Genomic DNA, 125137 nt, shown 5'->3' on the forward strand with positions numbered 1-125137 from the left:
ACCTGGAGCATCAGTGCCTCCTACTTAAAGGAAGAAAACTGAAGATTAAGTCATATTTCCTTCAAGAAACCACTAGTTACCAGAAGAAACATCTCCATCAGGTGCATGGATGAGCCTCCGTCTTCAAATCCTCTCCAAACTCACTAGTTTCAGCATCAGGGAAAGACAGGTTGAGTTGATTGATTCATTTCTATTATTGAAATTATTATGTGTTGCCAAATTTAAGCTGTTACTGATCCCTGCAAAAGCATTACTAATTAAAGAAAGCATATAAAATTCTAGTTAAATCGTGGACATTCAATTATTTGAGTCACCGTATTTTTGGTTCTTCATTGGTGGTAAAAACCAAGATATCTGAGATATTTTAGGAGGTTTTTATAGGTTGCCTTAGCCAAGTTTGTTAAAACAGCGACCTTGGGGCTCATGCTGAGCTACTAAAATTAATATAGCCCATATACCGAGAGCCAGTTGTAAATTAGGGAATGAGCAGCCGTGAACAAAAGTGACTGTCGAAGGTGTGGATGACTTACGATAGGCTACTCGGTCGCCTGGACCTCCAGTTGAAGAAGGGCGAGACTTTTGCATGAAGGCTGTCAGAGGCTAGGCGAGTCATTTCACGACACCAGCTTAAACAGAACTTTCATTAAACCCGCTTAGTAAGATCTTTCAGGTTTAGGGAAGTCCGGACCCATTGGATGGAGAGATGGATTGAGCAATCCCTTTAGACATGGGGAAGTAGGAGGGAGGGGTTAGCTCATTGGACAACGAAAGTTCACAGATGCTTTTTTTTATCCAATCTGACTAAATTTGACTATTTTGCTAAGGAAAAGGGGACGGGGGGATATTTCTGCTTCTAGATGTGCAAAGCTGGTAGCGACATCCCCTAAAATATCTGCAGCTGTAATTTCAGCACAGGTGGATCTACAGAGTAATGATGAAAGATGTGAAAACAAAGGCACACCTTTCAGTTGTTTCTGTGTGAAATGTTGCAAACCATGTATCCTCTTCTTCCTCTTGCTGTTGGTGGTAGCATAATTTTTTCAATGGGTATCAGAGTAAAGGAAGCTGCATATTAAGATTTATTTTTGGAAAACAAAATAAAAACCATTTCCTTCCACTCCAGAATTGTGCACTATTTTGTGCTGGTCTACCATATACAATTCCCAAAAATAATAAGTTGTTGAACATGTTGCAGATGTGCAGCAGATGTGAAGCAACATAAACACTGCATCACTTATTGCAACAAAGTGAGGTTCTTCAGGTCATAAGCCTTGCAGCAAATGACCCTCTGATACAGAAATGACATCTGGTAGTCTTTTTCTCCTTTTGCATTGTTAGTATTTATGCTTAGGCCAGCATTTATGCATTTGGGTTTCTTTTATTTCAGCCTCCTCCCTTGTAGATGAAAATAATGTCTAACCTACTGATTGCAGCTGTAACAACCCCAGGAATCAGCTAGATAGAGCAGGTTTCCTCTTAGTCAACTAAAGTCTGTTTATGTGTAACTTTGTAGGGCAACCTTTATATATGCTGGACCTCAACTTGTTCTGCAGCCCGCATCCAAAAAGGTAGGCGGACATTGCTACATTGCAGCAATTTTTGAAAATGGATTATCTGTTTGAAATATCTCTCTAAAAGTACTTTGTATATTGTATACTTGTTATGGTTTGCGAGATAGAACCCCAGAATGCAGACGAGCAGGCAGCGTGATGGTAAGTGAAAAAAACAATATTTTAAAAAACAAAAACTCACTCTAAAAAGAGGCAGGAACAAAACAACGAACGGGAAGGCAGAACAGGCAAAAAACAGACTTGGCCAGGCTGGTCCAGACAGGCGTGGCGTGACTACAGGACAAGAGCAATATTTGAATAATGTTTCTGCAATGAACAACTGAACAGGAGTGTATATATGGAGAGTAAACCAGGTGGAGCAAGGAGACAGATTAGTTTGGAGCAGGTGAACCGGATTAACAGACAGAACAGAACGTGGCTGGAGCAAGAACAGAGACTCTTGAATACAAACAAAAACTAAAGCATGACCAGAACCAAAAACCAAACTTGACAAAACATGAACAAGATTAAAACATGACCAGAAAAATAATAAACAGAAGCATGATTCAAAAACTGTGAGACAAATATAAGAAAATTCCAGAAACCAAAAACCAAACAACCCCAAATCATAACGATGTGGATTTGGGCTGCAGGAGATTAATATATTTATAATTTTTAGAGACATTATTTGGTTGGCTCTATGCACTTGTAGTTTTATTCCAATATATTTTTTGCCTTTTATACTTTTATACTTTTGGTATTGTAAGTACATTATATTTTCTTACCACGAATTTACAAATTTCAAAAAATTCAAATAAAACAAATTCAGCAAATCACTTAAAAATAAACTATTTTTTTTTAAACATGTTGGGTTATAACACTGGTGTCCGTGGTATTGGGAATTCAGGAATCTTTTCTCCAGGTTTCTCTCATCACTTCTCCAGCAGTGATGAGACCTATTGCCCTCTTGAAAAATGAGCATGAAATGCAGCACATTTTGTGTCATGTGGTTGTACTGCACCCTTTTTTTTTTGCATGTTCTCTGTTCTGGTGCCCAAATAATTCAGTTTTAGGATCATCTCTCCAAAGAATAAAATTCCAGAAGTCCTAGGCCTTGTCTATGTTTTTTTTTTTCAATCTTAATACGATGTTCACTCTCACCTCAACAGTCAGGAGCACACGAACCAAAATAATTATGAGCTTCTTATGTTATACACCTACAGCCATCTCGAGCTTAAAGTTCATTGCTCTTTACGCAGTCGATAGGACACAAGAACAAATATTCACTAGCCAAAAAATATTCAGAACATAGGTCCACCTACGCTGCTATGTCAGCCACTTCAAGCATCATGCATGCCGAGGTCAGTGAATCTTCATCAGTTTAAACAGAACGTCTGCATAGTATAGCATGAGGTTATGTAACATTACTGAGTCATAGATGCAACAGGTTAATTTTCCAGAACCTAGAAGTTACTTTAATGTAACATCCTTGGTTACTTTCTTGGAATTTACCAAGTATTTCCTGGACCTTTTATGGGACTGTATGTCCCTGGTTAATTCTGGGTAAGTACCTGGTAAGATTCAGAAAGTACCTAGTAAGTTGTGGGAAAGTAACCATGACGGTTACATACAAGTATGTGGTATGTTGTACAAAGAAGCTGGACAGTTTTGGGAAAATAATCAGTAAGTCCCATGAAGGTTCCTGGAAAGTATCTGGAATATTCCAAAACTACCTCGTGAGTTCTGGTAAGTATGCCGTAAGTTCCAAAAAGAACATCCCGAGACAGCACACGTGCCGCTGATCACACATCAGGCTTGTAAGAAGAGGTCAGTCAGCAGGGAGCGCCATAGACACTCCAGCTGGGAGTGGATCGGAAAACATCATTAAAACATTTACAGAGTGAGAAAAAAGCTGGCAAGTTTTGGTAAAGTAACCAGTAAATTTTATTAACAAATCCAGAAAGGTAAACTGGTAGGTTCCTATTAGTATTGAGAAAGTGCCTGCAAGATAACCAGTAGGTTCTGTGAAAACTTCAGAAAAGGACCGGGTAAATTTTAGAAAGTTCTTAGCCCTCAGATCCTGTAGGTATACATCATTTTAATCTTTTGTGTCATTTGCAGTTATGGACGTGGGCCTTTTATCTCGCTTTGTTAATGTTTTAATAATCTTTTCAAATCCACTCCCAGCAGGAGTGTCTATGGCTCTCCGTGCTGACCTCTTCCTACAAGCCTGCCGCCCTTCTGCATATGTGAACAACAGCACGCTTGCTGGCTCGGGATGTTCCTGGTTGGAATGCTGTTCGGCTATATTGTGGTACGACATCCACCCTGTATCGTTTGCGGGCTATTTATATGAGGGTATGGTTTTCTTACCACTTTGCTTTTGTTGTGTCCTCACAGAAGGGATTCAGGCAGTTCTGCATTTTGATTTTTGTACTTACTCCACTTCCAGTGCTGCGTTCATGATACATTTTGTCCCAGAGACCAAAGGGAAGACCATTGAAAAGATAAAGACTGTTTTCAACAAACTGAACTGACACAACTGAAGTGACAGTGACATGGAAAACACAGATGTTTCAACTAAATTGTAACTCTTTGCCTTTTTAACATTGGCTTTTAGGAAAAAATGTTGCATATTTGCCATTTCTTAGGTCTCTGTATTTTTTTCAGTCATAGTAGAGGAGTTTTGTTTTATTCTGGCATTTTCCAATCAATTACTGCTTTTAAATGCACATATTTATACAACCTATCCTGTTACACAATCCACACATCAGAACTACAATAGTTATATCCATGTTCATGTCTGAAATCAACGTGTAAAAAAGAAAGCAGCCACAAACAGCTGCAAAATGCATTAGAGTGATAACGATACCTTAGGAAAACCTTTTAAGTATCATGTAAAATACTGCAGTAGTAAGTCAAAGTCTCGCTTTTCTTGATTCGTTTCATAATTTATTGAACCATGAATTCTGCTCTCTACCAGAAATCCCAAAGAATGTTCAGCCATCAGGTTTTGACCTCAAGCTCAACTGTACCTGGGTTATGTAGCATGGCAATGGTCCGGTATGCACTATAAAGACCACCTCTGAATGGCTAAAAACAAAACCTAAACAAAAGAAAAGAAAAGAAAAACAAAGAACATGGAGGTTTAGAAGTGGCCTAGTCCAAGTCCAGGCAAAAATCGGATTGAGGTGCTTTGGCATGACCTTAAACAGGCCGTTGATGCCCAAAAGAAAATTAGGATATTTAAAACAATTATACAAAGGACAGCAAATCAAAATTCCTCCAAAGGGATGTAAAAGACTCATTACCAGTTTTTGCCACAAGGGGTGACATTACCAGTGATTAGGTTTGTTTGGATAGCTTTTTCCATTAATAAACAAAATGCAGTTGAAAACTGCACTGTTTTTACTCAGGTTATCTATATCTGATAAAACATTTTAATAACCAGAAATGTCAAGAGTGACAACAAAGCAAAAACAGAAGCAACCTCTAAATATTTCTTCACAGCATTCTGTGTAAACTTGTGACCATAACTATATCTAATGCCTAATAACCACAGGACAAATGTTTGGAGGTTTTCAGCTGCAATTTATTTGATTCTCATCTCTAAACCGAGAATTTGAGACCAGACTCGGAAACAGAGTACAAAAACAAATATCTATAGAAAAGTAAGCTCATAATGAAATATGTCCAAAGACGTCATAACAAAACACAAAGTTCAAGTGTTTTAAGAGCAATCCTGTAGAGTACAATGATAAAATACCATGGTAACATATTGTACATCTTGCGATTTTTATACAAAAGTGTCAATGCAAGTTACTCTGTACAATTTTCACCCTTTAGAAAAGAAAAAGGACTTTATTTTTTTAGTTATTTTTCCACTGCTGAGCACAATCAGTATTTTGGAAGGCACTTTGCAACAGACAAAAAGAAAGCAAAACATTTAAGCCAAAACAATTAATATAATTCAATTGTGGGAAAGAATAAAAAGACCATTTTCTCCTAATCAAATCTAAAACAAAGGTTTATTACTTCTTTACAGCATGTTACAAGTGTCTTTAAACGATAAATATAGCAAAACCATTAAATGAGGAAATACCAGTGCACAGTGGGTAAAAAAACAAGAAAAACAAAACAGAAAAAGCTTGGTCAAAGAGTCGAGTAGCTGGCAGTGTGAGCGCTACCACTGCAAAGTGATAGTTCAGTGTAACTAATACATACAACTACTGCCACCAACCAGTGATCGACATTCAGTCCCCAGCTCAGCTCGCATTCCTGAACGTGTACTTTACACTTCAGATGGCCATAACTTAACATCCCTCCCAAAAACACATGAAACTAAACCTTGATATGTACAAAACTCACCACTTACAAACACAGATCAAACAGGTTGGTTCATATATATATATATATATATATATATAGATCTATTTATATATATTTATATTGTGTGTGTGTGTGTGTGGAAGAGATATATACAGGTGTTACAATCACAATATAAACATAAATAATATTGGAATGTACTAAATAACTCACAATTAACCGGATAAAGCCAGATCCATCATCCACTCCCCACACACACACACACACACACACCATCAGCCCTTCAACTGTTAGACTGAGCCTGATTTGCATTGCGACACACACCTTTGACAAACAAAAGAAAAACCTGCGAGAATAAACTCGATGTGTGACGTGTAGTAGGTGCTTCGCAACCATGCGGATATAACAGAGCGAAACTGTGCTCACAGAGGTTCGTTGTACTTCACTTTTAAATATTTACAGGAAAAAGTAAAGGAGGAGAGTCATGATTGTGACAATAATGGAGCAGCAATTAGACAAATCCAGAAATATGGTAGTCAGGTGATTGATGCTTTTCAAGAAGAGCCAAATAAAAACATAAAAGTTTATTGGCTTTTATTCCTGCTGAGCTTTGAATGACAAACCAAAATGACCGTCTCACTAAGGGGTTCAAAAATAAACTGACTGGACATGATCTTCGCCGCTCATTTACAAAATGCTTGATATTACCCCCAACATTGAATCAAACAAACCTAAAACAATATTTTGCATAATTCCTCAAGTCAGTCAACATCTTTTGGGATTATCTGACAACACAAATTAAGAATTAGAAAATCTTCGCAAAGTGTTTGTAGATTTTATAATTCTGCTTGAAGAAATAAAAGATTTTAAGTGAAAATTTGAAAAACAATCCCATTAAAGATTTTCAATAAACTGCTTATGTGTGTCACATCACTGTTAAGACTCTCAGACATTTAAGATCCAACCTAAGAAAGCAACGGGACCCATGTCAACAGGATGCATCACGAGCGGCTCCGAGCACAGGAAGATGAAGGTGAAAAACGGTTCGTTCTGTCAGCTGTGGCTCCCTCCCTCTGCGAAGCGTCACAACACCTCCTTGCACAACACGCATATTCACATCTCAGGTTCCCATAAGTTAAAGTGGAAAAAAAAAACAAGAACAAACAACCAAGAGTTTTGTTTGACAGTAAATTAAAAACAACCCAAAACTCCAGGTATGAATAAGTTATTAAAATATAATCTACATCTTTTAAAATATATACTGAAAATATACCTGGTCTTGGTCCCCGTTTCATGAATTTAACGCATTCAAGAAACTAACAAAGACGTGGAAACAATCCGGACTTTGCTTTGAAATGTAATCAGCGAGATTTCTGGATCGAGGGCAGAAGGTTCACATAAATATCAGATCATTGTCCATTTACCAAACTCCAGCCACATTTGTCTCAATTTAAACGGAAATGTGCTGAGAAATATGCAACCAATGACTTTTCCTTCCTTGCAATGTGATATTTTACTTTTAAACTCTTTATTGACCAAATAACAAAAAAAGAGAGGCACTTTAAAAAGTGCCTCTGAGGGTATTTTATGTCAAAGTGCCTGACGAATTCAGAGAACATCATATGCAGCATCCTAAGCTGTTCCTGGCACCCCTGGTACAGATGAGTGTAAAGCCTTGCAGTAAATTCATCTTTTTCACAGCAGCATGATTTCAATTTTAGAATAATCCAACCTTTGATTTAAATACGTTTATTCAGTGGAGAAACAAAAATCTGTTCTAAACAAGTTAATCCCTGATGCTAGTTATTGGCCTGCTGTAAAATAAATGCAACTGAAACATTTTATTTATTAAAAGTACTGTAATATAAATGTACTTTGACTTTTACTTAAGACTTCTTGTTTTCCTGAGGTATAAGTACGACGCGACACAGAGACCCAATTCTTTCAACAGCTTTTCGAAATGGCAAAGAAATAAGTACACCCCATTTAAGGAACACTAACATGTTGATCTTCATAAATCTGGCTAGAAATGTTTACAACTGGAACCATGACTAGGTTGGTTGGACCGGAACACATGTTTAAGTTGCCAAAATTAAACATGTGGTTTGTTAAACTCTGCTGGTTATTTAACCTGAACCCCGTGCTTTGATTAGATGACACACAGATGAAGTTTTAAAGCAATAATTACCATGACGGAAAAGCACATGACGCCCACTGTTAGGCATGGTGGAGGATCTGTGATACTGTGGGTCTGTTTCTCTTTTAAAAGGGCCTAGAAACTTTGGCATCATGAACATTTTGAAATGCCATGATGATTATATGTAAATCAAATGAAGAGAGAAATGGTGCATTAGAGACATAATCAACTAAGTGCAACCAGGTCACGCTGACAACAACATTGTTCAGTGTGGAAGTTGTTACCGAGTGAAGAGTTTTAGACTTTTGAGGAGTCCGATTCTAACCGCCATGGAACATGCTGGATTAGGAGTTAAGGCTCTACGTGTCCTACAGGGAATACACACACGTACTGCTGTTTACAGTCAGTAATGCAAACCGTCCTGATCGTGCCACGCAGTAATATCAGAAATAAGTGAAATCTTGTTTAACTGCAGAGCTGTGTAACACTAACTGCTCCCTCTCAGGCAGGATGTCACTTCAACTCTGCTGCTGATAGCGGCAATCACAAAAAGGCTTTCTAGGGTTCATGGGTCGGAACAATGAATGAATGAATGATTTAAAGATTTTGCAAACTTGCAGGTTTTTTCTCACAAATTTGAATTTGGACAGAGCTGTTATTTATTCTGACTGGATCTTGTTGAAAAACATTGTGATAAGGTTCATATTGCACTTTTAAAAATATGGACACAAGAAAGTTAGTGGACTATAATCTGTCTAGTAAATCAGTGAATGAGATGCCGTAAATCTTTTTCCTTGGGTTTTATTCATAGACACTTCTGTATTTTCAGTGATGCAGAGAGACTTAAATTCTGGCCTATTTTAAAAAAAAAAATTATCTCACTCTTAACATTTTATTGTTAAGCCAGATCAGCTTCTAATTTATCCAGAAAGCTAAATAAGTATTTTGTTGTCATTTATAGTTGTTTAGGAGAAATCTAAACCTGATCAAATAGGCAATGGGAAACTAGTGCATCTCTAGTGTGCAGGATGAACAACACATATCAATAAATGTGGCACGTGGGACCTTTTAGCAAATCTACTTCAAGTTTTAATTTTCCTTTTTTTTTTCCAGTGCAATGGCATTAAAAGATGACTTTATTTTAAGGTTAGTGTTGCATCTTTACCAGGGGTGTTAATGAGCAAGTAGGGCGCTGCATGCCTCATCTTCTCAAACGGCATCAGTCTGTTCGACGTGTTTCATCTTCACTATCTAAGAGATTAACAAAAGAACTGAAGTCAATTTAAATTCCTGCCCAGAAGAAAGAAAAAACTCTGAATTTACATAAATCTAGATGTAAGCCCTGCTTTTGCTCTGAGGTAAAGACATCTGTAATCACTCAGATGACCAAGGATCTGTTTTTAAGCTCGCTAGAGCAGTTAAAGTGAGCAAGTTAACATCTACTCCTTCTAACAGTAAAGTAAATAAGTCATCTCATGAGAAGAACATTTGTGCAGCTGAGAAAGCTCAGGAAAAAAAACTCATGAGAGACAGAAATGAAACAGAACTTTCACAGGCCGACATCAGTGGAAAAAAACAAACAAAAAACAACCTTTGTGTCATTTCTTGAAGCACAAACATTAAATGGCGAAAACACCCCCTTTTATCCTCTGAAAAAGTAGAAAGGTAGGACTTCAATGGCAGTTTCTGACAAAAAATGTTGGATGCACGTTAAGCAATGAGACAAACAGAAAGAGTAGTCTTGAGGCAAAGTTATTCCCAAACACAGAGCATTTTCTGTGGGCGACCCGGCTTTCGTCCAAAGAATGAGGAGGCCAAAAGACATCTTGCAAAAGCCTCTGAGAAACTGTTACTTCCCTCCAAAGTCGATTCCACTCTGACCTGCCTCAGCGTCCACAAGAGAAGAGGCAAAAGCAGACTGGACTATCTGAAAGCCGAAGGACTCGAGGAGGGACATGTTTTGTTGTGGGGAAAAAGGGGAAGTCAGGGAGGGTGCCATCTCGCTTAAACCAGACCCCGAGACCCCGTGGGTCCTCTGGGCTTTGTGAACGCGGTGCTGGTGCTTGTTGAGGTAGGACTTAGTGCGAAACGCCTGGCCGCAGATCCCACAGATAAACTTCTTTTCGGGGTCTGCGTTGGCTTTAGAAGTATCTGGAGACCCGAGGACGGTGGCAGGAGCCCCATTGCAGGCTAAGGAGGGCTCCTCCATCTCCGGTCCGTCGGATTTGGTGGGAGACTTAAGCTCGCTGACATTGGACAATTCCCTTAATGAAGTATCCGACTCCTCCGACTCCAGGTGGGGACACTTGCCGACGTTTTCCTGCCCGTCTGAGGTGAAAACAGCACAGATGGGAGAGAGAGGATGAAACAGCAGATATGGGAGACAAAGAGAGACATGAATTACGACACATGAGTAAAAACTGGAAAAAAAAAAAAACATTGCGTCAAATCCAACTTCAAGAAACTGATAAAACAGTCAATTTAAAGCAGCAGATGTTACATCTGACAGGCCCAAACATTAATACGACATAATACAGCAAACAGAGGCTGCAGCTCAGCCCAGTAGCCCCAGAATCCAACAGCATTTATGCCAGTCCATCCAACCAGTGAGCCATGCTTGCTCCATGCACCCCCAAACCTTCCTGCATAACCGTGGCACAGATTTTTCTGGTGAATATTGTTTAAATTTACCAAACCTATTGGCTGAGTAAATAATAAAGCCGAGCAGTGTTTTCATAGATTCAGTCCCTGACATGAACTGTTCTCCCACGTGTTAATCATCATCGTAACAGCAACAACCCTTCTTCATTTTTCAGAAAGAGCTGATGCTGCAAAGGAAAACAAGAGCAATCCCCAAAACCTGCTGCTTTGGTGAAATCAACAATAACCGCGGAAAATTTACAATCAGCACTTAATTATCAACAGGTCTTCCCCACTGGTTGTAGTGTGGAGACATGCAGTGCCTTGCAAAAGCGTCCATGACCCTTGAACTCTTCCAGGTTTTGACACGTTACAACAAACCTTAATGTATCTTACTGTTTTTTTTTTTTTTTGTGACAGACCAGCACAAAGTAGTGCAGAACTGTGAAGTGGAAGGAAAATGATACATGCATTTGATTTTTTTATTTTACAAATAAAAACCTGTTCAAGTGTTCCATTCAGTCCCCTTTACTCAGACACCTAAATGAAATCCAGTGCAAGCAACTGCGTTCAGAACACAATTTATTAGTGAGTAGAGTCTACCGGCGAGTAATTTAATCTCAGTATAAATCCAGCTGTTCTCTGCAGCCCTCAGCAGTTGGTTAGAGAACATCATAGAGCAAACAGCATAATGGAGACCAAGGAACACAGCAGACCGGTCAGGGAGATGGTTCTGGAGAAGCTAAAATGAAGGTTAGGTTTTAAAGCAATATCCCAAACTTTGGCCATCTCACGGATCACTGTTCAATCCATCATCTGACAACAGAAACTGTTGTGATCAACAGCAAACTTACCAAAACAGGACGAGTGTCAAGAAGAACACAATTCTTTAGAAAGAAAGCCATAAGTCCTGTTGCCACGATCCATGTTGGGGATCCAGCAAACATATGAAAGGTTTTCTCGTCACATATACCAAAATACATTTTGTGGCCTACATGCAGAATTAAGTATTTGGAGAAAAACTAACAATGTTCATCGCCATGACAATTCAATACCCTCAATGAAGCATGGTGGTGGCAGCATCATACTGTGTGGATGCCTTCATTCAGCAAACACAGGGAAGCTGTTGCCATCCGATGGGAAGATGGATGGAAGTGAATACGGGAATAACCCTGAAGAAAACCTGTTAGAGGCTGTAAAGGACTGCAAAATATACAGTCAGAATTATACAGGAATGATTTAGATCAGTTGTGTCTAAATTCAGTCCCCAATGGCAGGCATCCTCCATGTTTTGGATCCCACATTGGTTCAACACACCTGAATTAAATGATGGTTCATTACGAAGTCGCTGCAGAACCTAATGGCATCCTGAGAAGGTATATTAACTGTATTGGATATATCTAAAACCTGCGGGATACCAGCCCTTGATGGCTGGAGTTGGAATCCCCTGGTATAAATTTCAAGCATATTCACATGAATGTTAGAATCTGTGGCTCACAGATGCTCTCCAACCAATCTGACTGAGCCTGAGCTCCTTTACCAGGAGCAATGGGCAAAACATTTAATGTCTAAAGGTTCAAATTTGACAGAGACATTCCTGAAAGACGTGCAGCTCTGATTGCAGTGAAAGGTGGTCCTACAAAGTATTGGTTCAGGGGGCCAAACAAAAAATAAATAATATGCATTTTCCTACCACAACAGAATTATGCACCATTTTGTGTTGGTTTATCACATAAAGTTACAATACAACAAACTTGAGTTTGTGATTATAACATCAAATTTGAAAAGGTTTAAGGGGTAGAAATACTTCTGCAAGGCACTGGAAAATATATAAAAGGCCAGAAACAAACTAAATAGTTGAATGTTCAGCCTTACTCAACAAACCAACCATTCATTTATTTATAAGAACAGATAAAGATTTCGGCACCATTTAGCAATTTAATCAACATTTCAATACCTCACCTTTGCTAATAGTTTTGACTAAAAATCCACATCACTGGATATAAATTTGCCTGTTTTATGTTTTTTTTTTATTATTATTTGGGGCTCAACGCTCTCTATGTCCTGCATCTATGCAACAGTTTCTCCTGTAGAAACGGTGCCAGTGAATCCAGGGCGGGCATATGGAGCACAGTCCAGGACGATCATGCATCACTGTGCAAAGGTGAAGGACCGCTCATGAACCAGCCAAGCAGAAACAGACACTCAACTCTGCAGCCACAGCCATGCTAGACAGCAACGCATAGACACAGGCAAAAGTGATACACATCTTTATCATTTGAATCATCGCTGGAGAAAACGTTTAATAATTTCCTCTGTTCTCAGTTAGTACATTGTATAATCTAAACTAGGGCTGGGCGAATAGTAAATAGTCCACTGAAGAAACTAACAGTGAATTAGGGTTCTTGTTTTTGAGTTGATGCGGTGTGCAGTAGCTTCATTTTTGACTTCCAGATAGATGACCAGGAGTTCCCAGTATGCTGGTATTTGCAACACTTTTCCAGCTCTCAGTGACAGTTGGCTGAATTATAATAACTGTTTAAACATGGGCCACTAACATGGGTATTTAAAAAAAATGCTCAGGACAAACTACCAAAAATGTTCTTGCAGTTCTTTGCAAATAAAGCTGCAATGAAGACAAAAAGCATGAAAGCAGCAACTGATATGTGAACTGGGTCAAAATATACAGAGGCCTGGCAGCTTGTTTCTCCGTAGCAAAAGACAGCCAGAAACATAAAAACAAGTTTTGGAGGGAGGGAGGAGGCGAGCGGACGACTGCTTGCCTTCCACTGAGCACTGGCGTCCCATTTGGTAAGGGGTGCCGTTGTGCATCTGCAGCTGCAGCTCCCCCCTTGGATCAGGGAAGTGCATTGTGGCAGAAGTGGGCAGTGACGAGCCATGGTGTGTCTTTATATGCACCTTAAGGTAGGACGCAGTGGAGAAACCTGGGGCCAAAAAAAAAAACAAACAAAAACATAACAAAGAACAAGGCGGTTGCTTGATACAGTCAAAGCCTTGGCTATAAGAAAGGGACCTTAAACAACAACAGGCTAACTGATGGCAGCACGCTTCTTGACTGGTTGGTCTGGAATAACTCTAGACCTCAAAAATGGTTCAAATGAACAACAACTGAAACAACCTCCAGCCACCAAACCTGAATAAGTCATCCCACACGGACGGATGACACACTGAATGAAACACTGCTTAACTTCTGTATCTTCGATGTAGTTTTATACCTGACTGTAACACTGAAGGCCCAGACAAATTATTCACTTTTCATCACATTACAACCACAAACTTTCATATATTTTATTATGATTTGATGCAACAGACGTGTACAAATTATTTCATTATTGTGAGCTGGGAAAAAAAGGATACATGGTTATAAAAGTCTTTATACCAATAAAATTCTGAAAAGTGTGGCATGCATTTGTATTCGGCCTCCTAAAGTCTTTTATGGTATGTTTCTCCAAGCTTTGCACATCTAGAGACTGAAGTTTTTATCTGTTGCGCTTTGCAAAACAGCTCAAGCTAAGTCAGATTGGATGGACAGCGTCTGAATATTAATATTAATTTTAAATGCTATTAAAGGTTTTGCCAAAGATTCCAGATTAAGTTGAGGTCCTGACTTTGACTTGGCCATTTTAAAAGACATGAATGTGTTTTGATAGAAACCTGTGGTTTTCAAACTTTTTGCCACGAGGGCCAAAACTGTCAAGAAACATTTGTCTCCTTTTCTTTATTAAAAATGCAAAAAATAATTTGATCAATTATTGGTTTTTAGCTTTTGCCTGATCAACAATTAACTTAGCACAATATGTTACAGAAATGAACAAAGCAGCGTGATTTTTGTAGAAAATGATCTGTAAATCATTGTAGATCCAAATCATGACAGGAATCTTGCACACGTTAATCTACTCTCAGCAACAAGAACGGGATATGGATCCACCCTTTCTTCTAAAATGTTTCTTTTATTTAAGCAAGTTTTATAAATTCAGTGGACAATGATAGAAATGAAAGCAAAAAATAAAATAAAATCGCTAAAAACTGAAGATCAATACATTGCATTGTTTTATTTTCCATTTAAAAGAAGATCTTAATTTGACTGCATCTTTTTTCAAAGATCTCGCATTTTTGTTAATTTCCCCCTAAAAATATTTTTAAAACGTGTTTCTCCAGTAACCTCCAGCCAAGGCTGGGCCAAATGTGTACATTTTTTAATTGTAAACCATTTTTTGTAGCTCTGACTGCATGTTTAGTTACCTTATCCTGCTGCAAAATGCACCTCCAGTTTCCCTGCTCCTTCTTTTCAACCCCCCAGCATGACACTGCCACCTCCATGTTTCAGGGTAAATATGGAGTGTTCAAGGTGATGTGCAGCCTTAGTTTGCTACCACACATAGCATCTCATCTGACTAGACCACTTTCACCTGTTTGCTGTGTACTCTGCAAGTGGACTTTTGAAGGCACCGGATTTTATTTCGGGATATGGACGGAAATTAGGCTGAAAATGAATGTGTGCCACACTTTTCATATTTTCAATTTGTAAAAATATGACGTAAAACTACATTTCATTTTTAAATGATGTGCTAGTTTGTGTCTGTCACATAAAATCCCAATAACCTACACTGAGGTTTTTGGTAGCAACTTGAGAAAAAGTTCAAGGTACTGCAACCAACTATCCTCCAAGCAGCGCATTACATAGTAAACAACTTAAATGTGATCTCTCCAAGTAAATAAACTGCACTAGCAAACAGGATAATTCATATTTGAACTCATAGTCCATCTAAACAGTTTGGCTCGGAGTGAAAAAAGCACTTCCCGAGCTTACAGAAGGTAAGGAGGAGTAAGGAACTTCACAAAGAAATGCTAAGGTGGATCACCAGATTCCACAATGCTCAAGTTAAACTTTCTCATACAAATATGTTTTATGGAAGTAGACAACCGTCTCCCTGCACAAGAGTCAATAACATGCATGATTTCCACAGAATAAGACCATAAATCTAGCCTAAATCAGACACAAAGCCCTTCAGCAACCTCTACAACCTAGAAACAATGCGTCAGGTTCAACGTGTTCTGCAAAACAGTGAGAAGTCAGTTGACAACAGTCTTCAAGGTGTATTTGTAGACGTCTGATATATTTTAGCTCCACCGACCTGGAGAGAAAACACAAACTATCAAGCATTCACTATCAAGTGAATAAAACACCTCTGAGTGCTTCAAATGCTGGTTTTCCAGATTTAGTCCAACTTACAATCTGAAATCTCATCAGCAAAATAGGCCAGGAGTTACTCAGATTTTTTAATGGGTTTGGACACGCTTTTGGTAAGAGTTACCTTTATTGCAAATGCCACAGTAGTTGTGAGTTCCTTCACTGTGTTTCTTTAGGTGGTCCGTCATGTAGGCGGCTCGCAGGAACTTGCCGCAAACTTTGCAGGGAATTTTGTCCTCGTGACACGCGAGGTGCGACCGGAGGCGATCTCTTGTCGCGAAGGAAGCGTTACAAATCTGAAACACATGGAGATGCACACATGAACACTCACATGGTGCTGTTAAAACGTTTTTTTTTTTTTACAACTAGTGCTGGATGCTGAAGGTTACCTGGCACTTGTGGGGTCTCTCTGTCGTGTGCACTTGTTTAATATGTCCATTCAGGTGGTCTGGTCTGTAGAGAAGTGCAAAAAATATGAAAATTGTTGGGGGTTTTTTTTTAACTGCAACAACTGCATAGATTTCTTTTTTTTTTTTTTTTTACAATAACTGTTAATAAATATTAAAACACAATTTGTAAAGAACTGTTCTTTCTCTGAACCCCAAATCAAGCTTATTGTAAGAAAAAATATATATTTTGCCACAGTCCTTCAGCACTTTCACTTTAAACTTATATGAGTAAATAATCCATGTTATCACAAAATTCTCTACATGTGCTTTTTCTTTCCAAAGTTACTTCTGGCATTGAGGTCTCTAGGGGTTCATCTGATTGGTCAGAAGCTGAGCACTTTGAGGGTCCTAACAGTACGTGTACATTGTTCTTGGATTCATTGACATCAATTAGTCTAAACCTGGGGTACTGGGTGACCAATAGAAAGCTTTTAAAATGCTGTTTACTGTTGCAAGAGTAATTCATACCTTCTATCTTATGAGGAGTAGTTTGTCGTCTGTATAAATAATCATCCTTTTCTGTTTCTTTTGACAACAGCGGAAAAAAATACATAGTAGGCGTGTAGAACATTAGGAAAACCCAACATTGCTATTATATTGTTTTGGATGTCACAATGTCCCGACACCTCTCCATAAGCTTTCTGACCTTGATCACTATATATACTAATTTATCACAGGAGAGCTTTAATGGATGGTACCTGAAATATAGACCACTCAATATTGCATTCAAGTAGTCCTTTGCTAGAGAAATACTGAAACTGCAACTGTGATCCTTTATATTATCCAGCTCTAAAAAATAAAACAAATAAAACAGATTTCACTGTAAAGATGAAAATGTTCTAGCAAATGTAGATTGGTTTTATTTTATCTGATTTGTTTTCAACCTCCACACCAGCAGGTGGAGGGTCTGATTTAGAAGCACTCTTGTTGCTACCCCGACTCCAAATTAAAACGGGAGATTAGTTTAAACGTCTAAATAAAATGATCCGTTTATCAAATGGGTCAAAGGAAAGGCAGCGGTTTCTAAATCCTGATCCCACTGTTCTTCGTGCTTAAATGTATCTCTGCTCCAGTACACCCAATTTAAATGATTGCATTACCTCCTCAGCCACCAAGTGCTGCAGGAGCCTGTTAATCACTAATTCATTTAATTTAGCTGTCTGGCAGCAGGGAAGCACCTAAGACATGCAAGACCACGGTGGAGAAAAGCTGAAATAAGGGATCCTAGAGAAAGAAACTTATATTATTTTTATGCAGGTTTTTAAAAATGTTTTTAATATGGAGCCTGAGACGGTATTGTGCGATAATAGAGAGCACCCTGAAGAAATATACAACTGCAGCTGGATTGGACCCTGTCTAAGGTTTTCAACTAAACATGCTGGACCCTCAAACTCCATACCCAAGTCCCTTGAGACCAAATGTGTTGTGAATTGGTGCTATATAAATGAAACTGAACTAAATATGAACTTGTGTTTTAACTTTGAGTGTACATACTTGACATCGGAAAGCAGTGGTATTTTACTCAAAGTTATACTAGAAGAATCATATACCAGCCTAGGCCTAGTAGACAGGCTTATGAGAGCATCTCTATACATTAGTAAATATATTAAAGCAGATCAAATAATGTACCTCCATTCAACAAGTGTCTTATTGCATAGAGTCATTCCATAGATAGATAGATAGATAGATATAGATAGATAGATAGATAGATAGATAGATCATGCTTGCATTGTCTGTTCATTTTAATGATTATGGTTTAAAGCTAATGAGATCATTATTAATTATGTAATAAAAATAAAAGGATTTTAATACAGAAACATCAGCCTATTGAAATGTGTGTCCCTGTTCTGTAGAGTATATCCACCCAATAATTGATCAAAGCTCTACAACATGAATTACTGCATCGATGAAGCGGGGCATGGAAGCAATCCCCGTTACTTGTGCACCTTTTCCTTCCACTCAACTTTCTGTTGATATGCATGGTTACCAAGGACATTTGTGTTTAAATTACATATATAGGCTATCAATGACTGTCATGAGTTAGGTTAATTTTTTATTTAATTACCGATATAAATTAACTTTACGATGATATTCTAAATTATTTCAAGGATCCTGTTCTTGGACATGTAAACATCCGATTCTCTTGCTAAAATCGTTGGGGTCCAACTCACCTCGAGAAACCTTTCCCACAGCTTTGGCACACATACGGTTTGCCAACCGAGCCATCGTGGGACCGAACATGGTAGGACATCCGATCCTTGCGCTTGAACCGCAGCCCGCACACGGGACACGCGTACGGCTTCTCCCCAGAGTGGGATAGCTTGTGTCGGTTCAGGTGATACACGTCCCGGAAAACTTTCCCGCAAATGTCGCAACCCACATGCCGCCTGGTCCGCTCCCGCTTGCGATTGTTGTCCAGCGCCAGCCCCACGGGTAACTGCACCCCGTTTTCCAGCAGCCCTGGCTGCGACAGCAGAGACAACCCCCCGGGTGTTGACAGGCCGTCTCCGAGGCTGTGGACGCCCCCGGTGGAGGCTCCGTGTTGCGCTTCGTGGTTCTTTAAGCGAGAAGCTTCTGTAAAAGCTTTACCGCAGGCCCCGCAGGGAAACAGCTGGCCGTTGACCTTCTGGTTGATGTGATTAAAGAGGACAGCCTCTTTCTTTGGTCTCCCCCTTGCCCGTTTGGATGCAGGCGAGCCAGCGTCGTGATGAAACATGCTCCCCATGATTTCCGCCGACGGAGACACAGAGAGTCCTTCGACAGGCTCCAACATCGGCACCGACGACTCGCCGCCGTCCTCCAGCAGCACGGCTGGTGTGTCTTCGCTCACGTTAATGTGCATCTGCGTGCTGTTCACAAAGCCTTGGCCGTTTAACAGTATACCTGTTCCGTTCACCAGCTCCTGCTGAGCCACGGGGAAACCCAGCTCCGTGGCCCCCGCGGCCTGGAAGAGGCTGGCCTCTCCTCCCCGGGCGGTCGGAACGAGGATTTGCACGTTGGACTGCTTGATGACCTCCTGGCATATCTCGATGACGGACCGCATCAGCAGAAACTTGGCAGCCGTCATCAACTCCGGGAAGCACTCCAACCGAACCACGATCCTGGAGGTGTACGCGAAGTCCAGGATGTCTTTGAAAACTCTCGGGCTGATCGTGTGCATCTCCAGCTCCTTGGCGTCGCCCTCACCCTCCGCCTGACGGCCGAACACCGACTCGAAGTACTCGCTGCAGGCGGCCAGTACCGCTTTGTGAGCGGGGAAGCTCTCCTCGCCGACGCGCAGGATCACGTCGCAGAACCTGCCTCCATCTTTCCTCTGAACGTTGAGGTTGTGTAGCATCTCCGCGCTGTGCTTGCTCACCTGGTAGGTGTACGAAGAGGTCCAAGACGGCTCCGATACCTTCTCCATACCGAATTCATCAAACAACAATGGTCTTTGTCGTCGACCGTCGCAGAAATGACAGAATGCGGTTTAACGGTCCCGATCAACCGAGGCCAGCTAGCTAGAAAAACCCGAACCAGCCGCCCCTCCCGTCGCTTTAGCATCTACCGTTAAACGTTAGCAGCAGCAGGGGAAAGATGGCAGCCCCCCAGCTTCCTGTGAACTTTGGCCCTGCTTTCTTATAGGGTGGGGGTCGCTCTTGTTTTGTTTATAAACGCTCATATAATTTAATACTAAATATAATAGTTTTCATATGAATTGCCTCTAAAGTTAGTTACTTCGAGGCGTTGCACCGCGGGGGATTTTTTTTTTTTTTATGCTTTTCTGGGCTAAACATTAACACGCAGGTCTCCCTCTATTTCCTGCCTGTGTGTGTTTTAAAGCACCTCCCCCAACCAACCTAAACCCCCCGTTTCTCTGCGAGCGCGTTCAAAATGAACATTGTACACATTTAAAGCACATAATGGAAGATGGTGAAAATAAGCATGATCACATTTGCATTTTAACATCAACAGATTTACATCTTATACAGTTTACATTGTAAGTTATTATACCAGTGGTTTCTAAAAGATTGGGTTGAGATATTAGTGCGAGTCTTGGAATGTTCACAAAAACATTTGGCATAGTTTTCCCCGTAATTGAAAGAAAAACCTGTGAAGAAAAATAAATAAAACTATGAGTGCCCCGATTTCCTTAATTTTGAGAGATCGGCAGATACATGTGAAACCGATCTTATCTACTTGTCTAACCTGTTGTGCAAGTTGTCTTTATAAAATGTGAAAAATGAATGACTATTGGAACAGCAATGCTCTAAACGTTTTATATTTGGTTGTTTTTCAATCAAATACAATTGGAACATTGGAGGTGTATTGTGACCTTATAACACCTGACAGTGTCAGTTATAAAAGAAATCGGAAGGTTGTGCTTTCTAAAGATCGGTAATCAGCTATTGGCCAGAAAACTGCAATCAGTGCACCCCTAGATAAAACTAATATATTGCACTGACTGACAAAAAAAAAAAAAAAAGTGAATTACCTAGTTAGGCGATTACCTAACTTGTGTTATGATTTCTCCAGTTTGTGGATTTCTTGATTCTAGGGGCCTGGTAGTAATCCAGGGTGTAGCTTGCAAAAACTAACCTAGAAAGTAGATTTATTTTATGCACCTACGGCTAGGTTGGTTTCCAGACTTTTTTATCACTAATTAAACCATTTGACAACAGCTTGTTGTATTTTCTGAAATTTATCTTTGATATCATGTTTGATAACCAGAAACCTTTAAATGTGACAAAAAAAAAACAAAAAACAGAAGGAAACTCATCAGCTCTGTAAATCAGATTATTTCCATATTGCCAACTGTGATTTAAATTTCAGACTTGTAGCATTTCTGAAAGAACTTGATAACCGACCTTTAGCAAGAACGTTTACACCTTTAACAAATTTCCCACAGTACACATTTAGCTTCAAAGCACATTTTAACAGGTTTTAGCCAACTATTGAAATACCCGTTTTCCAGCCAAGTTTAGATAAAAATACACTCCTGGTTGTAAAGGATCTTGTATTGGATAACAGATTTTAGTGGCCCAAGCATACAAACCAGTGTCAGAGGCACAATTATTTTGAAGAAAATGTTTCCCTGCATCATGAGACTTGTAGTTTTGTCACAGCATATTACCACCTGTATCGGCTCAATTACAGTTTACATGTTGCAAAAACTGCAATGGCTTAAAACCTGCATTAGTCAACTTTGGTTTAGATGAATACATTTTTTAAAATCAGGATTTCAGCAAATGCAGTTCAAGATCAATTGAAGACTTGAATTATGAAGACTAACTGAAAATTTATAAATAACCCAACAGGTACCTCAATATTCTACCTTCATAAAATTTGCCAGCAATCTAAAACCATTGCTGTGCATTTAGTGCTGCTAGGCTCTACAAAATTATCTGAACGCATAAGTAGTGTTTTTATGCATTTTAAATACCATATGGTGCATGTTCACCTCTGTCTTAAGCAAAACAGCGATAAATAAGGAACAATCATTTACAAGCAGCTTTTTTACTCAAGGTTTTATTTATTTATTCTATTTGTGCTTCTTATAACTTAATAGCACATAAACTGAATCCCAAACACCCTCAAACGACTGTGAGCAGTGCTGAATTCTTGTGACACAGGACAGAGCGAATACAGGGAGAAATTAAAGGGGAAATAGGGCCCCCTCCAAAAAAAAAAGGCACAACCAGCTTCCTGCATCCTCCAGTGGTTTCTTGCCATATTTAACCTCTTCGGTGAAAGAGCCATCAGTGGCGCCTTGAAATACGGTGGAGTGTGCACCAAATAAACACCAGCAGTGGCCATTCTCATTGTCAGAGAGGGAGGAGGTTAAGATGACCACTACAAAGGAATGCTACATCTCCCAATTCAGGTTCAAACTACAGAACTATTTCACCCCACCCAAGATCAGGAGAAAAAAACAAAAAAAAAACTACAGCTATATACACGGAATAAGATTCTCTCACGGTCTGTACAATTGAGCCTTTACATTATTTACTAATAGAAAAAAAAAAGATAACCAAACTGGCAAAATAAATCTCCACTCATATGTTCAAAAAAACATCATTATAATGTCCAACTATGCACCATCTTTCAAATTAAAGTTCACATTGTCATGGTAAGCAGGAGGTGAAGATAGGCAGAGGGACAACATCTCACTTTCCAGCAAATGTTTCCTTTTTTTATGGGCGGAACTCCAATTCATCCACACTGATGACTTTAGCCGGCATGGAGGGCAGTTGCTGTTCTAGCATATCTGATCCGAACCACTTGGCGAGACCCGGAGGGGGGCTTGCCCCGTGTCGCTGGGCGCCGTTTGTCCGGTGGAGGCCTTGGCTTTGTGACTGAGCGCCTGGTATGCAGGGATGCACTGTAACAAGGACAAATAAAAGATTTGATGCAAGAGCTGTCCGTTTTTTAAAGTCACTTCAAAAATTTGCAGCTCTAAAAAAAAAAAAAGGAGAGCTTAAGGCAAATATGAACCAGAACACCTTAAAACATGTTTACACCAAGCATGAATATTTGACTTACTTGGTCTCTGTCCCTGAAGCTGCTGGTGCTGCATGACTGTTAACTGCATCGGAGTATTGGCCCTGGTAGGTAGAAGTCCTGTTGCATTTAAGGGGTACAGCGGCTGTCCTAGCAGGGCTGAAGGTAAGCCTTGAAGTTGTGCGAGGTCAACATGTGGTGAAAACATACCTTGTGATAATAAAAAAATAAATAAAATAAAACAGTACAAAGATCAGGTCTAACAGTTCTTTAATGGTAATGAGACAAATGTTTAGCCTTTGGAAACTACTAACCTGCTTGCATAAGCGCAGGACCAAGCTGCTGGGGTGGGATCCCTTGTGCAAGCATTCTCTGAACTACGTTAGGGGGGAGCTGAGGAGGGCGCACCATGGGGACATGGGATAGAAGCGGTACAGGGTAGATTGGACGTGAAAAGGGTGAAGATGGTCCTGGAGGTGCCATTGGAGGCATGTGGTGTCCAGTGGAACCAGGCCTGAGATGCTCTTGGTCTTTACGTTGTAGGTTTTGGGAGTTGACCTTTACCCCCACTGACTGTGCTACATTACCATCCACGGACTCCGGGAGGTGGTTTGGAGAACTGTTGCCTGAAAGCACAAAAAAACCCTCACTGTTACATCACTGGTAAGTAGGTCAGAGCATATGCAACAAGCTGCTCTGTACCATCTTGTGAGTTAGTGGTCGTTTCTTCCTTAGTTTCTGAACGACTCGACTGTTCGTCCTTGCTTTTCTCTTTCGTTGCGTACATTTTACGGATCACAGACGTGGGTGTGAATGACGGGGATAACTGCAAGTGAAACGGATCAGGAGAAAATTACAAGCACATCTTTTTCAATGACGCAGGAAATTAAAAAGGTCTCGACAGAAACGTTTATGCTAACCATGCTAGTGACAGCATTTCCTGGGGAGGTTCTTCCAGCAGGCAGAGGTCCAGGGGACCGATTAACACGCTGTGGCCTGTGGATCATACAGACACATTAACACAGAACACAGACTGAATCTCAAATTGCAGGATTGCATTCACTCAGTACAGTGGTGTTTGCACATGTGCAACTCATACACTGTGTGCACAATTAAGCAAGTTGGATTTTTGAGGATTCATTTTATTATCAAACTATAGAGCTCTCTATATCTCGGTCTATAAAAGCTTTGGGTTTTATGGACCGTCTTCAGATCTTTTTCGGTTCAGTCTTGAGGCCTCCGCTCATTTCTTCTGTTCTGTGGTGGTCCGGTTTCAGTGTTCCTTACCCTGGCCACATCACTGAGCACCGACACCTGGTACTTCTGGGCATTCCAGGTAGGTTGCGGTTCTGAAATATGACGTCACGGAGAATAGGCTCCTTGTAGCTTTGTGTTTGACTCTTCCTAAATCCTTGGCCATTAACTTGTGTCTGTCTCAATGGTTTTCTTGTGACCCTGTTGACCATTTGCAGCACAACATGTGATGGTTCTGTGATCACAACGTGAAATCTTGGTGCGTCTCATCCTTCTGGAGGACTTAATATTTTTTGCTTTTTAGAGTCAGTTAAAACCTTTTTGGCCCGTTTTGCTTGAAGATAGAAGCTGCCGAATAACTACAGCCTCCTTCATTACATGTCATCTATGCTTAAATCAAATTCGCATTCACATTCATAGATTGGAATTGGAAAATATTAAATTATATGGTCAAAATACTCACTCCCCTAATAATTGTGCACAGTGCATTTGCCAAAGAGAATATTTAGGAGAATCAGGTAAAATTCAAATCCAATACTTGCCTATTTCTGAAAGACCTGTCCTGTGGGTACTTGTTGTAGCCTGACTGAAATGATTGGTGGGCATGTAGAGCAAAGTCCTGCTGCAGTGCCAGAACTTCAAGATCAGCCTGATTCATAGGTCCAGAGAGCGCCCTGATCTGGAAAAAAAAAAAAAAAAAGTTGCATGAATAGATGACTCTACCTTTTAAAAATACAGGTCCTTCTCAAAATATTAGCATATTGTGATAAAGTTCATTATTTTCCATAATGTCATGATGAAAATTTAACATTCATATATTTTAGATTCATTGCACACTAACTGAAATATTTCAGGTCTTTTATTGTCTTAATACGGATGATTTTGGCATACAGCTCATGAAAACCCAAAATTCTTATCTCACAAAATTAGCATATTTCATCCAACCAATAAAAGAAAAGTGTTTTTAATACAAAAAACGTCAACCTTCATATAATCATGTACAGTTATGCACTCAATACTTGGTCGGGAATCCTTTTGCAGAAATGACTGCTTCAATGCGGCGTGGCATGGAGGCAATCAGCCTGTGGCACTGCTGAGGTCTTATGGAGGCCCAGGATGCTTCGATAGCGGCCTTTAGTTCATCCAGAGTGTTGGGTCTTGAGTCTCTCAACGTTCTCTTCACAATATCCCACAGATTCTCTATGGGGTTCAGGTCAGGAGAGTTGGCAGGCCAATTGAGCACAGTGATACCATGGTCAGTAAACCATTTACCAGTGGTTTTGGCACTGTGAGCAGGTGCCAGGTCGTGCTGAAAAATGAAATCTTCATCTCCATAAAGCTTTTCAGCAGATGGAAGCATGAAGTGCTCCAAAATCTCCTGATAGCTAGCTGCATTGACCCTGCCCTTGATAAAACACAGTGGACCAACACCAGCAGCTGACACGGCACCCCAGACCATCACTGACTGTGGGTACTTGACACTGGACTTCTGGCATTTTGGCATTTCCTTCTCCCCAGTCTTCCTCCAGACTCTGGCACCTTGATTTCTGAATGACATGCAGAATTTGGTTTCATCCGAAAAAAGTACTTTGGACCACTGAGCAACAGTCCAGTGCTGCTTCTCTGTAGTCCAGGTCAGGCGCTTCTGCCGCTGTTTCTAGTTCAAAAGTGGCTTGACCTGGGGAATGCGGCACCTGTAGCTCATTTCCTGCACACGCCTGTGCACGGTGGCTCTGGATGTTTCTACTCCAGACTCAGTCCACTGCTTCCGCAGGTCCCCCAAGGTCTGGAATCGGCCCTTCTCCACAATCTTCCTCAGGGTCCGGTCACCTCTTCTCGTTGTGCAGCGTTTTCTGCCACACTTTTTCCTTCCCACAGACTTCCCACTGAGGTGCCTTGATACAGCACTCTGGGAACAGCCTATTCGTTCAGAAATGTCTTTCTGTGTCTTACCCTCTTGCTTGAGGGTGTCAATAGTGGCCTTCTGGACAGCAGTCAGGTCGGCAGTCTTACCCATGATTGGGGTTTTGAGTGATGAACCAGGCTGGGAGTTTTAAAGGTCTCAGGAATCTTTTTCAGGTGTTTAGAGTTAACTCGTTGATTCAGATGATTAGGTTCATAGCTCGTTTAGAGACCCTTTTAATGATATGCTAATTTTGTGAGACAGGAATTTTGGGTTTTCATGAGCTGTATGCCAAAATCATCCGTATTAAGACAATAAAAGACCTGAAATATTTCAGTTAGTGTGCAATGAATCTAAAATATATGAATGTTAAATTTTCATCATTACATTATGGAAAATAATTAACTTTATCACAATATGCTAATATTTTGAGAAGGACCACTAAAGCTCCAGATCACACATAAATCTCAATGTAAAGTCACATTCTCAACAAATATTGAGAGTAATGCTGATTTTACAAACAGTCAATCCATCAGAGTCAATAAATTAAAACAAGACATACAAAGTCAGGCACCAACTAAAAATAATAAATGTAAAACAAACCTAAAATACAATGAGCCAAAAAAGGTGAGGAACTTGTACTATGTGGATACATTTCTCCTCCTGCTGTAAACATAATGTTTCATAACCATTTATTTCACTGTAAGTGTGTCTATAAATCCCAATTTCTGCCACCAAATCATCAGAAAAACAACTAACCTGCTGCTGAGAAGGACTGATAGACCTGTGGATGTCAAACTTATCTGGCAGCAAAGACTGAGGACCAGCAGGAAATCCTTCATGATGCAGAAAAAACAAAATTAGGTTCAGTTAAGTCAAGAGAACGTGTCATTAAACCATAAAAAGTATACCTCCATTTAGTACTTTAGGAACAATGACCAGGTAATGCATGCTTCCAGCCTTAAAACACACCTGTAGTAGGTGGCATCCTGTTGTTGAAGTAGTCAGGTGAGGGGGGCCTCTGTGGAAACAGAGTGGGTGATGGGCCCTTGTGCAGTAAGCCATGTAGAGGGCCAGAAGTTACTGAGGTCTCAGAGCCACCCATCAGACCGCCTAAAGGTGTCGGGGAGCTACTACGAACGCCAAGGAGCTCCTACAAAGACAGATTGTTGTAGTCATGTTTCATTTTGCAAAAGGTTAATTAGGTTTAAACAGGCCTCAAACAGCAACTTCATGAGACATCACAATGTTCACAGAATTACCTCTAAAGCTTGGACTCATCACAAATTTTATAGTTTGAAACTTAAAGTAAATGACAAGTACATTCAGTTTAATTACAATTGTTCTAACTTCCCAAAAGCTGCAGAACTGTCCCACAAATAATTACCGCCTCAATTTGCGTTCCTCTTTAACAAGGGAGAACATAAGTAAATCCTCATTGTATCTACATTTTTTGTTTGAAAATATTCTGCGTTCCAAGTTGACAACCATGAAGTACAACTCAAGTACAACATTTAACGGGTTGGTTTGAACATTTGAAAGGCGGTTGTGTGACACTACTGGTTAAAAGTTCCCCTACTTGCAGCAGAAAAATGTCGGTCCACAGGAGTGTGCAAGGACGTAGTCTTTGATGCTTCGGATCCAACTGACAAAATCTAAAGGTTGTCTCCATTCTTGTGTTAAGTGTAAAGCCATCTCTGAGGTGCACTCCATGAAATTTGACAGCTATTTGATGAATTTTAAGGAAAAGGATGATAATAGGACAGCAGCTATCAATTATTTTATTAGTCGATTACTCTAGCAATTATTTTTCGAATTTTCGACTAATCTAAAAGATACTTAGTAAATTATCATACTTCAATAAACAAGCATGTTGAGCTTAAAAAAAAACAAATATTTATTGAGCACTTCAAATCCATTGTAAATGGCAAAAAAAAAACCAAAAAACTCAATGTTCAGAACAGGGCATTTTAATACTAAAGCCTTTAAAGTAAAAAAAAAAGAAGCAACAATGCATTGTGTTGCAATTGTACAAAACATTTTTAAAAACGTGAACAATGCTCACGTTAAGCTAAAGCTATACCACTTGAGAAGTTCTGGATGGAGCATATTTACACATAAAGAAGGGCTTTTATCCAAAATGCAAACAAACTTTTTGTACAGTTGTGGATAAATTACTGCTCCGAGTGGGTTTTTCTTTCAGCAAAAGATGGCTACAAGTCTTCAGTACAGCATGTTGCTTCATCCAATGCATTGGAGAGAACCCTTTGTTTTTGTTTTTAAACCATCCAAAAGGTTTTCTTGTAGAGCTTACAAAAAGGACGTCATCACCTCTACTTTGGTAGATGCCAGTTCTGCCCAAGACTTTGTCCCACATTTTGAGCAACAATAATCTGTATCTGGGAAGATCCGAGACCCTCATGCCCATCCAGAAAATGCATAATCAACCTTAGAGAAAAGATGGCATACAAACCTGAAATATGTTTTTCTGTTGCTGAGGAGGTACACGATCAGACAGCGTCACCACACTTTGCTCTGAAGGTTGCTGCAATATAAAGACAGTTTAAAGTTGAATTGCCACATGCTCTCCCCCCATTACCTAAAGCAAATAACCACCTCATCCCTAGATCACACACCTCAGTAGGCCTGTTTTGAATATGGGAGGTCTGAGCAGCTACTGTCAGATATACATGTGCAGGATCTGAACATTTGTGAGAAATCCACAGTGAACTCTAACCTCCCAGCCAGCAGGCCCACAGAGATGGGTGAAGCTGAAGCAGCAGTCCCTCGTGCAAGCTGCCAATGCTTTTCAATTACATTCACATGATTCTTGTTTATATTAATCTCATGTTTGAACGAACTTGCACAAAGAACTGCAGATTTAAAAAAATCACAGCAGACCCTTTAGAATGGTACAAATTTATGCCCACCATCTTTAAGTAAAAGGTTTTCACAGAGCTGTCAGGTTTTAGTTTAAAAGCAAGGATGTAGGGTCACCGGGCCTGACTGTACCCACTGCAGCATGCAAAAGTAGTGTTAGACATCCAGTATGCAGCTGACAGAAAACACAGCAAGAGAAATACTTACATCGTTTGTGTTGAGTTTGGGGTGAGTTGGCAGAGTTCCACTTGCCTTCATGCTGCTGACCAGTTTATTAAAAGCAGACATGTCTGTGTCACGGGAGCAGGGCCGGCTAACAGATCCACCTGTTAAAGCCTCTTCTAGATGCTCGGCCATGAAGGGTGTGCCGTTTCCCCTCTGTGAAGGGGTCACTTTCTGCACGTGCGGCTCCGATTTGAGCTTCATTCCCTTCATCCCTCCTTCAACTTCCTCCAGAGAGAGCACCGCCCCCGAGTTAGCTGAGGGCAGACAGGAAAAAAAAAAAAAACTAGAATAAGAAAATAAAGCCATTTGTATTTATATGGCAACTAAAGTAGTTTGAAAATTGGAAACGTGGAATCTGTCATGATTATTTTCCTTGTCCTCTGCATATCTCACTGTGTGCTAGTGGGCTCGGGCTGCTATAAAGTACACAAAGTCTTCCAAAAATTGTTTTACAACTGCTCAAATTTTCCATCACACTGTTCCTGTAGTTTAAAATCATTTTAATGATCCAGCTGTATGAAGCAGAGGAAGACCACCATCCTTCCTCCTTTACTAACCAAATAGTGTTTAGAAATATTTCTAGTCACAAAGAGAGGAGATCCCACGAACGGTCATGGCAAGAAAACCAGGAGTGTCACCAACTCATTCACTTTCCTGGGTCCCCTTGACATTGTGTTTTTGAATTTTGTTTTTGCAAAAAAAAAAAGTTTTGTTTTTTCTTTTAAATACACGACAACTGCAAATTGAGCTCTAATTTTTTATGTTCTCACCGTTTTCAGTTGGTAAAGGGTTTTCTTGTGTACAGTAGCAGTACAAATTTGTATTTATAGGGAAGAAAGGTTAATGCTTTACCAAATTTGCAATAAAAACCCAAAAAAAAAAACCTTGTAAGGATGTTTTAACGACCAAAACCAGTGTTTCAAGATTAGAAAAGACATGCAGACAAAGATCCAAGCTTTTCATTCATGGGTGACATGATCAGATTCAGTGTCTGCTCTTTCTAAAATGTGGTCATGTGGGCGAGGTTAGACAGTATTAAATTTAGCTACACTGTACCTGGCACATGACAAACTGAAAGCAAAACAGTGAGGCTGAGGCATGTGAACTGAGCCATTACTCACTGCTTTCTCGTAGCCGTGCTTTGTTAACCGACAGTGTGGACAGAAGGGGTTTCAGGTCTATTTTGGCCTTGTGCAGCAGCTCCAAGATGTCCACTTTTTCTTTGCCCTCTGATGACTGAATAGGTGTGAAGTATGACGCAGAGCCTTGGCTAGTAGATGTGCAGCGTGGGTCAAGCCCTTTAAATAAATTAAGTCAAAAGGACAATTAAAGCCACTATCAATGCATATAAAGAAAGCAAGAACTGTCCCAACGTTGCTCTGATGGGTATATTCAGTGAAACAACGAATCCAGAGTGAGTTCAAGTACAACTAGTGCCCCTAACAGTTCTCATGTCTTTGCACAAAGCATTTAACAAGATCACAAAATCACAGTGAAAAATCACAGGCCATTAAGAGCTTTAAAAACAAATAGAGAAATCAAATCTAAAAAAGGGACAGAAAACCAGAGCAAACAGGATAGGACAGGTGTCTGTTAAAAGACAGGCAGCCGCGTTCTGGAAGTTGAAGACGTTTAAGGGAAGACTGAGAGACACCAATATAGAGTCCATTACAATAGTTGAGTCTAAAGCCACCGAGTCGGTTTATTGAATTTAAACTCCTGATAAAATATCCCCCGCTAAGTTTGTAACTCCTGAAGCAAAGCACTGACATCAATGGTTGCATTTTGTTCATTTAGGAAGAGAAAAGTAAATTTGTAAGTCTGTATAACAGTGGAGGGACAGTTGATGCTCGGTTCTAATTTCCCCAAATGGCAGCATATGAAGTGCAAACAGAAGGGGATGAAGAATGTAGCCTTGTGGGACCCCACACAGGATGATAAATTATTGATCATGACAGAGAAGGTTTCATGTGTCAGATAAGTAAACCACTTCAGTGCAGTGCCACGGATACCAACAAAGTGGTTCAAATGAGACAGGAGGACAGAATGGTCCACTGTGTCAAAGGCTGCAGGAAGGTCGAACAGAACCAGAACAACAGGACACTTACCATTACATGAAGAGACACTAATGTTATTGGCACAACAAGCAGAAATGAATAACCCAAGTCTTCAGCCTCCACTCGCTTTACCAGTTATCTGGATCCGGGTGTCAGTTTATTACCAGCTTGTTAAATTTACTGCACCTGGAGCTACATAATCCAGGATCCGTTTACACTTGCCAGAACTATCAGTAGACTGACAGCGTGCTAAAGACCAGCGTTTGTTGCATCAGGTTTTGAAGATTACATCCATAACAGTTAAAATAAGCCACACTGAGGAGATCAAATCACTTGCCTGCAAGTTTTTCCAATTCCTCGTGAGGAGTGGACCTCAAACTGCTGGACCGGCTGCCTGATGGGCTCAGGGTGTTGGAAAACCATCGACTAAAGCGGCTGGCTGACACAGGGCCTTCTCCCAAAACATCCTCTATCATCTGAAAGACAGATACGGAAGACGTTGATGCAGAGAAAAGTCTACATGCTAAAGTATGCAAAAACAAAACGTGAAACTTACGTTTTAGTGCGTTTTCCATCAATCTAGCACCAAAAGTGCCAGGATATGGGGCAGGCATTTCCACTGAATGAACTGCTGTAGCTTACCGCACTGATTTTATCGCCACAGACCAACTTTAGTTTAGAATCTTATTTGATTCTTCAGATGCTAACATGTTCTAAATGCAGGTACGATGGGCATAAATTTGGATTGATACCTTTCCAACCTCTGCAACCCCATGCAAAGTAAGCCCAAAGAACAGAATAATGATGAAAACACCATTTAGTGATACTAGTATTCACCACTTAAGATCAAGGTCAACGAGATCAAGCCAGTAAAGCTTGCACAAGAAATCTTGGGCTGACACATTTGATGCTTTGAACTAAGAAACTTTTGTTTTACATGAAGACTGACAAAAAATTAACGAAATAGAACCCAAAAAAAAAAAAAAAATAGTTTGTGCAATTCTGGCTTGAAAAACGTTGACTCTTTAAAATACGGCAGAATATATATAAATATATATACATAAAAATCAGGTAAGATGGTTGGAGAAACACCCCTTATGTGACATCATTACCTTGAATACAAAAACAGTGCACCCCAGGTACTTACAAAGGCTAGTCCCGGCATTGTTTTCTCTAAGTTGAAGAATTCATTGAAGTCAAAGTCCCCAGCTGACTGGTCTGGAAGAACATCTGGATGGGGAACTTCTTGATCAGCTGTAGACTGCAAAGCCACATCTTGCTCCTCGGCTAATCCACCATTACATTCCACTGCTGCACAGAAAAAGATTTAAGAAGAAAGTCACAACCACGATATACATCTATTTCCCACATATTGTTGTTTAAATAAAAAGTTTGACATACCTTCTTTCACAGAGTCCATTCGCTTCCTTGACCGCTTGGTTTTACGTTTGTCCTCCTCCAAAATTTTGTCGTCAAATCCGATAAGTTCAATCGTCTCAGACTGGCTGGTGGGACCGGCTGAGAACCACTCCGGCTCCTCCTCGGCATACGAGTCATTTCTTCTTCGTTCACTGAACACACGCTTCTCACCAAAGTCTCTCTGCAAGATGCAGAAAACCACATCAATGCATGTGTAATCGATAGGTTCTCACTAGTTGCTCATGTAAATAGCCTGGCAAAACAGGACACCAGTCAATACCTTTTGAAATAAAATGAACACACCTCAACATCACACCAGTGAGTAAAACTGCAAGTCAAGTGGACTGAAAAATGGGAAGAAGTACCACCAACCCTGAATCTTTTATCTTTGAAGTCTCTCTCCCGTTCCCTCTCTTTCTCTGCACGAGCTTCTCTCTCAAAGGCCCGAGCGGCAATGATGCGCCCACTGCCGATTCTGCGAGCCCCTCCGAGACGGAGAGTCTCGTTTTCCTTATTCTCCAGCGGGCTTATAGGGCGCCGGGTGTTGGAGGCAGGCACAGCGTTACCTTGACATCCACCTCCAAAGCTTCGCCGCTGTGGGCTCAGTACAACATCTAGGTCGTCCTCCTTTAACCGCTCACGGGGATCTAAAATTAAAAACAATCAGTTTTCTAGATTTAAACACAGAACAAACCGATGTTCACAACAAAGTACAAGTTGATTATGACTTTTTAAAGCAATAACAGATCTTATTTTTTCCACATTAATCCAGATCGACTAAACCGTCGTTTTGCACAAAATGTTTTTTATTGAAAAGCATATATTTTAGTAAAAAAAATGTATTGGTTTGAAATCTTATCGGTTTATGTTCAGGATTGTGCATTCAGGTTTGCAGACCTACATGAATTATAAAAAATGCACCAATTTATCATTCCTTATTAATTGCCAACTTAAAACCATACATTTAAGTTCCTTAATCACTTCTGTTAAACATAACTAAACTTTCATTGATGTTTTTCGCTAAACAACTTCCGAATTTGTTAAGTACTACAAGACTTTGAACAAATTGATGCATAATAATAAACAAGTGGATAAATTTAAGATTAAGCTAAATGTAATTAAAGACCTAGTTTTAAAAATCTGGGCATGTTTAAAACCTAACCCTGAGATAATTAAATCCAGGATTTATTTAGGAACACCCGATAATACCCAAAATAGTCAAATAACCCATCTACCTGGGATTCTACGTTTCAAATGAACTCTTTCATCCACGTAGTCCTTTTTAAAGCCTTCGATTGGGGAGTTTCTCTCTGAAGTGGGGTACAGGGAGGCATGCCATTTCTCTGGGTCCCAGACACCATCACTGCATCAACAATTAGAAACATTAAAACGGTTACCGACGTTAATATTCCTGATATTCCGGCAAAGGTATTCCAACCCGCACTTAAATAGTTTAGCAAACAATCCCTACATTATGGCAACGAGATATGAAACATATATCAAGGCTGATCAAAATTTAATAAATTAAAATTCCCAGATGGGAAATTACATAATTACACAGAACTTTGGTATTACTTTTGAATATTTCAGACCAACGTCTCTCCCAATAAATGTTGACTTGTGTAAGCAGAACAGCAAAATAAGTTTCAAGGAAAGACTCCCATTTAAAAAGCGGCATAGTGGTGGCTTTTTACCTGCAGGTCAGTTTTAAAATATCAGTAAAGAAGACTAAACTAGGCAAGGGCAGGAACCTGTAAATTCATATAAAACAGCTTTGATTAAATGCAGTGTTGCTGAATTATTTGGAAGAGAGATCAAATAGCGCTGAAATCTCCAAGATGAAACAAAAGGAACAAAAGATTTTATGACTGAAATTGAAAAGAATCTTTAAAAAAACTCCAATAAATTTCTCTCACTTCTGAAAAAAAAAAAAAAAAAAAAAAAAAAAAAGAGTGTAACAGGATGCAGAAATTGGAAAAGAGCCATTAGGCTCAATTGTAAGAGATGTTATTGAGACATCCACAGGAACAGGTTTTAGGCGACTCCATGACACTATAGTCTAATCAAAAACCCGCAACAAGTTGCATATTACACAGCAATGTTTTCAGTCTAAATAATGTCATTTTAAAAACGCATCTCCAGTTATTCTGGAGTAATATCAGTGAATAAAAAGCAGTGAAGACCTTGCAGAGTGACCAGTGTTTTATAATTCTAGTAGCAAGCAAGGGATCGCTCATCTGAATTCATGCACAGCTACAACTTAAAGAAACCAAAAGCATACTGGTAGTTAACAGGCAAGCCTTTAACAAAATGAAACGTTTTGAAGTATTAAAGCAACACTTCCTGCAACGGTAAATGTTAAACACACCAGACTGACTGGTGCTTATCGTTTCTGCAATAAGGATATCTATCCTGTTTGTCATCTTACTTTGTGAATGTAATCAGAAAGTTGTTCTAGGGCACGCTGAAGGACAAGCCTGCTCCAAGTGTAGCATTGTTTCCAAGCCTTGAGAAGTATTTGGTTATGACTCAAGGAGTCATCAATGGGACAGCGAATTATAAAGCAGCTTGAAACAAAAACCAAAATGAAAGAATGACAGTACACAAGGCAAGATCACAAACAAAATAGTCTAGATGAAAGCTGCATGTAATGTCGTCACTATGCGCTAAGAATCAGCGCTGAAGTGTGGCTTTGAACATACTGATGAGATTACTGAAATCAAGATTTGCAGGCATATAGGAGGAAAATCGATGCCAGGACAGACAAAAGTTATGCTTTAATGTCTGGATTTCTTTAAGCACACAGATAAATGTTCATACCTGTCATATTTCTCAGAGAGGCAGTCAGGCCTTTTGTTGGAAATCGGCAGTTCCTTTATATCCAGAAGCTCTTCCTGTAAAAAGGATTAAAAGTTCAGTTGTGTTGAATAGACCTTTGGATGGGATCATCTTAGGACCGTCAGCGGGCCCGTGTCTTTACCTTGGTGTATCTGAACGGAGCAGTGGCTCCTGGTTTTAGCTTGGGCTGGTCCACAACAGCCGTGTCATCGTTGTTCTGCTGTTCACTGGCATCCTTCTCCATGATGGACTGCAGGCAGAATCAAACGGCTGCAAGACCAACAATGTTCTGCTGGAAGATAGGTACCAACATCGAGACTGTTCTGCTGTTCTTGCAGTCTCATGAGAAAGTATTTTCTCTTAAAGAAAAACAAATCTGAGCCAATTCATACCAATTCTCTGCCTTAGGCCATTTTCCTGTGGTGGCTATTTTTTCATATGCAGTATTTTACATTTTGAACAAGTTTTGCATTAAACAAATGAGTAAAGCCAGAAAGGAGTCCCTCCCTATTAAAACAGACATCCACTTCTAAAATGAAGTTTGAATCTGCATAAACTGCCTGCAGGACAAATAAGTTGGTATTTCTGGCCACGCCTAAAATATGAGATCGCTCCAGCAGCTCAAAGAGCAGGCTACATTTGAGATTCAAAAACAATTTTTAGAGATCTTTGATAAAACCTGTTCAAATAACGATATTTTCATTTCAGAATTGATATGGTTGACTTTGAAAAAGCATTCCAGCAAAACATCGTTAAAAATAAAGTTTTCTGTAGTAGAATAGTAGAGGGCTATTAAAGTCCTCTAAATTATCAATATTTATTCAAACAACTAAAAAGTTAGAACATTTACTAAAAGGTTTTTGTAATGAATATTCTTCTTTGGAGTCACAACTTTTCTGATGGGGGTCAGAGGGCTCGGTGGTGCCGATTGTATGGCAGCCCCACTTCTGTCAATCTGCCCTGGGGCAGCTGTGGCTACAATGTAGTCTACCACTGTCAGTGTGTGAATGTCTTGATGACTGTAGAGTAAAGCAGTTTGAAGTTATCAGACTTAATAAAGCACCACACAAATGCAGGCCATTTACCATTTTTTACCTTTTAGTTCAAATTGAGGGACAATTTCTCCAGCTTTCTAAGTGCTACAGGAATTAAGGTCCAGTCTGTAGAATGAGGGCAGTCTCATGACTACTGTTTGGACCATCAATGGCTCAAACAAATTTATCAGAAGCTGCAAAAATGTATCCGGTATGTGGGACCACCAGTATTTAGGAATTTCTTTAAGGCAGAGAAAAGATCGCAACCAGTAAGGTACACTTGATTTGCATTATTTTACGTTTTTACTGAAATGTGTGCAGCAAATGGGTTTGTATATGAATAAAATTGGTAGTTGTAGTACTGGTTTTACTTTTTACTTGTAATCCTTTACATCACATAGCTTAAATGAATTGTGGGATTAATTTACGACAGTTTTTGAAAAAAAATTCTTAGTGACATGGGTTTGTTTTTCAGTTTGTGGTAAAACAGATGTCCTCTTCAAAACGGCATTGTTGATTTGAAACTCCGTCATGATAACAAGTATTCCGTTATTGTCTTTTTGTTTAAATAAATAAATAAAAAAGACACATTGGTACATTGGTCTTAGTGGTACAGGAAGGCCTGAAGAGCCACAGGCTGGTCTGACGGCACAGATTGCAGCCTCCTGCTCTAGACCCAGTTTTACAGACCCTAAATCAGGTACAACTTTGTCCCGGCTCTCAACAGTAAATCTGTATCAACTAGGGAAATGTGGACATATATGCTTTTGTTGTGTTCATTCTGTGTTTTTATTTAATCTGAGCTCTATTTTTGTCCTGTTTTTGTTTTAACAAAATTTTATCCAGCGTCTATTTTTCAATGTCAGGTACTAATATCACCTACTCTTAACTACCAGGTACCCACCAATACGAACTAAACTGATGAATTACCCCAGTATTTCTTTTAAAATGCTGCAACTTATTTTCCTGTCTACATACACGTTTCTGGTACAGTTTGAACGATTGTTTACTGCAGGTTTGAATGAGACCATTACCTCTCATCTACAACTATTCCAAATATTTAACCAGCAGGCAAACGCTGTGAACTAATGGAAAAAAGGCTATTTAAAAAATGTAATATTTGAAAAATAAATTCACTTAAATGGTTCCTAATATTTATGTTTCATCTGACGCCAGCAAAGCTTTCGTGGAGACAAATTTGGTTACTACTGCTTGCTAATTAGTGGGTAAATTGACGACACCCAGAGCCGAGTCAAGTGCCAACGCAATCACCAGAAATTACACAAAGCTGGGATAATTACTTGCAGCGTCTGGATATTACAATAAACTGTTTAATAAAAACCCAGCTTGTTAAAGCGAACCCCCTTCAAAAAAAAGTTTAAATATTTCAGGGAAAATTAGTTAAAAATTTGCACACAGATAGAAGGTTGGCCAAGTTTAACTAGCGCTAAATATACAATGTCCTTTTTAAATACAGATGTAGTCGAAGAAAATGTACAAGCATATAAAGTATTTGGCAAATTTCTAAACAAAAACGACCTCAAAAAAAGACACTTACTGAGTTTAAGTGATGGGTGGATTGCTGGCTGCTCACGTTAGTTAGTTAGCTAGCTGGCTGGCTAACCAACTAGCCGGGGATAAAACCCACCCAGCGAGGACCAAATCAAGCCGGTCGGGCTATTCCTGTGGTTTTTTTGTCAACACACACTACTGCAGGGGATAATTTAACGAAATAACACAAGTTGAAATAACAAAAGAATTTACACTGAAACTGTGCGGTCTCTAATTATTGTCTGTCTCTTTCTCTGTTTTCGAAGTCGTAGCAGCAATTTTCCTACAATCACCGCTTTAAGAAGGTCCTGGGAGAGATTACACGCTGCCCGCCGCGCCTGTTTAGAATTAGAAATGATCTGACTTTAGCCTGCTTTAATTAGACTGTGCTACACAGTTTCAACTACAATATGCAAACAAATATAATCAGGAAGTGTGATGTAAAGCTTATTTAGTCAATGATGATGTTGCTTATACTAAATTCGAACCACTTCACAGGCAATATGTCGGACGTCTATAGAGCATTTTAGTGTTCGCTTGATTTATTATGACTACCTTTGAGGTCTAGTTTGAAAACACTAAGCTTTGGTCAAATCTACTGAAATGTCCTGCAAAAATTACAAATAATTTAGGACATAGCTTATGATTTGTGGAGGCCAATTTTCTCATTTGTAAGCAAGAAACGTAATTTGAAAGCGTTTATTTGTCACCAGACCGCCTTCATTCAAATTAACTATGAAAATAAATTCAGTTTAACTCAGATTAATTCAGTTCAGATCAAATCCAATTCAAAATGAGTGCCACGATGTACAAATACACATTATAAGTGTTGCGAAATTATTGGAGGAAAATTGCACAGTAGAATTTTATAAATGGTCGGAATAAATAGATAAATATAATCAAATTTATTTCCACTTAAAAAGCAGAATTAACATAACAACAGTAATGACTTAGGGTGAAAAATGAATGAATGAATAAATAAATAAATAAATGATAAATTATTCTAAACACAAGTTTCACTAAATGGCAGAAGTAGTAAAGTCTAAATATCAATAATATAAACATAAACAATGTGAGTAGTCTAAACCTTTATTCAAGCAAGAGTAATTACAATATATTTTTACTCAAGTAGAATATAAAAGTAGACATACAAAAAAATTACACACGTAAGAGTCAAAAAGTATTTAGTAAAACTCCTCAAGTACGGACTAAAATGTTGTTGGGGTTAATGAAGTGATCCCATTATCAAAGGACAACCGCTTTGCAGACCCCGCCTTCTCGGACTGACACGGTGAAAAATTCGCTTACTCCTTGATACCGAGGACCCCCTCAGTTCCTTCATGACTCTCCCCTGAAATAAATTTAAATATGTGCATTATGCTGTCACAGTTTGATTAACTCAGCTAAAATATCAGGTGCTTCCGCTGCTCTAAAGTCAACTTTATGCGCGAAGCATCGGCGTTGCCGTTGACAACTGGTTAAAGTGGATCTGCATCATTTACACGCCAGGGCAGTGTGGAGGACCAGTCCTGCCACATTCAAGAATGATACGGGAAAAATGGCTCACAAAAGCATTGAATGTAACAAAAGTAAATAGTTTTATTCATTTAAGCAATTGATTAAATAAATAAACAAATGAATAAATAAAAGTGTAAGTTTGATTTTTTTTTTTCTGATTACTTTTTAACAGTGAAAAAAAAAACATTTAAAAAATCTGTACTGGTTTTTGATTCTTCGCATTAATCAGAGAAATGTTCATGTTGGCATAAAGAGTCCAAATTTAATCATTTGTTTCCAGAGCCAGATAGCAGTCATCTATAGATCATTTAGTAAACCATTTGAGGCTATAATATTTATCGAAAAATTGTAAATGACCAATAAAATCGCTGAAACTCCACCCACAGAGGACATCTGCGCTGACGGTACGTCAAAACGGAGCAGATCCACCAAGATTGTCGGGTCACCTGACCAGAAAAAAACAAACAAACGCGCGGCAGTTGGTCCAACGACTTTTAAAGAATGATGTGTGTCTGAAGTAAAATAATGCAAAGTGGTTCCGGCCGACACTCGGACTCAGTGAGGCTGCGACCCGTCAGATCTGAGGGTGAATCCAGACAGCTGCGCAGAGTTCAGACCAGGAAGGTCCCCTACAGGGTGGGATACAACTGGAACAAGGGAGGGAGACTCAAGGAGCTCAGAATAAGGTTCTCAGGCAATTTATTCACCATATTTTATCTTAGGAACAATATACGGAATATAATATAAACTCTGACCCCTCAAACATCCGCAGACACTTGGCAAGAAAATTCCTGAAGATATGGATGCACAATACCTTTGGTCGAGCCCTGACCCTGGATGCCAGGTACCATTGAACACTTGCTGCTGCAAGTTAGAGTTGATTAAAAATAATTATAAAGGTGTGGTTATGATTATAGTCCAAATTAGTCCAATTAAAGTCCTTCATGGGTCTGAGGAGAGATAACTGAGCTGAAATGGTGTGTTACAGTTGCCACTACAGTAGAGGTGTGCTGAGAAGAGCGTTTGAAAGATGGAGGGACGACTGGTGGACGTCCAGGAGGGAATGGAGCCTTATGATGAGAGCAGAGTGTCACTACAGGTCAGTCCCAGGGCATTATGATGAATCTTTTTGCTGGACCAGCTGTCTATATTCAAAATTCTGCCATAGGATGAAAACGCATTAAGGGATTGAGATGTTTTCTCATGCCTAGTTTGTTTAAGAAAGACGGACCAAAGGATTTGAGAAAAACAAACAGTGCTGGGAAAAAGTGTTCGCTCCCTTACAAGATTTTTAGATTGTTTTCCTCACTTAATGAAAGAAATCCTAATTTGAAAACAGCGTTTTGAGTTAAAATTCCTGAAAAGGATCTGAAAGCATTAAGTGTGAAAAATCAAAACAGGATAAAACTAAACACTCAGAATGTCTGATTTGATTTTCTTGGCTGCACTCACTTTATCATTGCTGGGGCTCCAATTCCATTTATTTGTATTGGGCCAACTAATCACAAATTTTACCTCAAAAGTGCCCTGTTATGCAGCCGTGATGCAGCTGGTTAGAATGGTTTCAGTGGTTTCTCGGCACAACATGTGCATGATGGTCGCTGCAACTCTTATTCTTTTGAGTTTAAGGAGGAAGTAAAGACTTTGCTGAGCTTTATTAGAGGTCCTTGATTGTGTACACTCCCAGACAATTTGGAGTGCCCATCCGTTCTAGAATGGAGCTGCTGATATTCAGTAAGGGCTTTTAGGAAATCCGTGACAAGCTAATTTTTTCACATTGAGGTGGAGACTTTTACTGGTTAAGCTCAACTCTTTTCTCTAGTAGACGAGGCCCAATGGTGTTGTATTTCAGTTGGCAGTTGTTTGCCAACAGGGTGACGAGCAGGGAGCTGAGTACACATCCTTGAGGGGCCCCAGTTTCAGGATGATGGTGCTGACTTTTACAGCTGGTGGCTGCCCATTGAGAAAGTCCAGCAAGCAAATATGGAAAGAGTCTGAAAGAGGTGAACTGCGGTAGTCTAGTGTCTGTACCAGTTACAGCAGGCTGATGGTGTTGAAACAACTGAAATTAAAAATGTTTTCATGGTTAAAAAATGGACGCACTTGTATCTCTTCTAGTCCAGACGGGTGAGGGCTGAGTGGAAAGTAGATCATATTGCATCATCAATAGAGCAGCTGAGTGATGTGTTGACTGGACACTCATAGCACTTTGCAATGATAGAAGTCTATGCAAGGTGCTGGTTATCAATGAAGCATGATGGGGAGGGGATTTGTCGTGGCAGAGGGATAATAAGTGCGGTGGTTTTGAGGTGCGCGCATGGGTCCAACTGCATGGCTCAAGGAAGTGTTGGAGATGTCTCTTAGAACATGTTTGAGGTTTTTTAGACAATCTAGTTTGTTTACGTTTGCGTGCAACTAATAATGATTTTTGTGTCTTTAGGTATTACCTGTTTAACTTGACATTTTACGGATGGAGGAACTTTACATCTTCACAGAGACAGAAAAAGACTAAATTGCAGCATGCACAATCATTAGGTATGATTTAACATAAATTAGCACATTATTTTCAGATCTAAGATGAGGTTTTAAGCTCTGCTTCTGTTATTAGCTGACAGGCGACTGATACATTTGGCTTTGGACAGATGGAAGGTTTTCATTGAGATCAGGAGAGCACATTGGAGGATGCTTGAATTGTCTCTTGAGCAGAAGAGGCTTTCAGATTTGCAGTAAGTTTTTTTTCTGCATTTACTCATACAGTGTCAAACTGCGTTGCTTTGCGTATGAGTGACGTTAACACTGCAGAGCTTTGCAGCTCAGTGTGGAATCTGTGGCAGACGAGGCTGCAGCGGCAACAGCACCTCAAGATGTTAGAGGGTCGAGCCCAAGAGCAAAGGGCGCTGAGGCTACAGAGCAAGGCAAAGACACAATCCACTGAGCAGTACACTCTTAAGAACGACCAAATATTTTGGCTTTTTGGGAATTTATCGCAATTGTGTATTTTATTCTTGTCAAAAGGCTTGGAATCTTTGGAAAGAGACGCATGGAGCCGCTTGTTACCAGAAGGAAGAAGAGTCTAAAGCGGCTCTTTATTTCATTCTGCGACTAAAAACAAGAGCATTTCATCAGTGGATGAGTTTTGCCTCCCATCAAAAGGCCAAGAAAGATACACAAGGTCCTTATATTTTCCCTTTCTTCAACTATAATCTGATCCTCTTGATGTAAAGGACTTGGTTGCATGTTGCAGGGTTATGTTGTGTGTGCTTCTTGTAGCCATGGCTCAGCGTGCAGGTCGTCTCCGCCTGGTCAGGAAGTGTTTGAGTGAATGGAGAATAGCTCTGAGTCACAAACAGAAGCAAGAGAGGCGTTTGCAAGCTGCAGACCACTTGGCTGTTCAGAGCACTCGACGCAGAGCGCTAGGCCGCTGGAGAGGCTGTATCCTGAGCTGTACGCAGAACCAAGATTCAGAAACACACATACAGTGCATTACAGATATTCATACCTCTCAAACTGTTTCTACCAACTGTTTCACATTTTAGCCTTCTACAGCCACAAACTCTTAATGTGTTTTTGAATTTTACGTGATAGACCGACACTAAGTAGTACATAAGTGTGAAGTGGAAACGATAAGGACCCATGGTTTTCATTTTTTTGTGAGTGGCATGCATTCATATTCAGTACCCTTTACTCTGAAAACCCTAAATTAAATCCAGTGGCACAAATATGTACAAACAACAGCCAGTTGCTTTCAGAAGTCACCAATGTAGTGCTTATAGTCCATCTGCATGTAACTTAATGTTAGCACAAATCCACCGGTTCCATGAAGATCTCAGAGGTTTGTTGGAGAACTTTAGTGAACTGTCAGCATCATAAAGTCCAAGGAACACGGCAGACAGGTCAGGGAGTAAGTTTCAGAGGAGTTTAAAGCAGAGTAAGGTTAAAACCGTTAAGTTTTTCGAATGAAATTGGAATGGGTAGGGTACAACTGCAAGCCCTGGGTAGTCAAAAAAGTTGACAGGACAGCTATTTGTGGTGCACTTTCCAAATCTGCCCTTTATGGAAGAGTGGCAAGAAGAAAATAATTTATTTAGATTGTAATCTCCATTGGAGCTCAGAGTTTTCCTTTCCCCCGCAGTAGGGAGTCGGGATGGGCTCGATATATTGGAAATCCATTCTACCTAAACATTTTCACAGAGTGTGGAGTGGCAGTTTGTGGTTTTCAAACCCTCAATGTTTATAAGCCACAAACTCAGCTGTGTGGATGGTTGGAGATCTGTGTCCTTAGATCGAAATGGCTCACCTGCAAGAGGAGAAGCTCCTCAGTGTCAGACCATAACATACAGAAACGACCCCATAAAGTGGGAACGAAGATGAAAAGGTTCTGGGAAGTTAATTTCAGTGAACAACGTTCAGAAACGAATAGCCTTATTTGCCGTAAGTGTGGATGCACTAACACTGCATCCCCATACAATCCACACAGTGAAATATGGTGGTGGAAGTATCATGCTGTGGAGATGTTTTTCTACTGCAGGGACAGGGAAGTTTGACATATCTGATGGAAATATGGGTGGAGATAAATATAGGGCAATCTTGGAGGAAAATCTGTAAAAGGCTGCAAAAGACTTGAGACTGAGGTTGGAGGTTCACCTTTCAGCAGGATGACAACCGTAAAGATGCAGCCAGAGCTACCAAGCTAAGGAAATGGTTTACATCAAAGCATAGTCATGTATCAGATTGACCTAGTCAAAGTCCAGACCAAAATCCAAATGAGCATCTATGGCAAGAAAGTTTATGTTCAGATGCTCTCCATCCTGTCTGACTCCTCTTGAGCTGTTTTTTGAAAAAAAAAACAGCAAAGATTTCAGTCTCTAGAAGTGCATGTCTGATGGAGACATACCCCAAGGGACTTGTTATTGCAGCAAAAGATGGTCCACAAAATATAGCCTTGGGGGACTGTACACAGATACATGCCACACTATTTATTATACAATGGTTTGTTAAAAATGTTTAAACCCTGTATAATTTTCCTTACACTTCCCAATTACATACTCCTTTGTATCACTATAATATGGCTAAATGTGAGAAAGGTTAGGGGTATGAATACTTTTGCACGGCCCTGTAGATCTGTTAAAGAATTGTATCCCGTTTTTACAGTTCTCTATTCAACTGTTTGGTTCTTGAGCTCTGATGTAGATGTGCAGCTGTGCAGAGAAAAAGTGGACAGAAACCAGACAGCACGTCAGCATTTCCAGCATCATTTACTGGTAAATATAAACCAACACGTGGATCCAGCACAAATGGACAGAGAGTGTAGTCGGGTCTTGATCACTTTGTGTTTGCAGCGAGCCGGACTGCTGGGGTTCTCTCTGAACGTCACCTGGAGCAAAACACACCGACTGAACAACAACATGGCCGTCCAGCACTGTCAACAAACGGTAATCGACACAGTCATCACTTTACCATCCGTTCCAGTTTCTTTCAGGGAAAACATTAACATTGTTCTTTGGTAGATGGTGACTAAGTACTGGAAACTGTGGATCAATCAGCTGGAGGAAGCCGAAGATCAGAGCTTTCAGCCCCTAACCGACAAGGCGGTGACAAATTACAGGTTTTTGGTCACCTTTACATTTTAGAACCACATTTCCAGAAATGAAGAATGGGGAAAACATACTAAACATTTGGAAAATGTCTTTCATGTTGCAGGGTTTCTGTGATGAGGTGCTTTTTTCACCACTGGAGAGAAAAACTTGCTGAACAGAGTCGTATGCAGGTATTTTCAAATGTTTTTTTCAAAAAGAAATTATTTTGGAGACGTTTTCACTATTAGGTTGTTTGCAATTCTGTTCAACACAACATTAAATGCTTGCATGAAAGTGAACAATTAAAGAATGCAGTTATTTAAAGTATTATATTAATATTTTTACATCCATCCATTACCTTCCACCTATGTGAGGTTGGGTTCATCCTGAGGTAACGGGTTCAGAAGAGGAACCCAGACGTTTCTCTCCGACCAGCCCGACTTGTTCTCGGCTGTCCCAAGGCGCTTTCAGGTCAGAACAGATTAAAGTCCCTGCAGTGAGTTCTGGGTCTTCCCTGGGGTCTTCTCCTAGTGGGACATACCTGGAGGCGTCTTGATGCTTAAACCACATCAGCTAATTCCTTTTGCTGCTGTGGACCACAGGCCCAACTTTATTATTCTCCTGGATGGCAGAACTCCTTGTCCCTTCTCCAAGGTTGAGTCCAGCCAGCCTGTGGAAAAAGGTCATTTCTTTCTATACTACCTCAGTATGGAGCAATACCAGCATAAATGCAGGCAAGGTCCCGATCAGTCCATCCCACCATCACTCATGGACAACACACTTAAATTAGAGCTGCACCAATTATAATTTTGTGGCTGATTCCCAATCTCTGGTTCTTGTAAAGCTTCCGCTGTAGATGTTGGTCCCAATTTCTCTTCAAGAACTATGAGCTGTAATAACAGCCTTCAATATTGTTTTTAATTATTTATATGAAGAGTAGAGAAGGTTTTACACTGCTGTGTAAAAGCAGTCACTGTAAAACAGGGTCGTTTCTAAATTGTTTTCATCTTTAGCACCTTATACCACAAATTTGTTTCATGTTGTCTTTTTTAACTCGCTGTGTTTTTTATTTGTGTAACTGCTCTGGTGCTCTATTGGCCAGGACTTGCTTAAACAAGAGTTTTTGAATATGAATGTATGTCCAGGTTAAATACAAACAAAATATTTCAATGGTTAGTGCTAGAATTACTTAAAAAGCAGTCTGTGTGTGTATTCTCCGGAAAATTTAGATCTGTGTCTTAATTAGATCTTCAAAAGGCTGCCAATATTTCTAAATCCAGCATGTTTCAAACCAGAGAGAGGTTAAAAGCTTATAAGGATAATGCAGAGCAACTTTGCTGCGCCCTCTCTTCAGCCTTCCTGTTATCAGCTTAAAGTCACGCTCTCCCTCAACCTCAATGAACTGCAGACAAGTCATGCAAATGGTTTCCTTTAAATGGCTTCTTAAATCTCTGTGCTTCCCCTGACTTCACTTTAAACACCTCACTGATACAGAAAATGACTAACATTGTTTCAGGCGCCACACCGGACAATGTTGTTACCCACGGAGGCAGTGGTTGTCAACCTCTTTTACTGAGAGTCCCCCCTCCCTGTACTAAAGACAGTTCTGCACCCCCACCAACCTCAGACGTGCATGCATGGTTGTGCAAACAAACAACCACTCGGACTCAAACATGAACATACCCCTGTGTGCATTCATACTTGTGCACATGCTGTATGTGCGTGAACATCAGAAAGAAAACTTTGCTGATTAATAACTTTTTATTAGCTTTATAACACTTACTCCAGTTTGAAATGGGAAGCTGCATCCACCTGTTGATCTTTTTGTGAGGTGTGAATATTGGTGCAGGAAATGCCAGCTTTAATATAAAAAAGAAAAACGTTTTACACGTAACACTATGAACTTATTTCTTAGCTGATTTTAATCCCACTCATAATAGGTACATATATCTGTTTAAAAGCAGCATATGATGTAATTAAAGTTTAATTCTTCCTTTTGATCATCTTAGTAGTATTATTTTTAATTTATGCACAATCTTTTAACAGTTTGTTTGGCATTAGAGCTCAGTGCTCCCCCTGAACTCTCCATGGCCCTAGTTTGGATTCACTGCTGATTGCCGGTCAGGGCTGATAACCAGTAACCATTGGCTGGTTATGGTAACCATCTTTGCTGCTTGGTGCATCTATAACCGGGATACTTGAGCTTTTCTGCCTCAAGCAGATCCAAAGGGAGCAAACACTTTTCTGACTTGATGCATTATATTTCACCCTAAATGTTAGATAGCTGTAATCCATGGAACAGTGCCTGTGTTTTTAATTGTTACCTTCAAGTCAATTTCTCAACTTTATAACTGTCTGAGGAACCACATTTTGAACAAATTACCCACTTTTTAATTTTATTGTTTGTAACCTGTCTTTTATGACACGTGTTGTTGACCTCTTGCCCTGGTCACCTTCTAACCCTACATCAAGGTTTAATTTATCTTTTTGTCATGATTAAATAAGTAAAGATCTAAAAAATTACGAAAGAAAGGGGATTCCTTTATGACACAACAGAATGATATGATGTTTGAAATAATGTATTGAGATTGGTTAATATAATTATAAATACTAATACGGTGCATGTATTTTTAAATTGTACCCTGAATGATTATTATTAGTAGCAAAAAAATGACTAAAACAACACTCTTTTAGCAGATTATGTCCATAACAACACCATACCAATCATCACAGATTCATTAAAAAAAGAATGAAATGTATTTTATTTACTTTCTCAGGTAAAAATGTCAAATTCCTCACTTTTAATTGAAAACTTGATGTTTCTCTACAGGAAATGGAGCATCGTGCTGACGTCTGGTTTGCTGAGCGCATCTTACCTCAATGTTTCAGGTCTTGGGTGGAGTTCACTCTGCAGGGACAGCTGCGAGGACAGCGGCGACTCAAAGCTGAAGTTTTTAATCGGTGATTTGGCACTTTTTCCCCAGACCTTTAACCTTCATAAATACAACCCAATCTATATATTGTTTTTGTTTCAGACAGCGTCAGTTCACCTGGGTGTTCTACACCTGGTGGGGACGGTCAGAGAAGCACAAGGAGCAGAAGCTCTTTGAGCGGATGGTAAGGCAGCTGCAGGTGGAAACAAGTTTAATGTTGATTCAGACAGGATGTTGTGCTCCAGATACGTCGCTTTGTGTTTCCAGGCGGTTCTCCACGAGGAGCAACGCTGCTTACAGAGAGCTTGGCTGCGGTGGAGACGATGGACACAGCAGCAGATCAGAGAGGCGGAGAAACAGGAGGCTTCACACCATCTGTACACTCACAGGCTTCTCCACAACACGCTGATGCAGTGGAGAGACTACAGCGCTGAGATGCGAGACAGGTAGTGCCAATCCTGAGGCGACCGAACTGTTGCAGCTGGTGTTTGTTGTTGATGACTAACGGATTAATTTGTTGATGTCAGGAGACTCAGAGAGCTGCAGGCTTGTCGTCGGAGGGATTTACATTCTCTGCAATGGGCTGTAGAGAAATGGAAGAAGGTAGTTTTCTTCAGTCATGACCTTAGTTAGTGTGGACACAGGCTGCTGCCACACAGCGACCAGTCAGTGTTAATGGAAAAAAAATATGACAGCTGCTAATTTCTGGTTAGAATCTGCAGGTTTTAGCACATTGTTGATGAGTGTGTGTTTTTGTCATCAGTTTGTTCAAAAGCGGCGAGTGAAGAAAAGCAGACTGAAGGAGGTGCGAGAACACCATGAAGCTAAGCTTCTCAAACATTCCTTCGTGGCCTGGGAGGTGATTAATTATCACTCGGTGGAAATTAAACCAAATGATTTGATTTAATTTGAGTGGTTAAAGATGATGTTTGGAGCCATTGGTGTATTACAGAATCATCGATTTGAGATGTCTCTGATGTATGAACATGCGAAGGAGCTTCAGCAGCAGCAAACACAGAGTTTACTCAGGTACAATGCTTTGCAAAAGAGTTCACACCTTTATCGATATTAAGCTACAGTTCAGCCAGAAACCTTAATGTTTGTTGTTGGAGTTTCCTTGATACTGATTTTATTACCAATTCTTCTATGCAAATAGCTGAATCTCTGTAAGATTGGATGGAGAGCACTGAGAAATTTTCAGGTCACAGATTCTCAATTGAATTGAAGTCTTTGCTTTGACTGGGCCGTTTTAACACATAAATATGCTTTGAATTAAACCAGGGGTCTCAAACACCAGTCCTCGAGGCTTGGTCATGCAACTTTAAGATGTCTCTGCCTTAGCACACCTGAATCAATAAATAGGTCATTAAGCAGGACTTTGTAGAACTGCATGCTGACTAAGTACCTTGAGGACTGGAGTTTGAGATCCCTGGTTCCTTTATACCTCTGGCTGTGTGTTTAGTCATTGTTCTGCTGGAAGGAGAACCTCCACCTCAGGTCTCTGGTCTTTTGCAGTCTCCCAGGATTACACTTTATTTAGTTTCCCATCAATTTTAAACAGCTTCCCTGTCACTTCATCCCCAAAGCATGATGCTGCCACCACCATGTTTTACAGTGGGGACTGTGCAGTGTTAGTTTTGCGCCACACTAGTGATTTGCAAGTTGGCCAAGAAGTTCAAATATTCAACATTACTTTTGAAAGTAGTTGGTTACACTGAATATTATTTCATAGTCTCAGAGAAAAGGCTTTTGAATACAAATGTACATCACACTTCATAGATTTTTATTTATGACATTTTTAAAACCAGTTCTTTAATTTGCAATAACGTCGTGTTGGTCTGTCAGATTTTTTAAAATACATTAAAGTTTGTGGCTGCAATGTGACAAAATATGTAGAAAATAGATATATACAGGTCCTTCTCAAAATATTAGCATATTGTGATAAAGTTCATTATTTTCCATAATGTCATGATGAAAATTTAACATTCATATATTTTAGATTCATTGCACACTAACTTAAATATTTCAGGTCTTTTATTGTCTTAATACGGATGATTTTGGCATACAGCTCATAAAACCCCAAAATTCCTATCTCACAAAATTAGCATATCATTAAAAGGGTCTCTAAACGAGCTATGAACCTAATCATCTGAATCAACGAGTTAACTCTAAACACCTGCAAAAGATTCCTGAGGCCTTTAAAACTCCCAGCCTGGTTCATCACTCAAAACCCCAATCATGGGTAAGACTGCCGACCTGACTGCTGTCCAGAAGGCCACTATTGACACCCTCAAGCAAGAGGGTAAGACACAGAAAGACATTTCTGTACAAATAGGCTGTTCCCAGAGTGCTGTATCAAGGCACCTCAGTGGGAAGTCTGTGGGAAGGAAAAAGTGTGGCAGAAAACGCTGCATAACGAGAAGAGGTGACCGGACCCTGAGGAAGATTGTGGAGAAGGGCCGATTCCAGACCTTGGGGGACCTGCGGAAGCAGTGGACTGAGTCTGGAGTAGAAACATCCAGAGCCACCGTGCACAGGCGTGTGCAGGAAATGGGCTACAGGTGCCGCATTCCCCAGACCTGGGCTACAGAGAAGCAGCACTGGACTGTTGCTCAGTGGTCCAAAGTACTTTTTTCGGATGAAAGCAAATTCTGCATGTCATTCGGAAATCAAGGTGCCAGAGTCTGGAGGAAGACTGGGGAGAAGGAAATGCCAAAATGCCAGAAGTCCAGTGTCAAGTACCCACAGTCAGTGATGGTCTGGGGTGCCGTGTCAGCTGCTGGTGTTGGTCCACTGTGTTTTATCAAGGGCAGGGTCAATGCAGCTAGCTATCAGGAGATTTTGGAGCACTTCATGCTTCCATCTGCTGAAAAGCTTTATGGAGATGAAGATTTCATTTTTCAGCACGACCTAGCACCTGCTCACAGTGCCAAAACCACTGGTAAATGGTTTACTGACCTTGGTATCACTGTGCTCAATTGGCCTGCCAACTCTCCTGACCTGAACCCCATAGAGAATCTGTGGGATATTGTGAAGAGAACGTTGAGAGACTCAAGACCCAACACTCTGGATGAGCTAAAGGCCGCTATCGAAGCATCCTGGGCCTCCATAAGACCTCAGCAGTGCCACAGGCTGATTGCCTCCATGCCACGCCGCATTGAAGCAGTCATTTCTGCCAAAGGATTCCCGACCAAGTATTGAGTGCATAACTGTACATGATTATTTGAAGGTTGACGTTTTTTGTATTAAAAACACTTTTCTTTTCTTGGTCGGATGAAATATGCTAATTTTGTGAGATAGGAATTTTGGGTTTTCATGAGCTGTATGCCAAAATCATCCGTATTAAGACAATAAAAGACCTGAAATATTTCAGTTAGTGTGCCATGAATCTAAAATATATTAATGTTAAATTTTCATTATTACATTATAGAAAATAATGAACTTTATCACAATATGCTAATATTTTGAGGAGGACCTGTATATAACAGTTTTGCAAGGGACTTCCAACACAATTTTATTGTCTTCTTTAGAATTTAGTCTTTTGGGTTTAGGATTTGCCATTTTGAAATCACAAGCATATTTCAGCCCCCTAACATAACATTCGGTCATATCTCATCAGGAAAACCCTAACAGCATGGAGGGAGAAAGCAGAGCTGCTGGCTGAGTTTCGGCTTGCGGAGCAACAAGCCCAGGAGCACTTTCAACAATCCACTCAGAAGAAGGTCTGATGTTTGGCCTCAATTCTAAAATGCATTACAGTAATTTACTTTTCTTATTGCTCTCTTTGTGCTAAATCTATCCAGGTTTTTCATGCTTGGAGAGAAGTAACAACACATGCACTGTTGAAGCGGGACCAGCAGAGGGAGGCGCTCAGCCGGGCTCAGATATCAGTAAATAAAGGTAAATGGAAATGCACAGCACATCATGAAGGGAGTTACAACTTAGCTCCAGTGTTTACTTCATGTGCATAAACATCTGAACATGTGAACACATGTTCTCTTTAATATCTGAAATATTTGAACTAAAGTTTGTTTAGAAGAATTTTGTAGAAATCTGAAGGATTTAAGGGTAAAATAAACCAGCAAAGGTCATCCATTTGAGAGGGCAATGCTATACCTGTGGACTATTGCTTCAGGTTTATAAAAAGTATCACAAATCCAAACTGTGTGTAGTCCAGGTTTAGCCAGTGTATATATGACGTTTTTCACTTGTCTTGATTTAAGGTGGTTTTAATGACAGAAAGGTATGGAAAATGTTCTTTCTGTTTTTTAACAAACAGAAAACAAATTTCACACATTTAAAATGTTTAAAGAATCTGTGTTGAGGGTAAAATTATAAGGTTATAAAGTATTTCACATTTCTAACTAGAGATTCAATTCAATTCAAAAATACTTTATTAATCCCAAAAGGAAATTAAATGTTGTTGTAGCTCATATTATGAAGGTTTCCTCAAAGAGCCGTTGTAGATGCTGATGGCTGTGGGCAGGAAGGATCTCCTGTAGCGCTCCGTCTTACAGCAGATCTGAAGAAGCCTCTGACTGAAGACACTCTGTTGTTGTAGGACAGTCTCATGAAGAGGATGCTCAGGGTTCTCCATAATGTTCTTCATTTTATGAAGAATCCGTCTTTCCACAATGATCTCCAGAGGTTCCAGAGGAGTCCCCAGAACAGAGCCAGCCTTTATTATCAGCTTGTTGAGCTTTTTTAAGTCCCTGGCTCTGATGCTGCTTCCCCAGCAGATGATGGCAGAAGAGATCACACTTTCCACAACAGACTTATAGAAGATATGCAGCATCTTGCTGCAAACACCAAAGGACATAAGCTTCCTCAAGAAGTACAGTCTGGTCCAGGTGAACACCGAGTTATTTATACTCCTCCACCACCTCCACTTCTTCTCCCATGATAGAAATAGTTTTTGACTTATTCCTATTTCTCTTAAAATCTACAATCACCTTTGTTTTAGTCACGTTCAAAATGAGATGATTGTTTCCACACCATGCCACAAAGTGGTCCACCACCTTCCTGTACTCATCTTCTTGTCCATCTTTGATCCACCCCACGACTGCAGAATCATCCGAGTATTTCTGCAGATGACAGGATTCTGTCTTGTACTGGAAGTCTGAGGTGTACAGAGTGAAAAGGAATGGTGAGAGTACAGTCCCCTGTGGTGCTCCTGTGCTGTTGACTACCTGGTTAGACTCACAACCCTTCAGTCTCACAAACTGTGGTATGTTTGTCAGGTAGTCTTTGATCCAGGAGATTGTTGAGGCCTCCACCTGAGTCTTCTGGAGTTTCTGACAAAGCAAATCAGGTTGGATTGTATTAAATGCACTGGAGAAATCAAAGAACATGATCCTCACAGTGCTGCTGGCTTTGTCCAGATTACAGTGGGTTTGTTGAAGCAGGTGTATGATGGCATCTCCAACTCCACAGCGATAAGCAAACTGAAGGGGGTCCTGATGGTTTACTGTTTGCTTACTCAGGTGGGCCAACAGGAGTCTCTCTAGGACCTTCATGATGTGGGATGTCAGGGCAACAGGTCTATAGTCATTGAGGACTGATGGGTGAGTTTTCTTTGGTACCAGAACAAGACAGGAGGTCTTCCACAACACTGGAACCTTCTTCTGGACCAGGCTAAGGTTGAAGAGGTGCTGCAGAATCCCAGAGAGCTGCTCTGCACAGGCCTTCAGGACTCTAGGGCTGACATGATCTGGACCTGCAGCCTAATTACGGTTCAGTCTCTCCAGTTGTCTCTTCACCTGACTTCTTGAGACACACAGGTGGAAGGGGGAGGCAAAGGAAGTATCAGCATCTTCTCATATGGTTGAAGGCAAACATGTAGAAGCAGAAGGGTCCATGGCTGAGCTGGAAGATAAAACATTTGAGGTGTGACAGAAAAGCTGTGGGTCAAAGGAGGGTGGGATGTCTGTTTAGCTATGAGCAGGAGAGGAGGATGCTGAGCTCGTTTCTGAACTGAACCTATTGAAGAATGTGTTCAGTTCTTTGGCTCTATCTGCTTGAAGCCTGTGATCTTCTTCATCCCTGTCCACACATCTCTGATATTGTTTTGCTGGAGCTTGCTCTCCAGCTTCTTCTTGTACACCTCCTTGCTGTCTCTTATCTTGACTTTAAGTTGCTTCTGTAAACTCCTCAATAATTCTCTGTCTCCCTCTCTGAAGGCTCTTTTTTTCTTGTTAAGCAGGTCAATTCAATTCAAAAATACTTTATTAATCCCAAGGGAAATTAAATGTCCTTCAGGATACTGGTATTCCAAGGTTTGTTATTGGGAAAGCATCTCACGGTTCTGGTGGGGATGATGTTATCCACACAGAAGTTTATATAGTCGGTTACACACTCAGTCATGGCATTGATGTCCTCTCCATGTGGCTGGCACAGTGCGTCCCAGTCTGTAGCCTCAAAGCAACTTTGCAGAGCTTCTTCAGCTTCCTGTGACCATTTTCTCACAGTCCTCTTTATTACAGGTTGCCTCTGAACAAGGGGCTTATATTTCGAGCAGAGAAAAACAAGATTGTGATCTGATTTGCCTAGAGGAGGTCTTGCTGTAGAGATGTACGAGTCCTTGACATTTGCATAAAACAAATCCAATGTTTTGTTTTCTCTGGTAGAGCAGATGATGAAATGTGATCCACAGTACTTAAAAAAACAACAACAATAAATTACCCACAAACTGTATTTTCATAGAAGAAGCCAACTTTACCCCCTTTAGAAGCTGTGATGTACCGTCACATTTCCTCACAGTGCTTGTACCCTGCACAACGTGGGGGGGCACCTACTCCCTATTGACTGGATTTCAAATAAGCTCTAGAAATTTTGTTCGGGGCACAGCTTATACTATTTTTGGTTTTTTTTCAATGCCTCTGCTGCCCCCTGACACAGAGGCATTCTGGGTAAAAGCCATATTAGCCATATAAAAAATGTGCCAGTACCCTGAAGAACAAAATGCCTTAAACAAACAGAAAACATATTAAAAAAAACATTTTTTTTGTTGCATTACAGAAAATCTGCTCTTATGGGTGCTGGTCTTTTCATACCTGCAAAGTTTTGGGGAATGAGCCTTCTGTTGTGGGATGTTTCATATCGATCTTGTGTCGGTTTGTACCTGGCGGTGCACGTTTCACATCCTCTTCGACAAAGATTTAAAGTAGTTTTCTATAAACTGCTGATAGGCTACAGGAAGAAAGATTTTGGTTTGATTAGGCATCCAAGTCTGTCATGTCCCATAAGGACTGACTGACCCAAATGGTATTTTGTGCAAAGATGGTGTAATATAGCATCTCAGATAAACAAAATAAAGTACATTTCATTTAAAGTGACATTTGAGCGTTTCTTTCTGAATGGAAATCAGTCAGGAAAAAATGGTAACCATTGCTTCGTGGGGGAGCATGTGGCGAAGAATTAAAAGAAACCTGGAGCCCATTTCATGATGCTTTATTTAAAGTGGATCTGATATGGTTCCATGCACATTGTTTACAGTTCACAGTTAAAGACACACGGCTAAAAAAAAGCTCACTGAAAGATCTTAGGAGCAAGGATGAAAAACAAAGATGAGTAGAAGCAAATATGTTGTAACTGTAAAGATCTTATAGGCTTTGTCAAACATTTTTGAATCTCTGTTGAGAAATCCTAAACTGAGCAGAACTTTTTGACATGATGTTTTCCTTGTCTAGCACGGCTGCTGCTGGTTTTCAGACAATGGAGGAAACAAACCATGGAGGCTCGGAGGCAGAGGATAAACATGGAAAAGGCTAGAAGACATCATAACTCCAAACTGCTCTCTACAGCCCTAAATGCATGGAGCAAGTATCACTGCCAGCACCAGAGAAATAAGGTTGCACTTTTATCATATAACACGCCTGCCACATAAAACCTGCACTGCTGCTTTAAGGCTGCAACAAGAAAACTTCAAAATGTTGTTATAACTCCTCAGGTGATGAAAAGACAAGGACTTTTGTTGCTGAGGCTAAAGATGTACCAAAAGTTCTTTGAACAGTGGAAAACGAAGGTTTGTTGATGCTTCTGTTTACATTTTGAGTCTGACACTTTCCAATGAATAACTTGGATTTAACCTGGAAAACGTAAAGATTCGCCTTAAAAAAAGGTTCAAAAAGTGCTTAAATTTGACATTTTGGTAGGTTAAGAACCCTTTAGATAAAAATCTAAAGTTCCCAGGGTGTTTCCACACCACTGTACATGCCGTGACTTTTTGTTTCTTCTCTTTTCTACAGCTGCAGCACAGACAGAGATTGGCTAATCAGACGGAGCGAGCTCTCTGGCACTGGTCCCTCACCCTTCAGGCTAAGGTAACCATGCTTTCAACGTCTCAACAACTTTCTCCTTGACCTGTCTGCTGTGTTCCTTGGTCTTCATGATGCTATTTGTTCACTAATGTTCTCTAACAAGCCTCTGGGGCCTTAAACTGAGATTAAATTACACACAGGTGGACTCTAGTTACGAATCAGGTGGTTGCACCTCTTTTTATTTACAGTTATCAAAGTAAAGGGGGGCTGAATCCAAATGCACACCACACTATGCTGTAGTGATGATGGTAATAAAAATAAAATGCTATGTTCTGAGTTGTATAAGCAGATCCAGATGTAAATACCTGGAAATAAAAGATGACATTTTTATCTCTGCTCTCCTCTTTTTGACATCCAACCCCAATGTTTGCAGTGTGTACACTTCAGCAGAAATAAAGATCAATGGACCTCAGCATTCGGGGTGTCTCAGTGTTGCTTTGTGAACCTGCTGCAGGTGTTGCTGGGATGGAGGCTCTGGGTCACAGAACAGCACAGCAAGCGGAAGCATGTAGCCAGAGCTGCACTGGTGTACAGAGACAAGCTGCTGAGGGAGGGCGTGACCTGCATCCTCACCTACGCTGCGCACATGAACGACCTCACAGCGAGTCTGACGCAGCCCAGCCAGGAACAAGTGGGTGTTTTTGGGAGTTTGTTGTGTGTTTATACACCAGACGTGAGTCTGATATCAACCAACTGCCCATTTTCCTGCAGAGATCACAGCGCCTGCAGAGAGTTGTGAAACGCTGCGCCATGAGGTGGAAGTGGCGGGCGTTGCGTAAACCACAAAAGGAGCAAGAAGTCAGAGAGCAGCCGCTAAGGAAGAGTGTGACCTTCTGTTTGCCGTACCTTGGCAGCGTTTCCACGCCTGACTCAGCGGAGCAGGAAGATGAAGCACTTAGCAGCCAGTGAGTGTAGATCTCAGCCTGTCTGACTGGGAACCTTTGCAGCAGATGGAGATCATCAGTTTATCATTGCCTGCAGGCTATCAGTCTTACATCAGCCAGTAGTTTTTATCTGTCCTTTTATTTTTCATTTCTACAATAATATACAACACTGGCTTCAAAGATATGTCTCTTGTAGCAGTTAGTTTTTATGAGTGTTTTTTTTCTACTATATTTTTAAATCACCTAAAGGAAATTTAACTTGAGCAGCACTGAAGCAGCACTGGAACCCCCACACCTACCTGCAGTGTCCTGCCTCCATCATGATAAAGACCCTTCCACTTCTTCATATGAGACAAGCTTCATATCTGCAACAGAGTCACCTCTGGAGACCAGAACTCAAGATCTTCTTCTGCCACCATCGGCCTTTATGACTTCAAGGATACAGAAATCTGTATTTATCTCTTACTCAAACACATGTCAACTTTAATCTTTTTCTAAAATAACTTGACTTTCTCACATATTTTCTTTTCAAGTTGAACAGTTCAGGTCTCAGAGAAGCTCCATTTGTTCCCCTTCATGAGTCTGTGTCTCCATCTAAACACCTCCCACCAGGTTTTCAAGGTGTTTTAATAGACGTTTTTCTTTTTTTACAACAAACCAAACTATGAAGCATGAAATATTTAAATCAGTAAAAATCATCTGTTTCGATGCTTTTTCAGATCCCAGTTTGAAGAATCCTCCTGATGATGACGCATCTGCTCTGACGAGTGAGCTTCTGAGCATTCAGATAGACATGAAGAACTTCCAGCAGAGCAAAAAGCAGCTTTGGTGGGAAAAAACAAACAAAATCCAATTCCTATTTGTAATATTACACATTTTGTGTGTGTGTAGTAACTGAGGTTTGATGGTGTGTGTATCGCTCAGGGCATGGCGGAAGCTGAGAGACGTGTTGCGGAGTTGGGTGCAGATGAGTGCAGAGGATGAAGTGGAAAAAAGGGCCGTTTGTGAGGAGCTGAAGGAAGTATGGAGAGAAGGAATGATGTTGCTATATGTGAAACCATCTAGTCCGTATGTAGGCACCAAACCAAACTCATCTGCATCAATATGCAGATGAGTTAAAACTGAGAAAATTGCTATACTGATTTTGGAAAGAATTGATGAACTTGATCTATTATAGAAATTAGAGAAAAAACTAAAGCTTCATCAAAAAAAACAACAACACTTGCAAGTTTATTTGTCGAGACAATGCGTAAACATGGAAAGATTAAGTAAATAGGTACGAGCCTCCCATTGGATAATTACTGCATGGGCGATTATGTTTCAGCTGCCAACAAGTTATTTATCCCCAACAGGTACAATGAGTTGCTTCTCATTTCTTAAACAACCATGTCGAAAGACACCTCCCGTGGTCGTGGAAAAGTCAGTCTGTTTCAGAAGGGTCAAATCATTGGCATGCATCAAGCAGAGAAAACATCTAAGGAGATTGCAGAAACCACCAAAATTGGGTTAAGAACTGTCCAACACATTATTAAAAACTGGAAGGATAGTGGGGACCCATCGTTTTCGAGGAAGAAATGTGGCAGGAAAAGAATCCCGAATAAACGTGATCGACGATCACTTAAACATTTGGTGAAATCAAATCGAAGAAAAACAACAGTAGAACTCTGGCCTATGTTTAATAGTGAAAGTAAGAGCATTTCAATGCGAAGGGAACTCAGCTGCATAGCCTTGAGAAAACCACTAATCAGTGAGGCTAACTGGAAAAAAGGGCCTCAATTTGCTAGGGAGTATAAAGGTTGGACTCTGGAGCAATCAAAGAAGGTAATATGGTTTGATGAGTCCAGACTTACCCTGTTCCAGAGTGATGGGCACATCAGGGTAGGAAGAGAGGCAAGTGAAGTGATGCACCCATCGTGCCTAGTGCCTACTTTACAAGCCTGTGGGGGCAGTGCTATGATCTGGGGTTGCTGCAGTTGATCAGGTCTGGGTTCAGCAACAGTATGTGTTCAAAAAATGAGGTCAGCTGACTACCTGAATATACTGAATGACCAGGTTATTATCAATGGATTTTTTCTTACCTGATGGCGCGGGCATATTCCAAGATGACAATGCCAGGATTCATCGGGCTCGAATTGTGAAAGAGTGGTTCAGGGAGCATGAGACATCATTCTCACACATGGATTGGCCACCAGAGTCCAGACCTTAACCCCATTGAGAATCTTTGGGATGTGCTGGAGAAGACTTTGTGCAGCGGCTCTACCATCATCAATGTAACATCTTGGTGAAAAATTAATGCAACACTGGTTGGAAATAAATCTTGTGACATTGCAGAAGCTTATCGAAACAATGCCACAGCAAATGAGTGCCGTTGTAAAGCTAAAAGCGGTCCAACAAAATATTAGTGTGTGACCTTTTTTTTCTGGTGGAGACTGTTTTTTTTTGGGCAGACAGCGTATATTACATCCACTTTATTCCTGTTAGTGCTTCTAAGGGACGGATTATGTCAACAGTGTCTGGTCTCATAGCAGCAGCTGCAGTAAAGCGGTTTGTTTTGCTGTACTTTTGATTTACTTTTAGCTAAATTTATTCTCTTTGGTCTGTTATGATATCACACACCTACAGGCATGCCCTTTTCACGCTTGGACACAGGCCTGCTCCAAACATGCCTACTAGTTGCTGTTTACAGCGGCAGCTTTAATCAGACAACTAATCGAGACTAATGTGGCTGAAGAATCTTTAATTTAAAGCGACCACTGGATGCCCTGCCGGTGTGCAGGAACTTTTAAACTGAAGCCTGGGAAGCAGGAAAATCCTTACCTCACTTTTAACTGGGCTACGACAGACCACCAGACAACAAACGCCAACTCCTCAGAAGGATTAACGCCACTGCTCAGAGCAGCCTTGAGGTTTCAGAAGTAATCTAGGTCAGTGGTGTCCAAACTTTTGGCCATTTGGGCCAAAGTTTTTTTTTTCCAATAAAAATACAAAAATATTTTCATAAATTTTAAATATTGTACATTTTTACTTGTTCTGTAATAAATTAAACATGTGATATTTTAATGAAACAAACAAGGATTTGGATTTTTGTAGAAAAGGGATCTGCAGCTCATTGTGGATCTAAAACAAAAAGCTTTTTTTCAAATTATTGGATATTTTTTCTGCTAATTTTGTTCTTTATTTTCATAAGATCTCTAGAATAGATTAGGAAGCAACTCTTTCTTTGCAAAATCCAACAATTTTTTTCAAACTTTAATGATTAGGTGCTAGAAGGACGATGATAATAGGTGCCCAAGTCTTTTTTTTGTAAATGTTGCTGGAGGTTTGACTTAAAATAAAAGCAAATTAAGGGAAAAATGGGTCTAATAAAAGACAAGAAAATTCCTGTTGTAACTTACAACATTTTCCATTTTAAGAAGATAACAAAATTGCAGTAAAAATCTCTTCCTAACAAAAATGACAGATTGTGTCTGTATGCATCGAACGCCTGTGCTGGAGGGTCAAATCTGTACCATTTTAATTTAGGTTGGGGGCCACGCAAAATAATTCCAAGAACCACTGATCTAGGTTCATTTCTGGTCGGTAATAATGAATTGTTGCACAACTTCCTGGTCTTTTCACCTCCTCATTCTCAAATTATGACAGAAAATGACCACTTAGAAAATAGTCAACTGCACAACTAATGGGGCCAACCGTGAGGCCAAGCGTGCTGCGGCCTGGGCTGTGGCAGAGTCAAAAACTCGGGCCTGGGAGGAGTTCGGTGAGGCCATGGAGAAGGACTATCGGTTGGCCTCGAAGTGATTCTGGCAAACCGTCCGTTAGGAGGGGGAAGCAGTGCTTTGCCAACACTGTTTATAGTGAGGGCAGGAGACTGCTGACCTCGACTGAGGACATTATCGGGTGGTGGAAGGAGTACTTCGAGGATCTCCTCAATCCTGCCATCACGCATTCCGTGGTGGAAACAGAGGCTGGGGACTCGGGGTTGGACTCTTTCATCACCCAGGCTGAAGTCACCGAGGTGGTTAAAAAGCTCCGCGGTGGCAAGGCTTCGGGGGTGGATGAGATCCGCCCTGAGTACCTCAAGTGTCTGGATGTTCTAGGGCTGTCATGGTTGACACGCCTCTTCAACATTGCGTGGCGGTCGGGGACAGTGCCTCTGGACTGGCAGACTGGGGTGGTGGTCCCCCTTTATAAGAAGGGGGACCGGAGGGTGTGTTCCAACTACAGGGGGATCACACTCCTCAGCCTCCCTGGTAAGGCCTACGCCAGGGTATTGGAGAGGAGAGTCCGACCGATAGTCGAACCTCGGCTTCAGGAGGAGCAGTGTGGTTTTCGTCCCGGCTGTGGAACACTGGACCAGCTCTATACCCTCTACAGGGTACTCGAGGGTTCATGGGAGTTTGCCCAACCGGTTGTCATGTGTTTTGTGGACCTGGAGAAGGCATTCGACTGTGTCCCTCGTGATGCCCTGTGGGGGGTGCTCCAGGAGTATGGAATCGGGGGCCCTTTATTAGGGGCCATCCGGTCCCTGTACGAGCGGAGCAGGAGTTTGGTCCGCATTGCCGGCACTAAGTCGGACCTGTTCCCAGTGCATGTTGGACTCCAGCAGGGCTGCCCTTTGTCGCCGGTCCTGTTCATAACTTTTATGGACAGGATTTCTAGACGCAGCCAAGGGCCGGAGGGGGTCTGGTTTGGGGACCAGTGGATTTCGTCTCTTCTTTTTGCGGATGACGTGGTCCTGCTGGCCCCCTCTAGCCAAGACCTACAGCATGCGCTGTGGCGGTTCGCAGCCGAGTGTGAAGCGGCTGGGATGAGGATCAGCTCCTCCAAGTCCGAGGCCATGGTACTCGACCGGAAAAGGGTGGCTTGTCCTCTTCAGGTTGGAGGGGAGTTCCTGCCTCAAGTGGAGGAGTTTAAGTATCTCGGGGTCTTGTTCACGAGTGAGGGAAGAATGGAGCGGGAGATCGACAGACGGATCGGTGCGGCTGCCACAGTAATGGGGGCGCTGTGCCGGTCCGTTGTGGTGAAGAGAGAGCTGAGCCGAAAAGCAAAGCTCTCAATTTACTGGTCGGTCTACGTTCCTACCCTCACCTATGGCCATGAACTTTGGGTCATGACCGAAAGAACGAGATCACGGATACAAGCGGCTGAAATGAGCTTCCTCTGTAGGGTGGCCGGGCACTCCCTTAGAGATAGGGTGAGGAGCTCGGCCATCCGGGAGGAGCTCGGAGTAGAGCCGCTGCTCCTCCACATCGAGAGGAGCCAGTTGAGGTGGCTCGGGCATCTATACCGGATGCCTCCTGGACGCCTTCCTCGGGAGGTGTTCCAGGCACGTCCCACCGGGAGGAGGCCCAGGGGACGGCCCAGGACACGCTGGAGGGACTATGTCTCTCGGCTGGCCTGGGAACGCCTTGGGCTCCCCCTGGAGGAGGTGTCTGGAGAGAGGGACGTCTGGGCGTCTCTGCTGAGTCTGCTGCCCCCGCGACCCGGTCCTGGATAAGCGGAAGACGACGAACAAACGAACGAACAACTAATGGGCTCCCTGCGATTCAAAAGCATAGAAAAGCACCATGTTCATGCCAAATTAAATTATCTGTATCCGTTCTGATTCGCAGCAGTGGAGTTGACAAGGCAGATAAATATGTTGTGTATGTATTATATTATCTAAGTGTAATTAGAGGTAATTTATTCTGGTCACCCTCCCAATCTTTGAAGGATAAAGAGACTGATATATTATCCTGTTTTAAGATGCAGAAGGTGAAGTTCCCATAGGTTTTTCCCTTGTAGTAGCTCTGCAAGAGACCTTTTGTTTATATGTTAATGCTTTTTAAGAAGAAGCCAACGGAATTCATGATTTAAGAGCTGCTGGAATATAATTCATCTTCCTTCTGTTGGTCAGGACTCTAGCAGCAGCATTTTGAATGAGCTGCAGCTGCTTGAGTGATTTATTTTAGAGTTTTATTTAAGGTGGCAGTAGGAGAAAATGTGCATCTTGCATGCTCTATGGTCTTTGGCTTCATTAAGTCGAGTTGTGTCCTGATTTCCAACCTTTCATTTCTGAAACCAAAACATAGACATCTGTCCTTTCTACACTAAGCTAGAAAGGATTCTGACCCATCCTGTCCAAACAGTGATACTATGGACACGCCCTGTAGCTGCTGTGTGTATGAGATACGGTATATATTATACTTATTAATACTGATTAGGTTCACATCTGATATTTTGATTGCATTCACAGCTGGAGAAGCGAATTGAGGAACTGTCTGCTGAGCTGGAAAAACAGAAACCAACAGTCCGGCTTCATGTGGAGAGGATCCAACGTTTGCAGTCTGCCCTCAACAATACAGGAGTCTATCCTCTCCATTAGAAACTAAAGCACATGGACATCACTCTATGACAGAATCAATACATAGTACATTCATCTGCTCACTGTTGCTCTGATGTTCCTGAATTTCCCTGAAAACGACAAATGCTGATCCAGATATGTTCAGCTGATCCACACTTTGTTACACCTTTGCAAATTTCTTTTCAAATAAACCTTTAAATGCTAACTGAACACACCCTCATACTGACGGTTATTTTTGGTAAATATTGAAACTTTCTTGTCATATATTGAACAACATTAAAGCTGTGTTTTACACTTTAATTTGTGAATGGTTGGATGTGGTTCTTGTGACAGATGGTGCTAAAATATTTTCCATATGTGTGCAAAAGGTGACTGTTTCCAGAGAAACTGCCCTTACGCAATAGATTTTCTCTTCTTTTGGTACGTATCAGCAGCTCTGATCCTTTGGAAAATCAGTGCAGGAAAATTCAGAGTTGCTCTCTGCTGGCCACGCTGCGGTCATCTCTCTGAACATTTGATCTACAGCAGCTTAAAATGAAAGGATTGCACCATGTTTTACTCTTTGTCTTCTTTGCTTGTTGCGTCAGCGGTAAGTACTTGTTCCTGAATTATTTTTGCCATTATTTAGAGCTGATATTTACCCTCATTGGGATGACGATGGCCTGATAAAACATTAGTGTAGAAAATCATGGACTGTCTCTTTTGTTAATTAACAGTTGGGCTTGTGGGACAACTTTACAGTAAGGCTTCCCTTATAAATGATTAATAAACAGTTGATAAACCAGTTACTGATATTTGATATTTGCCCCCTTACAGATTGTTTCTGTTTTTGCTTCTTTGTTACACTTTCAGATCATCAAACTAGTTTTTATATTAGACAAAGACAACATGAGTAAATCCAGAAGTCTTCAAATGCTGATTTAATTAAGAGTGTGGCAATATAACTTCCCCTCATGTTAAATCACAAATTAACTGTGCTTAACCACATTTTCGCACAGCTGAGTCCAATTTTACTGACTACCCCAAGGTCTCTTTTCTGTAAGACCAGACGAATCAATCAATTAGAACCTGTTTGACAACGTGAAGTAGGCATAAAGATGTACATTGATGACGAATAATGTCCTGATCTGAGAAACAAAGTCGCTGACATCTATCAGTTGTCTGGAAATGGTTGCAAAGCCACTTCTAAAGTTTTTGGACTCCAGTGAACCACACTGATGGCCATCGTCCACAAATGAAGAAAACACGGAACGGTGGTGGACCTTCCAAGGAGAGGCCAGCTTCCCAAAATTACTCCCAAGAGCATTTCAACCACTCATTCAGGAAGTCATAAAATAACCCATAAAAGCATCTAAACTGCTGCATACTGCACCTGCCTTAGTTAGGATCAGTGTTCATTATTCAGCAAAAAGAATGAGACAAAAATGGCATCCATGCAAGAGTTCCAAGGCGACTGCTGACTTGAAAGAACATGCAGGACCAGAAAAACGTTTTGATGTGCCCCAAGATGTTTGGGAAGATTTTCTGTGTACTGATGAGATCCGGTCACATGTAGTCGTGCTACATGTGACCTAAAAACCAACACAGCTTTTCAGAAAAAGAACATCACACTGACAGACAGTCTTGGTGGTGGTAGTATGATTGTCTGTGGCTGCTTTGTTGCTTCAGAACCCAGACAACTTGCTGTAATTGATGGAACCATGAATCTTTCTCAGAAAATCCTGAAGGAGATCATTTTGTGTTCTTGAGCTTAAGTGCACTTGGTTAGACAGCAGGACATTGATCCAAAGAGCACCAGCAAGTCCACCTTTGAATGGTTCAAAAAGACATGAAGATTTTGGAGTGACCTAGTCAAAGTCTGGATTTAAATCCAAATAAGATGCAGTGGTGTGGGTGTCATGTGGCTCATTTGTTGAGCACGAGAACCTTGTGCTGGGTCTAAAGCGCTCAACGCAGTTGTCCCAGGTTCGTTTCCTGCCTGTCCTTTACCTCCTATCTGCCCTACTTCCTGTCTAGATACTCATGATCAAAGACTACTAGTAACAAAAAAACCTTTAAAAAAAGATGCAGTGACTTGATCTCTAGCTGGTCATTGATGGTCAGAAACCCTCCAGTGGGCCAAAACTCCTCAGTGATGTAAAGGATTCATGGCCCGTTATGGCAAATACTTGGTGGCAAAATCAGTTATTAGATTCAGAGCAAAATTAGTTTTGTCACATATGACCAAACTGGTTTGGATAGCCATTCCATTAATAAATTATATCATCATTTAAACAACTTTTTATATTTACTCAGGTTAACTAGAAACATTTTATATCAACATTTGAAACATTTAAGTGTGACAGAAAAGCAGAAGCAGAATCTGTAAAGTGGGTAAATATTACACTGTAAAGTAATATAGCTTTCATAGAAACTGGCTTATTAACTATTAGTTATTTATAATGGTACTCTTTTGTTAAAATGGTACCTTTGAGTCCATGTTTCTTAAGCTGAGGCATCCTTAAAGTTAACCAGCATTCAACAAGAATCATGTTACCTCATTAGCTTTTAAAACTGTTGCTCATATGACAGCCAAGAAGATGCGCTGGTGCACCGTCTCAGATCCTGAACAGAGGAAGTGTGCGGAGCTGGCCAAAGCTCTGGTGGCAGTGCTGCCTTCAGCAGCTATTGCGGCTTTTGCCAGGCTGTCATGCGTGCGAGCATCCAGCACAGCTGACTGCATTGATAAAATCAAGGTGAGTCACATTTTTATTGTTTTACACCTGTTACTGTTGCCTCTAACCTAATTTTTATAAGGTAAGGAGTGTTTATGAAATAGTTTTTGAAAGAAATTTGAATTAAAAATTGAAAACAACTGGCTTTTAATTACCGTATTTGTTAAGTTAAAGCTGCCGCTCCTTGTTTTCAGGCAAACCGTGCAGACATAGTGACATTAGATGCAGGAGAAGTTTATTCTGCTGTGAAGCAGTTTGATCTTGTTGCCGTTGCTAAGGAGGTTTACACTGACGGTAAGGTCTGTTTTACCTTCCTGACATATTTCGTGGTGTTGACTCTCCCTTACTGAGGTCTGAAAAGTTTATTTGCTGTTTTATCTGCAGGAGGCTGCATCCTGTCAGTTGCTGTGGTGACCAACAAGAGTTTGGACATACGGTCCCTGCGGGGCCTCAGGAGCTGTCACAGCGGGGCCCGATATACCACTGGGTGGAGCCTCCCGCTTGGGTTTCTGCTGTCCAGGAGCTTCCTGAGCTGGAGCAAGGAGAATCCTCTCAGTCAGGGTGAGGATATAGTCTTCATGGTCCTTCCAACAGGGTTCCTACGCAGTCTGGAAATATCCATCCATCCGTCCTTCCTTCTTTCTTTCTTTCTGAACTTCATTCCTTCCTTCTGAACTTCCTTCCTTCAAACTTTAGGAATTTAAGTAATAAAAGTAGGAAACTAACATAAAAAATGCCTCTTTTCTTCTCTCTCCCAGATGTAAGTTCCTTTTTCAGAGCCAGCTGTGTTCCCGGAGCTGCCACCATGGCGTCTCCTCTGTGCGCTCTGTGCCAAGGCCAGAAGTCTTACATTCGCCAGAAGAATTATTTCTGTGAGACGTCACACAGTGAGCCTTTCTACAACAACCAGGGAGCCCTTAGGTCAGCCTGAACAAGACTTACATGATTTAAAAGGAAAGTGACCATTAGACGTATTAGTAAAAGGTTTTCATTGCTTCTTATTTGGTTTGGTACAGATGTCTCCGGAGAGGTGCCGGTGATGTTGCATTTGTGGACCACTTAGCTCTTGAAAGTTTTGATGGTAAGCTCTACAACCTATTTGTCTTTTATTTTACGTAGTTACTTTCTGGAAGTTCAAAACTTTTCCTTATTTACTGATGGCCGATTGCATTAGATAATAAACAAACAACTAATACACCAAAAACTGCATTTCCGATCAAAACGTCTTAAAATGACAAAATTAGAAGCTGTTCAGAGGTCATCTTTCATTCTCCTCACTAAAACAATAGAGAAACATATTCATATTTCTGTATACTTTAACGAAGGTACTTGTTCACGTAAACAAATTAGGACACTAAATATTCAGTTCTTTAAAAAGAAACATTCACATGTTGATATCTTGTTTATTTATCTTTGAAAAAGAAAGTGATTTAAATTCACTTAAATAAAATAAAAATAAACAAATAGTGTTTTTTAGCTCAGGAAGATGTTAGGACACCCTACCCCCTAATAGCGAGTGTTACCTCCTTTGACTAAAATAACTGGAGAAAGACTCTTCTTGAAGTTTAACCCACTCCTCACTTTCAGCTGTGAGATGTTTGAGGGGTTTCTTGCTATTCGTCTGTTTCACCCAACAGCATCTCTATGAGATTGAGCTCTGGGCTTTGACTCAGCCCAGAACTTTCCATTAGTCATGTTCCAGAGTCCAGTTCTGCTTCAGCTTTAAGTTTTCACAGATGGTCTCATACTTTCCTTAAGCACCGACTGGTGACTCCGCAGAAAGTCGGTGACCTTTGCAAATGATTGGCCTCAGGATTCGTTAAATTTAACAAACCGCAACGGCTGCTCCAAGCAATAAATGCATAAGTGACCTGACGGGATGAACATAGATGTGTCTAAACTTGTGATGTTTTCAGATTTTAGGGTTTTGGATAAAGATTTGGTACAAGAAACAAAATATTCTCCTTTATTTAATTCACAATCATAGGTGTTCAACTCCAGTCCTTGAGGGCTGGTCCTGCAACGTTTAGTTGTGTCTCTCTGTCAACACACCTGAATCACATAATTAGGGCATTAGCATGACTCTGGAGATCTTGAGTGATTAAGGAGGTAATTCAGTCCTTTGATTCAGATCTGTTGGATTTAGGAGACACCGGCCCTCTAGGACGGGAGTTTGACACCCTTGTTCTAAATGTAACAAATGGTGTTAAGATGCATAAGGTTAATCAGCTCAATTAAAAAAAAAAAAAAAGGCTTGAGGGTTTTAATAATTGTATAAAAAAAAAACAGAGTAACAAAAAGTTTTGTCTCGTCTGTTTTGTCAGAGAGTGAGCAGGACAGTTTCTGGTTACTGTGTCCTGATGGCACCCAGGCCTCTCTCAGCCACTACAGAAGCTGTAATCTGGGCCGTGGGCCAGGAGGAGGAATGGTCACCAGACACAATTTTCGCAAGGTTGTCCGCAAATTTGTATCAATTGTGCAGGTAAATATGTGGATGTGTTTTCATGTTTTTGCTCTGAAACACCCATCGTCTTGTTCTCCAGTCTTTGGTCAACCTCAGCAACAGTACAAAGTTGTTTTTAAATCAAATTCTTCAGAAGCAGTTTGGTCGACTAGGAAAAGAGAGGCAGCGCTTCCAGCTCTTCAACTCATCTCTTTCTGGGGAATCGGACCTTCTCTTTCGGGATGCGACGGATAAACTGGTTGTTCTGCCAGACAACATGGACGTCAGCCAGGTGATGGGGCTGGATTACATTGCACTCCTCAAAGGTCTCGGCCATGAAGGTGCTTCCGAGCAGTCCAAACTTTCCAGAAGTGAACAGGATTTAGCTGTTATGGCGACTCCATGTGAATTAGTGGTTTGTGTTTACAGGAAGCTCTCTGCAGGACAGCGTTGTGCGCTGGTGCTGCATCAGCTATGCTGAGCAGAAGAAATGCGAGCGGTGGGCTCTCAGCATAAAGTCCGACCCGCTGGTGTGTGTCAAGGCTGTGTCGATGCGGGACTGCATCGAGAAAATCAAGGTAGGTCATCCGAATCACACGGTATGGAGACTTTTAACCCAATCTGGGATGCAAAGGTAAAAAAAAATACTTATATGTTTACCTCAGAGGGACGAAGTGGACGCCGTCTCGCTGGATGCAACGCACACATTTATCGCAGGAAAATGCGGCCTTGTTCCAGTGGTCACAGAATATTATGGTAACGCTGTAATAAGGCATCAACTTTGCTGTGACCATTAATGACTTATTGGTTATTTTTTTGAACTACTTGACAATTTCCTCTTTCTGTCAGAAAATGCGTACAAATATGAGTTATTTTAACTTCAGGGTTAATGTGCCGCCCCCTGACTTAAGGACACTCTGCTTGGGGAGCCATTTCGCCCATATTAAAAACCTCAGAATAGTACAGGGAAAAATATTCCCATACTAAGTAGAGAATTTAAATATATTTGTATTTTTAAGATTTTATTCCCTGTACCATTCTGTGGTTTTTAATATGGGCGATTTTGCTCCCTGCCCAGTGGGCGGCACAGGCACTCAAAAAAAGGGTTACTTTTCAGTTGGGCCCCAAACAACTTTTCTATTGCTTGTTTTCTAGTCCAGGTAATGTTGAGTGAGTGAACATAAAGTCGCCTGATTCACAACTTCTGTCTTGATACTTAGTTAAAGAGCTGTTTCACTGTTAAGGACTCATTTGAATATTTTAAATTTTAAATACTCAGAGGGATCAAACCTAAACTTGATCATATTACCTTAAAACACAATGAGATTCACAAAACCCTCTTTAAACTACATGTAAAAACTCAAAAAAGAAGATTTTCTTTTATTTTATTTAGCATTAGGACAACCTTAGATTGAGATTAGCTTAAACACTGCAGTATATAAACTGGTCAGACCTAGTGTAACTGGTTAGACCTTGTATGACTCATCAATTTCATGATTTTTGTTTAGTTTTGTTCTGTTTGTATTTAAAATGCCCTGTGTACTGTTGTCAGGTGTGGCAATGATTGAATCATTGTGTAGTTTTGGTGTTTATAAATTGATATATATATTTTTTTTTTGCATTTTCTCAGGAAGTGAATGTGTTCCTGCTGAAGGATCTGCTCACTTAGAGATAGATGGTAGGATGAAGACAAGCAGCCGGTTATTTTTCTGCTGATGTGAATGCCATCTTCACATTGAAACCACCACTGCCTGTCCCCCTTCAGAGTTGCCCTCGGCTGTGGGTGTAGCTGTAGCAAAGCGTTCCAGCAGGAACGTATTCATGGGGAATCTGGGAGGCCGCCGCTCATGTCACGGCCACATGTACAGCCCGGCTGGCTGGCTGCTGCCTTACAGACACACGTTAAGCATGGAGCATAACAGCAGTGCCCCCTGTGATCCAAACCATGGTACACTTTTTCAAATCTCTTCTTAGCTCTCAACTTTCTGACCTTTGCTCCTCACTCAAGTGATTGCTTCTCACTTCCCCCTTAATCCAATGTTTTTTTCTGTTTTGTTTTTAAGTCCTCATTGACTGCAGTCTGCTGCTTTATGTTTGTACAGTATACAGTACAGTGTTTTGGAAAGGCTGTCTCCCTGGATCTCAGGGGAATCTGTGCAAAGTGTGCATGGGAGGCACAGGCAAGGCAGCGACCAAACGCTGCACCGACAACCACAATGAGCGTTACTATGGAAACATGGGTGCCTTAAGGTACATGGGTGTCCTGGTTTAGTAGATTTATAATTAATTTTAATCTAGGTGTATTTGCCCTCTGTGAACTAAACATATGAATCATTTTTAAGTAATTTTTCTGGCCACGGTAAAGATCTGTAAAGAGCCCTAAAATAAATTCATCATTTATTGTAGAAACATAACTTCACACCAAAGAATTAAGAAAATCCATTTTTTAATCTAAGAAAATTTGATAAGGGGTGAAAAAATTAAAATTTTCAGGTTTCTTTTACAAAACCACTAGTCCCTAACGTATTGGCACCATAATTATTATTATAAGTATAACTGAACTTTTTTAATTAAGTTGTCTTTTAAGGACAGGTCAATAAAATCAATAATTTTCTTTTTCCCTGGAGTACAAATATACCATGACTGAATTCTCTTAGCCACTCTTCAAAACAGGAATGATTAGAGAACATGCTGATCAAGTAAGAAGATGTGTGCTGTGTTATCTGCAGTCAGAACAATAACTGAAAAATGTTTAAACAACAGGAGCTGTGACAAACAAAGCTGGATGAGGACTCTTGCCACCATGCACTGTGAACTGAATGATGGAGAACTACAGAGTGACATCTTGGGGTCAACAAATCTATGTAACAACCATCAGAGGCTATATGCCAGTTGTTTGGGAAATATGGCAGGAAACAGGATTTGTGTCCTAGTATTACAAACAAAAGCACGTGGAGTTTGCTAAACTCTGTTGTGTGCTTTGGTCAGATGAGACAAAGATTGAACATTTCAAAAGCAAACACAACCCCCTTAGAGCCTTGCTATTCAGTCTGGCCAAAAAGTATGGCAGGATCAATACAGAAATGGTTCACCTGAGACTAAATCAACATGGGCATCTCAGTCTCCAGACCTAAATTCTGTAGAAACCTGTGGGGTGAAGGTAAGAGAACAAAGCATAGTCCAGGACCCTGGACTGTGGAGGATCTAGAGAAGTTATGCAAAGATCCCTCTCTCTGCCTGCTCCAGCCTTGTGAATAGGCTGAAAATATGCAGCACTTTTCTAATCATGCCCGCCACTCAAAGTGGTTTTACAGCAGAGCTACATCCACCTGACCGCAAACTTATGACAGCTTGATTTTTTTCTACTCTTGTCATTGTAAGATTATGCTACTACAATAAAAAATATATATTTTATGACTCTGTTAGAGCAGCCAATAAGTTTGGAGGAAGCTATAGTTTTATCCTTGTTTCAGTATTTATCCCAAGATAGTGATTTGGTCCATTTGGATGTTATTGTTCAGGTGCTTGGTTGGAGATCCAAGCGGGAAAAGCTACGGTGATGTGGCCTTCCTCGAGCACCACAACCTTCTTACAAACATCCTTGGTGACGTATTATTAAAGACACTACACAAACATCATGTACGTATGTAGCTTTACAAACTAACTGATCTTGTGTTCTATGGGTTATTTTATCACTAGGTTTGAATTCTAGCAGGTGGGCAGAGGGGTGGACACAGTCTGATTTTGAGCTGCTGTGCGTTGATGGACATCGAGCTGCTTTGTCAGAGTGGGAAAGTTGTAACTTGGGAGCCATCCCCCCAAATAGCATCATGACACGGCCTGTGCTAACATCAAGGGTGTATGACTTCCTCATGAAGTCGCAGGTCAGTAATTTTTTATCATTAAATCTCATTCATTTTAATCCCGCTTGGAGGACTAACTCATCAGGTGCTCCTTAAAACACTAGAGGCAAATCTAACTCTACATCGTGCTGGTTGTTTAGCCTTCATTGTGTACTTTTGCTTATTTACCTAAAGAAATAATTGATTCTATAAGATATTAATATGATCAAAATTTGGAGGAATTTTGAAATAGTACAGCAATTAACCTTTAAATAAAAAAGCCATACTAAATTGACTTCAGCCCCCTTAATTTTGATGCCCTTAAATAAAACCAGTTGCGTTCAAAAGTCGCCTGTGTGGTTTGGAGGAAGGTGCTCTGGTTAGATGAGAATAAGATGTAACTTTTGGCCTACATGCCAAAACTACTGCACCTGACCCTGTACACATCATTCTCATTTATTCTGGTGGCAGCATCAATCTGTGGGCTTACTTGTCTTCATCATGGACAGGGAGGCTGGTCAGAGTTGATGCATGGAGCTAAATACAGAGCAATACTGGGGGGGAAAAAAACTGTTAGAGGCTGCAAATGGCTTGAGACCAAAGCAGATTTTGACCTTACAGCAGGACAACAGCCAGAGCTATAATAGAATGTTTTAGATCATAAATATGAGTTAAAATGGCCCAGTCAAAGTCCTGACCCAAGGTGAATGAAGAGACTGTGGCAAGATTTGAGGGTTGGTGTTTAAAGATGCTTTTCAACTAATTTGACCTAGTTTACGCTATTTTAAAAAGAAAAATGAGGAAACAATTAGGTGTAGATGTTCGAAGCTGTTAGAGAACCACCCCAAAATACTAGGACATGTAATACATGCGAAAGGTGGCACTGCATTACTAGTTTTTTTTTTTTTTATCAGTTAAAAACCATATTTTATTTTCATGCAACTTGAAACAATTGGTACCGCCGTTCCCTTGCGGCAAAAAGGTCCTGTGTGCAAATCCTGGCCTAGGGTCTTTCTGCATGGAGTTTGCATGTTCTCCCATGCATGGACATTCTATAGGTACTCCAGCTTTCTCCCACGGTCCAAAAATATGACTGTTAAGTTAATTGTTTTCTCGAAATTGCCTTCAGGTGTAAGTGTGTGGGCATGCATGGTTTCCGTGTGTGTCTGTGTCTCTGGCCCAATGACCGCTGGAGATCGGCACCAGCCCTTAGCAACCCAGCAAGGACAATGGATGAGGGAATGGCTGTTTCATTTTCCTATCACTCTACAATTGTGCACTACTTTGTGTTGATCTATCACATATGCGCTTTACGTTTGTTTCTATAAAACCTATTTATCTCTAATGGCAGGAAACATTGGCAGCTACCCAAAGCACAGAGTTCAAACTCTTTGAGTCTCATCAGTACGGAGAAAGCGATCTGCTGTTTAAAGATGCAACGCGGTGTTTTGTTCACACGAGCCACATGGATTACCGCTCCATTCTGGGAGAGGAGTTTTACGCTCACCTGGAGGCCGTCTTTAAATGCACACGCTCTGGTAGGAGCACCTGGACACACCAGCTGATTGTTGTGCAAGTCAGATTTTTCTTTCCCCCAAAGTGATAACTGCAACCTCTGTATTTGTTTTCCTCACGACAGATATCTTGGAGTTTTGTAACCAGGATGTATGCAGCATATTCTAATGGAGGAAACACATAAAAAGACATGTTTTTCTGAGCTTCTCAGATATTCAGTTCTTCATCCTTAAAAATGATGGGTTAATAAAGACTAGAACCCATGACACTACAGTGGTGATAAGACTGAACTGAAAGAAGCCATTGATTCTGCTTTCATAATGGGACACTTTCTAACTCGAAGTTATTCATCTTTCTATTCTTCAAATATGGAAAAAATATTTAATAAACATTTGAAGCCTAACAGCAAATGTTTACAGCAAAACAAGCTAGGTGACTGCATTATTGTCCGGGGTCCTATATGTGTGATTACAGAAAAGATACATAAATAATTGCCTTCGTTGGGTTTTCTGTAATGATACAGCATAAAAAATAAGTTTTGAACACATCAATGTTTCCCTCAGTAAAACAATTTCTAATGGGGCAATTGACATGACTTTAACACCATTTGTTGGTAAAACCTCAAGTAATCCAAACATACAAAGAAATCATGAGAAATACAGTAAGTCCATAAATTATGTGGAATAAAGTGCAATGACAGAGATATGTATTGAACAGAGTGTAGAAAAAATAGTTGCAAAGAGACCTAGAAAGCCAAGAAAACCGCTAAAATCTGTTGCTATTTAGAAAGCAATCCTACTCCTAAATATTGTCAATGCATATGGTTTAGTTATATAGTAACTGAGTGTGAAGGCATCACACAAGAAGCCTCTCATGATAGGCAGAAGGACCAAAGAGCTCTCTCAAAACCTTTGCAGACTTCTAATTGTACTAATTGTAAAATATAGTGATGGCTTATTTTTTATTTTGAAATGTTCTTCTATGCACCTTAACTGCACAAGACTCTACTGCTGAAGAAAAAGCACATTGAAGTTTTGGACAATCATTTAAATACTGGGAGTACATAGTCTGCTCCGCTGAGACTAAAACTGAGCTTTGTAGATGTCATTGCACCCACAAAGTATGGAGGAATAGCACAGCACATTTCCCCAAAAGCACAGTAGCAACATTGATGTGTGGAGGTGGGAATGTCACAGTGTGGGTCTGCTTTTGAGCATATGGTTCTGGCAGATAATGAAACCGAATGAAGGATGAGTGGTAAAATTACTAAATATTATCTATAAGAATCTGGATTTTTCTCCAGGACGATGATCCCAAACACACAGCCAAGGAATCTTTCAGTTGATTCCAGACAAGGAAAAAAAACAGCCAGTATGGGTCAGTCAATCACCAGACTTGAGTCCAAATGAAACTCAATAGATAGAACTGAAGATCAGAGTGCATAGATGACATGCATAGAGCCTGAAAACATTTTATGTGGAACAATGGACCAAAATCAAATTTAAGCAATCCATGCAAGTATGTTCCTCTATGTTCTTCTCCATACGGAAGATGTCTTAAAAAAAGATTTTCTTATAAATACATTCAGTGTATTCAATACTTATTTCATCTGCTTCACTACTTTATAACACAGAATCTTTTGACCTATTAAATGTGGATTGCTTGGGCTGTTACCAAACTTATTCTCCTGGATTCTACTAGAGGGCTTATTACTTGTAACAGTGGTATAATGTGCGACAAAGTTATTGTTTTGTTCTGGTCTAACTTGATTATTAGCATATTCTTTTTGAACAAATTTAAAACCCTAAGCCAGTTACAACTCCCAGATTCCAGAACATCTGGAGTTCTGGAGTGACCCGAAGAGCACTATCCCCACACTTAAGCAAGGGTGTGAAAGCATTATACTGTGGGTCCATCTTCTGATATGGGTCAGGGGTTGGTTAGCATGACAATAACCACCAAGGCAACAGTGATTTAAGAAGGATATTATAGTGATGAAGTGTGCTATAGCTAGTCTGCAGATAGCCTGTTGGAAAATTTACCAAGAAACCTCAGAATTACAGAGTTTCTGCCATGAGGGGTGGGACAAAATCCTTCCTGAGATGTTTGCAAATCTGGGGACCAACAACAAAAAACATCTTAATGCTGTGCTTGCCGATTTAAGTTTCTTCCACCAAGAACCAGATCATGTTCCTTTTCACTTAATGACATGCAAATAAATTATTATTATTATTATTTTTTTTTTTACAACTTTAATGTTTCCTGTTAACAATTTAGCTACAACTCCCAGACTTCTGTGCGGCTGTTTGGTGTTACATTAAAATAGGTACTTCCTGTGTTTGCAGACTGAACTGAAAGGTTTCCATGTTATATCAGCTGGTTCTGGTTATACATGTTATCTAACAAAGCTACAAACACTTTACTGTAGATTAGTTAGATTGTTTTACTCATTCATAAGGTAAAGTTAGTAATTGTATAAATATCTGCGTGTTACTTGGTTACACTTTGTTGTTACTGACGCTTTAAACTCTTTAAAATGTGCCCCCGTTCAGATGCGGCTGCCGCTGCGCCTCTTCCCTCCTCTCCCCGCTCCTGTCCGGACAGCCTCCTCTGTCCCTGCGGGGAAGCTCGACTTCGTCCCCGCTTGCAGCACGACGGATGCCCGCTCTCTGGAGCTGCTACAGGACTTCGTCTCCCGATTCAGACGGTTATTAGTCGTCACCGGAGCGGGTCTATCTACGGAGTCGGGCATCCCGGATTACCGCTCGGAGGGTGTCGGGTTGTACGCCCGCACCGACAGAAGACCCATGCAGCACCTAGAGTTCACCGGCAGCGCCGGGTCCCGCCAGAGATACTGGGCCAGAAACTTCGTGGGGTGGCCGCAGTTCTCCTCCCATCAGCCCAACTGTGCCCACCGGGCTCTGCGGAGCTGGGAGGACAGCGGGAAGCTGCACTGGTTGGTCACCCAGAATGTGGACGCTCTCCACTCCAAGGCAGGACAGAGACGGCTCACAGAGCTCCACGGCTGCGCCCACAGGTGAGGAAACACGCTGAGGGACAGGATCTAATAACAAACAGTGGCCAGTGTAATTCTTAGTGCCTTGGAAAAGTATTCAAACCCCTTAAACCTTTCCACGTTTTGTTATAGCTACAATCATTAGTGTATTGTATAAGCATGTAATGAGATAGACCAACACAGTGTAGCAACATTGTTAATTGAAACAACACATGGTAATAAGATATTTATAAATATAAATCTGAGAGGTTTGTTATGGATCTGTATTGGGGCCCTTGTAGGATTAATAAAGTATTATTGAATTAATTCAGTTTTTTATAAAACAATCCTTTACCTCAATTAGTGTTACAAGACCTATGAAGCAAGTCTATACCAACAGAAATTATTCTTTGCAATAAGCTCAAACTAGATCACATTAGATGGAATGCCTTTGTGCATCTTGCCGTCGATTTATAGTTTGATTTAGGTGTGGACTTTGACTGGACCAGGTTATCACATGAATATGCCTTGATCTAACGTATTCCATTATAGCTCTAGCTGTATGTTTATGGTTGTTACCCTGCTGGAAAATGATCCGTCGCCACAATCTCAAACCATTTGCAGCCCCAAATAGACTTTCTTCCAGGTTTGTCCTGTGTCTAATGCCATCCACTTTGACCAGTGTCCCTGTCCTTGCTGGAGAAAAGCATTCCTTCATCATGATGCTGCCACCACCTTGCTTCAAAATGGAAATGGTTTAGGCCAAATAGTTTGGTGTCATGTAACCAGAGCACCTTTTTCCACATTTGCTGTGAGCCATAATGAATGGTTTGCAGTTGTGTCAAAGTCTTCCATTTCCTGGTGATGGATTGAACAGAGATCTATGAGATGTTGAAAGCTTGAGATGTTTTGTTTTATAAGCTAGCCCTAATTTAAACTTCACAAGTGGACTGTTTAAAGACTACGTGACTTCTGAGGGTGATTGGTTGCCCTGGATTTTATTAAGTGGTACCAGATTAAAGGGAGCCGAATATAAAAGCAAGCCAAACTTTTCAGATTTCTATTAGTAAAATATGTTCAAAACAGCTACTTTACACGAATCTTTCACATAAATAGCATACATCCCTATTAAATACAGCTATGTTTGTGGTTGTAATGTGACAAAATGTGAAACAGTTCAACTGGTTGAGAATGCTTTTGCAAAGCATGGCAGTTTTTGACTGATTTAAATGCATTTCTTTCCTACTGAAGAGTGTAGAGGAGTATTTTGAATGAACAGTATTTACAGCATTTAAAGAGTTGATTTCACTGCCATTTTGAAGATTTTCAGAGCCTGTTGTGTTTTTATATGTTCTTAGGGTAACATGTCTGGGCTGTGGTACCATCACCCCAAGGGAGGACCTACAGAGGCGGTTTTTGTCATTAAACCCAGATTGGAGCGCTCAGGCAGGAGCTGTGGCTCCAGACGGTGACGTCTTCTTAGAAGATGAGCAGGTCCTGAACTTCAGGGTCCCCTCCTGTGAGCAGTGTGGGGGGGTATTGAAGCCAGAGGTTACATTTTTTGGAGACACAGTGAACAAAGCAACTGTCCAATTTGTGCACAAAAGACTAGCAGAGGCGGACGCGGTGCTGGTTGTAGGGTCATCGCTGCAGGTATTACAAACATCTAACTCTTGCTTAAAGCCGTGTTTGCCCTCAGCTTTGCATTTAAAAACGCCTTCCTCTGTTGCTCTGCAGGTGTTTTCAGGATACAGGTTTTTATTGGCAGCAGGCGACAGGAAGATGCCGATCGCTATCCTGAACATCGGGCCCACCAGAGCGGATCACCTGGCGGAGCTGAAAGTGAAGGGCCGTTGTGGCGAAGTTCTGTCAGCCATCCAGCCCCTCTGATGCTATGTCATCTGTTGGAGTCATCTGTGCTCTGCTGACTAAAGCTACCTCAGATGTTATTAAATGATTATCAGGATGAGGTGATGTGAAGGCATCGGCTCCAGGGCTAAAACTACTATACTGTCAGCACTTCACACACTGCCGCAGAAAAACAGTTTCAGGAGTCCAACTTCTGTGTAACAGGAAGGCTCAAACTGTACTGTTTGGTTTGTTTCTGCTTGACTTCGTGCTGAAGGCAACGATGATTTATATGTTGCATCATCCCAGAGTCTGTTATTTATAGGTGCTGCTTTGAAATGAAACTAAATCATGTTTTTTAACGATGTAAAGGGTCTCACACTGCAAGATATTTGTAGAAGAGCAAGCTGTTGCAGAAATAAGAATAGTTTATTTGCAAAATGCAGTAAATATTAAAACATTACAGCTGTTAAAGATGGTTTATTTTAGCTGTTTGGTAAGTTATTTAAAACATTAAATATACTGTAGACTGGTGTCTTCTTTGAATCATGGCTGTGAAGCAGAAACTTTTGCACATTTTAATTTCAAATTTTTTCTCTTGATTAAAATTTTTACTTTGGAAATATTTTTCAAATTATAAAGGCTTTTAGCCAAAATGTTTTACGTAACCTTCAAGAGAAATTGATTGGACAAAAATTCTTTGGGCACTCAAGTAATTCAGTATAATTGACTCATTAAGGCCAGATGAATGTCTTCAGCATAAAAGTGATAAGAAATCTATTAATGATCTGCCCAGCAGGATGTTTATATAGCAAGAAAAAAGGAGTAGGCCCAAAACAGAGCCTTGAGGTACATCAGTAGATTAGTAGTCTACCACGATGTGGTTCATAGAGACGCAAAAGCTTCTATTTAAAAGGTAAGACCTGAATCCCTGCCGAACTATGAAGTGAAATATGAACAAACGAGAATAGTGAACTCGTTAGTGTCTGCTCCCATCATGTGTTGGAAAGGTTATAATTTTTGATATGCCTTTTTTTTGCCTACACACAAATGTGTCATTTATTAACTTTATGTTAAAGTTCTTAGGCACTTCTAAACTCATGTGCCCGCTTGCAAACTTCTAGGCGCTAATAACTAAATGGATTTAGACGAATTTAGGATCATCCTATTGTGGATGGATGTATTCCTTCCTCACCCAGTAAAATGATTTTAGATTGTTTGCAGCAACACTTAAAATGACTCATTTTTCAATTAGGACCTCTTTGTAGCTTAAAACGTGTTAACTGTCCACCTTACTTTTAAAAAGCACAAGTTTTTCTTGGCTGACAAACCTTTATGCTGAGAAGTACATCTTGTTCTTGAATTAGATGTCTACAATTAATCTATATGAATTCAACTTTTTGAATGACGTACTGTAGTAAATTAACTTCTTGATAATTAAGATGCACCAGATGGGCCGGTTCTGGTGTCAAATCCAAAGTAAAAAGACATTGAAATAGTAGAGGACATCATTTCAAACTGTTACATGTCTGTAATTTCAGTTAGAATATTCAGTGAGAATATTTTTGATTATTTGAGGGTTTGAATGAAACATTTAAAAGGAAATTTTTATGGTCTGGATGCAAACACTTCTGCATATGAAGAGCCTCAAATGGTGTAAAAAGACATAAAAAGCATCTAATTCCAGAGCATTTTATTTTAAACATAATCTTGTTATTGATTCACAGACAGATGGAGGGAAGAGTGACTGTGGACTGACTGATACTGAGGTCCTTTATGATGCCTTGCTGCTCAAATCTCTCCTGCAGCCTGAACTTCCAGTTCTCCAGCTCGAACCGAGTCTCCTCCTGCAGTGCAGCAGGGACGCTGAACGAATACAGACAGAATCTGTGGGCGATGCCGTCTGCCTGCCATGTTGCTGATGCTGTAACCACCGCCAGTGGCGTCATGGACAGACAGTTTTCAAAGCTCTTGGCCTGATCGAACCAGTAGGTGACTGGGTAACCCAGTATAAGACCAAACATGGTGCACAGATTCCAATCCTCACATTTCTCCTCAACATAAAGAGGTTTATCAACCTCATTGAGACGCTGAAACTCCTCCAGAAGGAGCAACAAATCTCCCATCATGCCTTTCAGCTGTCTTGTCTGTGCATCAAAGATGGTGGGCTTCTCCAAGGATGGGGAGACATCTACAACAGCAGGGCCACCATCGCAAATCATCTGCTCTAAATTCAACCTGAGGGTGTGTGTGTTGATAATAAGGCTGTTTCCGTTTAAATCCAGTGTGAGGAGGGATTCAGATATGAGCTGGAGAGACCGCAGGGAGCTCAGATACTGCTGGAGCTGCTGAGCACAGGCAGCGTTGCTGTCGTACAGGAGAGCGGGCTTCAGCCCCAGATCAACAGCCGAGACCTGAGCAGCAAGGTCCAGACTCTGAGCAGCGGAGAGACACTTTCTACCAGAACGCAGAGAGTTACGAGCTGCAGAGACAAAGAGGTCCTGAACTGACATGACTGCATGAAAACAAGTTAAAATAATTTAAAAAAAAGAGTCCTCTATTGGAGAGTTTGTGGCAAATGCAATCTGTGACTCAAAGAAAATAAGAATAGAGATGACACTTGTTTACAGGTCATATAAATAGGAGAAAAAGTGTAATGTAAACGAAGACATTTTGTTTTCCAAGTATTTCATCAAGTCCTTCGTTTCTTCTTTGTTGGTCCAAGACTCCTAAAAAAAATGTAAAAACAGAAATGTTTCAAGCAAATATATCTAAATGTATTAGCTTCTGGATTTTTTGCTTATACTTTTAGCTGTCCCCTAAAACAGAAAGCTCTCTCACCATCATCCTGTTTTTGGTCGGGATCTGCAGCTACGGTTAAGTCACCGGCTGGGGAGACATCAAGTCAAAATCTGAGAGGTTTCTGGCGACCCAGACTCCGGCAGCAAACAAACCAAGGTTAACCAGAAGATTCCTGAAACCAAGAAAACAAAGAATGAAGCGAACAGGACATAGATGCTGTTTTTTAGACTCTATATCTGAAGATTATTAAGCATGTACCCCTATTTTTAATAAATTCATCATTTTATTTCACGTCAACGCAGCAGACGTTTAACTGCAGACTGAAACCAACCCAGGATGTGCATCCTTCCTATACAGCTGCTGGAGATTAAGACACAACATCAGGACCACTGCCTAATATTGTGTTAGTCTTCTTTTCTGCCATCAAAACAAGCCGGACCCGTGGAGACATGGTCTCCACTAGACCAATGAGATTTTTCTGTGGTATCTGCTTGAAGTCCTGGAAGCTGGAGCTCCATAGACTGGACTTTCATTTGTCCAGCACATCCTACAGGCTGTCGATTGGATTGAAATCTGGAGAATCTGGAGGCCAAGTCAACATCTCACAACTCTTCCTCCAGCTCCTAACAAATTAACTCTGGGGAGGCGATGTTCACTCCCACTAACCGGTGCCATGGTGAAGAGAGAATTTTATGTTATTCAATTCACCTGTCAGTGGTCCTAATGTTATGCCTGATTTGCGTATGTGTTTACAGAAACAAACGCCATGACAAGCAGCAAGAAACACTTCTACTTACCAGGAATAACCAATACCATAGCAAAATCGGGCTGGACCTTTGAGCTGGACAAAAAATGTAAGAAATTATACCGATACATGCCCATAATGGTGTGTTGGAGTACATAACATGGTTACAAACACTATAACCAAGCGCATAAATGCACATGCATTTATCTATGAGATAATAATTATACTACATAGGTGTAGAAATAAATGAATTTAATTAAGATTGTATTGATCTCACAGTGGAGAAATTGTCCTCTGCATTTAACCCATCCTTTAGGGAGCAGTGGACTGCCATTGTGCGGCACCTGGGGAGCATTCAGGGGTCTTGCTCAGGGACCCAGAGTGGCAGGCTGTAGGATTCAAACCAGGGTACTTGTAGCCTCTCCAGGATGCAAATACCCTGCTCTCTAACCACTAGGCCATAACTGCCTCAAAGTCAGCTCTTCTGTTCCAGGAGAAGTCTATTTGTATGTTGTGCAAGCAGGGTTTCAGAGTATAATTTTAACTGGACAACTTCATATGTTTAGCACCTTAACTAATAATAATAATATTTTGTACCTGAGGCCATCAATCCCAGATGACTTCTCCATCATCACAGTAGCAGTAGATGTTTGTGGAACAGTTTTCAGGAGAGCAGTATTTTTTTTATTATTATTATTCCAGAGTAATATGTGAAAGCAATGTATAGAAATGTTTGATTATTTTTAAATAGACTCATCTCCAAGTGTATGGATGCGTTCGGGCTGCCTCAGAAATTGGACCTCAGACTTAGGAGTAATATCGCACCAGAATTAAAATTATTCTAATTCCAGATCGGAAACCAGGGAGATTTGCTAATTATTGTTTACTTCATATTTGAATGCATCCCAGTGGAAGGAGTTTTGGCAATAATCAGAAATCCCGATTTCCAAATAAAAATCAAAGGCATCATAACTTCCCCAGAATGAGAGAAAGTAGCACGGATATTATCATACTAGAATTTAAACACGTTAAGATGAATATATATTTCAGCTCTGGATTTACGCTCCAAAGACCTGACTAGCATTAGCATCGGTGAGCAGCACAAGGACAAATCCAGCAGCGTGAGCTAGCGCTAGCTGCGCCGCTAACCTCTGGACACAAACACAGCACAAAATGACAGTTTTACTCGTTCTCACCTTCTAAAGTCGTTTCGGTCTGTCGCAAACCGATATGTCGAGCTGATCCACTCAGTTACCCGGGATGGAGAACCCTTTTTCACGTTTCCGCTCATAGTGAGAACAGGAGGAGGACAGCGAGGAACGAACAAGGAACCACCGTAAATATGTATTTGGGAGAGGGGACGAGTTTAGTTGAGACACAACTACGGGTGCCCTAAAGAATTAAAACCTCGACCATCCCAGCTCGCGTCAGTAAATATTACATGACCAAAGATGTCCGCCACCAGGTACCGTCGGTTCTTGAAGCTGTGTGAGGAATGGCCCCGGGACGAGACCAAGAAGGGACGGGATCTGGGGACGTTTCTGCGGCAGAGGGTTGCTTCTGCGTTCCGTGAGGGTGAAAACACGCAGGTAGGTCAGCCCGACCGCCCCAAGACCTGAGCCAAGAAGATCAGTGCTAACAGAAGACGACCTTGTTTTTAGCATTAGTTATTGATGCCTGGGAAGCTTCTCTATTATTACTCTGACAGCACTGACATAACCTGAATCTATCTAGAAGTAGTAGAAAATAACTAATTCAAAAAATGACAAACAAATCTGTAACTATAATAGGGATTTCATATGTATTTCTAACATTTAACTTTTTTGAAATCTGTACAAATCCAACCTATTTATTTTAAGATTTTAAAAATAATAGTTGTTCAACTTTTATCCTAGAAATGTACTAATTAGCTGAACACATTTCCCTTGATAGGCTCTGCTAGGCTATCAGGTCAGGTAGTGAAAAATCAGCTTTATTTTCCACTGTTCATAAAATAAAACACAATGAAGAATTCCCACTATTTTCAGCCTTTAAACGCATCAACCAACAACATGTATTTGGAGACAATTTTTGTGTAAAACAAATTATATCAGAGAACCTGCAGCTCATGTTTTTCTCTTTTAATGAGTTTGAGTCCGTGGAAAAAAAGAATCTCAATAGTTCCAGATTCAAACCAGCAGGTCAGACTTCAAAGAAACCTGGAAATCGGTATCGGCCAGGAAAAACCTAATCTGTGCATCTGCACCAGATTTATTCCTGACAAGCAGAGCATGAGTGCATGGCATCTATATAATTAACTAATACTGAGTACAGTTCTTCGCAGGACTTATATTAGACTAGTGTTGAGTTATCAGGACCAGTCTTCGTCTTGTCTGGTTTTGGCTTGACTTGGTCTCAGATTAATTGGTCTTGACTACAATACTGCATTGCACAACCTGCTATTGCAATGGCAATTCATTTTTTATAAAATGTGCAGCCCTAGATTTCATAAGAATAGAAGTTAATAAATTACACATTGTGAGATCCTATATATGAAGAAAAAGGAAAAATAAATACAGAACTACTAGATGACTATCACACTAAAAAAACAGATTTTTTTCCCATGTTTATTAAATACATCAAAACCAAGAACCCCCACTATTTTCAGTCAAGAAACACATCAACACAAGCATGTACTTGAAAGCCCTGTTTTGAGCTTAGTGAAAATAAGGTTAAGGTTAGGGGCATAAGCTTTAAGGCATAAATGTGGACATGCTTATAATTGGGGCCTGCCATAGCATTGCATAGGAGAGCAGTGCATTGCATTGCGAAGCAATGCAATGCACTGCCTCCATGCAATGCATGGCAGGCACCTATTACTATTCACCTCTAAACTGGACTCTTTATTGGGGCCTGCCATAGCAATGCATAGGAGAGCAGTGCATTGCATTGCGAAGCAATGCAATGCACTGCCTCCATGCAATGCATGGCAGGCACCTATTACTATTCACCTCTAAACTGGACTCTTTATTTATTCTTTATTTTTCTTCCGCCTCCGTTAATGCGGCCCGAACCGCTGCGTGCACCCCCACAATATATACATCAAAACGACCGGCTCGGTCCCGTGAGGTGTGCTATTACTTTTATTGGCGTTTCGAGTTACTATGGCGACGTAATTAACGAAAAACCGAGCCCAAAATCCCCATAGGAATGAATGGAGTCAGGGGCGAAGAAATCCTCAAAATTCACTGTTTTTGAGGCTCTGCTGTATCGCCATACTTTCACCTAGAAACACAGTTTGACTTTCAGTTTGTAGGAAAATCCGACGGCTCTTCAGAAGTGAAAACGGTTTGTTGATAACTGCTACGGTTTCTATAAAATTAGACTCCAAGCGACACAAAGTTTGAGAGAAAATCACACTCTTAACAGTGGAGATGGCAGTTACTAGAGTGTAAAAAGAGGGGATTTTTTTTAGGAAAAATGAGTTTCAACTGGCACTCACGGCCACAAATTTCGCTCTACAGCCACAATTTTCGGTCAGATTGTAGGGCCGGGCCTCTGCTTTCACACAATAATTTCAAAATTGTTCTAAGTCTCATAGATTTCTGTCAAAACACCATCGATCGCCAAGAGTCAGTACATTTCTGTAGGCCTTCTCCCATGTATTTTCAATGAGAGCTTCACAAGTAATCCATGAGTGACACCATTTCTTTCCATAATCATATTTTATACTGTGAATGACATAGAGCTATGAAAATATCCATGATTGGGGACGAGGGATAGCTGTCGCCCACAGTTTAAAAAATTTTCAAATACCATGTACGGATTCCCAGATATTAGACTTTGTTCGGGAGCATGTTCAGGCATTTTTGCCTTTTTCTCCATTTTCCTTCTCTTTTCACCCAGTGTTTTGTCTTTAGTATTATATTTTCACTAATAAAGGATGAATATTAATGTTCCCCTGTCCCTTCTGATAAAAACGGTCCAATAATGATATCGATCGCCCCTACGGTTTCAGAGTTATGGCCAGTTGTTCGGGAGCATGCGCCTCCATGTTATAAAGCCTAGACCAGGGGAGACAGAGAGAGAGGTGCTGCGTGAGTGAGAAACAGCAGGTGTCAAGTTACACTGACGCTCTTTGCTGATTGGCTGATTCATTCCTCACTGTTCTATTTATAGCTCTGTGTATCTCCTACTGTATATGTCTGGATGGGATTCTGTCTTTCTTTCTGCCTCTCTGTGTCTCACACACCCACACACACTCACACACCCACACACACACACACAGACACACACACCCACACAAACACCCACACACACACACACAGACACACACCCACACACACACCCACACACAGACACACACCCACACACACATGCATGGATTACTATCTTTTTGAGGACTTTGCATTGACTTTCATTGATTTTCATTCATTTCTATGGCTTAAACCTGACCTGACCCCCTTTGACCATCTTCATAGGAGGCAACTACATGGCGGCCATGTTGTGTGGGGAACTTAAACAGCATGTACTGCTGTTCCAACATCCAGACAACAGTGATTAACCCTAAAGTGCAATTTCTTTCATCAACCCTCCATGCTTATTAATGATTATTTAAAGCTTATAATAACATACACAATGGTTTTACAATAGCAAGCATGTTCTATATAACTAATAGAAATAACCCAGACCTGACAGGAGAACCATGCTGGATTTTCAAAATAAGACAAAACATGCTCTACAAAATAATTGCCTTTAATTTTAAACTATAGAAAATTGCAGGACTGGTCTTAACACTAATGTTTGAGCTCAGCCAGTGTTGAAAATAGGACAGTGTTGGCCTTTTAAAATAAAGCTAACTGAAACTTTCTAAATAAAAGTCTCAATCTTTAATAATAACTAGTGATTGTACAAAAGAAGAAGAAAAATATTTCATTTTTCAAATATTTTTATGTAAGCTTGTATTGCTTTCGATTGCCAAGGATCTGTTCAGACTACTGTTTTGAGTAAATCCTGCTGAATCAATGGGGCAGACATGAAGTTTGAAGGCCTGAGCAGTCAATCACACAGCTGTTGGGTCTCATTCATTACCAAAGCAACAGAACACAGCTGCCAGTGAACTTAAGTTTCTTCTGACAAAGAGTGGCTCTGAGCATGACCTTAGGCCAGAAGTTGCCATGACTGATCACATTCAAGCCAGCCATAACTGACAACTACACTGGACTTTCAAAATAAGACAGTGGCCTTTTAAAATTAATCTATAAATGAAACCCTCAATGTTCCATAGCTACTGTAGACCTTTTAAGTTAAAAAACAATTGTATGTTAGAAGGAGGTGAAGGTTCCATTTGACTAATAAGATTAAAACAACATTTATTGGTAACCAAACTGGAATTTCTAAATAAGGCCTACACATACTCTACAAAAGAAAAGCCTTTTTATTTTACACTGAACATCATTGCATGCAGTCACTGTCAGTGTACCAGCTTCTACTTAAAATTTTAGTCTTGATAAAAGCCCTGTCTCTAACACACAGACACATCGACACACTATGACATCCACTCTCACAGAGACAGAGCAGTGGAAAGGAACCCATTGACCTCTGATCCACACAACAGAGACTTTAAAAAAAATCACAATTCATATGAGTGTCAGCAACATTTTATTTCCATTTGGGATCAATAAAGTATTTTTGATTTGGAACTGAATTTGAATTAAATGCCCATGAGAACCAGTAGAGAGAAAGATCCAGTTGGATGGTTTTGTTTTGGTCAACTCTGTGTTAGCTTTACAATTAGCTGCATCACATTCACACACATTCATATGCACATGACTTTTGGTCTCCAAAAGATGAATCTAATAGGCACAATGGATTTTATTTTGGGTCTGTATGGACACATTCACAACTTTTTGGATCCTTTTATCACAATAGAACCAACACACAGACAACTGTTGGTTGTTCAAAGGTCTTTATGTGTCTTAATGATCAAACATGAGGCTGACTCACATACAAATTATTTTTTCATAATATAGCGGACACTCAAATCCAACTCCATGCATTGTTAGCACAAAAAGCCCCCCCTAGCCCCAGCACTAATAAATCACTGCAGCACCTCAGCTGATTGACTGCGTTCTGAGACCGGAGTTTGCCTAGGCAAGTTTAACTGAGAAATAATATTTATGATTCTGGTATCCTTCAAGAGGATGAAAGTAACAATCAGTAATTGGAGCTGATATTTCTGCATGGATTAAAAAGAGGAGCACACTGTTAATTACAAACTACAAATCTACATTTAAAATAAGTACAGAGCATCAGTTTTGTAGGAGATCCATTAAATACCAGAAGCATTTAGGTGTGATTTTAGACCATGTAATGTTGTACTCATGTCTGTGACGTCATGAGCTCTAGCTGGGTAAACACACTGGCTCAATCTATAAAAAAAATACGTTTTTTTTTTCGTTTTTATAATGTTTTAAAGTTTATTTATTTCCTATAAAGATTTTATTACAGTTTATTTAATTTTAAAATTAGTTTTTGGAAAAGTTAAATCCATCAACAACTTTACAGCCCTGACAGATGTCGCTCTCTGATTGGCTGATGCTGCGCTATGTCCCGGTCAAGCTTCTGGAATCTTCCCAGATGTCGCTCTCTGATTGGCTGATGCTGCGCTATGTCCCGGTCAAGCTTCTGGAATCTTCCCCCTTCTGAGTCTGCTCCGGTCTAGGTAAGACGCCTGTCTGCTTTCTCTGTAAAATATCGTGTTTAGCTGCTTTATCACGGTGAAATATGATTTAAAATGGTTAGGATTGTTAAACCTGATGCGTGTTTATATAAAGCTAGTGAATTTTTATAGGTTTTGTTGTCATGAAAAGTTCGTTTTTGGCTTGTATATATGCTAACTGGATAGCATCTCACTGTTATCATTGCGAGTCTGCTCCGGTCTAGGTAACACTTCTTTGTCCTTTCTCTGTAAAATATCGTGTTTAGCTGCTTTATCACGGTGAAATATGATTTAAAATGGTTAGGATTGTTAAACCTGATGCGTGTTTATATAAAGCTAGTGACTTTTTATAGGTTTTGTTGTCAAGAAAAGTTCGTTTTTGGCTTGTATATATGCTAACCGGATAGCATCTCACTGTTATCATTGCGAGTCTGCTCCGGTCTAGGTAACACTTCTTTGTCCTTTCTCTGTAAAATATCGTGTTTAGCTGCTTTATCACGGTGAAATATGATTTAATATGGTTAGGATTGTTAAACCTGATGCGTGTTTATATAAAGCTAGTGACTTTTTATAGGTTTTGTTGTCAAGAAAAGTTCGTTTTTGGCTTGTATATATGCTAACTGGATAGCATCTCACTGTTATCATTGCGAGTCTGCTCTGGTCTAGGTAACACTTCTTTGTCCTTTCTCTGTAAAATATCGTGTTTAGCTGCTTTATCACGGTGAAATATGATTTAAAATGGTTAGGATTGTTAAACCTGATGCGTGTTTATATAAAGCTAGTGAATTTTTATAGGTTTTGTTGTCATGAAAAGTTCGTTTTTGGCTTGTATATATGCTAACCGGATAGCATCTCACTGTTATCATTGTGAGTCTGCTCCGGTCTAGGTAACACTTCTTTGTCCTTTCTGTGTAAAATATCGTGTTTAGCTGCTTTATCACGGTGAAATATGATTTAATATGGTTAGGATTGTTAAACCTGATGCGTGTTTATATATAGGTAGTGAGTTTTTATAGGTTTTGTTGTCACTAAACGTTCGGTTTTGGCTTGTATATATGCTAGCTTTTGATAGCATCTAATTGTTTGCTTTGTATTTGATTTACATAAACACAGTAAGGTATAGAATAAAGGCAAGGGCTTTTATTAATATTCTCTATGGAGTTCATATTTTTGGTGGGGTTTAAAGTGAATTGCTGAGGTATAATGAGGTAAAAAAAAAAACGATCTTAAATCAGTCCCTGTTTACTCCTCAGATAGTGTGCTGTGTCTCAAAGGAGCTCTGCATGTCCTGAAAAGCTCCAACATGTTTTGGGGAGATTTACCCATCTACTTTATAAAGCTATTTTGCTCTCATATGTCCGTTTACATGTTTTTGCCCAAACTGGACTGCTGCTGGTCCAACATATAAAATATATCGTTGTTTGAGCTTTCATTGTGTCTGCAATTCCTTTGTTGAGCCACCATGTGTTACAAACCAGCACAAACATGCGTTGTTTACTGTCTGCTCTGCAGTGAAGCTTTGTTTCTGATGGTGAAAACGTGGATCAATGTAATGCTGGTTCTGTCTGTGTGGAACTGCACATTAGTAGAAGAGACAGATCTAAATAGTTTTATGCTGATATTATTTTAACAATAAAGACAGAAATGTATCACTGAAGTATTAAGTTTGTTGGTATTTTATCACAGAGATCATGAGGAATATTTTTAATCAACCATATGACTACTTGTAATTTGCTGCCTGATTGTTTGCAACTCTTCATATATGTTGACATTTATTATACTATGTTGACTTGCCATTCAGTATTTGTTCCATATTGTTTCATTTGCCTTTTATTCAGTTATCATATTTTATCAATTAAGATGGACTTGATATACATTTAAGAACAAATTCAACATGTTACAGCTGTGTTTGGTTATTTTAATTAGCTCCTACAGTGAAAGATCTTGATAATTTGGTTAAACTTTATTTTTTGTTTACACAAAAAATCATAACTTTGTTTTTGTTTTGCATTCTTTTAAATACTACTAATGACCAGGGTTATGAAATGTGTTGATGTTTGAACATGATATTGGTACTTTAAGAGCATTAATGAGCAATTTTTAGCTTTAGCCCTGGTTTTAAATATATTTTGGAACTGAATATTTTGATTGGCATTGTTTTTAATGGATATTTTTTTTGCTTTTCATTACAGCTTTTCACTTGTGCGAGACGTTGCAATTTGGAAGTTTTCCAGTGCTGCCAGCTGTGATCTTCACCTGTGCTTCACTACACCCACCTTCAATCATCTACACTACTGTTACATCTCAATCAGAAAACAACACACTGACTAGAGAAACATATTCAGACACAACAGTCATTTTATTTACAAACCTACACATAATATTCACTAACACACACACTTTCACTCACACACACACACATTCACTCACTATCTTCCCACAAACACTGTTTCATTCATTTGGAACATATTTAAATACATTTTACAGTTTGTATTTTCTCTGTTGCTTTGATCTAGATAACCGGTTTTTTCTCCCCCAGTTTTCTTCTGTTTTTCTCTCTGTCTGCCAGGATGCCACGCAAGGGACGACGCTCTGAGGCCGCCAAGAAGAGATGGAGGACCCTGGACCAGGAGGACCTGCAGAGCAGCCAGCCGGACGTCGCCAAGGTATCTTGAGTTATAAATCGTAATAGTTTATTTTTTTCCTAGTATAACAGTAGTTGTTGGTACTTTTGTGCTTTCAACATGGTTGTAATTATGCCTGTGTTTGCAGCCCAGGACATCCCCACCCACCGCGCAGGCTTGGACCCCCACCCAGTCTCCGGAGAAGAAGGTAAAGCTGTAGTTTACTGTTCAGTAACTAAGTTTTGGATCATTTGTTTGGTTTTATTTAGTCATTAAATTTTTATTTGTTCTCAGATGTCCCGACTGCTGGAGTCCCCGGGCCAGGTGGTTTGCCAGGAGGAGCCCCGTAGGCCATTGACCTCTCTTGTGTCACGTATGTACATTAAGTTATTTTGTAGAATATGTTCAATTCTAAATTCAGTGATATTTGATTTTGAACTGTATGTTTGTCTCTCTATAGGCCGTGGGACGGGGCGTCGCCATCGCGTCGTGAAGTGGCCGTTTTCCCCTGTGACTTACCGTAGTCACAAGTTGGTCCTGCCAGCCGCGGTCCCGGAGAAGAGGGTATGTTGTTTCTGTCCCACCTTATACTTCATTCTCAGTGTACAGTGAAAACCTAATCATATCACGTTCATCTTTTTTCTTTATTTCTTTTTCAGTTTGTTCTTTTGGTTGGTGACTCCCATCTGCGTGCTTACGTTGATGAGTTTGTCTCCATGCCAGAGGGCAACCTCTCCTTTGGGTTTCTTGCAACCCCCGGGGCCTCGGCGGACGAGTTGAGGCGTGAGGTGCTGGGAGCAGTTCTGCCTCGGACCCCCGAGGTAGTCTGTCTTCTGGCACCCGGCAACAACTTGGAAGCCAGAAGGACCGTGCAGCAGTCGGGCGCGGACTTCGAGGGGCTGCTGCTTGCCGTCGGCAACCTCTGCCCTAACGTAAGTCTAATATTCACTGAATTTGTTCAAAAAAAAAAAAAATATATATATATATAAATGTATGTTAATTTGTGTTATTTACTTTGATTCAATCATACAGGTGGTTGTTGTGGACTTTCCTCCACGTCTCACCGTGGAGGAAGACCACCAACAGCTGCTCCGGCAGGAGTACCACCGTGTGGCTGCTCGGAGAAGTAAGTGATGTTACACAATTTATTTTTATACTGACATTTTACTTTGTGGAATTGGGTAAATGTTCCTAATGTGTTCTCAGCTCACTGCCAATTAAAGTTGGAATTAACACAAAATTAGTGAAAAACAGACTAGTGCTAGGTGTCTCTCTATCATTAAATCACTACAGTGTTAGTCTGAGCGGCATTAAGAATGACTGTTGTCTTCCCCTCTCCTTCAGATGTTCGCTACCTCTCGGTAGTTGAACATTTCCCGCGGAGCTGCTTGGACATGTGGAGCAGGGATGGCGTAAGTAAAATTTTTATATTTGTTGCTATCAAAATGTTACTAGTGCTTAATGTTCATGATTGAATGTGTTATGTGACTTGTGTGTTGCAGGTTCACCTGAGCGACCATCCTGGGATGGAGGTCCTTGCTCAGTTGCTGTGGGATGCGTCCTACACGCAACTTGAGTTAAGTGCACCGACATCTCCAGCTCCACCTCCTGCTCCTGTGACGCCTCCTTCCCCCGTGGTGAGACGTTCCCCCCCTAGGCTGGTTGTGGTCGGCGAGGTTCCAGCTCCGCGTCCTTCGGACCCTTTCGCTTGGACTGTTGTCCGTGGTGGCCAGAGGGTAAGTAATGCATACTTGATTTTTTCATAAAACGTAAGCATTGTTTTAGGGAATGTGTAAGCATTGTAAATCTTCTAATCAATACAGACGTCGCGCCAGGTCCAGAGGGGTGATGGCTCTCCACACATCACTGAGGATGGTTGACCAACAGGTACGTTTTGCTTCACCTCAAATCTGAACATTGTGTGTTCCCTCAGTGAAGGAATGAAAACATTTTAAGTATTTTTATTTTCTATTTTAAAGGGAGACCTGCTGGACTCCACCATTCCCCCGAATCCTGTGTGGTTCAGCCCAACGGTGCTGGAGGAGATGGACCGGATCGTTCCTGCGTCTGGCCGTGACGCTCCGTTACCGACGCGTGCTCTGAAGGGGAAGAAGGTATTTTTGGATGCTCATTTTAAATTTGATGTGCTACAAATGGTCTGTCAGTCATTTCATTGCATTTGTTTTGTCTTTTATTTAGAAAGCCAGTGTGAGACGTCGTCCACGACCCGATCCCTCCAAGCCGAGACCGGAGGAGCTGCAGGTCTGAAACTATTTTAACCTTAGATCTATCATTACAAAAAGGATTTCAAACTGTTTTCTGTGTTTTAAAGTTGAATAGTAGTGGATGTAAGTTGTTTTAAATTATATTTGCAACAGAACATGTTGTAGACAGAGCCTAAATCACAGATACCTCAAGATGTTTGGTGCATCTTCTGTACTTTCCACTAAACTCAAAGCTCCTGTTGATTTCAGGTGGAGGGAGCTCCGACTGAGAGGACCAGGCCAGCCCGTCGCCAGCCCAGGAGAGCCGCCCCCACGTTGGAGGTTGACGCCCCCGCCGAGTCCTCTCCCGCGCCTCTGGAGGACCATGTCAGGGATGACAGCTGCCAGGTAACTTTCATGAATCATCTACTGTTGTAATGTCAAATATTTTAAATATGTAAATACTGGAAACTAAACTTTATTAACCTTTTAAACGGCGGCACCAAAATCAACAAAAACTACTGAAGCCGGTGTTGTGAGACACTTGCCTGGTTTCTGGTACAGAAAGCATTTCAAACTGTTTTCTGTGTTTTAAAGTAGTTTCAATAGTTGAATAGTAGTGGATGTAAGTTGTCTTAAATTATTTAAAATATATTTGCAACAGAGCCTAAATCAGAGACCTCAAGATATAGAGTTGTGTGCATCTTCTGTACTTTCCACCAACTTTAAAGCTCCTCTTGATTTCAGGTGGAGGGAGCTCCGACTGAGAGGACCAGGCCAGCCCGTCGCCAGCCCAGGAGAGCCACCCCCACGTTGGAGGTTGACGCCCCCGCCAAGTCCTCTCCCGCGCCTCTGGAGGACCATGTCAGGGATGACAGCTGCCAGGTAACATTTGTGAATAATCTACTGTTGTAATGTCAAATATTTTGAATATCTACATCCTGGAAACTAAACTTGACCTGTTAACAGTTTTTGTTTAATACAGTTGTATATTTTTAATTTGTTAACTTATGAGCCAAAAAATGTATGTAAAAATGCTAAATTTATGCCATTTTCTGATTATGATTCAGGCTTCTTCGTTGGAACCCTGTGCCAGCGGTCCGCCTGTCCAGACTGTGAGGGCCACACATTGCCAGGCTGACTACAGATACGGTACATTTTCCCGTAATCACCAGTGCACCTGTATGGCTCTGACATTTTTAGCGTACCACAGTGAGGGGTTGCAGTGTGACACAGTCTTACTTGACAGAGTACTTGAGCAAGGAGATGCACTTTATGTTGGCATTAAACAGCAGCTCATGTTGGACGGTAGATTTGTTGATAATCACTTGACAGTTGAAGAGATGCCCCAACAAGTACTGACAGACGGGAACATCTACTCTGTACACACAACGGGTGTCAGAGTTGGTCGTGTTTTGTGTCAGAATGATAGCCCTCAAAGGTCACAGCGAATGGGATTTCCTCTTGCCTCACAACTAGAGTGTCTGTCTGAAAATGTCACCCATGCTTTTCTTTTGGTGACTCCTGAGTGCATTGCAGTTTTCCGGGACAGAGACGGTAGGTTTGGAGTTTTTGATTCTCACTCCAGAAACTCAGCAGGCCTGCCCCATCCTAACGGAACTGCAGTGGTCATGACCTTTAGCAACCTAACGCTCATGGTTGAACATCTGCACAAACTCTTTCAGAACCGTGGCCCCAATGCCACGTATGAGTTTGTACCAGTATCGTTTGTCAGCGACGACATTGGTGATGCCCCTCCTCCGGCCTTGAGCAATCTGAATATTTCACCTGGATCCACACAAGCAAGCCCTAAGAAATCAGAGAGCGCTTCTGATGAAGAGGATGAAGAGGAAATGCCAGCTTGGCTTGTTGAAGTTGGCAACATATTAGAGGAAACCGTCCCAACGGTGCCAGATGTGTCCAAAATGCCGAAAGCCAGGAGGAAAAAAGTAAAAGACAGGGTCAAAGCACAGCTGGGACAGGATGTAGTTAAAAAAATGAAACAAAGAACATCTGAGAAAGAAAAATATGATACATCGCCTACATATAAGGTAAAAAAACTACGGGCAATGAAACAAGCATATCTTCTTCAACATGCAGAGAGGAAGATCCAGTTAACTGCTAGATACAAGCGTGATGTTGCTTACCGAAGGAGACTAATGGAATATGTGAAGAAAAGATACAGCAACGATCCCAACTACAAAGCCAGACAGAAAGCATTTATGAAGAAGTATATGAAGGAAAGATACAGCAACGAACCCAACTTCACAGCCAGACAAAAAACATTTATGAAGAACTATATAAAGGAAAGATACAGCAACGAACCCAACTACAAAGCCAGACAGAAAGCATTCATGAAGAACTATATAAAGGAAAGGTACAGCAACGAACCCAACTTCACAGCCAGACAAAAAACATTTATGAAGAACTATATAAAGGAAAGGTACAGCAACGATCCCAAGTTCACAGCCAGACAGAAAAGACTTATGAGGATGTATATGAAGAAAATGTACAGCAAGTTACAGTTCCGGGTGCAACATATTAAAAAATGTGCTGTCAACAAGAGACTAAGGCTATCAAAGAAGACACTTCCTCAAAATACAATGCTGCAGTGTGCAATGAGAATCAGGCGAAAATACAGAAGGACTTTAGGCTTTCTCCAAGGAACTCCACAGCCTCTGATCAGCAACGAAATGAAAGCTGCAATTATGAAATTTCAAGAGAAAATTCAACTTGGACCCACACATGTCTGCACGGTTTGTCACAGAGCTCTTTTCCCAAGTCAAGTCAAGCATTGTAACAGAGCCAAATATACCAAGAACATTCGTGTGGAGGCCGAATGCCTGACAGGTACGTATGTTCACATGTGTGACTCTGCATGCTCCGCCCCGTGTTCTGTACCCAAAGAGAGGACTCAGGAGTGGATCTGCTACACATGTGACAGCTACGTAACCAGAGGAAAGATGCCATCAATCGCTGCTGCCAATCACCTGGACCTGGCACCGATTCCCACAGAGCTTTCCCTACTGAATGTACTTGAGAGGCAATTGATTGCAAAAATACTGCCTTTTGCCAAGATTGTTTCATTGCCCAAAGGACAGCAGAGAGCAATTCATGGAGCTGTTGTTTGTGTACCTTCAGAAATGGAAACAATCGTGAACTGTCTTCCCAGGCCCAGCACAGAAGCACAGCTTTTACAGGTTAAGCTGAAGAGGAAAATTAAATACAAAGGATACCAATACTTTTACACAGTAAACATGGAAAATGTTTTGGCTGCACTCAGAAAGCTTAAAGAGACCCACCCGGATTACAAGGATGTAAATATAAATGAAAGTGCAACATTTGAGGATTTCCAGGACGACCAACCTGTTGAGGAATCAGAAACCCAAGCAGAGGATGCAGTCACAGACCAACCTGACCACATAGGGGAAGAACATCAGGCTCTTCGACCGGGTCTGATCTTGGACACTTGCATGCAGCCACCTGACATAGCACAGGAAGTGCTCTCCTATGGAGATGGAATTTTTAGTGTCGCTCCCGCCCAAGGAAACAAACCCGTTGGCTTCTTTACTGTTCCAAGGCTGGAAGCCAAGGCTTTTCCTGTGCAGTTCCCCACTGGCCAAAACACGTTAGACGAAGCCAGACGAGTTATACTGTCACCAAGTATGTATTTCAATGTCAGGCTTTTCTCTGTAGACACTCGATTTGCCAAAGACCAGAGTTATCTTTTCTTTGCTCAGTTTGTTACTGAGACTCATATGGCCAACAACAGCATGTCAATTCAGTCAAGAAAAGGCAAAGCCAGGAGCAAAGAAGGACAAAACATTTCCAGCAAGATGCTACAGGACAAAGAAGAGTTAGAAAAACTAATCCAAAATAAAGAGGCCACTCGTTTTATGCAACCCCTAAGAGGAACTCCAGCTTATTGGGAGAAAGGTTTGCGCGATTTGCACGCCATGGTGAGGCAGCTGGGAAAGCCAACCTTCTTTTGTACCTTCTCTGCTGCTGAAATGAGATGGCCGGAAGTCATTGAGGCCATCAAAGCTCAACACGGAGAGCAAGTCAACTTTTCAGAGCTCGACTGGAACACCAAGTGTGACATTCTTAGGAGCAACCCTGTTACTGTGATGAGAATGTTCTCCAAGAGGGTGGATGCTCTCTTCACAGATCTCATTTTGTCCCCTGCGCAGCCCATCGGACCAGTTGAGGATTACTTTTATCGTGTGGAATTTCAAGCAAGGGGTTCCCCGCATATACATTCTGTGATATGGATTAAGGATGCACCTGAGATGGAGGACCCCTCATGTTGTGACCAAGTCATCAATTTCATCGACCGTTACATATCCTGTCAGTTGCCCGATGAAACCACAGACCCTGAGCTCCACAAAATTGTAACGGAGGTTCAAATGCACAGCAAAAAGCATTCCAAATCATGCAAGAAAGGAAATGTGCAATGCAGATTTGGATTTCCCAAACTACCCATGGACCGCACCAGAATCACAGCCCCTCTCTTATTCGACTTTGAAAATGATTGTGATGAAAAAGCTAAGCAATCCAGACAAAAGGATGGCCAGAAGAAGTCCAGAAAATCAAAGCCAATAATCATCTCAAACCAACAAAGAGAAGCAAAGAGGAAGCTGAAATCAATAAGGGATTTGCTCATGGATCAAAAATCTTCTTTCAAGGATTTGCCAGAATTACTCCAGGCTTGTAAGATGACCAAAGAAGAATACAACCACTATGTGGATGCTCTGACTTCTGGAATGGTAGTGATGATGAAGCGTGATCCCAAAGACAGCTGGGTGAATGGATACAACCCGGATCTCCTGCGTGCTTGGAATGCTAACATGGACATTCAGTATGTGATCGATGAGTACAGCTGTATTGAGTACATGATGTCCTACATAGCCAAGCCAGAGCATGAAATGGCGCAGTTCCTCAAATCCGTTGTGGAGGATCTAAAGAAGTCCGATGTCAACCAACGGGACGAGATGAAAAAGATCATGCAGGCCTATTCAAAACAGAGAGAAGTTAGCGCTCAAGAGTCAGTAGCCCGTACATGTAGTCTATCCCTTAAAAAGTCATCACGCAGTGTCATTTTTATCCAAACTGATGAAGACTGTGTGAAAATGAGCCTTCCCATGAGCAAACTGATAAACATGGCCCCAGATGAAGAGAATGTTTGGATGACAGGATTGCCTGAAAAATATCTCAACAGACCTGAAACGTTAGAATTTCAACACATGTGCCTGGCGGAATTTGTGTCGGAATACAGGGTCCTTTATGGAAAACAAATTGAAGGACGAAATGCAATCCCCCTCCTAAATGATGCCGGATACATCCAGAAGAGAACAATGGGCAAACCAGCAGTTATCAGATTTACCCGTTTCTCAGAGAAGAAAAGACCAGAAAAGTTTTACAGACGGCTTCTGAAGTTGTACTTTCCACACAGAAGAGATGAGGACCTGAAAAATGAGGAACACACAACTTACAAAGCCTTTTACGACAATGGACTCTGTGGTAGCTGGCAAGTTAAACAGTACGTTGAGTGGAACCGCAAAAGATACGAAGGTGAAGGAAAGAAAATCGACAAGATAATGGAAGAACTGACAAAGCAAGGACCGGTTCGCAATGCTTGGAACACTTTTGCTCCTGAAGTTGAATTGGACCGTTTGGAATGCGTAGCGGAGCGACCCTCAATCGATGAAAGTGAAGAACAAGACCCTGTCCCAGAATACCAAGTTGATGTCAACAGTGGAGCCATGCCAGCAATCGAAATACCCAAATTGAGCCCTGATTTTATTAGACAAATGTACCGTAGTTTAAATGAGACTCAAGCGTCCATGTTTTACGCCATTCGCCATTGGTGTCTGCAACGTGTCTGGGGTCAAAATCCAGACCCGTTCTTTTATTTTTTGACTGGAGGGGCGGGCTGTGGCAAGTCTCATGTTATCAAATGTGTTTACCAGGAAGCAACCAAGCTCTTGCGCCAGCTTCCCAGATTTCGCGATATTGGTGACATGTCTCAGCCCACGGTACTCCTCACAGCTTTTACTGGAACTGCAGCTTACAACATCTCAGGCAAGACTTTACATTCAGTTTTGAAGCTACCCAAAAGCTTAAAGCCACCATACAAAGGACTTGGAAATACACTGGATGAAGTGAGAGCCGTTCTTTCCAATGTAGAAATCTTAATCATTGATGAAATCTCCATGATCTCCAAAGACTTGTTTTCATATGTCCACTGGAGATTTCAACAAATCAAGGGAAACACAAGACCATTTGGAGGGATTTCTGTTTTGGCTGTGGGAGATTTCTACCAGCTGCCACCAGTGGGAGGAGCAAAACCTCTTTGTGTCACTGAGGCCGGCGTCCTTGATATCTGGAACGAAAATTTCCACATGGTCAGTCTGACGGAAATCATGCGACAGAAAGACGACAGAGCATTTGCGGAGCTCCTGAACCGGATTAGAGTTAAAGGGAAAGCAGATTTACTCAGCGACGGCGACAGATCTCTCTTAACGCAAACTATTACCGACCCCAAAGAGTGTCCAATGGACGTGCTGCATGTTTTTGCGACCAACAAAGAGGTGGACGCTCACAATGCAGCAGTTGTGGCTTCTTTATCAACAGTAATAGTTGATGTTCAGGCAGAGGACTACAAGAGGGATACAAAAACAGGAAACATGACAAATCTAGGTAGCCGCGTCAAAGCCAAGAAACGAGATTTGCCTGACAATCTACAAGTCGGATTGGGAATCAGAGTCATGATCATAAGAAACCTGAACGTAGAGGATGGTCTTGTCAATGGAACCTTTGGCACTATTGCAGATATCATCACCAGGACTAAAGATGGAAACAGAACCGTGAAATTAATAGGACTGAAACTGGATAGTCCCACAGCTGGCCACACCAAAAAAATCAAAGGGAAACCAGACAACTTTGTTTACATCGAGAGATTTGAGGAACAAACCAGCATAAAAGGAGTTGTTCGACATCAGTTTCCAATCAAGTTGGCGTTTGGATGTACAGCACACAAAGTACAAGGGATGACCATGAAGTCTGCAGTTGTTTCTTTGAAGAGAGTTTTTGAACACGGAATGGCATACGTCGCCCTCAGTCGCACAACTTCTCTGGAAGGACTTAAAATCATTGATTTGGACGAGAATAAGATCTACGCCGATGAAAATATCAGAGCAGCTATGGATTCGATGAGAACAGCATCGTTCTCAAACGCCAGACCCCTCTTGAATTTTCAATCACGTCATCAAAGTGCAACTTTAAGAATTATTCATCACAACGTCGAAGGTCTCATCTCTCATTCTGAGGACATGAAACACCATCATGAACTCAGATTGGCAGATATTTTATGCCTTACCGAGACTCATTTATTTGGATCTTCTGCTCCAGCTTGTTGCCAAATGGAGGGTTATTGTTTCTTTTCACGCAACAGACATGTTTCTTATTCCAACCGAGTGGACATGTCTACCAAAGAGGGGGGAGGAGTCGCCACTTACTGCAGGAGTCTTCTACAACCCCAGGAGCGGAGATACTTTCACAATGTTACCGATCTCGAATACAACGTTGTGAAAGTGGATGCGCCGATCACAGCCCTCATTGCCACGGTTTACAGGCCACCAAGTTATGATCTAGCTACGTTTTTGACAAACATGGAAAATCTTTTGGATGGCCTGAATTCAATGGATATTCAGCCAGTTGTGGTATTGGGAGACTTCAACGAGGACCTCCTCTCTCCGGGGAAAAAAGCAATCAAGGAGTTGTTTGGAAGCAAAGGATTTACTCAACTCATCTCGGATCCAACAACGGAAAGGCAGACTCTCATTGACCACATTTACATTTCTCAGCCAGAATATTGTGTTCAGTCAGGTGTGTTGCAGACTTATTACAGTTACCACAACCCTGTATATTGCATTTTGGCTTCATTTTCAGCTGCATCTTCACCATGACTTGAGAGGAGGGCTGGGAAACAAATTACACTAGGACAATAGTCCTGTCATTTTTAATGGTACTCCATCTTAGGTAAAAACACCAAAGTGAGAACAAATAATCAGAATCAAATGTCCTCAATGATTCGCTTGGATACTGGAAATCCAGTTGATGTATTTAAAGGGTAATAAGAATAACGGTGTCGGCTGACGGCCTGTACAGGTCCAGTAACGGCTGTGAAGCTTATTGCTCATGAATACTTCAACTTGAGATGACCACAGTACTCCATTTGAGGCACCGAGTGGTCACCTAGGATACCCCTGGGATATTGTAAGAAAGTGAATGTATTTAACAGCTAATAAGAATAGCGGTGTCGGCTGACGGCCTGTACAGGTCCAGTAACGGCTGTGAAGCTTATTGCTCATGAATACTTCAACTTGAGATGACCACAGTACTCCATTTGAGGCACCGAGTGGTCACCTAGGATACCCCTGGGATATTGTAAGAAAGTGAATGTATTTAACAGCTAATAAGAATAGCGGTGTCGGCTGACGGCCTGTACAGGTCCAGTAACGGCTGTGAAGCTTATTACTCTTGAATACAGCTACTTCAGACGACCACTGAACTAATTTGGAGACCAGTGCATTTTTGAAACATTTTATTTAACTCCCCTAGAGAACCTGCTAGAGCTCTCTAGTATTCTTTTTATTTTCCTTTTTTGGTTTTCTTTCTGATCATGAGCCAATGCTCCAGTCTGATGGAGCAGTTTTTTCCACACTATGGACATTCTCCACTCCGCTCTGTTTGCTTGGCCATTATGTTAATTTGCTTTGAGTGGAAAGAACCGTTTTTTGCCCAGTTTTAGTAAGTTTTTGCAGGCTTGAGAGCATGCAACGCACGGCATGACTCATGAGGGTTCCAAGAAGAGATGGAGGAAGCTGGACCTGGTCGATTTGCAGAGCGGCCCATCATACGTCACCAAGGTATCCAAAATCTAGCTGATGATACACTATGAACCTAAAAAGTATTTTGTATGTTGCAATTATAGTAGCTGTTGGTAAAATTTCAAATATAACATGAATCTCATGATTGTAATTATTCATGTATCCATGCTTTTAGCGCAGGACACCCCAACCCACCTGGCAGCCTTGATCTTCCAAGCAGTCTACGGAGAAAAAGATATGGCTTTCATTTTGCTTTTCATTAACTGAGCTTAGGATAAGTTATTTTCTGTGCTTTTCTCATTGAAGTAATTTGTGTCTCTTTATGTCAAGGTTTCTGGACTCCGTGCCCCATGACCAGGTATGTCCACGACATGTTCAGGGTAATTTGCAACAACACAATGAAGTTGTGATTGTACATTTTTCTCAAAACTTACTGCAGTTGCAACATAGACCCCTCCTGGGTCACCTACGTAGTTAGAAATCTGCATGTTCATGATTTTAAATGTTGATGATTTTTCTTAAGGCTTGAAAGTTTTATCTTGATGTCTGTGTTTCTTTCAACATGCCGTGGGACGGGTCATCGCCATCAACAACTTGACCAACAGCTGGAGCGTCAACGAGGCGGGAGCAAACATCAAGCATTTGCGGCACACAGTCTGCAACCTCTGGACTTATGTAAGCTTAATTTCCACTGCATTTGTTAATTATCAAATAAATCAAAAAATGTACCATGTATATTAATGTTTTATTTATTTCAATTGAATTTTACAGGTGGCTATTTTCAACTTTCCTCCACTTCTCACCATGAAGGCTCTGATGTGAAGCAGCAGATCACATCCCAACAGGAAACTAAAGTGTCTCAAGTCAAAGAGCTTCAAAAGAAACTATAGCAGGAGATCACTGAGCTGAACTAATTACATGTATTGCTTTGTCAGACCAAATGTTATTGTTCAAATCCATTCTGAAGGAAACTAATTGTAATGTTTGTCATCGCTAAGGACTTCAGTCATTTCAATTGTTAGGATTAATTGGAATGTATGAACCTGACCGTTGTGAAGTGCCTTGAGACAACATGTGTTGTGAATTGGCGCTATATCAATAAAACTGAATTGAATTGAATTATCTGAAGTATCAAGAAGTGGATTTACTTGTGTAAATTACCATTAAAACTCATGGTACAAACGCATCCTGATTCAGAAAGTTTTTATTTCCTCATCAAGATGAATCATACTCTTGGCTACAGAATAAAATTTAACTACAATATTTAATAAAAACATTTAGTCATGTAAATGTAGAATGCTGAATTTGGTTGAACATTAATATTGCTGCTAAACTATTGTTCCCAGCTGTTTTTGAAATGCATTATTATGACAGGTTCAAGTCTGAAGCCATGTTTTAACCTCATGTAATGAAACCTGAATCCTGTTTCAGGTAAATGGAAAACAGTTTTTGGTGACTTTAATTGAACTAACACACAAATTTACAGTTCTTTTAAGCTCTTCATAGTTCTGCCCTCAAACCTGATGGGAGCTAAACCTAACGGCCAGAGAAACTTTGTGGTCCCAGAAGCACGCACCAAGAGGCAGGCCCCGTCTAAATTTCTTCCGAAATTTTCTAGTTCTTTATTTTTCTTCCGTCAAAATTAATGCGGCCCGAACCGCTGCGTGCACCCCCACAATATATACATCAAAACGACCGGCTCGGTCCCGTGAGGTGTGCTATTACTTTTATTGGCGTTTCGAGTTACTATGGCGACGTAATTAACGAAAAACCGAGACCCAAAATCCCATAGAAATGAATGGAGTCAGGGGCGAAGAAATCCTCAAAATTCACTGTTTTTGAGCCTCTACTGTATCGCCATACTTTCACCTAGAAACACAGTTTGACTTTCAGTTTGTAGGAAAATCCGTCGGCTCTTCAGAAGTGAAAACGGTTTGTTGATAACTGCTACGGTTTCTCTAAAATTAGACTCCAAGCGACACAAAGTTTGCGAGAAAATCACACTCTTAACAGTGGACATGGCAGTTACTAGAGTGTAAAAAGAGGGGATTTTTTTCAGGAAAAATGAGTTTCAACTGGCCCTCACGGCCACAAATTTCGCTCTACAGCCACAATTTTCGGTCAGATTGTAGGCCCGGGCCTCTGCTTTCACACAATAATTTCAAAATTGTTCTAAGTCTCATAGATTTCTGTCAAAACACCCTCGATCGCCAAGAGTCAGTAGATTTCTGTAGGCCTTCTCCCATGTATTTTCAATGAGAGCTTGACCTGTAATCCATGAGTGACACCATTTCTTTCAAAAATCATATTTTATACTGTGAATGACATAGAGCTATGAAAATATCCATGATTGGGGACGAGGGACAGCTGTCGCCCACAGTTTAAAAAATTTTCAAATACCATATACGGATTCCGAGATATTAGACTTTGTTCGGGAGCATGTTCAGGCATTTTTGCCTTTTTCTCCATTTTCCCTTACTTTTCACCCAGTGTTGTGTCTTTATTATTATATTTTCACTAATAAAGGATGAATATTAATGTTCCCCTGTCCGTTCTGATAAAAACGGTCCAAGAATGACATCGATCGCCCCTACGGTTTCAGAGTTATGGCCAGTTGTTCGGGAGCATGCGCCTCCATGTTATAAAGCCTAGACCAGGGGAGACAGAGAGAGAGGTGCTGCGTGAGTGAGAAACAGCAGGTGTCAAGTTACACTGATGCTCTTTGCTGATTGGCTGATTCATTCCTCACTGTTCTATTTATAGCTCTGTGTATCTCCTACTGTATATGTCTGGATGGGATTCTGTCTTTCTTTCTGCCTCTCTGTGTCTCACACTGGGACACACACCCACACACACACCCACACACACACACACACACACACACACCCACAGACAGACACACACCCACACACACATGCATGGATTACTATCTTTCTGAGGACTTTGCATTGACTTTCATTGATATTCATTCATTTCTATGGCTTAAACCTGACCTGACACCTAACCCTTTGACCAGCTTCATAGGGGGCAAGTACATGGCGGCCATGTTGTGTGGGGAACTTAAACAGCATGTACTGCTGTTCCAACACCCAGACAATAGTGATTGACCCTAAAGGTCAATTTCTTTCATCAACCCTCCATACTTACTAATGATTATTTAAAGCTTATAAAAACATACACAATGGTTTTACAATAGCAAGCATGTTCTATATAACTAATAGAAATAACCCAGACCTGAAAGGACAACCATGCTTGATTTTCAAAAGAAGACTAAACCTGCTCTACAAAATAAAAGCCTTTAAACAATAGATGATTGCAGGAGTGGGCTTCACACTACTGTTGGAGCTCCCCCAGTGATGGGAATGGGACTATGCTGGTCCTTTGAAACAGGCTTACCAAAACTTCCAAAATAAAAGCACACACCTTCCATACTTACTAATGATTTTTTAAAGCTGATAATGGCATACACAATGGTTTTAGAAGAGCAAGCAGGTTCTATGTAACTAATGGAAGTGAAACAGACCTGAAAGGACACCCATACTAGGTTTTCACAATAAGACAAAACATGCTCTACAAAATAAAAGCCTTTAAACAATGGATCATTGCAGAACTGGGCATTACACTACTGTTGGAGTTCACCCGGTGTTGGAAATGGGACTATACTTGAAATATGGGTTACTGAAACTTTCAAAATAAAAGCCTCAACCCCCCATAGTTACTATGGATTTTGTGAGCTCACAAGAGCATAGAAAATGATTTTTAAATAGCAATCGGGTTCTATTTAATCAATGCAACTAACCCAGACCTGAAGGGACAACCATGCTGGACTTTCAAAATAAGACAAAACATGGTCTACAAAATAAAAGCCTTTGCATTTTAAACAATAGATCTTTTCAGGACTGGGCTTCACACTATGTTGGAGCTCACCCAGTGTTGGCCTTTTAAAATAAAGCCTACTTAAAATTTCAAAATAAAAGCCTCAGTCTTCCAGAGTTACTAGTCATATTTTAAGCTGATAATAGCATAGACAATGAAATAAAAAAAAAATAGCAAGCTCTGGTCGGAGCAAAACGCACCAAGAGGCAGGCCCCGTCTAAATTTCTTCCGAAATTTTCTAGTTCATTTATTTGCTGTTCAATTTTAAAAAAAAAACATCTACCTCTACAAAGACCCTGCAACAAATTGTTTTCACTTTTATGTGTTATATAGACCTAAAGAAAAGTCTGATCAGTATATCTCCAGGCCATCCAGTATTTATTGTAGACTGACTTTATACCCTTTTTAATCTTGATTTCATGTGGTTTTTTATTAAATGTAGTGCTTCCAATATACATTGCTCAAAAAAAATAAAGGGAACACTTAAACAACACAATATATCTCCAAGTAAATCAAACTTCTGTGAAATCAAACTGTCCACTTAGGAAGCAACACTGATTGACAATCAATTTCACATGTTGTTGTTCAAATGGAAAAGACAACAGGGGGAAATCTTTGGCGATTAGCAAAACTCACTCAATAAAGGAGTGGTTCTGCAGGTGGGGACCACAGACCACTTCTCAGTACCTATGCTTTCTGGCTGATGTTTTGTTCACTTTTGAATGTTGGTGGTGCTTTCACACTCGTGGTAGCATGAGACGGACTCTACAACCCACACAAGTGGTTCAGGTAGTGCAGCTCATCCAGGATGGCACATCAATGCGAGCTGTGGCAAGGTTTGCTGTGTCTCTCAGCGTAGTGTCCAGTGCCTGGAGGCGCTACCAGGAGACAGGCCAGTACACCAGGAGATGTGGAGGAGGCCGTAGGAGGACAACAACCCAGCAGCAGGACCACTACCTCCACCTTTGTGCAAGGAGGAACAGGAGGAGCACTGCCAGAGCCTTGCAAAATGACCTCCAGCAGGCCACAAATGTGCATGTGTCTGCACAAACGGTTAGAAACTGACTCCATGAGGATGGTATGAGGGCCCGACGTCCACAAATGGTGGTTGTGTTCACAGCCCAACACCGTGCAGGACGCTTGGCATTTGCCAGAGAACACCAGGATTGGCAAATTCACCACTGGCGCCCTGTGCTCTTCATAGATGAAAGCAGGTTCACACTGAGCACACGTGACAGACGTGACAGAGTCTGGAGACACCGTGGAGAGTGATCTGCTGCCTGCAACATCCTTCAGCAAGACCGGTTTGGCAATGGGTCAGTAATGGTGTGGGGTGGCATTTCTTTGGAGGGTCGCATGGCTCTCCATGTGCTCGTCAGAGGTAGCCTGACTGCCATTAGGTACCGAGATGAGATCCTCAGACCCCTTGTGAGACCATATGCTGGTGCAGTTGGCCCTGGGTTCCTCCTAATGCAGGACAATGCTAGACCTCATGTGGCTGGAGTGTGTCAGCAGTTCCTGCAAGATGAAGACATTGAAGCTATGGACTGACCAACCCATTCCCCAGACCTGAATCCGATTGAGCACATCTGGGACATCATGTCTCGCTCCATCCACCAACGTCACGTTGCACCACAGACTGTCCAGGAGTTGGCAGATGCTTTAGTCCAGGTCTTGGAGGAGATCCCTCAGGAGACCATCCGCTGTCTCATCAGGAGCATCTCCAGGCGTTGTAGGGAGGTCATACAGGTACATGGAGGCCACACACAATACTGAGCCTCATTTTGACTTGTTTTAAGGACATTACATCAAAGTTGGATCAGCCTGTAGTGTGTTTTTACACTTTAATTTTGTGTGTGACTCCAAATCCAGGCCTCCATTGGTTAATACATTTGATTTCCATTGATGATTTTTGTGTGATTTTGTTGTCAGCACATTCAAATTAATACAGAACAAAGTATTTAATGAGAATATTTCATTCATTCAGATCTAGGATGTGTTATTTGAGTGTTCCCTTTATTTTTTTGAGCAGTGTATATAGAAAATGTACCTGGTCAAACTTGGTGACATTAGTGTTTAACAAATAGTGATTTTAAGGTGAATGTTCGTAAACGTTTTACACTATAACATATTTAAAGGGGGGCCCTGGTAATATATCAAGATTAAAAACTACATTGACTTATATAAAGTAAAAAATAAGTCCTGTAACAAAACAAATTATGTAGTTAAACACAAATTAATCTAAAAATAGGAATGCTGCAATTTAAAATTACCAGTCAACCATTAATTTGATTAAAATGTTACTCAAAACACAAAAGAAACCCATTAAATTTGGCACATTTAACAAATTTGATTCATTAACCATTTAATATCAGAACTGGAAATTAATGAGTAGTAACTGTCATATGAGAATAATGTTGTTGTGCATGCTCCCTGACATATAAATAACACATTTTATTTACTCTTATCATGCAGATTGCAGATCCTGAGAAATGTGACCAGATGTATGAAAGTTTGGCTCGTATTAATGGAAATGTTTACAGACAGCGGGTAAGCATGCATCTGATTTTCTGATGGAAACCTGCTTCTGTACGATTTATCAGTTTATCCTGTAATCCAGGTTTTTTGTTCTATGGTGACTTGCAAAGGTATTTATGCTTTTTAAACGTTTTCTCACATTATAACTATAAATCAAGTCTATTGTATTGACTTTTATTGTCATAGACCAGCACAACATGCTTCATTGTGATTTATTTGTATTCAGCCCCCATTACTATGATACCCCAAAGTAAAATCCAGTGCAGCCAAGTCCACCTGTGTGAAATATAATCTCAGTATAAATCCGGCTGCTCTGTGAAGGACGCAGGTTTGTAAGAGAACCATCACCATCATGAAGGTCAAGAAGCGCTGCAAACAGGTGAGAGATAAAGTTCTGGAGAGGTTTCAAGCAGAGCTGGGTTATAAAACAATTTCCCAAGGTTTGAACATCTTCTGGAGTATTCTTAATCTAGATCGTCAGAACATGGAAATAATGTGGTACAGCTGCTAATGAAGGTGCTCCAGCTGGGTGAGACTTAAATTGAAGGTTTTGGCCGTTGTGCACAAGAATGCGTAGAGAAAAATGAACTCAGCACATCCCTCTGCACACACCACTCTATGGTGAAAATGATGGTGGTAGCATCATGCTGTGGGAATGAACGACAAGCTTATCAGAGTTGATGTAAAAGGTGGATGGAGCTAAATATAGGGCAATACTTGAAGAACACATAGAGGCAGCAAAAAACTGGAGGTTTGCTATCCAACAGGCAAATGACTCTAAACATATAGCCATAGCCACAAAAAACAGTGTAAATCATGCAAAGTAATATGTTGGAATTACCCAGCAAATGGCGACAACTAAATCCACTCTTTGGCAAGACTTTCATTTTCCTTCCACATAACATCTCTGCACCACTTTGTGCTGGTCCATCACATAAAATCCCAATAAAATGAAGTGTGTGGTTGGAACGTGACATAATGTGAAAACGTTAATACTTCTGCAAGGGACTGTGAATGCATCAGAGGAACGATGCATCCCTCTGCAGATGGAGCATTCCCTCTCTGGAGCATTCACATCAGCTGACAATAAAACCTTTATCTAGGCTTCAAAAACACTGACATCAGTATACAGGTCCTTCTCAGAATATTAGCATATTGTGATAAAGTTCATTATTTTCCATAATGTCATGATGAAAATTTAACATTCATATATTTTAGATTCATTGCACACTAACTGAAATATTTCAGGTCTTTTATTGTCTTAATATGGATGATTTTGGCATACAGCTCATGAAAACCCAAAATTCCTATCTCACAAAATTAGCATATTTCATCCGACCAATAAAAGAAAAGTGTTTTTAATACAAAAAACGTCAACCTTCAAATAATCATGTACAGTTATGCACTCAATACTTGGTCGGGAATCCTTTTGCAGAAATGACTGCTTCCATGCGGCGTGGCATGGAGGCAATCAGCCTGTGGCACTGCTGAGGTCTTATGGAGGCCCAGGATGCTTCGATAGCGGCCTTTAGCTCATCCAGAGTGTTGGGTCTTGAGTCTCTCAACGTTCTCTTCACAATATCCCACAGATTCTCTATGGGGTTCAGGTCAGGAGAGTTGGCAGGCCAATTGAGCACAGTGATACCATGGTCAGTAAACCATTTACCAGTGGTTTTGGCACTGTGAGCAGGTGCCAGGTCGTGCTGAAAAATGAAATCTTCATCTCCATTAAGCTTTTTAGCAGATGGAAGCATGAAGTGCTCCAAAATCTCCTGATAGCTAGCTGCATTGACCCTGCCCTTGATAAAACACAGTGGACCAACACCAGCAGCTGACACGGCACCCCAGACCATCACTGACTGTGGGTACTTGACACTGGACTTCTGGCATTTTGGCATTTCCTTCTCCCCAGTCTTCCTCCAGACTCTGGCACCTTGATTTCCGAATGACATGCAGAATTTGCTTTCATCCGAAAAAAGTACTTTGGACCACTGAGCAACAGTCCAGTGCTGCTTCTCTGTAGCCCAGGTCAGGCGCTTCTGCCGCTGTTTCTGGTTCAAAAGTGGCTTGACCCGGGGAATGCGGCACCTGTAGCCCATTTCCTGTACACGCCTGTGCACGGTGGCTCTGGATGTTTCTACTCCAGACTCAGTCCACTGCTTCCGCAGGTCCCCCAAGGTCTGGAATCGGCCCTTCTCCACAATCTTCCTCAGGGTCCGGTCACCTCTTCTCGTTGTGCAGCGTTTTCTGCCACACTTTTTCCTTCCCACAGACTTCCCACTGAGGTGCCTTGATACAGCACTCTGGGAACAGCCTATTCGTTCAGAAATTTCTTTCTGTGTCTTACCCTCTTGCTTGAGGGTGTCAATAGTGGCCTTCTGGACAGCAGTCAGGTCGGCAGTCTTACCCATGATTGGGGTTTTGAGTGATGAACCAGGCTGGGAGTTTTAAAGGCCTCAGGAATCTTTTGCAGGTGTTTAGAGTTAACTCGTTGATTCAGATGATTAGGTTCATAGCTCGTTTAGAGACCCTTTTAATGATATGCTAATTTTGTGAGATAGGAATTTTGGGTTTTCATGAGCTGTATGCCAAAATCATCCGTATTAAGACAATAAAAGACCTGAAATATTTCAGTTAGTGTGCAATGAATCTAAAATATATGAATGTTAAATTTTCATCATGACATTATGGAAAATAATGAACTTCATCACAATATACTAATATTTTGAGAAGGACCTGTAGTAAAACATGTTCCAAATCAGGTGAAGGTTAAATTAGGTACATTTTTAAAGAACTTCTACATTTAAATTGTTACTATTATAACCATAAACATTCACACAGGTCCTCTACTTTGTGTTTGTCTGGAGAAAGTAAACTAACTGGAGTGTAAAGATGTCAGAAATGCAACCTGAAAATATCACATGAAATCTCTTCACTGTGACCAAAATATGGAAAATATGCAGAAAATGTAGTAGCAGACTTTAATGTGTTCAATGCAAATATGTCTCTGTGTGTGTTTTAGTTTCCTCGCGTGAGAGACACAAGTTTTACAGGGGTCACAGCAGAGGAGTGTCGAGTACTTTTATCAGGTATGCACCTCTAAATATAATATGAAGTGTCTACCTCGTTTTTAACCAGTTATAATAAAATGACCCTAAAGCGGTACTGATGTAATTTTACACCTCATTTTATTGTCGTTTTACAGGCAGTATGCAACAGAGCATGGATGAGGAAAAGAAGGGTTTATGGAAGTCTTTAATGGAGAGATTCTCCTCCAAATCACCAGAAGACGGTCCAGAAAAAGCTCCTGAAAAATAAAGTCTCTTTTCTTTCTATGTTTGTATAGAAATAAATCTTGTTATCGTAGTGGATCTGTGTTGTTTTTCTGAATTTATTATTACAGTAAAATCTTTAGCGGCGTTGATCATCAACTTTGCAAAAACTAAGCCAGGAAACCAGAAACAATCACAAACATGGGTTTTAACGGCAAGATCAGTCATACATACACAATCCTACAAAGCCTGACCAATTCAACAGCTTTGGAAACTGTAAATAGTTTTCTCTGCTGTGTATATTTAGTTAATTTCATCTGATTATTGTGTGAACCGTCTGTGAACCTTTTTTTTTTTGGCTTTCTCCACACCTCGGACATCCTCGTTGTCACTCGGAGACTTTCTTTAAATGCATGTATGGTATGGCATAAGGTTGGAAGAAAAGAGAGATATACGGAAAAACGAAAGCACATGGCAGAAAGAAATGTAGGAAAGATAAGGTGCAATGAAATCAATAGGTAGACAATCCTTCAGAATGTTTTAATAATTTTAGAATATTAAAATGATTTTGTGAGTGCAGGTTAGGAGCTGTTTGGCCATATTCTTTAGGAAAAATAAATTGCATTGTGTTATACATTTTTCTTTAAAAATTTAAGACCAGCATTTTTACTCAAGGTTATGATTCTGTTAGATCTTCTATCCTGTCCAGCTGTAGCATTACAATCCTAATGATGTAGTTTCCATTAAACAAAACCAAATAAAGTCAAATTTATTTTGTGATACCTAAGTATGATCAGTTTGATATGATGCTACATCAATCTTCCTCCTGTTTTTAGGTTCTAATTTCATAAGTTTGGCTAAAAAACATTAAAACTATTTACAAAGAAGGAAAGGCAATTTTCAGTGAATACATTTTGTATTTAGCAAAATCAAAACCATAAACGTCAACAAGAGCGAAAATAAAATCAGATTTAGATAATAAAAAATGTTTAGTTCTAACATGCATTTTCAATTATGCAAGGCACCACAATGACTCCAAATATCCAAATCCTACTCGTTCAAGCTCAGTTGTAACTTTGAATTTTGTAGTGCTGGCATAGTTCAGAGTTAGCTGTAGTCCATTAAATAACAGTATTTTCTGTTTCGTCTCAGATGAAATACAGAAAACTGTTCAAGATCAGGTAGGCTAAGCCAAACAGGTGTTGTGCGAAATTCTGTTCCCCTGAAATAATCTGTTCCACCTGTGTCGGGAGCGCGCACTGCAGCCAGAGAGGCGGATCCGACCGTCTTCACAGCTTTAGTCGGTTAAACGACGAAACGTATTCATGTCAATGTTGTAACTTTATCTTTAATCAACAGCTCCTAGAAAAATTTAAAATAAATACAAAATTAACCTGGTCTTGTGAGGGTTTTTTTTGCACAGCTTCGTGTTGTTTCGCCAAAAGAATCCATGTCTTTTCCAACTTGTATCATGTTCACTTTAACTTGACGGTCATCAATCAGCCACCAAACACTGTTTTCCAACACGTCGTGTTTATTTCTACTTTTTTATTACTGATATAAAACAATGGATGCTCACTGCTGGACACGAAAAGTCAGGCTTCCTGAAGAGATGAGAGTGTAGCTTATTTTTCTGGTAAATCGTGTTCTAATGTAAAATATGACAAAGTACTGGATTTATAAAAGATATTTCTATTGCTTTGATAATGGTAATGTCTGATGTTGTTTTGTTTAAAATAATCAGCTCTAGTATTATTTAAGTACTTCACATATTCCTATATTAAACATACTGTCCCTGTCATGTATGAGAACATATGTTTATAGGAACATCTAAGAGGAACACAGTATTCCAGCCTGACGCTCACACCTCTAATGTTTTGTTACCCCATGGGACAGGGATTAACCAATCACCTTATATTGTGGGTCGGTCATTCCTCAGATCATACACAACTATTCTTGTGAATGTGGAAACATTTGCTCTTTATATGCCAGAGTTACAGGGGGGAACAGAATATTTCAGACTGAAATAATCAGTTCCACCACCCTCTGCATCAGTTGCACCTCCCTCTGCCCCACCTACAAGTCATCTTCAGTCTGCTACCCTTCAAAGAAAAACTCTAACTGAGGAATGTAAGTTTATTGACATATTTAAACAATGTAGTTTGATATAAATTTTTTAAAATCAAACAATAAACTTACATTCCTCAGTTAGAGTTTTTCTTTGAAGGGTAGCAGACTGAAGATGACTTGTAGGTGGGGCAGAGGGAGGTGCAACTGATGCAGAGGGTGGTGGAACTGATGCAGCAGGAGGTGATGCTGGAGCAGCCACTGGTTGAGCAGAAAATGTTCGGTTTCCTTGTTTTTTTAAACAATGTGGCAGTCGGGGACTTTCGGTTATGCAGAGTTTAAGGTGATCTGTGTTTATTTTGCAAAAAAAATAAGCTTGATATTTTTCTTCACAAAACTTTTGTATAAGGTAACTAGGGGAAGAAAAGACCCAAAGTCTCAAAATTCACTAGATGTAACATCCATGAATCCGGTAAGTTATTTTGTTCCCATGTTATAGAGGAGGAACTGATTATTTCAGTCTGAAATATTCTGTTCCCCCCTGTAACTCTGGAATATAAAGAGCAAATGTTTCCACATTCACAAGAATAGTTGTGTATGATCTGAGGAATGACCGACCCACAATATAAGGTGATTGGTTAATCCCTGTCCCATGGGGTAACAAAACATTAGAGGTGTGAGCGTCAGGCTGGAATACTGTGTTCCCCTTAGATGTTCCTATAAACATTTTCCCTCTTTTTAAGAGAGGAAATATGTTCTCATACATGACAGGGACAGTATGTTTAATATAGGAATATGTGAAGTACTTAAATAATACTAGAGCTGATTATTTTAAACAAAACAACATCAGACAGTACCATTATCAAAGCAATAGAAATATCTTTTATAAATCCAGTACTTTGTCATATTTTACATTAGAACACGATTTACCAGAAAAATAAGCTACACTCTCATCTCTTCAGGAAGCCTGACTTTTCGTGTCCAGCAGTGAGCATCCATTGTTTTATATCAGTAATAAAAAAGTAGAAATAAACACGACGTGTTGGAAAACAGTGTTTGGTGGCTGACTGATGACCGTCAAGTTAAAGTGAACATGATACAAGTTGGAAAAGACATGGATTTTTTTGGCGAAACAACACGAAGCTGTGCAAAAAAACCTCACAAGACCAGGTTCATTTTGTATTTATTTTAAATTTTTTCTAGGAGCTGTTGATTACAAATAAAGCACCATAAATAAATAAACCACCAGCAGCTTGCTGAATTTCTTTTGTTTTGGTTTAAGGAGAGCAGGCAACGCCCACAGCCTCTGGCAGCCTCTGATAGCTGCTGCTGGTTAACTAGAAAGGATGGTCTTATTTCAACGGTCAACCTCAGGTTGAACCAGTCACAACCAAACATGTTGCCTTGGTAACCAATGGTTGGTCGCGAGGGTCTGATTCAACTAACGGTCAGGGGGTGTTAACACAGGGGCGCGCAAAGACATTTAAAGGGCAGGTGTGCCAGTTAAAAAAGGGGGCTATGTAGATCTAAACTGGCATGTACACTGATTGAACAAGTTCTTAGTGGTTAAAACTGAATGTATTCATGTTCTCAGTTTACCACCATGACATTCTGAACTAATGTTGGAGGTCGCAGGGCAGCCTTGACATCAGTAGCCAATATGGCTGCCACCAATATGTAGCAAAAATGCCAGGTATAACGGTACGTGTACAACTGACTATATGTTACATAAAAAATACAGAACTGCTAAAAACATACAGAAAATTTTACACTGTTTATACGAGTAGCAGCCATCTTGAATGTGGAGGTAGGGCATGGTCCTGTTGCTCCGACTTTCCGAATCGTAATTCTGACTTTTGGGGGCATTCCAGTTAAAAGTTGCCTACTCGGAAAAATGGAACACACCATTAATCGGTCGTACAAGTACTACTTTTCAGTGTTTATTGTGTTGTCATTGAGAGTACGAGTGTCCAGGTCTTTCCGACTTTATGACAAACGGGAAACTAGAGAAAAATATAATTGTGAAATACCAGCATGTAATTGTATTAGCAGTTAGCACCATCTGATTTTCCGATTTTTTGCTAGAAAGCACTAGAACACACCATAAAATCACATCCCCTTTATGAACTAGGTCTCATTCGCTTAATGTTTTTATGAAATAAATTCTTAAAAATAATATAGATCATGTTGAATATTTGGCATATTGTTTATGTTATCATTTAACATTCACAACCTCACCTAGTCAGCCTATTTATTTGTGGTTTTATTCTCTCTTGTCCTCTTTGCTTACAAAAACTACATTTTAAAATGGCTAAATTCTCAAAATAGCTGTTCTCATTCACATATTTTCCTATTTTAGTTTTCAGAAAGCACATTTTGCCTGTTAAGATTATTTTTAGAGGAACAGCTAGCACTGTTGCCTTGAAGAAAAAAGACCTTGGGTGCATTTCTCAGATGAGGACTTTCTGCATGGAGTGTGCATGGTCTCCCCATACATAGTTTTTTTTACAGGCGCTCTGGCGTCCTCCCACAGGTTAAAAAATGTGTCTTATTTGAAATCTCTAAATTGTCCTTGGAAACATATGTGTGTCAACATGGTCATTTGTCTCTGTGTTGACCTGTGATATTCTGGCGACCTTTACAAGGCACCAGCCCCAACCACGATACTGCATGGTAAAGCGGGTATAGACTATGGATGGAAGTTTTAATCCTATTCAAACCTAGTTTTTCATTATATGCAACAATTTTCTAGGAGCTTTAATTTCAGATGTGTGTTTTTGAGGCAGCCAATCCTGCCCAAAGGAATGACTCTAGTTTCCTGAAAGTTTGCTTAAAAATTTATTTTATTTACAAATGGAAAATATGCATTTTGGAACGCCAAACTTATTTTATATTTAGTTAAGTCACACCCATAAATGTTAACAAGAAAAGCACGGCTGGGAAGAATTTCTTTTCAATATTCATAAAGGAAGCACATAAATACAGCGTTACAATTCAGTCCCAATATGGATCCTAAATTAACGGGGACATATCATGCAAAATCCACTCTTTTTAGCCCTTAAATACATTTTGTCTCGTATTGGGAATCTGTAGGAGTCCAGAAAAGTTTAACTTTATCTCTCCGGGTGCTGTGTGGATATCTTTATTTTATGTGTGGGTCCTATTTTTCAACCCATCTAATTTTCTCCTTTCCATTTTTTGAACTGTTACGTCACAGTATTTGCTGCAGAACTACTAAATAAGGTCATGGACTTAAGGCTGACCAATTTTACATATCCACCTTTTTTTTTGTCTTGCTGTAATTTTGTAGTCCGAGGTGAAAGAGCATAAGTTCAATTCGGTTGTTTATGTGTATTAACCCACACAATTCATTATGCCGTCCCCATAGGGGCAAAAAATGAGACTGTGGAGCTCCAACAAGGAGTTCACATCAAAGCATTACAGTTCAACTTTATATAGACCACAACTGAATGATTTAAGTGTGAATAGGAAGAATTTAAAAGCATGATATGCCCCCTTTAAACATGCAGCATACACATTACGTATGGATATTCAAGGCGTCTGGCCATACACTGGAACTCTGTAAAAGCTTTGAAACAATATAGTATAGTTTCACTGACTTCATTGGTTTGAAAAGAACAATGCACATTTTAGAGCTGCCTATTAGGCCAAATGACACTTGCTCAAGTTTATAGTGATGAAACAGGAAGAGCATATTGGTCTGCAGGACAAATGGATACGATTTCTTAATAACTTGTACTTTAGCCACCCTATAAACATTAGAAAGACAGGTCCTTGTCAAACCGATCTAATCAACCCTTGACAAAAGCTGAATCATAAATTCAAAAAGCTTAGCTGTGAAACTGATCTGTTATTTCTGTAAAGTAATTTAATGTCATGAATTAGATTTAGTAACTGAAATAGGCACACTGAAACAAGTTCTACTCTTCCTTTTTCTCTGGGTTATCTCTCCATATGCAGTAGCTGAGGGCTGTGGCGAGGCACAGCCAGGACAGATAGGGAGCGAGGAGCAGTGAGGCGGTGCGGCTGATGGGATACCAAGACACCATGGTGGCTCCAACCGTCCCAGTGAGAAACACGATCTCCACCAGAGCCTAAATTACACAGAAGGAGGGCATTTCATTGGCTGGATTTCATTTCAAACGCTGATCAGCCTCCACATTTATTAGGATAAGCATTTATGAGTAAAACTTGCCCATTTCAGCTTGTGTGCACCAAAGAAAATTGGAGTCCAGGCCCAGTTCAGAGCCAGCTGTAGCCCATAAAGTCCCAGTGGAACCAATGCATCCTCAGTGAAACCGCCAAGCTCTTTCCAGATCAGGTAGGAGCCATACCTGCATAAAAAAAAAAAAAACAACAACATGCAAAATAAACTCACTTTGGCTAGCTAAGACCAAAAGACTCAGCTAGTATAACACTTACCCCATTCCTGTGTACAGGCATGTCCACACAACAGGGAAAGCAGAGTTTGGTGGGCGCCATGAGGGTTTTTTCAGAGTTGGGTACCAGGTCTCTACTTCTCTGCGTGTAATGAGGCCAGTAAAGAGCCCTCCAATGTTAGGCAAGGCTGTCATCCCAATCATAGGCAGCCACATTTTCTGAGATAAGAGCAAGTTATGTTACAGCAGTTTAGCCTCTAATAAACCTGCAGATAATAACTACCGTATTTACTCTGGCTTTACATAACATTCTTACATTTATATAAACTTTCATTTACTCTGAAGAGACGGGCAAAAAACAATGTATTGTTGTTTGTATCTTACAAAGCTGTAAGTCTAAGTCACTTTGTAAGCTGCTAATTTCTAATGGACTACAAGCCATCATCATGAATGGAGTAGTAACTGGTAGCTAAACGACCTGCTCTTAAAACCCTTTCTAGGCTCAAGGTGTCATTCAGAAATGAACCAACAATAAAAGTGGGTTAGAATCACAGCCACAGTTTTGTCCGTCTGGAAATCAAACAGTGAAGCCTCAAATCTAAAAGTTGCAGAAAGTACAAAATACATACAGCATGGTTGAATATATTTTGTTTGTTGTTCATAAGCAAGACAACAAAGTCAAATTTTAAGTGATTCTGAATTGAAAAAAAAAATAGTTCAGTAGTAAATTAGTAGCAAATTTATATGACACTTTAGGATTAAATGAACTTCAGAAAAAATAAACCTTCCTGCAAACAACTGCTGTGGAACTGCAGTGGACACAAACCGGGTACAAACCCGGGTAATTTGCACTTCCATTTTGTATCAAATAATTGATTTCACCAAAACTTCAACTCAAAATTGCTTAATTTGTCTAGAAAGTGTCTTTGTTTGAGTTAGATCTATTCTGCAAAGTTTGATTGCACGTACTACTTACTAAATGAATGCATAAACTACATATAGTCTGATTTCATTTGTGTATTTGGTTTGCCTTTTAGAAAGCTCATGTTGCTATTAAACAGCCATGGACCTGCAAGTCCTGTTCTTAACTCCATGTGGGTCCTCAAATATGCATCTAAAAACCAGATCTATATCACCAGATTCACTGTAGCAGCTCAAATTTACAGCGTATGACTTCTGATTCAGCTTGTAGTATTAGACTTGAACGGTAAACTTTTTAGCCCTGTTTTGTAACTTGCATGATTTAAGGCGTCACCAAAATGACAGTTTTCCAGTTACCATAGATTAATGAAAAACAAAATGCATATGTCGTGGAACTGTTGGGATACCGTGTTTTAGCACGTTGCATGAAATAAAGCACAATTTTAGCTAAACAAAAAAGCTCGTTTTAAGCCAATGCGCATTTCCTTTTGCGAAAAACTCTGTTATACAACGTATTTTCAACCCAGAGAGGACTGAGGTCAAAGTTCCAGCAAGACTAAGGTAAGTTCAATTTCACTCAGCTATTACTTCGCATCGTGTGACGGCCCTGATCATGAGTTTTATTAAACACTTACCATCTCCCACCCTGGACGGCTTTTATAATGTGTGCAGAAGGCGAAGAAGAGCAGACTGCTTGTTTGCACCCTCTGGCATGCCGGTGGTCCAGTGATATAGCCTGGTTTTAAAAGGCGGGGCAGCCTTATCGCAGCGGTCACTCCTCGGTCCCTCCCAGAATCAACCAGCCAAACGACGTGACGTCGCTGTGACCAACGGCTGGTCGCGAGGATACAAATCAACCCACAGCCAGGAAGTCCAAAACATACGTAACGTACTGAGTGCAGAGGTCAAATATTATAGACGCTAACTCTACCACTACTTCCTGCTCAGCCAGTTACCACAAGTTTCCCGTTGGCTTCAGTCGGCGGAAATGCGACGACAGTAACGATTACAAAATGCTCAAGATGGTTCCCTCCCTTCTTATGTGAATGGTTTCAACTTTGACCCACAGCTGTGTTATAACACCAGCTCCTCCCTGATGTTAAATAAATCATCAGTCCACCAAACGCATTTGAATAGCTTGTTTACTGCTTTGAGACTTTTAAGCCATCACTGCTGCTCTCAAAATACAGAGGTGACCAATCCAAGAATTTTGCATTATTTGCTGTTATTTCAGCTTTTAACTTTGTTCTCTCTTTTCGCTTCCTAGAAGCTACACCTGGCCTGACTCTGTGTCTACCTGTGACACCTTTCTGGAGAGGGGAATCGTCCGAGCTTCTGCAGGCAACAACTTAATGCTCACCCTCTACCAATGATCCACATGGCCCTGTCTTTAGTGTTTAACCCTTTCTCTCTCCTAGACATGGCGATTGACTGAGCTTTTACTGTAACTAACTCTATGTGCTCTCTTTCAGACTTTAACCTTGAAAACTGGCTCAGAGTTTATCTGTTTTTCTTTCTAGGTGAAATGACTAAAGGAGCTACATCCATTAACATTTACTTTTCCTTCCCATAGAAAGTACTCCTGGATCAGTGCTTCTTTGTTCTCTTTGTGTCTCTGCTCTGTTCTCTCTAATCCCCAGTCGGTTGTAGCAGATGGCCGCTCACACTGAGCCTGGTTCTGCTGGAGGTTTCTTCCTGTTAAAAGAGAGTTTTTCCTCTCCACTGTTGTTACATGCATGCTCAGTATGAGGGGTTGCTGCAAAGTCAACGCCAGTGACTGTCCACTGTCTCTACATGCTCATCCAGGAGGAGTGAATGCTGCAAATCACTGACTCGATGCAATCTGCTGGGTTTCCTTAGATGGAAAAACTTTTTATCCAATTTGAATAAATAACTGAATCTGACTGCACTGTTCAATGGTTAGGATTAATTGGAATGTTGATAGGTATTATTTAGTCAACTCAGAGGTAAGGAACGACAGAGTCAGTTATACTTGTGGCAAGGGTAGCTGTGCAACACAAACTACGAAGTATTAGCCCCCTCTCTCTTTATTTATACATGCTTGGTCACACAGCATGTATAAATACATGGGGGGGTCAGAAAGGTTAGGGTTCATTTGTCTTGATTATAAACAAACAGAGGAAGTGGGGACCTGGTGAATAGCCCCCAGATGCTGCTAGTAAAATAATAAAACCATAACTTATTCTTGTGACCATCTCCCTTCCTGTAACATGTAAGGAGGGAAAAGCACTTAGATGAGTGATAAACAATACAAAAAGTCATAAAAACCCTAACAGTTCCCCCCTGTATTATCACGAATAAGTCATGAGTAAATACATGTAAAATGAAACACTGTGTAAGCACAAACCCACAGGACGGAAAACAGAATATTTTGTGGGAAACACTTACACGGTTCCTCCGCCCAGGCGACCACCAATCATGGCAGAGTAAATCAATATAATAAAACAAAGAAACAAAATGTAATAATAAAAAATTAAATAATTAAAACAAGCCTTGTTCATATCATCATTGCACTTTTCCTCATTTCACTTAAACAGCAACTTCTTTCGATTTTCTGCTAAAAGGTCATTTTATGAAGTACAATTATGAATACACTCAGGCATTGAAGATATATTCATTTACAACATGTCATCATAATCATCTGTTTTTGGGTCCAGTGTCCATCTTGTCCATCTCTTCTCGTGTGATGTTACATCCTGTGGATCCTGTCTTAAACAGAGAAAGAGCCCTGCTACCAGGTTTAAGCTCAGGCTTATCAGTCCTGTCCACACGTCACAGAAAGCCATGCTAAATTGGGCACAGGTCAATTGTTTTCTTCGCCGGTTTGAGATGTTGGACCATATGGGTCCAACCCCTTTATACCCGGTCATTCCCCTGTTACCCCGTCGGTTGGTTTGGCTCTTGTAAAGGTGATATTAGCTTACAGTGGCTCTTGTGGATCCAGGATGGTCTCTCTGTGATTTTCAGAGCTGTCGGTGTGGTCAGGAGAACACGGTATGGCCCTCTCCAGCAGGGGGTGCTCCAGTCCTTTCTGTGAAGTGTCTTAATCAGGACCAGGTCCCCAGGCCTCAGGTTGTTCTGTGAAATCGGAGCAGAATTTACTGGCAGACTACTGGACAACTGTACTTCTTTTGTTTGTAACATCTTATTCATCCATTCAGCTAATGATGTTTCCTGCTGTGCTTTTCCTATGTCATCCATTTCTGATGGCAATAGAAAAGGTCTGCCATGTACTATTTCAAATGGAGTGAGACCAGTTTGATTTGGAGTTATTCTCATCCATAATTTAACCAGAGATAGACATTCAGGCCATGGCCTCCCTGTTTCTTCCATTGTTTTCCTTAATCTATTTTTTATTGTTCCATTTGTTTGTTCAACCAGCCCAGCAGATTGTGGGTGGTAAGAACAATGGTTTTTTAACTGAAACCCTAATGCTTTAGAGCACAGTTCTATTACATTATTTACAAAATGAGTCCCATTATCTGATCTTGTGATTTGTGGGATACCATATGTAGGGAAGAAATGTGTCACTAAACTCTTTGCCACTGTGAGCGCATCACAGTGTTTTGCAGGGTACATCTCAACCCACTTTGAAAATGCATCTATGACCACTAAACAATATTTCTTTCCCCCTGACCATGATAACTCTATGAAATTCATGTGTATCGTGTGAAAGGGATGAATTGCTGCTGGGAACTGGCCTCTTTTGGGTCTCATGTTCCCCTGTGGATTATGTTTGCAGCAAATAATACATGATCTACAAAAGTTTTTTGCATAGTCAGAAAAATGTATGGTATGGAAATGTAGATTTACTAAGTGTATCATTCCCCCTCTCGACACATGGGAAACCCCGTGTGTCGCATGGGCCGCCGTCTTGTATAAATTCTTTGGTAATATTGGCTTATTTCCCAAATGATAAATGTCATCTTTCTTCATGGCCCCTCTATTCAGCCAAGATTTAACTTTTGCAGCTGATGCAGATTGTTGTGAATCTTTCAGCACATCTGTATCTATAAATAAGAGATCTGACATTTTCAAAGTGAGGGGAAGCTTCGAAGCTATTTTAGCAGAAATATCAGCAAAGGTGTTCCCCTTCATTTCCATGGTTTCATTAGATTGATGCTCTTTACATTTACAAAGTGCTATCTTTGCAGGTAGCTGGATAGCTAACAGCAGTCGTTTTAACAGATTAAAATGTGTCAATTCTGTTCCAGCTGATGTTTTAAACCCTCTATTTTCCCATATTTTAGCAAAATGGTGAACAGAACCGAATACATATTGGCTGTCTGTAAATGGTTAGGATTTTTCCTTCATATAATTCACACGCTCTGATAACAGCATACAGCTCTGCAGTCTGTGCTGAGCATGTATGGGGCAGGGCCTGTGATTCGATAATTTTAGTTTCTGTGGTTACTGCATAACCAACTCTGTTTTTTCCATATTCATCTTTTGATGCTGATCCATCTACAAAGATTATTTGTGAGTTTTCCAGAGGAGTCTGAAAGATATCTTGCCTAGGTTTTGTGTCTTCCTCAACCTTTGTTTTACAAGAATGTGGTTTTCCATCTTCTGCTGTTGGAATTAATGTGCTAGGGTTTAGTGGACCACATCTTTGCAGAGTTATATTTGGTTGTGAGAGTAACAATGAGGTCAATGTGATATGCCTTGCATGAGTCAAGAAAGGAAGTGAAGTTTGTAGCAATATAAGTGACACTGAATGAGGAACTTTCAGTGTGAGCGGGTGGCACAGCACAATTTCAGCTGTCTGCTTCACAGCTTCTGCTGCTGCGATGCAGCTCTGCAGACAATTTGGAAATCCAGATGCCACAGAGTCCAATTTTTTAGAATAAAATGCTAAAGGTCTGTTTTTGGAGCCAAATGGTTGGGTTAATACAGCTTTTATATAACCCTTACATGCATCTACACAAAGTGTGAAAGGCTGGCTATAATCCGGCAGAGCTAAGGTGACTGTTGTTTGAAGCAGATTTTTTAGCTCTGTGAATGCTACTTCTCCTTCCTTAGTCCATACGATTTTGTCTTTTAATATCATGTCTTTGCCATAGATCATAGATTGCAAGGGTTGTACAATGGCTGCATAGTCTGGTAGCCATTCTCTGCAAAAATTACACAGTCCCAGAAAGGACATCATTTGTTGTTTAGTTCGCGGTTTTGGGGCTTCCTGTATGGCTGTT

The 125137-nt window shown here is 40.6% G+C and overlaps 10 protein-coding genes and 1 long non-coding RNA gene across 20 annotated transcripts; 6 read left to right on the forward strand and 5 right to left on the reverse strand.

The window, feature by feature from the left end:
* Window positions 1–5120: 5120 nt before the first annotated feature.
* On the reverse strand, window positions 5121–21673 carry patz1 (POZ/BTB and AT hook containing zinc finger 1). Of its 2 annotated transcripts, XM_047346514.1 has the most exons (5): window positions 18486–21673; window positions 16255–16318; window positions 15990–16161; window positions 13437–13598; window positions 5121–10341 (listed from the first exon to the last, which is right to left on the reverse strand). In XM_047346514.1, exons 1-5 carry the CDS (start codon window positions 19718–19720, stop codon window positions 9863–9865), a joined length of 2112 nt encoding a protein of 703 aa, XP_047202470.1. In that variant the 5' UTR covers window positions 19721–21673; the 3' UTR covers window positions 5121–9862. The 2 variants fall into 2 exon arrangements, with proteins under 2 accessions (XP_047202470.1, XP_047202471.1); XM_047346515.1 differs by lacking the exon at window positions 13437–13598.
* A 133-nt stretch (window positions 21674–21806) lies between these two features.
* eif4enif1 (eukaryotic translation initiation factor 4E nuclear import factor 1) lies at window positions 21807–38256 on the reverse strand. 5 transcript variants are annotated; one of them, XM_047346512.1, is made up of 19 exons: window positions 37963–38256; window positions 35513–35620; window positions 35353–35426; window positions 33768–33895; window positions 32905–33179; window positions 32515–32713; window positions 32261–32424; window positions 31451–31589; window positions 30178–30354; window positions 29039–29310; window positions 28425–28496; window positions 26924–27104; window positions 26711–26787; window positions 24591–24727; window positions 23715–23790; window positions 23497–23620; window positions 23109–23420; window positions 22837–23004; window positions 21807–22675 (listed from the first exon to the last, which is right to left on the reverse strand). In XM_047346512.1, exons 2-19 carry the CDS (start codon window positions 35612–35614, stop codon window positions 22488–22490), a joined length of 2865 nt encoding a protein of 954 aa, XP_047202468.1. In that variant the 5' UTR covers window positions 35615–35620; window positions 37963–38256; the 3' UTR covers window positions 21807–22487. The 5 variants fall into 5 exon arrangements, with proteins under 5 accessions (XP_047202468.1, XP_047202467.1, XP_047202469.1 ...); XM_047346511.1 differs by having other exon boundaries at window positions 35513–35640; XM_047346513.1 differs by having other exon boundaries at window positions 29084–29310; window positions 35513–35659.
* A 1646-nt stretch (window positions 38257–39902) lies between these two features.
* On the forward strand, window positions 39903–63737 carry sfi1 (SFI1 centrin binding protein). 5 transcript variants are annotated; one of them, XM_047348006.1, is made up of 30 exons: window positions 39903–40159; window positions 40246–40317; window positions 40462–40572; window positions 41914–42008; window positions 42082–42199; window positions 42286–42388; window positions 42489–42645; window positions 42744–42905; window positions 44664–44734; window positions 44813–44905; window positions 44981–45078; window positions 45174–45240; window positions 47880–48010; window positions 48085–48166; window positions 48250–48428; window positions 48510–48585; window positions 48746–48841; window positions 48935–49011; window positions 51602–51704; window positions 51786–51882; window positions 55671–55831; window positions 55931–56005; window positions 56229–56303; window positions 56674–56931; window positions 57012–57205; window positions 57434–57635; window positions 57718–57805; window positions 57904–58012; window positions 58109–58205; window positions 63420–63737. In XM_047348006.1, the coding sequence occupies exons 1-30, from the start codon at window positions 39999–40001 to the stop codon at window positions 63546–63548; spliced, it is 3537 nt and encodes a 1178-aa protein (XP_047203962.1). In that variant the 5' UTR covers window positions 39903–39998; the 3' UTR covers window positions 63549–63737. The 5 variants fall into 5 exon arrangements, with proteins under 5 accessions (XP_047203962.1, XP_047203964.1, XP_047203965.1 ...); XM_047348009.1 differs by having other exon boundaries at window positions 39905–40159; window positions 56755–56931; XM_047348008.1 differs by lacking the exon at window positions 42082–42199 and having other exon boundaries at window positions 42231–42388.
* Window positions 63738–63973: 236 nt separating this feature from the next.
* On the forward strand, window positions 63974–75008 carry sxph (saxiphilin). The gene is made up of 17 exons (XM_047348012.1): window positions 63974–64116; window positions 66099–66262; window positions 66436–66535; window positions 66626–66802; window positions 67000–67162; window positions 67258–67322; window positions 68566–68723; window positions 68839–69025; window positions 69114–69262; window positions 69350–69440; window positions 70315–70362; window positions 70450–70632; window positions 70787–70934; window positions 72206–72288; window positions 72384–72568; window positions 73878–74064; window positions 74166–75008. Exons 1-17 carry the CDS (start codon window positions 64062–64064, stop codon window positions 74207–74209), a joined length of 2187 nt encoding a protein of 728 aa, XP_047203968.1. The 5' UTR covers window positions 63974–64061; the 3' UTR covers window positions 74210–75008.
* A 936-nt stretch (window positions 75009–75944) lies between these two features.
* Window positions 75945–79419, forward strand: sirt4 (sirtuin 4). Its single transcript, XM_047348556.1, has 4 exons — window positions 75945–76499; window positions 76594–77078; window positions 78395–78689; window positions 78774–79419. The coding sequence occupies exons 2-4, from the start codon at window positions 76594–76596 to the stop codon at window positions 78924–78926; spliced, it is 933 nt and encodes a 310-aa protein (XP_047204512.1). The 5' UTR covers window positions 75945–76499; the 3' UTR covers window positions 78927–79419.
* A 1141-nt stretch (window positions 79420–80560) lies between these two features.
* On the reverse strand, window positions 80561–81419 carry c20h1orf74 (chromosome 20 C1orf74 homolog). The gene has a single exon (XM_047348557.1). The coding sequence runs from the start codon at window positions 81395–81397 to the stop codon at window positions 80606–80608; it is 792 nt and encodes a 263-aa protein (XP_047204513.1). The 5' UTR covers window positions 81398–81419; the 3' UTR covers window positions 80561–80605.
* Window positions 81420–81560: 141 nt separating this feature from the next.
* tomm6 (translocase of outer mitochondrial membrane 6 homolog (yeast)) lies at window positions 81561–83759 on the reverse strand. Its single transcript, XM_047348559.1, has 3 exons — window positions 83628–83759; window positions 81726–81858; window positions 81561–81613 (listed from the first exon to the last, which is right to left on the reverse strand). The coding sequence occupies exons 1-2, from the start codon at window positions 83720–83722 to the stop codon at window positions 81762–81764; spliced, it is 192 nt and encodes a 63-aa protein (XP_047204515.1). The 5' UTR covers window positions 83723–83759; the 3' UTR covers window positions 81561–81613; window positions 81726–81761.
* Window positions 83760–83875: 116 nt separating this feature from the next.
* Window positions 83876–112635, forward strand: LOC124857340 (ubiquinol-cytochrome-c reductase complex assembly factor 2). Its single transcript, XM_047348558.1, has 4 exons — window positions 83876–84020; window positions 109202–109276; window positions 112287–112353; window positions 112470–112635. Exons 1-4 carry the CDS (start codon window positions 83883–83885, stop codon window positions 112580–112582), a joined length of 393 nt encoding a protein of 130 aa, XP_047204514.1. The 5' UTR covers window positions 83876–83882; the 3' UTR covers window positions 112583–112635.
* On the forward strand, window positions 88971–103071 carry LOC124857342. Its single transcript, XM_047348560.1, is given in 17 exon segments — window positions 88971–89134; window positions 91324–91797; window positions 91904–91963; window positions 92050–92128; window positions 92216–92319; window positions 92415–92687; window positions 92788–92881; window positions 93100–93167; window positions 93258–93491; window positions 93579–93622; window positions 93624–93642; window positions 93735–93869; window positions 93955–94017; window positions 94230–94367; window positions 94707–94844; window positions 95030–102889; window positions 103026–103071. Coding segments are annotated over 15 exon segments (8442 nt in total). The 5' UTR covers window positions 88971–89134; window positions 91324–91701; the 3' UTR covers window positions 101927–102889; window positions 103026–103071.
* LOC124857343 lies at window positions 103237–104036 on the forward strand. Its single transcript, XR_007035572.1, has 2 exons — window positions 103237–103525; window positions 103622–104036. It is a non-coding gene; the product is annotated as an uncharacterized LOC124857343 (long non-coding RNA).
* Window positions 112636–117428: 4793 nt separating the features above from the next.
* On the reverse strand, window positions 117429–120976 carry tspo (translocator protein). The gene is made up of 4 exons (XM_047346493.1): window positions 120560–120976; window positions 119047–119222; window positions 118820–118958; window positions 117429–118718 (listed from the first exon to the last, which is right to left on the reverse strand). Exons 1-4 carry the CDS (start codon window positions 120560–120562, stop codon window positions 118545–118547), a joined length of 492 nt encoding a protein of 163 aa, XP_047202449.1. The 5' UTR covers window positions 120563–120976; the 3' UTR covers window positions 117429–118544.
* Window positions 120977–125137: the final 4161 nt, after the last annotated feature.

The sequence above is a fragment of the Girardinichthys multiradiatus genome, chromosome 20 (genome assembly GCF_021462225.1).
Source record: "Girardinichthys multiradiatus isolate DD_20200921_A chromosome 20, DD_fGirMul_XY1, whole genome shotgun sequence".
Taxonomy (NCBI): Eukaryota; Metazoa; Chordata; class Actinopteri; order Cyprinodontiformes; family Goodeidae; genus Girardinichthys; species Girardinichthys multiradiatus.

Excerpts from the sequence above, each read along its gene's own strand:
- c20h1orf74 (XM_047348557.1), bottom strand. The coding sequence starts at position 81,397 with ATGTCAGTTCAGGACCTCTTTGTCTCTGCAGCTCGTAACTCTCTGCGT.
- LOC124857340 (XM_047348558.1), top strand. The coding sequence starts at position 83,883 with ATGTCCGCCACCAGGTACCGTCGGTTCTTGAAGCTGTGTGAGGAATGG. Across the intron at positions 84,021-109,201 it reads GTGAGGGTGAAAACACGCAG|ATTGCAGATCCTGAGAAATG; the intron begins GTAGGTCAGCCC and ends CTTATCATGCAG. Across the intron at positions 109,277-112,286 it reads GAAATGTTTACAGACAGCGG|TTTCCTCGCGTGAGAGACAC; the intron begins GTAAGCATGCAT and ends TGTGTGTTTTAG.
- sxph (XM_047348012.1), top strand. The coding sequence starts at position 64,062 with ATGAAAGGATTGCACCATGTTTTACTCTTTGTCTTCTTTGCTTGTTGC. Across the intron at positions 66,803-66,999 it reads GGAGAATCCTCTCAGTCAGG|ATGTAAGTTCCTTTTTCAGA; the intron begins GTGAGGATATAG and ends TCTCTCTCCCAG. Across the intron at positions 69,441-70,314 it reads AGTGGTCACAGAATATTATG|GAAGTGAATGTGTTCCTGCT; the intron begins GTAACGCTGTAA and ends GCATTTTCTCAG.
- tomm6 (XM_047348559.1), bottom strand. The coding sequence starts at position 83,722 with ATGAGCGGAAACGTGAAAAAGGGTTCTCCATCCCGGGTAACTGAGTGG. Across the intron at positions 81,859-83,627 it reads GACCGAAACGACTTTAGAAG|GAATCTTCTGGTTAACCTTG; the intron begins GTGAGAACGAGT and ends TCTTGGTTTCAG.
- sfi1 (XM_047348006.1), top strand. The coding sequence starts at position 39,999 with ATGCAAAGTGGTTCCGGCCGACACTCGGACTCAGTGAGGCTGCGACCC. Across the intron at positions 56,006-56,228 it reads TTGAACAGTGGAAAACGAAG|CTGCAGCACAGACAGAGATT; the intron begins GTTTGTTGATGC and ends TCTTTTCTACAG. Across the intron at positions 56,304-56,673 it reads CCCTCACCCTTCAGGCTAAG|TGTGTACACTTCAGCAGAAA; the intron begins GTAACCATGCTT and ends CAATGTTTGCAG.
- sirt4 (XM_047348556.1), top strand. The coding sequence starts at position 76,594 with ATGCGGCTGCCGCTGCGCCTCTTCCCTCCTCTCCCCGCTCCTGTCCGG. Across the intron at positions 77,079-78,394 it reads CTCCACGGCTGCGCCCACAG|GGTAACATGTCTGGGCTGTG; the intron begins GTGAGGAAACAC and ends ATATGTTCTTAG. Across the intron at positions 78,690-78,773 it reads TTGTAGGGTCATCGCTGCAG|GTGTTTTCAGGATACAGGTT; the intron begins GTATTACAAACA and ends GTTGCTCTGCAG.
- patz1 (XM_047346514.1), bottom strand. The coding sequence starts at position 19,720 with ATGGAGAAGGTATCGGAGCCGTCTTGGACCTCTTCGTACACCTACCAG. Across the intron at positions 16,319-18,485 it reads TGTGGGAAAGGTTTCTCGAG|ACCAGACCACCTGAATGGAC; the intron begins GTGAGTTGGACC and ends ACTTCTCTACAG. Across the intron at positions 10,342-13,436 it reads ACGCCAGTGCTCAGTGGAAG|ACGGGCAGGAAAACGTCGGC; the intron begins GCAAGCAGTCGT and ends TTTTCACCTCAG.
- eif4enif1 (XM_047346512.1), bottom strand. The coding sequence starts at position 35,614 with ATGGAGAAGGATGCCAGTGAACAGCAGAACAACGATGACACGGCTGTT. Across the intron at positions 32,714-32,904 it reads TCAAAGATAAAAGATTCAGG|AGAGACTTTGGTGAGAAGCG; the intron begins GTTGGTGGTACT and ends TGCATCTTGCAG. Across the intron at positions 26,788-26,923 it reads CAGGATGCCACCTACTACAG|GATTTCCTGCTGGTCCTCAG; the intron begins GTGTGTTTTAAG and ends TGCATCATGAAG.
- tspo (XM_047346493.1), bottom strand. Across the intron at positions 118,959-119,046 it reads TGCCTGTACACAGGAATGGG|GTATGGCTCCTACCTGATCT; the intron begins GTAAGTGTTATA and ends TTTTTTATGCAG. Across the intron at positions 118,719-118,819 it reads GTGCACACAAGCTGAAATGG|GCTCTGGTGGAGATCGTGTT; the intron begins GCAAGTTTTACT and ends TGTGTAATTTAG.